At 40.8% G+C, this 144179-nt stretch overlaps 2 protein-coding genes across 4 annotated transcripts; one reads left to right on the top strand and one right to left on the bottom strand.

Moving 5' to 3' along the window:
- Positions 1-7325: 7325 nt before the first annotated feature.
- Positions 7326-46010, bottom strand: SS18 (SS18 subunit of BAF chromatin remodeling complex). 3 transcript variants are annotated; one of them, XM_082753619.1, is made up of 11 exons: positions 45918-46010; positions 45262-45338; positions 44007-44091; positions 31890-32043; positions 26323-26544; positions 17628-17795; positions 16824-16928; positions 14587-14679; positions 13742-13864; positions 11113-11246; positions 7326-9002 (listed from the first exon to the last, which is right to left on the bottom strand). In XM_082753619.1, the coding sequence occupies exons 1-11, from the start codon at positions 45984-45986 to the stop codon at positions 8976-8978; spliced, it is 1257 nt and encodes a 418-aa protein (XP_082609745.1). In that variant the 5' UTR covers positions 45987-46010; the 3' UTR covers positions 7326-8975. The 3 variants fall into 3 exon arrangements, with proteins under 3 accessions (XP_082609745.1, XP_082609746.1, XP_082609747.1); XM_082753620.1 differs by lacking the exon at positions 14587-14679; XM_082753621.1 differs by lacking the exons at positions 14587-14679; positions 16824-16928.
- Positions 46011-72526: 26516 nt separating this feature from the next.
- On the top strand, positions 72527-142600 carry TAF4B (TATA-box binding protein associated factor 4b). Its single transcript, XM_082755451.1, has 15 exons — positions 72527-72933; positions 87404-87552; positions 88303-88410; positions 92513-92680; positions 92783-92905; positions 95002-95091; positions 97732-98304; positions 103011-103146; positions 103688-103793; positions 108758-108927; positions 111587-111717; positions 117306-117431; positions 118464-118520; positions 130004-130123; positions 140834-142600. Exons 1-15 carry the CDS (start codon positions 72690-72692, stop codon positions 140999-141001), a joined length of 2469 nt encoding a protein of 822 aa, XP_082611577.1. The 5' UTR covers positions 72527-72689; the 3' UTR covers positions 141002-142600.
- Positions 142601-144179: the final 1579 nt, after the last annotated feature.

Raw genomic sequence — 144179 nt, 5'->3', positions numbered from 1 at the left:
AGCAGCTACTGATGTTCCAAATGAGTTTCACCTACAGGTTTCCCGGGCTCTAAAAGCATCCATTTCAGGGGGATGCTGCAGCTGGCAGGTTCTCTACAAGACCCTGTATTTACTCCCTTCCCATCAGATCCTTTGCTGAAAGTTCGTGGCTCCCTGGGCGGTAGTGGGGATTAAAAGTAAAGGCGTAATCTATGTTAGAGCTGATATATGTTTGGTACCGTAATGAGCCAATATACTATTATGGATCTTGCGGTCGGCTCACTACGTTTGATAAATACGATCGATGCAAGTTATTCCCCACTGACATCCACCCACCATCTTCTCTCCACATTCACCCCTTGCCAGTGGTCCTTTGGGAATAATTATCCCGACCCAGAGCCTACCTCTAATGTGCCCACTGCCTTTCCTCCTGCCATGAATTGGTCTGGTGCAGGCACTAAGATAACACGTCTGGACTGTATCATTATTATCGCTGTTATTTTACTAGTTCTTCGATCCTAAAATGGGGTTAGCAGCCTCATCACGTGCCATAACTATAGCAAAGATACATGTACCAAATGAATTGTTCCTCATCAGGTATTTGCATAAATGAATGTACCTAAGTCTGGGAGTAATGTCCTAAGCTTGACAACTCCTCAGCAACATTTCCTAAAGCTTTTGTTTTCTTGTGAAGTAATAGACCACTTCTTCCTTTTCTTCTACCAATACCTCTGGATACTTGTATTTCTTTTTGTTGCTTGCCTTGGTTTTATTTCAATGTTTTAGCATCCTTTTAAGCTTAATCCTAATAATTAGACCTTTCAGGGCACTTCCTCTTTTGTTTGGAGGCACTGATGAACACTTGAACCTCCATACAGTGATGATTTGTACCTCTACCTGTAGTAGAATTGCTTTAGGGACTTGCAAACTCTACTGAACTCTTTTCTGTAGACTTTTTTTCCCCATGCTGTGTTTCCTTTTCGTCTTCTGAGACCACAGAATTTGTCTTTGCGGAAGTTTAGTGTTTGTTAGGCTTCCTGAGGAAAAGTGGACTTCCATCAATTTCAACCTAATTGACAAATTTCACCAAATGCTGAGAGGGTCATTTTGAGACATTACTTTTCCACGCAGGTCACAAAACAACCCTACTATGAGAGATTTGATAAATACTTCAATTCATCAACAGCTGAATAGATTTATTATTTTTTTTTAGTTGAAAAAAAAGTGAGAGCTCAACACTTGTTCAGCATCAGAGAATCCAACCATAAATTTAATTGACACTACCATGCAAAAAGTGAGAAATATTGGCTCTGCTGTTCAAAAAATTACTTGCTTCTCTCTTTCCTTTTCTAAGGGCGGACTCTTATCACCTCATGATCTCTTAACTCAAGAGATGCGTTGATTCCTCTTCTGTGTTCATTCTCACAAGTGAAGACCTTCTCCATTTGGCTGCTTTCCCCATACCTCCCGTATCAAAACTCTCCTAAGAACCCACCTGTACGTTGCTGCATTCACTTCCCAAGAGATGCTTGCATAGATACAATTCCTCATTACCATCAACACCTGCATTTCAGATTATTCAGCTCGGTTAGTCGCAGAATGCCCCAGTGCACCTCAAGCAGATCTAGTCTGAAGTCTAGAGCAGGCTCTCGCCACAATGACAGCATTTGCTCTCTTCTCATTTATTACTGCCACAGATTCACAATTGGTCTATTTTCTGCATGCCTGATACACTGGCGAATTCACTGATATGCTTGTCCTTCCTGAAGAAGTTCTGCATATATTAATACTCAAGCCTTGTAAATATAAACATCTTTTTGTAGAAACAGTTGTGATTTTGATGATACTCAGAGCATCTTTCTGTATATCCCTCTATTTATTGCATTTACACACAGACATGTGGAATTTTACACAGAGCCTTCCCAGACCAGGAGAGAAGGTGGTCTCAAAACACGTATCAAAGGAGTAACTACAGATGATCTTATCAATGGGGGAAGCTCCACAAAGAACTGCTATCATTGCAGGCATTTTCCAGCAACTCCACCAGCAATTGTACCTTTACATCCATGCCAAATTTCAAGGTGAGTCTCACCTGCTGTTCTTCTGGAAGACGAGCATGGCCAAAAGTTGAGCTATCATGCCTTACAAAAGGAAACTGGAAAGATGACCAACGTGGTTCCATGATGAGAGCACGCAACAGCAACAAAAGAGAGATCTTCTTGTTTTTCACCTAAATATACTATTTGTAGGCACAGCTAATAACATAGGGTAGTCTACATTTACTGTTGTATGACCCACATGCTGCAAAGATGCAAATACACTCCAGCCAGCATGACATATACAACAGCATCCAGCAACAACTGTCAGTGGAAAAAGAAGCAGCCCAACAAAAGGTGCTTCAGCCCACCAGCTCACTTCAAAGACTGCTACAAAGTGGTAGTGCAGACGTACTGCCAAGTGTTTGTTCAATAGTGACCAGCTGCCAATGTCATTAAAGTAATTATAATGGGGGAGATTATCAATAAAACTTAGTTGCCAGGTCACTATCATCATGCTTGGCCCATAGACCTCAGGTCTACCACGTCTTAAACTAATGCAGCTGAACTCATTCACCTCCATGTTCCTTACTCACTCCTCAGAGTGGGTCTCACATACGATCCTAGCTTTCTGCCCTCCTGCCCAGAGAGCAGGAAAACACAAAATAATGGAAAATAGAAGGGCAAGGAATACAAGCAGAACCAAGTTTCTGCGGTAATAAAATATCAGTGCTGCCTTTATAGCAACAGCATAGCAACAATCATAACAAGCACCAGTGAACACCAGGCTCCATTAGAGATGTTAGCCTGCACGCAAGGTATTTGTAGTGGTTACGGATTTCCTGGTACCCACCAGGCATCCTTTCATCTGCAGTCCTAAAAATCAACCACTTGCCATCAGCAAAAACTTTGGGGGATACAACAGAAACCCACAGAGTTACCTCAGTTTTGCTGTGTTCTTCTCTTCACTGCCTATATGAATAGCAAAACAAATGATACATATGAAACCAGCATCAGGACAGCGAAAACCTTGCCATATTCATGTGTGCCCGCATTGGGCTTAAAAAAATAAAAACTCTGGCATTTATTAGCAGAGCTTTTTTCCCCAAATGTTTTAAGTAATATATTTCATGGCAGAAGAGCCTTGGGAGCAACCATATAGATGTAGTGAGGTAGGTGCTCATATAAAAAAGCTAGCTCTGAAATGATCTCTACCATTGCTAGGGAAACAAAGATAAAAAAAAGGATACACAGATCATTAACCTTTGAGACTGACACCATGTCAGCTTGACAAGAAACTACCTTAACAAGTAAGGCCATTAACAAGTATTTAGACAAACTCTAAGAAGGATGGCACTTGTTTATACCGTAGCCCTGCAGAGAACAAGTCTGAAGGATCTGGGATGAGCAGCGCTGTTACTGGAGACGGAAAATTCTTCACTTGACCTGAAGTTTGCTGAAAAACACTTCAGGAGACAGAACTGATGTAACAATTTCATGGAAGCAAAACGTGTATTTCTACCAAACCTGCCCTAGCAAATGGCATTTTTCTACAAATGCATCTGTAATGGACCTGCGTCAAGATGCCAGCACACTTCTGGCAACACCAACTGCAGCAGGTGATTAGAATTTATGCTGTGTAAAATTAACTTTCAGACGCAATGAAAATTATGAACCAAAATGCAAAAGCATTTATATGGCAATTCACCTACCCCATTTGTTTAAAAAGTGTCAAGTGAGTATAATGCTGTGTTCTGAAGGACTCAGACTAACAGTACTGGTGTTCTAGCAGCTTTCTTTCCATCCCCAAGCTCTTTCCCATCTGAAACCTGATGTGAGAACATGCAAAGCCACCTACATACTGAACTACCTACCATTTCTTAATACCAAGTGAAGAATGGTAAATGAAAACATCTCCTGTAAAGCAATCAAGATAGAAAAACAGGCATGGAAACACATACATACATTCTGATAAATTAGTCAAGAACTTGAAAAACTATCACAGAAGGATTATGAGAATTGACTGAAAGCATCCAGCAAGTTTGAAACAGAAGTACCTCATTGATCATGTAAGTTTCGTGATATATCCCACCATGCTGTGGTTTAACCTGGCCAGCAGCTAAGCACCACACAGCCTTTTACTCACTCTCTATCTCATTGTAAATGGAGAACAGAATAAGGTAAAGTGTGAGAACACAACAGTTAATATAAGGAAAGCTTAAAAAAATTAAAGAGAAACAAACAAACAAAACACAAGTGATGCACAATGCAATTGCTCACCAGCAGCTAACTGATGCCCAGCTAGTCTCCGAGCAGCAGCCGCCCCCCGACCACCTCCCCCCACTTTATTGTTCACACAGCACCATATGCTGTGGGATATCCCTTGGCCAGTCGGGGTCAGCTCCACTCCCAGCTCCGTGCACACCCCCAGCCTCCTCCTGGCAGGGCGGTGTGAGGAGCTGTGAAGTCCTTGACTTAGTGTAAGCGCCACTCTGCAGCGACTAAAACATCGCTGTGTTACCAGCATTATTCTCATCCTCAATCCAAGCAGACCCTTACTGGCTACTAGGAAGAAAATTAACTATATCCCAGCAGTTACACCTTGTAACTGGGAAAAAAATAGTTTTCTGAACAGAGCAGTGCACCTCCGGTTCAGTTCGGTTTAGTTCTGCAACCTAAAGCAACAGCCTGGTGCTAATGATGCCCATTACCTGCTTTGGCAGAGTAAGATTCTGAAAATTCAGAAAAAAAAAAAATAAAAAAAATCTCAGTATACACCTAATACTGACTGTCAAGAAGGAACCATCAGAAATTTCTTCTAAACTCTATCACGCTGCTCACTGCATAAAGCTGCGAAGCACGACACTTCGTATTATTTCAAAAGAAACCATTTAATCTGATCTAATGCAACTGTACATATTTGTATATATAATTTCCTTTTTATAAATCCTACATCCCAACCCTAAGAATACACTGGATTGAGTTTGCAGTTGTGCACGTTGTAAAAAACATTTCTTATTACAGATTTAAAGGCGTTACCTTCCATTTTCATCGTACTGTCTGCACCCTTCCAAAATCTACTGTTTATTACATAAATTGTTTTACACGTACTGATTTTTGAAATAAAGAAACCCCATACCCACTGAACAGAAGTTTACTGAACTAGCCACAGAACTTCTCCTGACATTTAATTAACTCTGTATGATTAAGCTGGAATTATCCTACCCAGTACCTACTACGTTGTTACTATGTTGTATTTGTACACATAACCATTTAGTAAGTTCTGCTGTGGTCAGCTGCATTTCCTCAAAGTTTTAGGTGCTGAATAATCTAAGTAGCACCATTTCCACTTCACTGTAATACCTGAACATGTATTCTTTTCTCCATTTCATTTAGTAAGTGTTAATCAGTGGTCCCAACAGATCTCTGGCATAATTTGTTACCAATCTTCATCATTTTTTATATTTAACATTTATTCCTACTCTCCTCCCCTCCCACTTCATCTGATTTCCAGTGTTCCAGAGTCCACCCTACTGGATATTCCATCTTTTTGGTAGCTTCTCAGAGATTTTCAAGAACTGTGAATGTAAAAAGCGTAATTCCACTGGATTTTATTACAAATCTCTTAAAGTAATCCTAATCAATTAAGATAGTTTTATTGTTTTTATTTATCATCTAGTATACTATTTCTTTAATATAAAGTACTATATGACTAATGTTTAAATCTATACTTCTTTTTTTTTTTTTTTTTTTAAACTTACTACTTTATTCAGTTTTCTTTTTACTTTAGAAGGTGCATCTGGGTTCATTTCATAGGATTTAAGTTATTTTATAATACAGCAACTTCACCTCATATTTTATGTTACAGGAACTGTTGCCTGCATAGAAGTATCAGCTACTTACTTTTTAAATTTCTTCAGGGCTTCTGTCTGAATTCCACCTGGACTTGCTGATGTAACAATTTCTCTTCATTTTTATAAATTTAAGTATTGCCACCTTTTTGGAATCTGAGATACTTTTTATTTTTAAAAACGACATGAAAATATGTTCCAGCATTCTCTATGGTAAGAGCTGCACAAGTACAATGATATTTTTGCATTGAAGTCTCTTGCCCTTCTTTACCAGTATTTTCTTAAAAACTCAATTACTTTAAACATTTAAAACTGATTTTAGGAAAATAAAAGAGGGTCTATTTGCAGAAAGATATACTTGTTCTGCTTTATAAAACAGCATGCTTGCTTACAGATGTTAGAACACGGTGAAGTCAATTTAATTCCAAACAGCTCACCATTTTTTGCCTATTCTGACTCCTTAACAGAGCAGAAAAGATGACAAAACTGTCTGGAAAGTAAGAGCAAAATATGATGGCAGAAGTCACAGCACTTCAATAATTAAAAATCATTTAATTCGTTAACTACTCTTCTTTACTCTTTGGAAATTTGTACCATTTCTGTTCACGTACTTCATATGCTTTGTCAGTCTCCCATGCAGCTCTTATTTTTTACACTCTGTAAAATGTAACACCTTTTATATAACACCTTTTTCACAAGTTTGCTATTGGTTGGTTTTTAGTTAATAAATAATAATTACTAAAATGAACCTTGTATCTTGCTGTTTCATCATCATGCTCCTGTCGTGCGTGCCAGCTTCTTTTTGCTTAGGGAAAATTGGTTCTTTTTTAATATATAATTTTGGTAGGAATACTCACTTTTGAGTGGAGCCGTTTCCTCTTGAGTTGCTCTGCTGGCATAGTATCAGAGGAATAAGGTAATTTTTGTCACCACCAATTAAAAAGTTTTACGAAACAGGACCGTTATAAAACAATTAAACCTTGAAAATGCAGTAGTCTCTAGGAGGGAAACCCTGGAGGAAATTCTGCTTATTAAAATTGCAATTTTAGTTTCCATTAAAAAGGAGAATAAGACAACAGAAGATGGGCTGGCAAGACAAATTATTTCTTAATGTCAGTTGAGCTTATTTCAGATGAGATAACGTATCTACACCAGGTTGGGTTCAACACATTGTTGCCTCCTCAACTCATTTATCTAATTCAGTCATCTTGATTATAGCCTCATGGACCTTCATTTTCAGAGGAAGAATTTCGTAACAAACAACCTACACAACATGATGATTACTGAACAGTTAATTCTAATTAACTTGGCTATGGCAAGAGAATTTTGATAAAGTCCTCGAATGCAAATACAGTTTGGCTATCCTGGCCAAACTTCTCTAAAATAAAAACCCACAGCAGAGTCTCCAGATGAGACATCAGAGTGATAGGGATCTAATTTAAAGAAACAAATGAGAAAATTAAAATCACAAATAATTTATTCTTCCGTTAGAATTGATGGAGTACAGTTTTAAATAGCAATGAAGTACACAGTGGTGGAAAATTGGCACAGAACCTACAAGCATTTCATTCATAATAACGTTCCTCATGCCGTATCTGTTCAAATCTTGATGTGTATTTTCTATCAAACCACTTTAAGAAAAAATTGTTTTCCCTTTAAAAGTGAGTAAACTGAAAATCTTGTCTTCCATATATATTGTCACACATAATATGGACACCATTTTTTTTCCCCTACCATGATCACCAACTGAAAAAATAAGATTTTACTCCTGGGCTAGTCTTCAATTTTGTCCTTTATAAACATTGCCAGGAATTCTTGAATACACATCCCTGCACAAAAGAATATTCATTTATCTGATACACTGTTGCAGGACAGTCTCAAACCCATTTTTTTTTTGTGTACTATGCTACTGATCAAGGTGCTGCCTCTATCTCACATGCAACACTATAAGCATTAATGCAGTTCAAAACAAAATTTGGCATTTACCTCACCAACAGGTTTTATATTTGATGTTGTAAAACGTCCCTTGGTCTCATGTTAACCAATAAGAAAAATGGATACACACACAAAATGCCCCCTTTCTAAAGATATTAACTCCCACTCAGGAAAGTTTAGATAGGTTTTACAAAGTCTTCTAGGCTATTTTGATACATACAAATTATTCAACTAAAGGTTAAAATACACTTATACAATACAGTCCTGTCCTCCATATTCTTTTTCAAGTTCTTTGCATATTCAAGCCAAGTAAAATTAACACTTCTCATTCTTTGTTATTGCAATTATTAAGAGGGATTACAGCTTGCTTATGTGAAGCTGTGACAAAACACTTGAGAAATACAACCCAAATGTTTATCTTGTTACCCAAAAAATGTCGCAGAAAATTGTCAAACTATGTTAGAAACCATTTTTACAAAAATGCTTCACTCAGAAAAATCGAAAAGCTTAAAAAATTAATCTTTGCACAAGACTATACCGTTCTTAATGACGTTCCCATTTAGTTAACTGGGATTCTTATTCTTTGTACATGAACCTATCAATGATGTGTGATGCTCTTCATCTTTTTTCACTGTTATCTTTATTGTACACCATTTCGAGACTTACACGACCAAGCACTTATGCCCCTACCCATTTTTAACTGTGGATTTCTTATCCTGCCCAGCGAGTAGTGTACTGTCTTGCATATTCACCACATGAAAAACATAATATACAAAATATTGCTGCTGTAAAAAGTGTGCATTTCCCCTTTTCCCCTACAAAAGAAATCTGTGGAAAAAATATTAAATTCCCATAACCTTCATAAACATACAAAGCTGTTCGCACCTTTCAGTCTGTAACAGTCTATTTGATATACAGTTCTCAACTCACTGCAAATTGTTATGTCACATATTTTCTGTCCAATATTGCCATCTAGAGTAGAGACGTGAAATCAGTTTCTGAGAAGCTACAGTCTTTAACAATTAACCCATAAAGACTGTATACCGTAAAACAGCCACAAGATTTTTCCAAAAACTAGATGGAATGGGAGGTTCTCATCTCAGGAAGGTGTCCACAGTGCTGAGAAGACAATATGGCTGCTAATAGATATTGCCTACCGGAATGTGAATACTTTTCACTGTTGGTAATTTCCATACTGACCCTAAAAAGAAAATTCAAAACATAATTAGACCACAAGGTATCTTATACTGTATTAAAAGCTGAAATCGGATCATCTTCTAAAGAAACTATGATGTTAAGAGGTGGACACAAATGACAGCAAATGGTAAACTGAGTTGACTAAGTATAGAGCTTCAGCTCAGTAAAAATCATTCGTTTTAATGCAAGATTAAATGGATTTAAAGCAAGGAATCTAATTTGATCAGAATGGTTTGCCTTTAAACTTAATACACTGCTATAAAATTTGCAGAACACCACCGAAACTGAAAGACAGTAATTATTTCCCCCCTAAACTTCAAAAACTTATCTTAAAAAGACAAGGTCACCTAAATTCAAGCAATTTAGAAGGCTAACCTGCTTCCAGAGATACCTAAAAAATTCATCTGTCAAGCATCACGGAATAGACCGATATGTAGCTCAAACACCAAGGTACACAAAGAATTAGTAAGCTTATCCTACTAGAATCAATTATTCCATAAATCCATTTCACAGAACTATTACCATCATTGATAACATCACATACTGCAGAGGAGAGCAGAGGTGAAAGCATCAGTGCTACAAGCTTATCATGATCCTTCACCACAGGGTTCAAGGTTTGTAGCAACAAGGAGAGTGCTACGAAGCCAACATTCTCCAAAGCGCAGCCTCAGCACTATTCCACGTTAAGTACCATCACAATATGGCAATACTTTAAATTTCATTTTTATGTTACAGTGTCAGTTTTTTCCAGTGTATTATGCCAATCGGGAAGAAAAAATTCAGACCAGATGAGAACTTAAGCAGTGCAATTCCTCTGGGAATGGCTAGCACAAAAGTGTGGAGAGGTCTTTTATAATTCTGTTTCCCTGTAGAACTTAGATTGCACAAACTGAAGGACTAGAGCATACCTACAGAGGGTTATCAACTTCTATTGCAAAGAAAGCTGGAAAAAACTCAAACTGAAATTGATTCCTTAACTCTACATGTGCCACCACCTCAGCACTTTCGTTTAGCTCATTCTTTATATGAGGAAGCTATTAGGTCAGTGCATGAGCATCTTATTTTCATTTCAATAATTATAAATGTATCTCTGAATTACCACGCTAAAAGAGTTTTGTCTGTTTCTTCCTCCTTGCCTCTTCTAATTTCTGTAGAGAGGGAGCCAACTGCTCTCCTTTAGAAATGCAGGTAATTGCTGCTACTCCAACTTCTAAAGGAGAGTTCTTAAATTCAACTGATCTTCTACTGACATTATCAGGAATTTATTATTATTTTTTAAACACTAAAATCTCAACTGTATCTTAAAATGAAGATAAATAAAATGTAATTTATGGCAGGGAAAATAATACTGTATGTTTCAGTGACATTCCTGAACTATTTATACTGCAAGGATTTGATTTTTTAGGGTTCAGTACATCCTACAGGAATAACATCTATTTTATACTTTAGGACTACAGATTGTGTTTCTTGTTTTTCTTCCCCCCAGGAGTCCTCCAGTACAACTCCAGCCTAGTGTTTTGGTGGGGTATTTTTATTTGTTTTAAACTTATCTTAGAAGCAATGGAAAAGAAAGTTGATTTTCTGGTCACTTCATTCCCATGTTTAGTGTCCCTCTAATACTGCTCAGAGGAAGCCTGTTCAAAAAAGGCTTGCCATCTCCTCACACAGCTCTACAGCACGAAGTTGTACACCTGAGGTGCTTCTGCAACTGGAAACAAGGATTACTGGATTCCTGTTTGTGGAAAAATCAATTAAATCATTTTTACTGCAACGCAGTTATGATCCAGCATGAGATTTAGCAACCTCAATGTTCATATTTGTCATTCCGTATTAGTCTATGAAATGGATCAACTTAATTTTTACAGTCCACGAGTATTATCTGGAGGGTCTCACTTTGCCAAATCGCATTAAACTTTGCAAACTCAGGGAAGAATGATTAAACACACCTCTAGACAAACGCTTCTGGATATCTCACCTGGAAACAACACCCAAGAGAACTACACATACACACCAGAGATCATGTCCTCACATTTGTCAGTTTAAGTGTCACAAGAAACTAAAGTTACCGAAGGAATGTGTAAGAATCATAACTTTGTGACTGAATGAGGGAGTACCTGGTCATATCCATAAGGCCTCTGCTGTGGTGGCTGTGGTGGCCCAGGCTGTGTGGGTCTGTATCCCCCATACTGCTGGCCTTGTCCTTGTGGGTAATTGGGATACTGAGGTCCAGGACCACTCTGGGAAGGGCCTGGAGAATGTTAACATGGAAATGAAAAGAAGAAAAAGATTGCTTAAGTAGTTAGGAAACAAACAGGAAAAGCATTGGATTTTTACAACCGAGCAGGACTAAGTGTCATAACCATGCAACTAGGTCTTCCATCTAAGAACACGTTAGGGATCAGCAGTCGTCCTCTCACCCTTAAAAAAGCACCTTACCTGACATGGCCTGTGCTCCAACCATTGATTTTTTTATTTTTTATTTTTAATTCCCAGTGCACATAGTCCCACACATGAGGTCACAGAACAGAGAAGAACAAGGCAAGAAGGATAAACTATAAACACGGGCACTCTCCATTTAGGGGGCACACTCTCCTCCTGCGGTGTGCTACTCCAGTTCAGGACTTCCTAATGCCAGGAGCAGCCATATGATCAACTGCATTTAGTATTTGGACTCTGAAGAGATCAGTAGTGCTGCACTGCCAAAAAGTCAGTTCTCACACCACAGCAGGCAATCATAAATGGGATGTCAGGCAAGCGAGTTACATGCATAAAATGTGAGCTGTGACAACCGGTAAATGCTATTGTAGGATGAAAAAAGGGCACCGTCTACTCCCTACTCTTCTAGTCATCTTAACTTTCCAGGAATAGGATAGAAAAGAACTTTGGTTCCAGCCTTTTTTGGCTGTAAGAAGCTGCAGCTCTTTTGTCAGGACAAACTGTCACTGTTCACAGGGACTCAGCCTGCCTACCACGGGGAAGCTGCACGTTGCTACCATCAAGCAAAGCAGACGTATTCCAAATAAAATTAACCTCATCCCTTCCTGCCTTGGGAGATAGGAAGTACAGAGTACTTCAGTGCCACTAGCTCTTTCAACACCACGCCTTAAAAACTGGCACAGATAGTACTGAAGAGCTGAGACTCCACGCATGTGCCTTCTTTAAAATCAAAACCACATCACCTGGTAACTTTTAGTAATTCTGGATCCATGAAATGGTCAGAAAGATGACCTAGCAAAGAAAAGCTCCACAGCCTATTACCATTCTCCTCAGGTCTCAAGTCTCCTTGAACTATGCAGTTTCAGCTTTGAACAGTGGGACGAAAATCTTAAAGATTTATAATAATGACTGAGATGCTGATTTATTTTTGCAAATTAGAAAGCAATTAAATATTAAATCGAGCAAGGGTACTATATCCTAAAAAGTGCTGTGTTCATCTGACAAATGAAACTTAGCTTTATTTATTCATGGTAATTCTTTATGGTTGAATTCTAAATATTCAGTGATAGATTTTATAAAATAAAAATGGAAACTATTAATTTGGGACTTTGATATCTATTTTTGCTTTAAAAAATTGAAAAGTTTGTGTTAAAAATGCTCTAAGTAACTCCAATGGATATCTTTATCCCTTTCCTCTACTATTTCTTAACCTAAGTCTTCAGAATAAAATTTTTCTTTTCTGACGACATTCAGAATAGTAAGCTAGATAGATCTCCAGTCTGTTATTATGTTAAGCTTAGAAGAATTTAAGTATACAAACATTTTAGAACTATTAATTTATGTATAACATACCAAAGGAGGAATTTTTAAAATCTCAGTGTATGCCCTTAAAACTCAACTCAACGTAACTGGATTTAATGCAAACCCTGGAAATGCCATGGGATTTTATCTCCATGGCAAAGTAGTCAGCGATGGAATTCCATGTTTACCCACAATGCTGGAAGTCTTAGCATATAAACCTACCACAAACCTAGAAGTCAGAATATATGGAACTAGATTTCAGAGATTCCTTCTCATATTCTGTACCTTTTACGATAAATAGGTACAGCTTTACAATATGCAATCAAGCAAAAACTTAAGATCAGTATTTTCAGTATGATTTTCTCACTTACAGCTTTTAAAAATAATGCACAAAAATTCCATACTACTATTCTAAGTTTCCTGTTTGGGAGATTCTCCTTGAATCCAAAGGATACATAGTCTCACTTGTGGCAGAGGGTTTCTCGTTCCTGACATACATTGCAAGGTTTGCACTGTCCGTGCAAACATTTCTAAGACCAATTCTTAGAAAGCATCATAGCTAATGCCATTCTTGTACTCATCAGTAGAGAAATGAATGTTAGTAGAATGATTCATTTATGTTTGATGAAATTTTTAAATAGTTTTTTAAAATCTTGTTTTAAATGCCAAATCCAGAGGCGAAGGGGTATACGTGGCTCTGTGCCATCTTTGTGCCCTCTGGATTCTATGTTCACCTACAGAGGACACAAAAGAGTGAACCCTAAGTTACAGACACTTGTGAAAACATTATCTGGCCACTGTTCAGCTTTATGTGTAACTACATAATTCAAGCTTGCCAAGAGACCTACTTCCCAACAGATACTATCTTCTACACTTTGTTTTGGTCCAATGAAATAGGATTCTTGCACAAGCTTGGCCTTTCAACCCAGTAAAACAAGGAGAGAATAACATATGAGGATCAATTAGTCTTTCCTGCGATTACTGTCTGCATCCTCAGGCTCTTACCATAACCCTGCTGCTGTCCAGGATAGCCTTGTTGGCCTGGATATTGCTGCTGTTGTGGCGGATAACCCTGCTGTTGGGGTGGTCCTTGATATGCATCTTGCTGCTGACCATATTGTGAGTTTCCTGTAAGATGATTGCAAGAAAGAAGAGAACAACTGAAGATACTTACTTTCATTAAATATTTTTCCTTCTAAGATGCACAGCCAACAACACAAGAACAAAATGAAAATGCAATATTGATTTCAAAAACTGAACGAAACAAAGAAAACTCAAACCAAACAGAAGGAATTCGGCCAAACAAACTGCAGTTAAAGCCAATTTTGCAAAGTTGAACTGCAGCATTTTCAGCATCTCTGCCAAACGAGCATTACATTTACTGGAACACCACAGTCATAAGATCATGACTATGCTAAATAAAATAAAAAAAAAAAAAGACAAAATTAAGGACAGCTACAAGAGCACAGACTAGCTACACAAGATCAGCAAGCTGTTTCCTAACAGCACTATAATTATACAAAATATATACACACACAAAAAGATATACAACTGAACCAACAAATTTATGTTTAAATAAAAATTTCCATTGAGATTAAAAAAATCTCTAAAGTGTTTTAGTCATTTTACTGTTGTTAGAAATGGCAAATTGTGGTTATATATTTTAGGTGTTTGCAAGAAATTATTCTGAATGCTCCAAGTTCCCTGCAATTTTCAAGACAGCCAGCAACTAGTATTCTACAAGAGCTTTGCATGGGTATAAGTTGTGTTGTGCAGGAGTTTTTGGTCCCGTTGCGGGTGGGGGAGGAAAGGGAATGTATGTGCGTATGTGTGTGAAGGTATATAGATACCTCCTTCGTAGTAATGTTGTGAGGAATCCTCATAAGGCCTATCGTAGCCTTGTTCAGGATACGACGGTTGCTGATAACCGTAATCATTATGACCTACATCAATTCGACAAGAGACAGGAAGAAACGTTAATGGCCTCTGAGTGAAAACCCTAAGAATATTTCATTTCTCAGAAAAAGGAAAAAAAGTTTTCAACTGGATATACATGGAAAATATTTTTCAATTGTATTAGCCAAAGATTTATTAATATGATTTCCTTTCATACTGAATTAACATGTGACAGGAAAAAAAAAAAGGCTTAAAGCACTAGTTTTAGCAACATCACAGCAAGGGATGGTCTTAACCTTCTGATAATCCTTGTTGGGGGAAAAAAAAAGTACTTTATCTTTCACTCAAAAAAAATGAAAGCATTTAGGCCTTTCACATGTAAATAACCTGAATTAAATTAGAATGAACAAAGAAAGCAATTATCATACTTTGTCTAACACCTGTTCTGCTGATCTCCAATTCAAAAGCATATGCTAAAAGCGGTGTGAAATATAACAAATAAAGCTCGATGAAGTTATGAACCACAGTCTACATTAAACTTTGAAGTGACAGAAAAATAACATTCTCAAGGTCAACTTTTCCCTACAAACAGGATTCCTACAAAGCTTAGAAGTAAACTTTTCCTCTTACATTCCAATCCTGAGTAGAAATCATTACAAGTGAGCCTTCCTTTTCAGATGCTACAGGCATCTCTGATTACGAAACCAATACATTCAGTAAGCACCCTACCTCTTTGTTGCTTTAAGAACAAATGTGTCTTACAGATGACAGAAAATATATTGCATTGCTACCCTGGTCAAAAAAACAAGCCAAAATTGTGTTTATAGCTGGAATAAAATTATATCAAGAACGTAGTCTAGGAGAAAACAGTTTTGAAACTAATGAGTAATCAGTTCTGGAACTCTACAATACTTCATTGACTGAATTTAATATAAATACATAACCATTAACACAAGCCTTAAAACATATGCTCTTTATATTCTATTGAAGAGGAATAATGAGGTAGTGATTAGAAATGAATCTTTAGAAGGAATAGGTTTTTGGATTCATAGGTGCTGCCACAGAGCTGTCAATGGTAATGTCCAATTGCCCTTACTACGGTAAACTCATCACAACCATTTCACGTTCTTGTGTAACACAAGTTCCAAAACAGAAGGTGAATAATTACAAGCTATGCAACTTGTAAAATAACTGCACATTTAGCTCCAAAAATAACGCCTGTAAACTTCTATAGATATAGCTTGATGCATCTTAAAGTCAATTTAATAGAACTTAAAATTCAGACAGCTAACTTGTGTCCTTCTATTTGCAATGAGTAGTTACTTTGGCAATTACTTAACTTTGCTTTGTATGTGTGTTTTTTTTTCCCCCCTTAAACATCAACGTCTACCACATTCCTTGAACTTCGTAAGATACCATTAAGTTGCACACGGTTCTCACAGTAGTCATGAGTCAACACCTTTGTTCTCCCAGCCTCTGCTCAGCCTAAAAACAGGTTATTCACAACTTTTCTAACTTATAACACAATCCAATAGCTTTCAGAACTCTAAATGCCATGAGGTAGGAGAGATTTATGCAATTCAAAGTTATGGTCTTGTCTTGAAAGCACTGGGGGGAGTTCGAAAGAGGATTCACAATTACAAGATCCTCAGGGCAGGGACCATTTTATTCCTTTGTAAAAATTACGCTAAAGGCCCATACCAATAGCCGCAATAATACATTTGTGCAGCATTAGAACTAAGCGCTAAGTTAAAAAATAGAACATTTACAGAAAAAACTTCTTTTAAGCAAGTTTTTCCATTTCAATAGACTCCTTAATAAAAGGATATCACCCCCTTTCTTATTTATAATAGAGTTATGGTAGCTGCTTTAATTAATCTCCATTATACTAGATATGCTAAAAGCATGGAGGGTTCCTTAGATACACCAATTACAGAATTTTCATTTTGAAATACTGTTGTTACAGTTTCAAATAAAATTACTACAAATTAATTTTACAACTTCCTCAGAGTATTTAGCTAGTCACAGTACCTTAAAACTGCAGTAACAATTCTGAATTTGGAAGCTTTTGTCAATGTGAGATACGATACTCAATTACTACTGCTGTCCCATTCCCTAACTTTGGGCATTTGTCTACATTAATATTGGGCAGGTATAGAAAACGGGAAAGTTAACATTTATGAGAGATTACCATCAGGGTAATATTGCTGGTTCATGCCTTCTGGAGGACCTTGTCCACCATGACTGTATTGGTCCCCATAATAGTCTTCCTGGCCTGAGTACTGCTGTGGTGGGCCTGAAAAACCACAACCAGTCAATACGTAAATAACTTGTTTTCTCTATTATAAAGCCTGCTATTTTCTGATTTTACTATGAGAAATATTTCTCAGATGTACTCCCCACCCATATATTGCTGCATCTCAGACAACATGTAATCTGATTGACTTTTTTCTTAAAAAATACATCTATATACACACACAGTCGTTTGGCTGCAGTAGATTAAGCACATAGGTATCAAACTTCAGTTCTGAGCTCATTTTAGGAACATGCATTTAACATCACCAAGGTGTTAAAAATAAATTTACTCCTTTTCTAAAAGGACTGGAAAAAAAGAACAAAAAAGCAATATTGCACAACACTGTTCCTTTTTTGTAATTGAGCAAATTCAGAACTACACAGGTACTTAGTTCCTTTTCTATACCTCTCACTTTAATATTGAAACAGAATTCTGCATCAGCATACAAGATGCATGTTTTTAGATGCTTTTTATCAGAAAGAATTCAAAAGAAAAACTCATCTTCATGTTTCATGGTGATACCAGTAACCCGTTGCTTCAAGAACCACCCTTATGAAGATAACAAAGAGTATGCAAACAGTCTGTAACTTGGACACCCAATGATTTGACTGAAATCTGGTGTAAGCAAGAACATGATTCAAAATAATTATTTTAATGGTTATTTAAAATCCATGTAAGAACACTGAAGTGAAGTCCTACCTTGCTGTGGTGGTCTGTACGGAGGAATCTGTCTCTGACCCATCATGTGATTTCCTTGGTTAACTTGGCCCATCATTCCCATGGGTGGCTGCTGTCCCTGGTAATGCTGGCCACCTGCTTGTGGCATGTTGTATTGCTGGGAAGGAGGCTGCTGGTGCATCATTGGACCTATGAAACAAAAACAGCACATGTTTTCTGTAAGACATGATTCGTGACTAGATCTTTAAAAAAAAAAATCTATCAAGGAAAGCTCAACCTTAAACAAACAGATCAAAAAACTCTGTGCTTCTAACGCTCTCAGAAGGATTGCTTGTTTCTGGACAGACATGCATGCAACGAACGTAGGCAAGCAACTCAGTAAGCAAGTTACAAAATAGAACTAAGCATAAGCAAAACTGCTTTCAACTGAACTGAAACTTTTTTTTTTTTAAATCATCTTCAAAGAAAGCATAGATGAATACCTGGTGGTGAAAACTCAACAAGTTATAGAAACGTTATTTAACATTACGAATTCCTTAGGGCATAGTTTTAATACACATGTAGTTGTTATAGTCCATGAACAAACCACCTAGCTGTTATCACAAAGCAAACAGTTTTATCTAGCCTGTAAAGACGAACCGCTTGTACCGAGTCAGACAATCACACAATATGCATTATGAAGACAGACCCACAAGGCCTAGAAAAGGCCTAGGTTAGAGAAATCTTCCATACTAAGCTGCAGAAAGTTTCTACGAGCCACAGGAAGAGACCAGCAGAGATGAAGCACTGCCCACGTCTTATCAACCAAGAAAATCTGGTTAAGACTTAGAGAAACGCAAACCAGTAATGAAAGCAGACTGTTAAAGAGCGTCTTGCTGACACCACATAGCAATGAAAATGATGATTAAGCCATTTTATTATGTGATTGCAGGTTATGTTGACATAACTTTTAAGAAGTATAGCCTCCTCACTTCCTCTGAAGCACCACTTCACAAGAGTTATTTCAGTATTAAAAACATGGGAAGGTGTAACAATGAGCTATACTTTTTAAACAACATTTTTATAATGTGCTAATTCAAACAAATTAATGCACATTACGCATTTTATATCGGTGAAACCCTAAGCTCTTTTTAAAATACATCACAAAGCAACAAATTAAGTAATCACACTAAAAACCAGAACAAATCAAAATATTAAACTAGTTCAGCCACTCTTTGTCCCTCCATATCAAGACAAAAAGGAAGATAGCACAGAGTAAACCTAGGTAAGTTCTGCCATTGCATTTTTTATTTTTATTTTTTAATAACTAGGTGCTGGAGCACAAGCAGAAGGTCCTATATCGAAACCGCAGCACTAGCAAATTGGCTAGGTGTAGTCAGTAGCAATGGATTCACGTAAGGAATGGAACACAGGCACTTAGGCCCTCTCTGTGTGGGGTTACAAGAGAAAGTTAAGCCAAATTAATTAATGGTATGAATTCAAAGTGCGTTAGTTAAATCCCATTAAACCCCTGTGTGGAATCTCTCAGTGAGAAGTGAAGTGGCCTTAGCTACGTTAAGCTTAATTTTCCTCTGAAGATAAATATTGGCCGCTCTTAAGATGATCTAGTTCTGCTTCTATTCTTCAGCATGACAGTTTCCGCATGCCAATATTAAAGTTAAAAAAGCAGTTTAAATTGAGACGCTGTAATTATTTTTCACTTAAAATATAGTTCTTTTTTTCCATCTTCTGAACAAGTAGGTAATTTAGATCATTCCATTTCACTGATTTCCTGTTTAGAGGTACTGAGAAAGATTAGGCAGCCTTGAAAAAAAAAAAAAATAAGAACTTGTTGCCGTAATATTCCTAGATCTCAAGAAAGCTTGTTAATTAACAATATTAATATTAGTCACAATACAATGTGATAAAATGTGTTGGGTCCCCACGGTGCAATGTAGAGGTTTTCTGTTTGCTTTTTAAATTAGAACTTCATTAACGCTTTGTAGAGCCACAATGAGAATTCACTTCCCTGTATCAGACTGTGCATTGTGTTAATAACTGCGCGCCTGGCCTCCTTCCAGTTTGGTTCAACAGCTCTCTCCTACTATGAAGATGCCTCGCAGAGGAGCGTGGTCCTCCATCAGCTCACACAACAGAACCCCTTTATGTAGTACTTTTGAGGGGTGATTGAACTTTGATTTTTTGAACAATAAAACTACCTATACTCAGAATTTAATGCTTATATGACAAAACTGTAACCAAGAAAACCCCTCTGCAAAGCTTAGGTCAAAAACTTAAGATCATTAGTTCGTAATCTAAGAGTTTCTAGGAAACAGTGTGGCCAGCAGGGCTAGGGAGGTGATCGCCCCCCTGTACTCAGCTCTGGTGAGGCCGCACCTCGAGTACTGTGTTCAGTTTTGGGCCCCTCACTACAAGAAGGACATCGAGGTGCTTGAGCGGGTGCAGAGAAGGGCGACGAAGCTGGTGAGGGGCCTGGAGAACAAGTCCTACGAGGAGCGGCTGAGGGAGCTGGGCTTGTTCAGCCTGGAGAAGAGGAGGCTCAGGGGCGACCTTATCGCTCTCTACAGGTACCTTAAAGGAGGCTGTGGCGAGGTGGGGGTTGGTCTATTCTACTATGTGCCTGGTGACAGGATGAGGGGGAACGGGATAAAGTTGTGCCAGGGGAAGTTTAGTTTGGTTATTAGGAAAAACTTCTTTACTGAGAGTGTTGTGAGGCATTGGAAGCGGTTGAGTCACCATCCCTGAAGGTCTTTAAAAGGCGTTTAGATGTTGAACTTAGTGATATGGTTTAGTGGAGGACTGGTTAGTGTTAGGTCAGAGGTTGGATTAGGTGATCTGGGAGGTCTCTTCCAACCTAGATAATTGTGATTCTGTGATTTATAGTGCATTTTTACATTCCACTTAAAATATAGCTCTTGAAATTCCAGCCAGGTCAAATCAAACTATAGTCAGTGGAAGTCATTTTACGATTTCTTGCAGAATTGGAGATACCACAGAGAAGTTCAAAAAAACACGTACAGTGACCGAACGGTCACTGATCTCAAAAACTCCTTTCACAGACAATTGTTCTTCAGCAAACTTTAGTACTTTTATTGGAGAGGGAACAAGATATCTGATTTGCATAGCATCCAAACTGAGTTTAAGAAAATATTGTGTAGGGCTGTCACAGTGAATATGCAGGTACAGAGGCAGACTGCTGTACTTCCAAGGAACAACTCTAACTTTGGTAACGCAAACCCAAGATATGCCCTACAAATGATTCTTTACGTTAAGGAAGCTGCCTTCACATGTCAGTATATGGGAATCATTCTTGGGATAATCGTCTGAAAAAGATGGCAAGAATTCATACAGTATGGCCTGTGAAGAGTGCAGGTGTTTTTCATAGACACTAAAGAGGCATATGAAACATGCACAATGTAAACCCAAATCATGCTTGCAAAGTAAGTGTATAAACAAAGTCAGACAACAAGTGAAAAATGTACTTTTCAATGTTAAGTTTAAGTCTGCATTATCAAGAAAGCACAATATTCTCCTCAACTGCTCAATTCAAGAAGTCTTCTATACCAAGTAAATACAAAAACCCTGTCCTTGCTCCAGCCAAGTGTCTCGTAAGGAGAACAAGTGTATAGGGAAGAAAAGGTGTGAGGATTTAAGTAACAATAGGTTGGGTAATCGATCTTATAATTCCAGCTAATCTTGTGGCAAGAAATTACATGGGGAACCTGTCAATAGTCATACACAAAGCAGAAGGGGAGAATAAATTTAAACTTTACAATAGCCTCCAATAAAACTGACAAATCTGTGAAGTGCACTAAGGATGAACAAGCTGTAGGAAAGCTTAGGTGTTCAAAATGCTTCCTTAGCCTTGTCCTCCAGTATCTGTTTCAGCAGAAGAGACAGGAATAACAGACATGGTTGAAGCTTCTGGAGGGGGAGAAGAGCAATGAGGAACCATATTCATGAACAGCTCTGCTATTCTGACTGAAAAGCTAAAGGAAAGGCTGGCTATAACCAAAAAGCAAACTGTTGTTTCTTCAGTCTTAAATGTGTAGGTCTTACTGCTAAAAAAAGTCTATTTTTACGGTGTTTCACAATGCGCACAGATAACAATAAAGCAATCAGGTATTCACATCTAGAGTATCAGCAAAATGCACCCTGCTAAGTGCTAAATCTCACCTTTGTGTCCCCTGTTGTATAAAAATAATGAAGTGTAAGCCTAGAAATACAGCAGCCCTCAACAAAACCTTTATTGTCAGTGTTTTCCTTTAGGGTTACAAAAATATACAATAAATACTTATTTTCAATCAGACACTGATGATAATACTTTCAAGAGCTAGCTTTAGAAACTCTACAAAAGGGTAAATCTAAGTTCCAGTTTTCTCAAGATTCTTGAGAGAAGTTAGAATTCAGATGCCCTTGTCAAACCACAATCCCAACATTGTTTTAACATCAGAAGAAGTTTACACACTTTTTAGAAAGACTTGCAGGATATGTAATTTTTTTGCTACTCCTACAAATTAGGCTGCAAATTAAAGATCATTGAAACACTGCTTACCCCACAAAGTTTTTCTCAAACTGAACCATTACCTAAGGTGCCACTTAAGGGAAAAATAAATACATGATAAAAAAAGATTAAAAGCATATCATAAAAAAGAAGAAATCCGTTAGTTACCATTATTGCCTTTTATGCCTCTTCAGGAAGACAACAGAACCATGACACCTCTTTACACCTGTTTTTCCAAGACATTGGAACTGCAGTGTCTTCTCCAGCTAGACATCCTACAAAGCCAGCAACAGCACACTTCCACTTCAGAGTGTGAAAGCAATTTTATTTTTCCTGAAGAGATTAGATGTCAAAAAAATGAGATTGCTCTGCTTTGTCCACGGCACCACTGCTGCTGTAAGCAGTTGAGATATTGAAACTAAGACTTCGCTTACATGGGAATAAACAGACGGAAAGACACTCACCAGAGATCCTCACCCTCAGAAAACATTTCATCCTGATCTCTCATACCCTGAGTGTGTTTGCATTTCATGTAACTTCGAATGTTCCTTCCCATCTTGCTGCTCCTTTCTCTGTGTGGATAACAAAAGGGATTCCCCACTAGCCTAGTAAGCAACCTTTGTGATCTCTTCCTATTAACTTATAATCAGAAGACCCCTAAAACTTTAGTGGAAGTTTCATAAGCTAATATAAATGAGACTGTCATGAAAAAAATTTCAGACTGCAAAATTTGTCTTCTTCCAGTGACCAAGTCAACAACCCATTTCCATGTAGACTTCAGCTGTTAAAAGGAAACCTGTTCTGCTCCTCCCTCAAAGAAATGTGTAATGCTTATTAAATCATTACTGAGGGAGTTGGGCAACTTGCTTCAAGCACTTCTGGTAAGGGAATGGACTCTAGCAAGAGAATATGAGAAACAAAATTTTAGATGGCAAAGGTATTACTTTCTTGGTTCTTACTCTTAAAGCATTTGAATTATAAATCTATCACTGTAAAAGACCCATTCAGTATAAATAGGAGGAATCTCCATACAAGTTTCAGGTTCCAGAAAATTACGGTTACCCCTCCCATCTGAGAAGTCAAACACTGGCAAGAATTTTTGCCTTCATGCAACTAAACCTTATCATACAAAAGAAGAAATGCACCCATAAAAAAGAGCTTCTACATCCAATCAGCTCCTGCTGCTTCCTATCTTCTTCTGGCTGCTACAGTAGCTTTTTTATTGAGAGACAAATCAATGAGTATGGAGAAGACCAAAAATAAATCCAACAATGGGTTTTGTTGCTATGCATTATATTCCTTAAGTTCTAATTTTCTTCCTACCAATTCCATCTACCTCAAGAACTACATATGCAGTAAGACATGTTGCTAGAGTCTGCACATAAAATGTTACGTTAAAAACACTCAAATCAAACCTTTTTGCATGTTATGGTGTCTTCTGTTACATAATAGCACACTTTTCTACAAGTCCTGGCCTCATCCAGTAACAGTAGATATTATTCACTGAGAAGTTACTCAACATTTTTTTTCCTCCTAACTGTTCAAGGTGAGATGCCATGCCTATTCAAACACAGCTTTCAGGACAGAATTATTAATTTACTCATGGGCTTTCTTACGGCACTCATGACTGAAAAGCCCAAATCTTCACAAAGAATATGCTTTCACAACACTCCCGTGAAATCAGATGGCATTATAACCTCACCATCCGACTCACTCCTTTGCAGATGGGGAACACATGCAGGGAAAGATTAAGGTAAAAACATGTTAACAGCCAACTTGAGATGCTAAGACCTTACCTTTCAGAATATGCAACATTATATTAAGCTGGTGCCGTTATTAACTGACAGAAACAATAGAATCTCTCATTCTCAGTATGGATCACCTCTTCATAAAGCAAAGAAACAAAGCATGCCTAGGCGTTCACAAATGCTTCCTGACAGCAATATTGAAGTTCTGAGAACTGTTTCATTCTGGATGGCAGCACACACTACTGATTAAGAAGTCTTGGCCACCTACTTATATCTATCATGGTCTCAGCAGACTTACCACAGACGTAACTGCCATTCGGAGTCACAAGAGAGGGAAGATAGACCTACATTTCCACTAATTTGCTAACAAATCTCAAAACAAATGCAACAAGCAAGAGTAGAAAGTGGCAGAAAGGTATTACGTAAACATGTCTTGGAATACTTCCACGTCAAAAATCTTCACTATCAATACCTAACAACCATGCACATCTTTAGAAGGACATTGCCTACCCCAACAGTTGAAAATTGACTAGTTTCTGACAACATTTTCATTGAAACAGCAAAAGCAAACAGCACCTTAATGGCATAATGGACCAGTTTCAAAGCCTTGCTCTGAAGCAATGGAGCTGGATTAGATGATCTTTGAAGGTCCCTCCCAACCCAAATCATCCTATGATTTACAAATTAAGTCCTCTATTTACTAGTATTTCTGTGCCACACTAAAATATCTTTAAAATGCAATTTTTAACCCCGCTATCTGAAACTAATCTGATTCTCCACTTCTGTGAAGCTTCCATGAAGTATTCAACCTTGAAGCAGACATTTGAGATGGAAAGAATCTGAACCTTAATGGGAAAGCTTACTGTGTCCTTACGTGCAGGCAATGGTGCTAGCTCTTGCTCTAACAGGAGATTTTACTCTTGTTCTTGAGCCTATAATTTGGTTAGATACCATTTGATTCTTTATTCCACAAAGCCTATTTTTATTCTTTATTCCCCAAAGCCCACACTATTATTTGTTCAGAACAGAAACCTTTTCAGTATCTTTCTGCCTAATTTCTAATGAACAATTTTCAAGTTTCAAAGAGTACTGAAAATGCAGCATGGGAATATTATGAGGAAGAGTAAAGAACATTGTTTTGAGATGGAATAATCACTGGTCCTAAATTGTAAGCCAGTCGTACGAAGTAAGTTGGTTTTGGTGGAACAACTCAGTTGATGGCTCCCTCACGCATACTGCTACATATTTACCGTTAACTCTCTGCAACCAAGAAGTTTCAACTGAACATGTATGGGGCTTTTCTACTGCATCCTACAATGCCTACAAAATTACTCTATTGTGGATTGCCCAGAATACAGAGATAACTTGTGAGTTCAGAGAGTCAAAAATATGAATATTTGTAATGGTTTCCTCTGCTATGTGCCTATCGTTTGTCTCCTTTACTGTTACATTTCAAGAAAAATGCTATTAATTATGTGGACAACAGAAGACTCATCAAGACAATGCCACTAGATGTTCCCCCCCATGACCAGAAAGATAGCCCTGAAAAAGAAAAAAACATGTTCCACAGCATCAGAAAAAAAAAAAAAGACTAAAACCTTGACTCAAGTAATACCCTTCAGCTAGTAAGCATGCTTAAGTTCACACAGACTGAAGAACAAAACCAAAACTTCACCAAAAGCCTTGCATAAAAATCAACACTCTGTGTTCTAGTGGGTGGTGTCCAGATTCAACATAGAAGCAGATTTAACAGTTAAGCAGAAAATACTGTTTGCTGACTTGTAAAGGACACTTATAAGAATAGACAGTATAGAGGCAATTTAATAATTTGATCTGCTGTGACTCTAAGACAATATTTTAATTCTGTGATGTCCTTGCACTTCAGTAAAGACCAGACTGTAGACAGGATACATCATCTGTTTGTGCTATGTAAATATCCTAGAAACAAAATTAGTTTTGAATTTTACTATATACACACAAGGACATCTACTGAAAACAGTAGGGAGTAGCAGATTTGGTCCTGGAACTGAATTTTATTTCTGAAGATTAACAGACATTCCAAGCTAAACCAGCATGCAGCAAAGAACAAAGATTAATTAGGTACAAAAATCTGAGGGCTACCTGACTAATTTTTCAATTCACTCAAGAGACTGAAGAGTACAGAGATGTATTTTATCAACCCGAGCAATAATTACACTTAGAAGCCTGAAGTCTGAGGAAAATAAACAGCAGTTCAAATTTGCAACTCCTGAAAGCAGATGAAATCCCAGATTCTCACACAACACCTGAACACAGTTCAGTGTCTGTAAATAAATAAAAAGTCACTGGCACATTGGAGAACAGGAACATAGGGTCCTACAAACATAGGACAAGGGTATTTAGAGTAGGAAATCCACAAGAAAAAGACCAACTAATAAAGTTCGAACAAGGCACTTCTGTGGAAGCATACAGGCACCTCATTTACCTTGGTTCGGTTGCATGTTCATGTTTGGTCTGGGACCATAGTTGCCCATCGGCTGCCCCTGGCTCATAGTCATCTGATTCTGCACGGGCACACTCTGCGAGGATGGCACCGAGTGATTATAGCCGCCCATCGACCCATGGCTACTCGAAGGCATGTTCATGGAACTGTTCGTCATGTTGAGTTGGTTAGGTCCAGGTCCTTGCATAGGCATATGGTTAGGTCCTTCGGAAAGAAAAGCGGGGAGAGGAGGGAAGGTTCTACATTAAGCACTATAAAACAAGCAAATATGAACACTGAATCACAAAACTAAATAGAAGTTATTAAATACAATTACCTTAAAAAAGAAGTATTTGCTCACAACGTTCCCACCTTTTTAACTTAAAAACAATATCAAAGTGCAGTTCTACTATACAATATATTTTCTTTTGTAGAGCAGCTGAAGCTACTAAAACAAAGGTGTGAATTATCTTACAGCTCATCTTACAACCATAACAAAACTTGTCTTTTTAGTACTCACACAAGACACCCAAAATTTCACCCTTAACAGCACAAGATCAAGCACAGGACCAGTTAATTTAGTTAGAGCTCAGTAGCTCTATTGAAGCTTAGTTGTTACAACTACTATAACATTTGTTTATTTGAATGAATATACTAGATATTTCTGAAAGGTAACATTTTTTCTAAAGTCAGACAGTGTTAACACTGACATGGTACAAATAAGTGTAGAACAAAAAGGGTTGTAGTCATATTTAACGTTGTTTTAACATAAAAACTATAGTCCATATTCTGCAACTGTACGTACAGATTATTAGGGTGGGAGATGATGACTAAAAGGACTGCCAACAATTTATCAGCTCCCTTCTCATGCCGACAGAGGAAGAGCAACCTGTTCTTATATCCACAAGGCCATCTATATATTTTAATTTAATCCCCCCTCTTTCTGAAACCCAGGTTGTAACTGGACTGTTTTTTTGACTTGGATCTACTCTAAATGGATATTTCAAGAAGTACAAACATTAATTACATCATGCTACAATACCATCTGAGCTGTTTTCTCTTTACTTCATCTGGGAGAAGTGAACAGCTATTAGGAGTAAAATTAGTAAGAGACTAGATATAAATACAAGAAGTGAGAAAAGTAAATGAAAGGCAAGGATTATGCATATGACAAGCATCACACGAAGAGTTTATGAAGACATGTACAACTAGAGTATGTGAGAGAGAAGAGGTCAACTGTAAACAAGGGAAGCATTGACACAGTTCACCAAAAAGACACCATTGTTGCCAAACATGCCACAGGCTTCTCTCATTAACATAGAGAGAAGGAATACAGAGAACTTAAAAGAACATAAAGGAAACTATTCCAGTAGAGCTGCAGGAGGACAGTGATCTGGTTATGCATCTCCACACGCACAGAAAGCATCTGCCTTCACATGTAAACAGCTCCTGTGTTCTGCCCTGGCTAAGGAAATAGCTGGGCTAATCTAGAACAGAATGAAGGCAAAAATAAGGACTTGAGCTAAAAGCTGTACACAAGGTCACAGAGGCAATACCAACTGACCTGTAAACAAAAACACAATAAAAAGGTAACAAAAAGGTAACAAGTTAAGGAATACAGCTACTAAAAGCAAACACCAAGAAAGAAAATACATTTAAGAATGTTTATCCACTTGACCTTTTCAACACACTTCACTGAAATGAATAGATAGGATTATATTGAGGAAAGTGAAAAGGAAAATAAAAGGTATCATACATGCAGGTCACTGTTCCTGCAAAACAAGGTAAGCAGAGATTGCTGAATTGTACAGAGGCAAATCATCCACAAATACAGGAAAAAGAGACAGTGAATAGGACTATGACCATGACAGAGAAGTACAGTTGCCAGCACTGTGCCTTCTTCAATTTAACACAGTCTAACCCTGTAATAGATAGAACAGGGAGACTGTTCAATTAGGAAAAATGAGCTCATCTCTAACGATGTGATCATTAATGTGCTGAAGCAAAGCTAAGGTGAAGAAATCTCCAGACCATGGTGCCAAGCAACTATTAAAGGACTGAGAGAAGACTACTCTCTCAATTTCTTTCCTAAGAAAAGGAAGGAAGACACAGGATTAGTACCAGAAAGTCAGGATCTGGGAGTGGGATATATATATATTTTTTTAAAGAAGTTATCTGTAACAGGTATTAAGAGAGCTCACCAACGATACAGTGGAGTAAGTTTTTCAAAACCAGTAATATGTGAAGCAAAATGAGGAAGATACAAAGCACCACAAGAAAGAAATTGCTGAACTCATAGCTTCCCTAATGGGCTGGTGCTACCCTAGCCATGAAGTGTAAGCCAAAATAGGAGAAAGCACTCATAAGAACAAGCGGGCAGAGGAAATATCAGACTTGTTCTGGGATCTAGAGCAGGAAGTTTGTTAGTGGTTAGCTAGAGACAAGGACAGAGGTAAAGCTAATACCGCAGTATGAAAATAAAAACACTTGCAAATGAAAAATAGCATGAACATATCTGAAAAACAACTTTTTAATACAGTTTGACAACAGGAGGTTCTGCATAAGAACACAATTTTTTATATGAATGAAGAACGGAGTATGAATGACACATGAAGTGCAAAACTGTCATTAAAGTAACTGCTTCAAATGCTGTATGAGATTGTGTTATCCTCTAGTTAGTGGAGTAAGAACCTTACCTAACTATAACAGGAAGTCCTTTTTCCTCTCAACTACTAGTGGTCAGTATAGTAGCCCTGAGACTAAGTTGCAAGTCAGCCTAAGTGCATTTGAGACTACACATGCAAGAAGCAAAGAAGAATCTGGGAGAACTCACTTAAAATACTCAAGAATCTACTGCTTAGGAAGGACACCTACCACTGCCAAGACAAAGATCACAGAATCCTACAGCTAGGCTTACCTTTTGACTTTCTGAAGATTATTAAACAAGCTGAAGAAATCAGGAAGGTAACTTCACACCAGAAAAACACTATTCATCATCTCCATCCAAACCTAGACCACCCTTACACTTGACATCACACAAACTCAGTGAATACACCTCTTCAAACAAGATTTGTTTTTAAATTTTAAGGTAAAACCCATTATTTGTCACAGGTACAGATAACACTGAATTGCACTACAACCTGAACAATGCTTGTCATGGCTGTCTTCCCCAGCAAGAGGATACAGACACTCACCTGTCATTGGGTGCAATTAAGGGCCTCAACAGTAGTTTAGGCTCTCTACTGACCAGAACAAACATGAGAAAAATCACTCTTTGCCCTTCACATAAGGGGAGAGGGCTGTGGCAAAAACTTTCCAGCAACTCATGCGCTGAGTGTTACTGGACAACTCTTCTGATCAGCTGAAGAGGAACTGTCTACTTACAGCCCTTCTGTAGCCCTTTTACATCAGCCCTTCCACCGACGCTCAGGCCTGTGGAAGCCCCTACTTGGATAAGGCCTTCCAGAAATCCTTATCTAGCATTTTTAAGAGAACGCGTTTTACTTCTAGGCTAGTCAACTTGCACTTGTTGACCCTGGATTCTCTTCGCTTACCCACTAGCAACCTAACTCCTTTTGGACAGATCATCTCTTCAGGTATTTCAAGTTTTGTGTCTGGTGTCTGTGACAAAGTATCTGTGCAGTTTTACATTAAGTACCCTATAAAGAGAAAACTATAAAAAGAAAACTACACAGATTGAATAAATTGCAAATATGCATCCATGAAATATGGAAAGGCTCACACAGAAGCAAGCTAACACTTAAGAAAAATTATTCAGCTATCCACTTAACAAGACGATTCTCTTTCCCCTTCTCCAGAGTGTAACTCTGAAATGATTTTAGCATGCCTTCCCGATATAAGAGATGCCCTCATCCTAAGCTGTTTATCTTCACATCCTCAGAGACAACCTTAAACAGAGAAGGGAAGGAACAGACATTCAAAAGAGGTGTATGTTGGAAGAAAGGCTAAATTAAAGCTTTGTTGGAAACCCTATTTAAGTATCTGTCTAGGTGAATACCCAAACAAATCTATTTACCTTTCACGTATCTTCATAAGCACTCTTCTTACTCCATCTAATTACAAAATATGTATGTTTAAGGAGTGACTTTTCTCCCCTGTGGCTCTGCAGTGAAGTCATTATGCTCACATTGTGACTTAGTAATCCTTCTCCTTGGAAAAGATCATTATAATAACAATAATATGATTACACTGGAGGGTCAAAGAGACTGATTTGTGAGAAGCAATGCTATTCTCCATGGGAGCTGATGGATCCTAGATGGATAGAGGACTCCTTAACCAGAGTATCTCTGCCCTACTTAGGGAGCAGTATATATTGCTCTTTCCACTTCCAAATGCAGACCATGACCAACATGTATGATGAAACTAACATCTCTAGATCTTTTACTATACTTACAAAAAACCTATGGACTTTATTCAGCTACTCTTCCTAGAAAAGCTGTCACTATCAAGTCCATTTTATCAAGATTTGAACACAAATTAGAGACTTAAGCAAAAATTGTAGCAATTGCTATAGTTTTGCATAGTTGTTTACTGTGTTTATTATCATGGGGCTTATCCTCGTGACCACTGAGAGGTGAAATTTTCAAAGATCCTTTGACCATAGATTCCTTTCCTGGAAGAATCAGTACCCTGAAGAGCTTTTGTATGACAAGTTCTTCCATACAGAACAACGAAGGAGTCCTGAACAAAAGGAATCCTGTGAATGCAATTTTAAGTTGAAAGCCAATTCACACAAAATAGGCAGTTCGACTTTATGAGTGGAAATCCTGGAAAACAGCCTCTCTATAAAGACGCATGCTTTTCCAGGGCTCCCTTCTTTCTGATCTGACTGCTGGAGGGAGTAGTTACTCCACAGCCAGTACCAGTAGGCACGATGTGGAATTTTACTGTCTTGTTTCACTGCTTTGTTTTTGACTTCAAGCACTTTTCTTTTTATTGCAAAATAGGATGGTATAAAAACCGACAAAATTTATACCTAGAACAATAATCTGGAGGCTATTTCTCTACAAATACCTTACCATTCAACGCATCTTCCATAATAAAGAACACAGAGGATTAGCGGCAACTGGATGACTTTCTGTAAAGTAGTGATCTAATCTTTTTTTTTTTTTTTTAACTTTTTATTTTTAAATATTTACCCACGTCCAAAATTCACGCTTTAAGATGTGTTTTATTATCTAATTATTTAGCCGTGACCATTTCACATCACCTTTTTATGGAAGGATTTGCATTCGCTCAGCCACAGGCCAATACCTTTCCCCAGTAAGCCTCCTAAAGCCAGCTGTACTGCATGGTTTCAAACAGACTAAATTTAGCCAGTTCTGTTCATCAGAGGAATGCTGTGTGTCAGCTACATCAAAGCCCAAGGGCAGCCTGATAAACACTGAATACAGGTCACGTAGCTCTGTAGCTAACAAACTCTAAGAGAGCTCGTACTCGGGGGCATTCAAAGCAGTTTTGTCATCAACAATCTAGTATCCCCTGAGCCCCCATGTCGTTCCCGTTGCTAAGCGACGCTGGTGTTAATGTCTTGGAGGAGAAAAACTTACCAGGCATCTGGCCGTTCATCTGGTTCTGCATGTGTGGTGCAGGAGGGCCCCCACCTACCAGCCCGTCGGAAGACATGTTGTGCGAGCGCGGCGGCGGGGGAGGGCCGCTCTGACTCATCCCTCCCGGACCCATAGGCATATTCTGTGTGGGTGGCTGAAAGGAGACAGTTTAGTCAAACACGGGAAGCAGTTAGGCTGACAAATATATTATACCTACATATGGCACGGCGGCTGCTTGCGTGCCTATATTGTCAGGCGGCGGGCGAGGAGGAGGCACAGGGAAGCCGTTCTGGCTTCCCCCCCCCCCCATGCGCTTAACTCTGTATTAATTTTCGCCAAACATTTAATATTTCTATCAATTTTACATGAGGTATTACAGGCAGACAGCGCTACCGCACCTTCGAGCATTGCTTCAGAATTAAAAAAAAACACAGATCAATGCCTCATTAAAAAATTATACCTGAACAGTTCGAGACTGCCAGAACTGCTCCCTCCCACACGGCAGCTCTCCTTCAAGGCAACGTTTGTTCAATGGAAAAATAACTCCTCCGTCACAGCCCTCTCCTATCACCGCTTTGTGGCCGTGAACAGACCTCGCACCAGGACAAAACAGGTACAACAAGAGATGAAAGCCTCTAAATGCTCGTAGACCAGCAAAAAAAATTTGCACCTGGGTGTGGTAAAATGTTTGAGATCGCTCCTCTCTCCCCTGAAGCACCGAAGGCCTAGTTCATAATTTTGTGCCAAACACCCCCTACAGACTGGAAGCACATTAGTGCTGGCCTCCAAAGGTCCAGAGACAGCTGCCTAGAAAGGATGTTTTTGGCAAATTTCCTAATGAAATTGTGAGGAAAATAACTGAATAACCTTGAGAGTTCAAAGAGGGAGAGCAAGAAAAACAACAAATACAAGGGGGAATTCGCTATTAGGTTCTACGCTCGGCGATGGAAGGAGGCAAAGGAACGGCCAGTAGCCAGCTTCATTTTCCTATTAAAAACCCCTGTGAGAGCACGCTAGCCTCCTCACGAATCCTAGCCAAACGCTTTCAGGGGAATAAAAATCTCTGTGATAGAGAAAGCATGGGTTTCTGGAATTGAGGACCCCATCTAAAAAGCTGTAACTATTCATGCAAAAGCCCTTCCCATGAGAGAGGGATGGGTGTATTTTTCAGAAACTCTTCAGAGAAAGAACAGAGGGGGTGAACTAAGTTCTTGTCTAGCATAGCTCCCCATACCACTACATCTCCTCATTACAAGGCTCTTAATAGCAATGTGTAACACCCATGCAGCAGGAGTGCTAAGCAGGAGGGGCAGGCGCTGAGCTCTGCTCTCTGGGGACAGCGACAGGACCCGAGGGAACGGCATGGAGCTGGGACAGGGCAGGGTCAGGCTGGGGGTTAGGGAAAGGTGCTGCACCCAGAGGGGGGTCGGGCACTGGGACAGGCTCCCAGGGCAGTGGTCACAGCACCAAGCTGCTGGAGTTCAAGAAGTGTTCAGACACTCTCAGACACGTGGTCTGATTTTTAGGTGGTTCTGTGTGGAGCCAGGAGTTGGAGTCAATGGTCCTTGTGGGTCCCTCCCAACTCCAGATATTTGATGGTTTTAAGACATGTGTGCAATAGAGACATGCATTCACTTCTTAGGGAGAGGGGAGGAGGGAGCAGTACTGGTTTATTCTCTCAACATTCTTTCAGATGGCTCAAGCAGGTATTATTTTCCCTGCAATAGTCTTAGAAATACCTCAAGAAATTAGTAAAATACTTTTTCTCAGGAGGAGGAAGGAAGGAGATAAAGAAAAGTGCAAGTAGATGACTCTTATTAAATTCCTTCCACTCCTCCACAACAAAGAGAATGACCTTTCATGAGCAAGCTTCTTCCTCAACCTATAATAGAAGCAGAAGGTGAAGGTGGAAGTGAAAGGCAGCTGTGAACAGTGAGTGAAATGCAGCTGTTTTGCTTCATCTTCCTCCACTAGTGAGCAGCAGAAGGGATGAGTAAGGCCACATGAGCTAAGTTTTCCTTTCCTTCACCTTTTAAAGTCCGCTATCATCCTACCTTTCCATCTACCAATTATCTAAAACCAACGTACAGAGAAACAAATGAGAACACACACATTTTAGATTTTATTTAGGAAGTATTTTTTGGCATACAAGGAAAACCAATACTTGGTGGTTCTGCATGAGGAGCTGGAGCTCAGGGAATAACAACAACCCAGTACTAGGAAACAGATGAAAACCAAAAAAGCATCCCAGCTGAATGCTAGCAAGTCCTGTTAGCACTTGTCAAAACTAAGATGAACTTCTTAGATTCCAACTATAAATCTCAACTAAATCTGATGTTCATACAACATGTTGATACTGAAAAATACTGTGAAGTCCTAAAAAAAATTACCTAATAGTTGGGTTTTATTCTGCAAATGCCACTGCACGGACACATGCATGCCCTTATGCATAGAAAGATGGACTAAAAAACTCCAAAGCTTGTTTGAGACAAAACTATATATTCCAACTCTGAAATCTATTCTAACTTGAAGTCAGCTATTGTTAAATACTAAGACAGATGCTGCAGGGATACGAAAGTGTTCAGAGAACATTCAAGGACAAGGGGGAAAAAAAAAACACCACCACTGAGGATTTTTAAAATCCCAATAGGTGCAAAACCCCGCAAAAGGCTTCAAACCACAGGGAACTGGGAGTAGGAGTAATTAAAGCACCCAAAAAGGTACTACCAGATAATTTAGCAAAAGAAGTTTCTACATACAGAAAGGGACAAAGACCTGTGTGAACCCATTTGAGAGCATTGAAAATAATGTTAAGAAAAAGGTCCAAGCTGCTAATAAATGTAATCTTTCATTAATATAAACTATCCCATAAGAAAACCAGGAGGTAGCAAACCCTGTACCCTTTTAAGTAGCAGGATTGATTCTGGGAATCACAGAGCTCTCAGATTGCGAACCCTGTTCTCCAAGCTGCCAGTCTGCAGCACTTGATATAACAACAGTGAGGCACACAACACAAGGAACAAAACGCCATGGTATTGGTGACTGTGGTACATGTTTGGTTTGGGGAAAGCAATCACAAAAAAAATACTATAAAAGCAGAAGGACTCCAAAGACAGGCAACTAGTGATTAAAGACTGAATGCCTTTTACGCAAAACAAGTCAAAAAGGACAATTTTTTTTTAAACAGAGAGGAAATGAACGTAAAAGGATATGACAGAAATACAATTTAATGTATGATCCACAGAAAAAGTAGATCATCCAATTTATGCTTTAACAACAAAGAAAACCCCAGGAGAACAGTCAATAAATTGAGGAATAACATTAAACATATAAGACACCACATAAATCACATAAACCTGAGGAATTCATCAACACAGGACATGAGAGCAAGGTTTAAATAGGATTTGGAGATAATTACACATACATATATGCAATAGAAACAGAGTTAGATTATATAGAATATTTTTAAGCATGATATAAGCCTTTATGTCAGGGTCATAAACCAATCACTACCCAGTAGTAATTAAAAAGAAGTGTCTGCTGCAGATATAATTATTCCCCAGTGAAATTCTGCCAGAGCATTTTTCTACTGGCTACACCCAGAAGAAAACAAGGAAAAATATTTTAAAATGGCAATTTCCCTATTTCTATCAGTTATTCCACTCTTCTAGAGGTAATAAACTTCTTTTAAATCACCTTTAATTAAAGGAGTATAACCTTGGGTCATTTAGTCTTTTTTGTTCTTTACAGAAGTTGAGGAAATTGATTATCCCAGGTAATATGCACTAGGCACAATGAAGACCTTTTGAAGTCCAAAATGACCACGTAATATTCAAAAGCCAAATATTTTTTTTAAGAAGTTAAAAAATAAAAAAGAAAACCCGCACAGTTTGTGAAAGCAAAGTGACCCAACATGAATCCTAATCTCCATCATTCGGATGAGATTACATCCGCTTGTAGGTGGGTTGACAGAACCAGAGGAAAGGCCACTTCTTATTTTGCTGGCTAAGTGACAGAAAGCAAGTTAAGATCTCTACTAATTTTATTCCAGTTATTTAGTAGAAAATTTGAAATTTTACTACAAGAAAAAATCAAAGAATTACAAGTAAGGTAGTGTCAGACATCGCTTAACTTGTTAAACACTACTTTCTGGCTTACTTCCCCAAACATACCAAATATAATTTATTGCTACAAGCATTTAAAATTTATCAGAGCATGAAAAACAAAGAACTATTCTGCCTAATTCTGGTAAGCTAAACTAGATAAAGAATTAAATTTGCCTGCAATTATAAATTAATAAAAACTGAGACAAGAAAAATAAACATTTTTAACTGACAACTTTCAGCGAAATCGTACAAATCCCAAAAGTTATTTGAAAGCATAAACTTTTAAGAATAAACTATAAAATAGATCAAATGCACAACAGCAAACAATAAAAATCTATTATAGTGGAATGGTACATCTGGAACTTTTATCTATCATTTCTTCCCTGCCCTCTGTCAAATTATCAGATTTCTCTTACCATCAATAGCAGGTTGAAAGATTTGTTTATGGAAAATTTGTTATATCAACTGATGCCGAATACCAATTCAGTAGTCAACATTCCTAACGCAGTAAAAATGTAAAATACAAGAAATAGTGTTCAGCACACTAAAAAAAAGTATCACTAATCAATACATCTAACAAAATACTGAAAGTACACTACCACAAACACAATTTTCTTGAAATTGTCTTAGAATAGCAGTTAAGAACTACATGCAGTGCAAGCATAAAAGCTTTCTAATCTAAGAGAAGCCCTAACTCAGAATTTAATCAGTCATCTTTATTTTCAGTCCTCAAATACCCTGTTCTACAAAGCAAGATATCCCATCCCAAGAGATACCGTGCCCTGTGAATATCACATTGCTAATATCACAGCACCTGTCCCAGTCTCAGAGAACAGTACCTTGTTGACAGACAGTGATGGCACCTGCAGAGCACTTCCTGAGGTGTCGGAGTGGGAAATAAGATCATAAAGGGATACATTTCTGAGATTTGAAATCACCAGGATACACGTAATTGGGCTGTGACTCTTCTTTATCAGGTGCAGGGTACCTTGTACTGAGAACATCTTAAATGAAAAAATGAACCACCACTAAAAATGAAAAAAAAAAATGAATCACCTCTCAGTAATACTTGGAGAGAGGGAATTTATATGTGGAAAATATTTACAATGGCCTCTACTAATTAATGTACCACTGTTAACTACAAATGTAATTTGTGCTACCATTATCAGAAGTATGAGTTGTGACAGCAGCAGTAAGGAATTGTAATTTAACAGCCAGTTCCTCAGTCTTGATTTACATCACTACCTCCAATAACCAGAAAAATTCTTGACTTGATATTTGAACAAAATGTTACAGTATTTTGTGACATAGTAATTAAGCATTTTACTCAAAGAAGAAACTGCAATCTTTAGTTGTTTCAAACTGTACAAATGGCTTCACAAAAATATCTCACTGTACAAATATTCCTTAACATCATTTTAAGGAACAGAAAAATTTAACCCTAAATTACTTAATGCCTCCATAGCAATAGCTCTTCTCTTACTTGAAGTCATCACACAATTCTTAACTCCCAATACAACTAGAAATTATTTAAATCAAGTTAAATGATCTGGTACAAATTCAGATTTTGATGTGAGAGGCTAGGAATAAGTTAACTGTAGGCATTAGCTTGGGGAACCCTCAGCTATAGAAACTAGGCAAATTAAAGATACTTCACAGCTCCATAAAACACAGTTCGTATCTATCTTCAAAAGCAGGAACTTCCTGTTCCACAGCTATTTACACCCTGCCTCTTTGGCTTTTAAGATGCTTTAATATCTGGTCCAATATTTACAAGTTTTGCTTGCATTCAGTAACCCTGGAGAAGAATTCCACCTCTATTCCAGGCAGAAGACCTTCAGCAAACACAATTAAGGCACAAGGATTGGGGAAACAGCAAAATGGTGCAGCCAGAAGGACTGGTGTCCATACAACAACATTGATGCTACCAGAGTGCCTGGTACCACCCTCAGCAAACTGTCTAGGGCTGAAACAGACACATACTGTACAGACACTACTGGAGAGAGGCAAATCACATCTTCAAGTACAGGAGAATTACATTTTGGAGCATAATCCTTAATGAAATTGGCTGTTAGCTTTTAGTGATTTCTGAAACAGCTTCAGAAGTTAGCAGGCAACATAGTTTCTTGCGCACAGTGCACTAGCTCCCCATGTGGACACTTGATTAGCAATATAGGCACAGCAGCTCTCAGAAGTTGGAGTGATTCTCCTATTTCACCTGCAGTAGCACACTGTCTGAACTCACCCCTTACATGGTAACATCTTCAACCCCATGCTCTGGTAAGAATTTCTTTTAGTCGAAGTTCTGGCTTAAGCAGATCCCTGCAGCTGCTCACCATCTCCCTTTCAGTCTTACCAACACAGCCCTGCAGTTAATCTGAACTAACCCAGATGGAGAATATCCACCTTCCCTCGTAATTAACCTGGACTGATTCTCCAGATTGGTTCATCACACAGAAACACTAAAACAGCAAACAGCAGAACCACAGCTGATGAGAGAACAGCACTGGTTATGTCAGCTTAACCAGGGACAGGGAACAGGAAATTTGTCAAACAGCCAGACTTCTTTCCAACATTTAAAAGCCTCTCCAGAGCAAAACAATCAACCTGGAAAAGCAATTTTTATTACAAGATTACAACACACATGGGTAACCCGAGGGTCCACAGTCTGAATTTTTTTTTAAAATGCATCATATTTAATTCCCTTTTGCTAAAGCAGGATGACTCTACTAGCCCCAAAAGGTACAAAGCAACATATGTACTAGTGTTGTTAAAGAGACTCAGCAAAAGACTAGGTAAGTAGCAACTCGCAAACCCTATAGGCAATTTAGTTATTTTGCCCTTAAGTTTTCCAAGAAAAAAAAAAGCAAAACATCACATTAACAGTTCTACAAGATCTCCTTCTATCCTTCTAATAAAGCGAAGTTTCTCAGTTCTGTGGTGACAGATGCCTTCCATGCTCTGCTTAAAGCAAGTAAATAAAGAAAATCTGACTAGTTATTTGTAAAACTAGTTCATTTGGTTAATACGCCATAACCACATTGCCTCCACGTTCATCTTACGTAGAAATCAGTGTTCATCCAGAGGTCAACTCAAATAGCACCCAAAGCCTCAAGCAAAGGAAACAGGTACAGCAGATCCATAGAGCAAAGGATTAATTGATACAGACACGCTATACCTCTGAAAGGACTTACACAGCTCCACAATGATGCATTGATTTTAGGACTGGTTATTAGTCCTAACTAGGAACTAGTCTAACGGAAGTAATTACATCTCATCTCTAATAGAACCGTAAAACCTCAAGAAAAAAATCTTCTTCACCATTTCATTGTGAAGTGTTTAGACTGAGATACTCAAGGTTAATGCTAAATTATTAGAACTGTAGTACTACAAAAGGAACCTAAATGTTCCTTAATTTCTCATTCCTTAGCAACAAAGATGGCCTAAAACTGTCTACTAGAGACATTATTACTGTTGGAGCCTTACCCCTTCTGACTTGGGTGCACAAAACAGCAAATAAAGTAGAATGAAAAAAGAATTTAAAGAAGAAATAATGGAAGAAACTATATTCTTTGCTGAGACTGCAGACACAAATAAGTTACCTTTTATCAAATAAGGATTTACACCAGCTTGAGAATTCCTAGTAACAGTACAGAAATATAAAGCTTAATTTCTTTTCCCTATCCCAGAGCTGCTCCACTTGCCTCATTCAAAGAGCAGCTGGAAAATTGCTCATTTGTTAAAGTTAGTCTAACATGAAACTCCACATTGAAAAGTATCTAATTTTTTTTTTTTTTTTTTAAAGAGCACAATTGCTGACAGTGGAAGAAATCCTCCTTGGAGTATACCTGCCATACCATGATGGGTATGAACGCCAACACCATTCCTCCTTTTCTCAGGAACATTAGCTGGTTTCATGCTCCTGTCATCACCTCCTATGGAGTGTTTGCCTTTCAAAAAGTGTTCTAGAAATTAGTTTTTGAGAACTGTTTATCAAACCTTTAATTAGAGCAATTATTCTTCAAAATTCACATTCCACTTCTGACTAATAGCTCACTTGCCTTATGGCAGGAAACATTCAACATTTTTTATGCCATTCGTTATTAGTTCAATTTACACTTGAACTTGAGTTTGGCATGGACTTGTGTTCTGAAAGGCTAATCCAGAACAATATACCATAGTGCTTTCTGCATCTGTTTCAAAAATAATGTTATCAACACTTACCCTACTCCTCACTACATAAAGAATTAAGCCAGAGGTTCAAAGACCAATGCCAACTGTGATCATTAGGAAAGAAGATACCACTAATAGATTTTCTAGTGTGGTGTCACAGAGACCAGACTTTACCAAGCACTTAGCATGCACTCGGACATGAACTTCATTAATTTAGGATTCCCCATTCTTGGTAAGAATGAGGAATTTGTAAATTTTAAGTTATTGAACATCAGTCACAGTTGGATTTCCTGGGTGCTTTTTTTCAATTAGCATATTTTAAACAATTTTATATTCAGAATGAAGGACTGGAAGTAAAGCATGTTCTTCAGTTCCTAAGACAATTTTTCCTATAAGCTAATCATGTCACAAGTACATTAGAAGCACAGAGGGAACAGTACCCATTTGAAAAGTACTGAAGTACTTTTAAGATGTTGTAATGATTGTTACCTCTTGAATCAGGTTCTTTGGAAGTAACCAATATTTCATTTTATTGACGTTTGTTTTTATAAACATCCATCATCACTGTATAATGTGTTTTGTAACTATAATGACAGCCTGTGACAAGACTGAGACTAGATTGTGAAGAATACAGAAGGGATGACTAGTCCTATAAAAAGGATTCACTTCTGAGAGAAAATTCTCAAGAAAAGTCACTTCAATGTCTTCAATTTAGTAATATTGGAAAGGTTATTAAAAAATTAATGAGATGTTTAATGAAGGCATATTTTTTTTTTTTTGCAACTCAGTGAATTTTCTTACAAGTCACTTCACATACAGAATTTACCTTGCTGGTGGAATAAACTAGCACTTTTTATAAGATAGTGAAGATAGTATGTTACAGAAGTGAATAATCATCATAACCCTTTATCTTCATCATTCTTGAAATACACACTGAAATCAATTGCTCCACATACTGGCAGAAGGCAAGCAGCATTGCATGAGCAAGTCTGAAGAATTAAGTTTTTCTGTGTTTAAAAAGAAAAAACCTTTCCTATCACATAATTCCTGCAAACTTCCATATTTGCCCATTATAAATATGCCAAAAAGAACACATTCAAGTGCAGTACAAGAACTTCCTTCTATTTCTTCCAGAAACGTGACAGCCATGAGTTGTTTTCTTATAAATACTTGGTAAAAAGAAGCAGCATGGGGAAGAGAGAAGGCCTGAGGAGATAAGGCTGTTTTCATTCAATAGTTAGCGATAGTTTTTAATGTCACTAAAGCATTGTCTCAAGAAAGCATAAGAATTAAAAGTTGGGAAGGACAAGATGCCTGCTTTGCAGTTTGAGACACCACGTAGTTAGGAACACACACTGTGTGCATACTGCTTCTGTGCACACCGCTGTTTTTGGGGGGTTGGTCTTGGAAGTCCCAGTAACCACCTTTTAACTGCATCTTTGTTCTCTACACTTCAAGAAAACTGGTATTTTGCTGTTGCCTTCCTTAAAAGCAGACAAATGGAAGTGAAACATGTGTTCAGTTTCTCGATTACACAAACCCTTTTTGGGAAGCTGACCCTATACCATGACAGTAAATAGACTTTCCACTGCTGTCCAAGAAAAGAACCGTCGTAACTCATTCAGAGGCACCAAAAGCTGCATCAACTGCAGACTTAGCCACTGCTCCCATCCTGTTCAGAAGACAGGACAAAATAGCCCTGGTCAACTCAACAAACAGACTGGTCAGCTCAAGGAGATGAACATTTCCTTTGTCTTCTGATGTGAAGAAGGCCTCTTATCATGAGTAAATATAATATTCAACATCTACTGTGCATACAAAGACAACAAGAACTTTGTTGGAGCTTCAAGTCTTTCTAGATCTCTTCAACCACAGCCTGCAATGCTTAGTTTCACCTCTTCCTCACCTCTAAGCCCTTCATCAAAGCATTTCTCTGCACAACACAGTTGGTTCACTACACTGTTACTACCATTGCAGTAGCTTTCCACATAAAGTTTATATATTCTATTAAAAAAACATAGGTTTTTACACACCCAGCATCTTACTCCACATTGCATTGCTGCCTGCCACAACCCTTGAATTTAGTAAGACTGTTCAACAGCTGGCAGAGAAACACATGCCAAGTGACTTCCAAGTCAGTTTAAGCTTCCTCAGGTCTGAAGTGGATAACAAATGAAGTCTGAACAAGTTTTACATTCAAAAAAGCTGTAGCTTGCATGTTCCCAAATTTCCCTGGCTAAAATGCATTGGGAAGATAGCTACCATAAAGAATGATTTTCCAAATGCCTCAGCTAAAAGTCATGCTTAACTGATGAAATTACCACATCTCAGGCAGATCTTCAAAGATTTGACTTGGTAGGTCACTGCCTTTACATTTCAGTAAGGCTGAACACTGAAATCTCATTTTGTATTTTATCGTAGAAGAAAAACTTGGAAGCTGCCTTTCTATCCCCCACACGGTAATCCAAAGAAGGAAAAGCTAATTTTGTCACTACTACAGACTACACTTCAAATGCAATATCAGAAGTGTACTTCAGTCCTGATCTGCAAGAGTCTTTCCCAGCCCTATCTTCATTTTTTTCTTAAAAGAATGTCACCACATTCAACAGTGAGAACAGGGCTGTGCACCAGGGACTACAATAAGGTCAAATTCATTTCCAGTTGTCATCAGAACCAGGATATGAATTAAGCCTCCAAAAAAACATTAGCTGAGTAATGCACAACCCTCTTAAAGGTTTCTTTCCCTTCCCCCACAGCTACAAGCTTGGATTTATAAAAAGAGAAGCCTCTGCAGGCACAACAGGTTGGACGTAATGAAGCACTGGTTTCTATAGTCCTCTAGGTACCAACTTGAAAAGATTCTTTGCTAGTAGCAATGACTGGAGAACACTCCTCCAGAGACCAAAGAAAAAGTAATTCAATTTCAGTTGGTGAGAACTAGTATCTAGGAATGGCTGTTTTATAGACATTCTTTTTAGCTTCATATTACAGAAATGAATCAAGACTATATTAATTCAAGAAAAGTCTTATTACCAAAAAAACAAAGAACTTACTCGTGTTACTCACAATGAACTCCCCAAGCTTTCTGATTAACACACACAAAAAGACAGCAAGCTATTTTCATGTTTGTTGTATCTTTCCTTACCATTCCATATGGAATGGAAAGGAGGGGAAAAGAAGTAAAAATTGGTGGTATGATACGAAATACAAGTTCAGAAATACCAATTCAGAGAAACTATCAATTAAACAAAAGGCAAATCCAACAAATGTTTCATTTGTAAAGCTATGCAGTTTCTCAGAATGAGTCTGCATGACCTTATTTCTTACACATCACTATCTACCACAAAGGTCACTTTCAGATAAAGGAGGGAAGCAAAACATTTAAGACATCCCTAAAATCCTGCAAAGCAGACATTTATCCAACCACCTCGCTCCATGGAGGCGGAAGAATGGATGATATTCCAGCAAAAAAAAAAAAAGTGGAAAATCCCCTCAACTCCCAACCTTTCCCTACAGTAGCAAGGGAAAAAAACAGTACTGTTATGTGAGGTGATGATGAGACGCACAAGGAAAACTCAGGTGAGAAAACGCAGTACACACAGGTTGTCTGGCTTAACTTATTAGCTAGCCTTTGCATGCTGCATCCCAGAATATCAGTCTTCAGCTAAACCGGTCAGATTGTGAGCTTGACCGAAGCAGTGAGAACATCAGACTCTAAACATAGCACAAAGAGACACTGCAGCTTGTATTCACTGTATAGTACCTTAAATACCTTCTTACCCACCCCAGTAGCCCAAATAAAATCTCTTCCCTCAATTTTACACCATTCCATACTTACTGCTGGTAGTAGAGACTGCATGTTCTGGTTGGAGTCAGCTATAGTGGCTAGGTAAACCAAGTTTGTGTGCAGCATCTGCTGGTACCTACCACAGAGAACAACAGGAAAAAAAGACATTAAGTCACAAGACAATGTTACCTCATTTACTTCAACTCCATGCATGTCAAGAAAGCTACTTATGTAAAGTAAAATTAAAGAGACAAGGGTACCATTACCAGGAATCCTACACCTTTGTCCCACGCTTCCCTGTTGCCCCACCTTTCCCAGATCTTCTGTGACATCTGTGCCTGTTCTCTACAGCTCCTATCTTGGTAGTGCAAGTCTAAAACATGGCGATGCTGCTCTCAACTGTTTCACTTCCTGCCTCAAACCAAGTCACCAGGAGACATCTAGAGTAAGCGTGGCTGTTTGGTGTCATTTCTATCAGAAACACTAGGGAAAGGGAGCTGCTTTTGCTACGTTCCCAGATGCAAGGTATCACTTTAATATGAATCACAACCAAGAACAGTGCAAACGTTCCATCAGGACCCTGAACTTTGGAAGTTTGCTGGGGGATTTTTATTTTTTTTGCGACAGAACCACATTCCAGAGTCTCAACATCCAGCCCACAGTCGCAGGAACAGAGTACAAATATGTAGCTACACGCTTGCACACAGCTTAATATAGTAACTGTGCTACACCCTACTCGTATAAACAAAAGCATTCCCATAAAGCCAAAACACTGATGTACGACCCCATCTTCCCCCCAGACTACCAGTTCTCTTCAGAAGGGCCTCAAGAGCCATACTGTGGTACTCCACTGTCATCACATGATGGAATATTTGTCCAAGTAATGGGAAAATAATTCCCTCCTTCCACAGCTGTCTCCCTGATCACTCCCCAGAAAGCCCAGTAGGCAACAGATCTGCAGGGGATACCTTAGCAAGCCAGACTTTTAGAATAGATCTTGTTTGTTCTTAGGCAGGAGTCCCTCCTTCCCAAAGCTTAATTATGATACAGGAGATTATCTCAGTTATACAGCCCCATTTTTATTAGCATCATCATACTACCAACTTGCAGTAATCAATTTGCAACATTTAATTGACAAAAGCAATAGCTATACAGCAAAAAAAAAAAAAAAACACAAAGTGCAGTATCTGCAGCAATACTCTGCTATTCCTCCCAGCAGTTTTCCTTCAATGCGAGCTAAACAAATCAACAACTGTGATCTGGATGAAAATTTATCCTGTCCACAGGATTTGGACCAGTATCTTACTGCGAGCATTCAGATGTCTTTCCTTTGTTCTGATAGTCCATTATGCACTGAATAAGGTGGTTATTCTCATCCAACATCTGAAACGATAAAGAAGCGTGAATTAAGTTTAGGTTTGTTTAGGGGATACTGAAGATAAATTTGGGTCTTGCTCCTATCCTTAGAGGTTTGTTGTTTTTTTTTCCTTTAAGAAAAGTTAGCATTGCAGAAAGCTCTAATTTCACCAGTTAGTTATAGAACACTGTTAGCCTTCCCTCTTAGCTTTAGAAATTGAAGTGATTGAAGTTAGAGACTGAAGTTTAAAGGTTTTAAGCCACTGTTATGGTTATGTTTGTGTAGTTCCCCATTCAGCCACCTGTGCTTGATCTACAAGCAGTTTTTCAGTTTCTTCACTTAACCTCTGCCAAGAAACATACTTAAAAGCGCACACCCCGAGTTTATTCCCCCCCCTTCCACAGGGCACAGCCGTGAACTAAACCCGGTCCCCAGAGGCCCCGAAACGGCCGTTGGCAGGGCCCGATCCCGCCCCCTCAGCCGCGCACCCTCCCCGCGCAGCGGGCCCGAGGCCTCCGCAGCCCCCCGCGGGCTCGCACCCAGCCACCAGCCGCCCAAACCGGCCCCATAACCCCGCCGTGGGCCCCATTCCCCCCCCCGCCCACCTTCTGTATGGCGGCCGGCGTGATCTCGCCCTTGCCCCGCTGCCGGGGGGCCGCGAAGGCCACCGACATGGCGGCGGCGCCGCTGGCAGCACGGCCCCCGCCCGCCCCCGCCCCTTAAGGCGCCCCGACACGGCGGGACGCACCATCGCCAGCCCGCCGGGGGGGGGGAGGAAAGGAGAGGGGGTTTTCTCGCGCTTTGGAGCAGGGAGGAGGGGAGCGAAGGAGCCGAAGTCATTTCAGAGATATTTTATAAAGGAGTGGGAGGCTGGGATGGCGGTGCGCTGTTTGATTGACACCGCTATTTGTCACGCCGCCTGCCCGGACACCCCTTCCCCCCCCTGTGCTAATGGTACGTTCCGTCCCAAGTCTCCCTAGCGCCGGACGGGCGGCGACGTGGTACAGCCAGCGGGGGGGGGAGGGGGGAGGGGGATGGGTGCTCTGCGGGGCTGATGTTACAAGGGCCGCGCTGCTCCCCCCTCCGCCCTTCGCGGCACTTGGTCGCGCCCGGGCAGCCCGCGACGGGGAGAGGGGCGGGGCGGGGGGAGACGAGGGGCGGGGCGGGGAGGGGAGGGGGCGGGGAAGCGCAGAGCCCGCTCGGAGCGGCTGCCAAAACTGACAGGTGGAGAAAATAAAATAAAATAAAATAAAATAAAATAAAATAAAATAAAATAAAATAAAATAAAATAAAATAAAATAAAATAAAATAAAATAAAATAAAAGAAAAGAAAAGAAAAGAAAAGGTAAAATAAAATAAGGAACAAAATAAGTAAAATAGGAAAGGAAAGGAAAGGAAAGGAAAGGAAAGGAAAGGAAAGGAAAGGAAAGGAAAGGAAAGGAAAGGAAAGGAAAGGAAAGGAAAGGAAAGGAAAAAAGAACACATAAAAGAAAAATAAGTAAAAGAAAAGAAAGTAATGTAAAATAAAGCAAGGTAAAAATAAATTAAAATAAGGTAAAATAAAAAAAAAGAAATAAAATAAGTAAAATAAAATAAGTAAAATAAAATAAGGTAAAATAAAATAAGAAATAAAATTAGTAAAATAAATCGAATAAGTAAAATAAAATAAGGTAAAATAAAATATAAAATAAAATAAAATAAAATAAAATAAAATAAAATAAAATGTAAAATAGAAGAAAGTAAGGTAAATTAATGTAAAGTAAGGTAAAATAAAATAAGGTAAAATAAAATAAAATAAGGTAAAATAAGGTAAAATAAGGTAAAATAAAATAAAATAAAATAAAATAAAATAAAATAAAATAAAATAAAATAAAATAAAATAAAATAAAATAAAATAAAATAAAATAAAAGTTTTGGGGGAGCAGCAGCGGGCAGCCCAAGCCCCCGGCTGCTTGGTGTGGGGCTGCTTTCAGCACCAGCCTCTGCAGCTTCCCCCTTACCAAGCGAAGTGGGCGAGGAGAAGCGCTCGCTGCAGAGGGTCAGGTCACCCACTGCAGCCCCGCTTTTCCACTGCTGCTGCTGGGGGGGCTCTGGCCTCACCGCGGATCCTCCTGTGCAGATTTGCCAAGTCTTCAGTTCCTGGCAGGGCTGGGAGTCGCAGAGGGCGGTTGCAAAGCGAGGCAGAAGATGCACAGCCGAAGTTTTGGAAAATGCTTTATTTTCTCCAGGCACGTCCACTTCTCTATGTGCTGAGCAATGGGCCACAAGTGCTGCCTCCTTCCCTGCTTCCTGCTTCTCCGAGGCTGCCTCCTCTCCCCATCCAGATTGCTCTTCCTGGCTCCGCTGTCCTGGCACTGACTGCCGCTGCCCATCGCCCTCATTCCCCTGTTCCCAGACTGCTGTCCCCAAGCTGCTGCACTCCCACTGCATCCCCCTCTCCAAGGCCCCTTTTTTAGGCCTGTTCCCCTCCATGCCCTGATTACATGGCACCCTGGCTCGATGTGCCGGTAATCTGGCTTGCTGTCCTCTCCCGAAAACGTCTCTGGCCCAGTCCTTTCCCTGTAGGTCATTCTAAGGAGGAGGAGTGATGCCAGCACATCCATTAGGCTGTTTGTTTCTAACCATTTCACTCATCCCCGTGGTATCTGGGCCCGTTTTACTTTATTTATACTAACAGGATTTTTTTTTCTCTTGTCTCCACACACACTTTATCATCATCCTCACTATCATGCTTGTAGGAAACCAAATGCAAAGGAGAAAGGGTCGAAGAAACCCATTTTTCTGAAGTTGATAGGCTTCATTGTGATTCATGGTTATTGCTCAATGTTCTTCGAGTAAACTCATAGGATAATGGTTGCAATAGCTCTGTGCTCAAATTTATACTTTTTCTAGATATCACAGATGACGATAAGGAATCCTAAGACTGAAGAAGGCAAGACAGCTGTGACCAGAGTGTAACAAGGAGGTGCTATCTCCTAGCCACTTGCAAATAGAAGAACGAGGACTTAATTCTTCAGCAGAAGAAGCAGAAGAAGAGCACTTGGCTCTTGAGAACTGCTGAGGTGTCTAAAAGTGTCCTAAAGCTGCAGGCACCTTCAGTAACCAGAAGGCAAACACTCTCACGAAGTAGTCTGGACACTCAGGATTCAGCAGAGTGTTTCCCCACGAGTATAACTTAGCTTCCTCTCACATTCTGGTTACCCAACCACTGTTTGCAGGATATTTTGCATGGGGGGTATCTTGGTGATCCCAGTATTGGAGACAATATTGGTTAGATGTCAGCCACATAAATACTGCTTTTAAGACCTGAACGTTGCTTTACGTTCCCCCACATTTTCTGGTTGGCGATGAGCAGAGGAAAAAATAGGCTTCTGGGGTTCCACAGGTGAGGAACCTTAAAATGAAAGGAGTAATTGCCTGTCAAATTTCACAAAGGTGGTCCAAATTGAATGTGAGAAACTTTTTCATTCCTTCCTATTTCTATGCAAAATATGGGAGAATGGTATTTGGAATTCAACTATATCTGATTTTAGGGAAAGACAGACACGTAATTTCATTCATTTGTAATAACTAAACCCATCTCTTTTGCCTGGCTTTGCCTGGCAATTAAATGAAATCCCTTTATTTCCCTTTTCTTTGTGATGACTTTTCATTCATATGTTTAAAATGTTGGACTTACACATTCATAAATAGCAACAGTTCTAAAGAAATATTGGAAAAAGACTCCACAGCTCCATTTTAAAATCAACATGTAAATAATGGCACAGATGCGTACAAGCAGGGAAATAGATAGCTACAATGGAAATGTGCCACATGTCTCAGAACACATAACCACAACAGGGTGTCTCTTTTATGACTTTCTTAATGCACAGCAATATGCCTAGATATCAAAGGACATATGGTGTATTTTCTCTTTAATTGCACATTTCTTTGCTCTTGTGAGTCACTCGCAACCTTAACATTATTTAATTGTAATTTAGATGCATAAATCTAGGTCATCACCAAGAGTTGCAAACACAAATATGTTTCATCCTGATCTTTCTTTCACCTCTGTTCTGACTTTATCAGCATAGTGTCTTTTTTGTTAATGTGCATTTGAGTATGTTGTATCTTCTGGAGAGAGATGAACATGCATAGAGAAGGATGGGCCCTTTTCTGAGAGATTGTTTCCCAAGCTTCCAAGTCACATTTTTTTAACAACAAGTAGTAGGTAAAGATAAAGTCCCTGAGACTAGGGTCTAGAAAGCTTTAACAATTGATTCCTTGATATAACTAGCTGAAAGGAAGTGCATAAAAGTAGAGTGGTTTTAGTCTTCTTGGGATTGTGTCAATATTCCTTATTGCAGAGGGCTATATTTCAGCTAGTTCCTGAGAAACCTGTGATATTTGGAATGACCCCATCTTCTGACAATCTGAAGAAAAAATTGTAAGCCCTCATTGGTCTCTGCTTGTGTTTTCTGTCATTACCTGAGTTTCCATAAATTCTCTGGAAGAGATGGTAACAAGAAGGAATTGGCAACCATTCCCTTCCACAAGCAGACAAACACAGAATGCTGATTCATCTTTATTTTCAAACTTAGATTTAAATTTCAAATGTCAGAATTGGTATTTACCAAGCTATATACAGGAAAGACAATAACATATAATGTTATGGTAGTCTTCTCTGTTTACAACTGCTTGACTGAAAGGTCTCATTTGAGAATGTTTTCTGAGAATGACCCTAAGAGTTAGATGTTTCTTGAATAAAGCCCTTAACATGCTGGTGACAGCACCTAATTTTCTGTATGCATTTCCAATTGACTAAATAAATAAATAAAATAAATAAAATCACTTTCCTTACTCTAGTAAGTATGATAGCTCAGGATCTTCTGCTACTAGGATGCAAGGGCAAATTGCAGGCTCTTTTTTTCCAACATGGACCATTTCCTCTTGCAATTTAAAAAGAAGGGCATTTCTGCATGTGTTTGGAAACATCAGCAATACAACCAAGTGACAGTTACAGCAAATCCCAAGGAAGTCGCTTCTTTTGGTAGACGAAGAAGGAAGATAGCAAAAGGAAGAACTGCTATTTTTGGTTTAGTCTGTCTTTACCAACTGATCTTGATGATCAGTTACTGATCTCGTAACTTCAGTGGGATTTCCTACATGCCCTGTCTTCATGGATGTTTGGGCTGTTCCAAAAATCTGTTGGCAACGTGCTCTAGTTTGGACCAGATCATCTCCAGATGTCCCTTCCAACCTCTACCATTCTGTGATTGTGTGATTTTGTGAAAATGGAGCTAGCATCTGCCTGCTAGCAAGCAGCCTCAAAAAATGATTCAGAGTCTATTTAATAAACAGTAATTTGTTATCAAATTACGTGACAATATCAAACTGGTATTAGGATAAATTATGCTTGTTGCTTGAATTTGTCTTGAATTTATTCTGTCAGCTTCTTGTCTGGTTCTTTCAATTTTGCCATGCATATGTTGCACTGGCTATAGTATAGAATATTAATAAGAAGTAGCACCTAAAAAGCAAGCCTATATGTTCTGATATAAAGTGAAGTATTCAAACAGCATTGCACGCTGCAAGGAAATTGGTGGCTCTGCCATATTCCAGAGGGGCAATAACAAAACCAGAAAAAGTCAACATGATGCTAAATTTTTATTCTTGTATCTGTCATTTTAGTGTGAAAATACAAATATTTAGAATAAAGGCACTCACACCGTGTTCAGCAGTTTGCACTAATGGGAGTAAGTGCAGCAGCTGCAGTGAGAAAATCTTTCTGTGTCCTGATTTTATTCTTCAAAGGGGAATCTGAAGCTAGAAGGAATGTATGCAATAAATAAAGAATAGCAGAAAATCTAATCTAAGCCTCCGTGGGGCTGAAAATTCTTCGAGAATTCTTGGAGGTTAATATTTTATTGTAGGACACAGAAGCAAAGTACTGTAGCTTACTGATTTTTATTTTATTTATTTTTTTTTTTTTGAATGTCAAAAGCAAAGCAGAACAGATAAACCTGAGAAAGCACTGCCAAGCAGTGCTGAAGAAAAGGTATGGATGATCTTGAATATAACGTAATATTCTTGTCTGTTAAAGGCAATGTTAGGAGTTGCAATGGAGAGGTGTAGTATTCTGGAGATGCTTCTGGGGGCTCCCACTTCTGCATCATCGCTGGCCTTTTGAAGACTCATGGCCATATGAAGGACAGAGGAAGGACAGCCGGGCAGCTGCAGGACAGTACTTCTACCTCGTCATCAGAATTCTAATCAACACCTTGCTGAGGGAATACAGAAAGATAATTATATCAAGTGCAGTTTGCTTTCAGACGGCCTGATCCCATGACCTGAAGAAGGCCTCCCTCATTCCTCTGGCAGTGCTATTTCCAGTGCTGCCCGGGATGCTGTTGTCCTTTGCCACGAGGGCACACTGCTGACTCATGCTCAGCTTGTCCACCAAGAGCCCCCACATCCTTTTCTGCCAAGCTGCTTTCCAGGCAGCCTGCCCCCAGCGTGTACTGGTGTATGTGGTTATTCTTACCCAGGTGCAGGACTTTGCACTGCCCTTTGCTGAACTTCAGGAGGTTCATATCTGCCATTTCTTCAGCTGGACTCCATGCCACAGATCAAAACCCTATGAGCATGGCAGTTCTGCTAACCTTCAGTACACCTTAATGTACTCTTACATAGCCTGTATTGCAGCAGTTTGTCTATGAGGATGCTATGGGAGATACTGTTTGAAGTCTTATTAAGGGTGAGATTAAAAAAACGCGCGACGGTCCCCTTATCCACCAAACCAAAAGGCTATCGAGTTGGCCAAGTGCTATGAAGGGTAACCTTCATAAATCCATGCAGACTACTCCCCACCACCTTCTTGTTCTTAATATTCTTAGAAAAGGTTTCCAGGATGACTTGCTCCATCACGTTCCTGGGGAACGAGGTGAGTCTGAATGGCCTGTAGTTCCCTGGGTCCTCCCTCTTGCTCTTCATGAAGATAGGAGTGACACTTCCTTTCTGCTAGTCCTCAGGAACCTCTCTTGAACTTTCAGAGATAATCAAGTGGGCTTACAACAACATCAAACAACTACCTCAGCATTTGTGAGTGCTTCAGATCCCATGGACCTGTGTAAGTCCACTTAGTTTAAGTATTCCCTGACCTGATCCTTCTCCACCATGTTGTTCTTGCTGCAGAGTTTCCCATGTGTCTTGAGGAGTGGAGATTTTTGGAAGCTGGTCTTACTCTAAGGATCAAGGGACAAAAGGTATCCAGTACCTCAGCTTTTATAGTGTCCTTTGTCACCAGGTCCCTGCCACAGTCAGCAGTGGGCCCACATTTTCTACAGCCTTCCTTTTGCTGCTGATAGACTCATGGAAGCTTTTCTTGTGCTTCACATCCCTCAGCAGATTCAATGCTAGGCTGGCTTTGGCTTTCCTAACCCCATCCCTGCAGTGTCTCTGTGTTCCTCCAGGACTCCTCCTCTGTCCTTGCTTCCACCCTTTTTATCTTTGGGTTTTGTCAGGAGCTCCTTGTTCATTCAAGGAGGCTCCTTGTTTAGGTCTCCTTGCTCAACTTCCCACATGTAGGGCTTGACCATTATTGAGTTTGGAGAAGATGATCTTTGAAAACTGACCATCTCTCATGGATCCCTCTTCTCTCCAGGGCCATATCCCATGGGGCTCTGCCGAATTCTGCTCTCCTGAAATCTCCTGGACCTTCCCATCCCTGACAAATCCTTCCATGTTTGTAAGTGTGAGGTCCATCTGAGCACCTCTCCTTGTTGGCTCATTGCTCATCTTTCTTAGGAATTTGTCATCTATGCACTCTCCAAGGCATTGCTCATGCCTTGTTGTGGTGCTCCACTAGTGGATACCAAGACAGATAAAGTCCTCCATGAGGATCAGAGCTTGCAAACATGAGGCTTCTTCCATCCATCTGAAGAAGGCCTCATCTACTTCTTCTTCATGATCAGAAGGAACAACTTCACCAATGTTGTTCTGCACCTCTTGTTTTCACTGAGGTGCTGTATAAGAGAAATTGCACTAGTGGTCATTGTCAGTGACAAGACTCTCTCTGTAATCTACTTTTTGGACAAATCGAACTGAGTTGATGCCTCATCCATCCCAAGGCAGAGCCCCACACACCATTTCTGCTGTTGTCACACATAAATGGCATTTGTTTTTGTTCTCTTCTGTCTGCTGATTCTTTATGTACTCTATGTATTGCTTTTTAAATCACAGAAGAATAACATTGCCATTTAACACTGTGTTCCTTAACTTTCTATACGTAGGATATCTCAAAGTCACTGTATATTTTATCAGAAGGTCTTTGAAAATTATTCTCTTGATAAATAAAAAATAATAAATTATGAAATGAAATATAAATCAGGGAATACAGTTATATCTGTTCAAAAATAGATTACAGAGAGAGTCTTGTCACTGTTAATAACCAGTGGTGCCATTTCTCTTATACAGCACCTTAGTGACAACAAAACACAGCAAAGAAACAATATACTCAGATTCCTGTAAATAAGATCTGTGAGTATTACTGTGCTTGAAACCAATTTGGGAAAATATACGCTAACTGAAATCTTGTTGTACTGAATGTACATTTATTGTTTTCCACTTTCAATGTCTGTGGGATTTTTGCTTATTGCTTGCTTTTTTCTACCTTCCAAATGTTTTCAAGGATAAAATAATTACGACGGGAGATCCAGTTGCAGGGTGAGACTCTTTAACACTTCTCACACACACTATGTATGCATTTCACTCTTAGCTTGGAGTGAGAGATACAGCATATTCCAATTTTACAATGTTTAAGAAGAAATCTAGATAAACTTATGTTGAAGACACATATCACATCATTGTTTGTACCATCGTCTTCAGCCTTATGGAAGGGTCCCCATTTCTCTTTGACCCCATTTCTGCATTTGGTATGTGTGCAGTAATTTAGCCACCAGGACTTCATAAGGCACCTGACTCACTGAAGGCCAAAACTCCTTTCCTGTGAAATTTTATTCGTTTATACCTTTCTGTCCTGAGCAGTCCCAACATCAGTGAAAACAGAGGTGGTATGTATTTTCAAGAGCCAAAAAAATCACTAGGAAAAATGACTAAGATATTTTGAAATGTTTCTTTTACTCCAAATTTCTAACGTAGACTGTGGAGGTACAGGGAATGGTCACTTGAAATGGTAGTGTCTCTAACCTGTGTTACACAGATATATGTATAAAATATGCATCTATACAGGTGTGTTTCTTTTCAAGCAGAAGCAAAAGAAAGGAGAAGGAAGATACTTTGTGTTGTGTGTGCAGTCTGTGAGAGGAGGGTCCCAGAGTACAGGAGGCCTGCTGCAAACAGAAGATTGCATTCATGGGGTGAAGTCTGGACCATGGGGACCATGGGGCTACTGGAACACTGCCCTTTCCCCTTAAGCCACTGAGGAAAGCAGATGTGCAACCAGTCCTGGCATGTGTAATCATAGAATCGTTTAGGTTGGAAAAGGCCCATAAGATCATCAAGTCAACCATCACCTAACACTACCAAGTCCACCCTTAAACCATGTCCCTAAGCACCACATCCACGGGTCTCTTAAATACCTCCAGGGATGGTTACTCCACTGCTTCCCTTGGCAACCCATTCCAGTGCCTCTCTTCACTCTTTACTCTTTCCATGAAGAAAATCTTCCTGACTTCTAATCTAAACCTCCCCTGGAGCAACTTGGAGCCATTTCCTCGCATCCTAATGATGACAAACTGTTCAGGTATTCCCCTGGCATGTGAGGTGTCCTCCTGCCTGCCCAGGAGAACTTCCCTGCGTGCTCACAGGAGCAGGCACACCAAAAGGTGGTGGAAAGGTTGAGCTCTACAAGAAGCAGGGAGCACACACAAACAGACTTTAATTCCAATGTCAATAGCTGGTGCTTGCATCAAGGTGGAAAATTGCAAAATAATTATTATAGGCCTTGGTTTTGCCTTGTCTTAAATAAAGGCAATAAGGGATGCATGCTAGAAAGAGGTAAATGCCCTTTGAACTACTGTACAGACAGGAATTAACTGTAATTTTCTCTAAGCAACATACAAAAATGGAAAAAAATATAGTAACTGTGTTGATTTCTAATATTTACTGTGCTTTAAGTATGTAACAGTCCTTTTTACCACTCCCCATCTTTTCCTTTTATTTTGCATGAAATTTGAAAGCATGACTGTAGTCTAAAAAGATACTCTAGAAAAGTATCGTGGTGTTATTCCATAATTGCTGTATATTCTTTTGCAAGTGAAATAGCAATTTATCTTACTATTGAATCTGTTGGAAAATCAAGTTGAGTTTGCTCTGATTATCAGTAAGAAAAATTGTAGATTAAAAGACTAATTAGAAGCCTTGCTGAGGGGAAAGAGGGCAATAATAACACCTGTGCCTCTCTTGTATTGATTCTATAGCATTAAAAATGAGCCTTTTGTTCAATAACATATTTTAAACATTATTATTAAAGACTACTAGTCTTCTGATAATGATAAAATATGATTTTGCATAACTTTCTAAATACATTCACAGTTTGGCTATTACTATGCACATATTTTTGCAGGAATGAGGTACTGCAGCTCACATAAGTTCATTATGCAGTTTTCTAAACACCCCATTCTTTCCTACTCCTTCCAAGTGGGTCTTCATTCTGCCACGTGTGATGCATAGCTTTACGTTGGTGATTTAGCCACGGGGAACAATTCAGTTTGGAACAAGTCTGGTTTGTAGGATTCAGGGATTATATATTTATGGAAAATTTTAAATGCAGATTTTATTTTTGGTTGACACTTGTCTTTCCCAGAGTTTCTTGTAGTGTTTGGTCAATATCAAATTGAAAAATTTACTAGACGCTTACACAGACAATAAATTATAACCCATGAATATGGGTTAATGAATAATTACCACGAATGAATAATTGCCATGAAAGGGTAATTTTGCTCTCTGAGAATAGGAAACAAAAGATGGAAATTCATCAGAAATTATGACCAGGAGAGACAAGAGGAAGAGACAGTGTTTGCATCTAGTGAAGAGAAGCAGATGAGTGTTTACTGGCATTTATTGGTTAGAGAGCAAAGTAATGCATTGCAGAGCTAGAACAGAGAAGAAATATTGTAATGGATTGAAAACGTAACAAGAAATTACCTGTGGAAACTTTTGCTGGCCTATTTAAAATGGCAGTTGTATGAGCTCTAAAACATGGAATTGATGGGTAGATTTTAAGTACCTGTTGGTTTGGACTTTTTTAAGAGCAAACATGTTATAGTATGAAACTACAATCTGCATTTTTCCCAAATGTGCAAAGATACCAGCTTATATCTTTCAAAGTAATGTACAGTTTTCTGCATTTATTTGCATAGTGTTTTACATTGTGTGTTTTCTATATAAAATAGAAATGGTGAGAAGTTTAACATTGCGATGTAGCCAAGCTTTGGTCTTAGTCAAGTGATACAGGTAATATTTATCACGAGGAAGCCACGTGAAAAATGGATGAGTTTTGTACATAAGGTACTCAACGAGATTTTCTTTCTTGAGTGCTGGACCAGAAGATAAATTTCTGCAAGGAAAGGGCTACTCCTTTGTTCCTGTAAGTCCTGTTTTTCATCAATTCCTAAGTGTTGGTAGGAGAGAATCTTTTAGGAAGACTTTGAGAAAGCGAAGGAAGGGATGCTTATATTCTATCTCAGTCAAGCCTGAGACTTTCAGCTTAAAATCCTTGTTTAAATTATCACTGTTCACTCACATCATTCATTTATTTTCTTCTACCCATTTCTGGATCTGACAAAGCACAGAACAAAATTTTCTTTCTTTTTCAGCATGGATTGATTTATGTGTTCTAAGAAAAAGGCTTTATGAGGGGAAATACTGAAGTTCATACCAACCACTAAAGAAACAAGGTTCTTATCAGCTCTTATGGTGTTGAGTCTAGCATCCTCTCCATTAGCTTTTCTTAGAAGTTTTCCAAGCAGTGGTTTTCATGTTTCTTTCCTTCTACCAGTATAATATGGAAGGAGCTTCTCATAAACATCCACATTACATCACTGCCACCCTTAAAACCTTTCCCCACTGAAATACCCATGAAACCGGTGACAGCATATGAGTCGCAGTCTGGCATTATCGTATAGCCAAGTAAACCTCACAGCTAGCTGTTTCCAAAGGCCATGTTTTTCCCTTCAGCCCCCTCCACGCTCACTTGTGGCTGCACGTTCCCACTTTGCCTCCTGTGCCATCACTGTTACTCATCTGATCTTGCAGTGAGATGGGTAAGTAAGCTAAATGAGCAGAAAAACAATTGCTTTTCTATACAAGTAGATTTCTGCCCGTTGAATTTCACAAATTGGGAGCAGATGAGTTTCAGTGTCAAAGCAAACGAAGGCAATTACTGGGGCACAAAAGTGGAGCAGAATCACCCTTCTTTGTCAGAAGTTAGCTTTTAGATCAGCTTAGCCATGACTGCAACTATAAATAGCTAGTATACCGAGAATGCTGCTTATCACATTGATCTGCTATCTCCCTGGGCCCATGTGCCTGTAACCACCTTATTTCCTTTGTCTGCTACTTTAGTTGTAAGCATTTTGTTCAGGGGTTGCCTCTCCGTAGTGTATATGTAAACCACAAATTTTGAAACTGTGAAATTTTTGCTGTGATGTTTACCACACCGTATCATCTTTCCTTCCTAACAGTTGTCAGACATTATTAGTTACTGGTTGGGGAGGATGACATGGCCTTCACAGAGCTGTTTGTCCATGTCATTGTAAAAAGGCTTAGTATTATCACACCTCCTCTGCATAATATAAATAAAGTTAATACTGGAAATAAGAAGAATTTCTTCATTCTCATCTAGCAGTTTGGAATTTGAGGGCTGTATACAATTGTGCTGGGTACGTAGAGAAAAATCTGTCACCAACCTTCAGGAGGAAAGAACTGTAAACTTTATACACTTGATGGTCATGTCTGTTTGGCCTGTGCAGGTATTGTTCCTAGTGTTATGGCTCCATGATATGTTCTGTGGGTATGGGGTATGAAAAAGGGCTTTAAGGGCTGCATTTATGAAATACATTGTGGACACAGACACAGTGATTTAGGAGCTTGGTATTAGGAAATGAAAGCTTGGGTTCCTACATAACTGATTTGAATATAGCAGAAGGATTCTTATGGGGCCAGTGGGAAGTATTTTGATCTTTAACACTTGTTGATATCTTGTTATTTTTTTAAAACATCTTACACTGGGCTGTTTGCATGTCATCAGCTGGGATAAGCCCCTTGGAGAGCATAAGCTGCTCTGGACTGGTTGCAACCCCAGTAAGCAGACTGGAGGGGTGGAGAAAGGCAAATCCAGAGAATAAATTAAGCAGAACAAATCAGGATGATATTGGAAATATTCCTGGAGAGTTGGAAGAGAACTCTGGGCTTCAACCTGTGCTGTCGTCCTCCTCCTCTGCCCTCCGACCTACCTCTTGACAGGGCCTTCTCATTTATGAGACCCCTGTACCATAAATGAACTAACCCTTGTGAACATCTGTCTCCTCAAACAATGTCTGTCTTCAGATGAGGATTGAATGAAGGAGGGATAGCATGGAAACTCAACAGATTCATTAGCACATCTGCCTGGAGTGTACACCGCATCTTGGTGTGACCTCTAAACTGACTGGTCATGGCTCTCTGCCACTACAAGATGAAGGTTGTCCTCTTCCATTGTCATGTTTGGGGTGGCTTTGCTGCCTGGCTGAGGCATAAGCCAGGCTAGAAGTCTGGCTGCTGGACAGATAAGCCAGGCAGAAATGTTTCGTGCCGTGTCTCACCCAGACCAGGTGAGAGCTAACACAGTCAGAGTGGATAACTGACTAAAAAATTGGGAAATCAGAAACCTATTCAACTGGCCTTACTGTCAGGAAAGTTATAATCTGAAACTGTGTCTTGGATTTTCTACAGTACTTTGTAGTGAAGAACAAGGATGCATCTTGGCAACCTTATCTCCTTCTCTTCTTGGTCCTGTCACCTCAATTTCCTGGTGCTGTGAGGTGCAGGGAGTGGTACAATGCCACAGCCACAACGTGTGGTATGGTAGGGAGCTGGCTATTTGTAACATGGCTTTGGAGGCTCTAAATACGTACTTAATGCTCTACGTTAACTTTCAGTAAACTTAAAAATCTTTTATGGCCTGAAATTTATTTAAAATTGCAGGTTTTCAGTTAGAATAGGAAAGTTACTTCCATGCACTGCTTTAAATTTGTGTTTCTGACTTCACCTACGTTGCTGTTTCAGCAGTTTCTGACTTAAATAAATCCTTGCAATAGTTTGCTCCTTCGTGAATATTAATTTGTTGTTAGCTAACAAAAGAGTCATTGCAATTTCTTTAGCATTATGCTTATGCAGACATGACTGCTGATGCCAGAGTAGTGATTAACAGAACCATTAATGGGCTCTTGAGGGTCCAGAAATAGTCAAATACATCCTACACAGCATTGCAACTGTAGCAGGTAAGCAGTCTGACATTTTTAGACTTTTGTGTAAAAGCCTCAGATGATCCTTTGCATCGAAAACAAACCAGTTGCTTCTATTTTTACCTGTAAAAAGAGGAAGTCAGGTTAAGTTTTCTTTGCATGACTTCTTTAAAAATGTGAATATCCCTTGAGAAGAACAACTGTTTTTCACAATAAAATATATATATTTTTATTATTAGCTCTTTTAAGGAGCATCAGCAAACATATCTGTTCCTTGTATACAGATCTGATGAATAACTTTCTTGTGTAATTTGGAAATAATAATGCAGAGAGACACCAAACAATATTACTATATAAAAGAGTTGAGCTAAACTTGTAAACTTAAAAAGAAAACAATGATAAAATCTCTTTCAAAAGAGAGCAGTGTGAACAGCAAAGCTGAAAGGAAAACTAGTAGATATGGATTCTTAATTTCAAATGCTGAAGACCTGTTAGTGAGTGGATTGATCACAACCATCAGAGATATTCCTTTGAATCTGTTCACGACTGTGCCTGAGGTCACGTTAAAGGATAATGTGACTAAGCCTTAATTTCTGAGGTCTGTGTGATTTTAACAGGGAATGAATGCACAGTGCACTACGAAACTAGTTTTTCACTAGTTATTTCTGTGTGCCTTGAGTGTAAGGGCAAAACTGGAATGCTGACCATAAACCAACCTCTGAAGACCCAAAATAATTTATTGGTCTATCAGAAATGAGTAGCTCTGTGGTGAGTACCTGTACCCAGCTTTTTCAGTTTTGTGGTTTTCCTGTGTAAAAATCTTACTTTTCTGGAATGCCACTACTGGTTGGCCTCTTCACAATACTGGACACAAAACAATGGCTGTAGACTTTTTAGTGCATCTGCTTTGATTGTGGGTTTTGATATCAGTGGGAGTCCTGGGCTGTACTGGGTAGATTTGTTGGGTAGCTAACAGTTTTGGAAGGTTAGTGTTAACTTAATGTATGTATATATAGTAAGTACATACTGCATGTATGGACCATATGAACAATCACTTCTACACAACAAAAGTATTTGCATAGTCAGTGCATTTCTCAAAAATTGGATGTTGAATTCTGAACCAAACACCAGCAGGATTAGAAAGAAAGTTCAAGTGGGGCGAGCTATGGAAGCATACTAGGTTTGGGAAATACATTTATAATAAGCTACAACAAAGATACATGAATAGATATAAAAGCTTTACCAAGCTTTTCTTGATACTTGCCTCAAGAAATGGTAGCCCGTTCATACACCAAAAAATAAGTGGATTCAATCTGAAATTTGTCTTGTGTTTCTTTATGGTTCTTTTGTTTACTTGTTGTTTTTTATAGAAACTTTTCTTTATAGATATTGAAAACTCACATTAACTGTATTTGAAGGGACACCAACAGCAACTAAGAGGACATTACAAGAAGTTTTGTGGTAGTGGATTTTGAGTCACATCTTGCTCTTGATCATGGGCTTCATAATTGACTCACAATGGCCTGGAACACATATGCTGTGGGTTCCCTTGTGTGTAGTGCTTGATTAAACTAAAAGATTTCCTTATTGGTGTTGCAGCTGTGCCACTGGAAGCAGCAGTGAGAGAACTCATCTGTACGATTACACTGAGGTTTCCAGTCCAACTGCAGAGAAATTGTTGAATATGTTGGTTGATCATAGAAGCTATGACCAAGAGTATCTATTTTATTTATTATTATTATTAAAGGGAGACACATTGAGACAGGGCTGGGGAAGTACCCTGGCTGAAGAAGTGGTTTCACCCATTTCAGTCTGTACTTTGTACTTGGCTATTTACCACCTTAACTTAATGGAGTAAATTCATTGCTGGCTTTGTGCCTAGTGGTTTCTGAAGGCTCTTCCAGTGCATGAGCTCATGGGGTACATCTCTTTTAGTGAACAAGACTGCCAAAGGCCAAGTTGTGTCCCCAACACCATAGTCGTACCTTGTTTCTGAAATGGACAACCTGTATCCTGGCTGAGCATTCCCAACACATGCTGTTCCTGAATGCTGCTGGGGAATTGTCTGGGAGAGCACTGGTTAAGCTGAAACAAAGGGTCATCAAATGACTCGGTTTGGAAGGGATCTTAAAGATCACCTGGTTCCAACCCCCCTGCCATATGCAGGGATGCCACCCACTAGATCAGGTTGCCCTGGGCCCCATGCAGCCTGGCCTTGAACACCTCCAGGGATGGGGCATCCACAGCTTCTCTGGGCAGCCTGTGCCAGGGCTTTACTACCCTTACAGTGAAGAATTTCCACCTAATGTCTAATCTAAATCTATCCTCTTTTAGTTTAAGGCTGTAGTGGGTTTACAAGGCAAGGTTTTGGTAGCAGGGGGGCATAGGGGTGGCTTCTGCGAGAAGAATCTAGAAGCTGTCCCATGTTAGATAAGGGCTCTGCTGCTGGCCAGAGCTGCGCCAATAAGTGATGTTATTTGTGCCTCTGGGAGAGCAGATTAAAGAAAGGGGAAAAAAAAATGCTGCTACAGAGCAGCTGGGAGAGAGAGAGGAGTGAGAAGCAGCCCTGCAGCCCCCAAGACGAGCGCAGCAGGAGGGCAGGAGGTGCTCCAGGCACACAGCAGCAGTTCCCCTGCAGCCTGTGGAGAGGCCCCTGGTGGAGCAGGCTGTCCCCCTGCAGCCCATGGGTCCCACATGGAGCAGCCTGTGGCCCGTGGAGGAGCTCCCTGTGCAGCAGGTGGATGTGGCCTGGAGGAGGCTGCGGCCCATGGAGAGCCCCCGCAGGAGCAGGCCCTGGGCTGGAGCTGCAGCCCGTGGAGGACCCGTTTTGGAGCAGTTTGCTCATGACAGACAAAGCCCGTGGTACAGAGCTGTGTGGGAGCAGTTCTTGAAGAGCTGCTGCCTGTGGGCAGCCCCCGCAGGCTCAGCTGGGGAAGGATGGCATCCTGTGGGAGGGACCCCACGGGGAGCAGGGGCAGAGAGTGACCATGAAGGAACGGTGGAGATGAAGCATCAGGGACTGACCACAGCCCTCATTGCCCGTTCCCCTGCACTGCTCAGGGGGAGGAGGTGGAAGAGGGTGGATGTGGAGGAGGTGTTTTTGGTTTCTTTCATTTGTTTCTCACTTATCTAGCTTGTTAGCAATAGGCAGTAAACTTTACTATCTCCCTACTCTGCGTCTGTTTTGCCCGACACGATAATTGTTGAGCAATCTCCCTGTCCTTATCTCAACCCTTGAGTCTTTTGTATTGTATTTTCTCCCCCTTCCTCTTTGAGGAGAGGGAGTGAGAGTGGCTGAGGTGGAGCTTGGCTGTCCACCCAAGTAAAACCACCACCATTCCCCTTTGTCCAATCCTTATCTACCCAAGTAAGAGTCCTTCTACATCTTTTTTTTGTAAGACCCCTTTAAATATTGAAAGACTGCCACAGACCCTTGTAGCAATAGAGATAATCCAGTCCCAGTGTCTGGGCCCATGCACTGACAACTCTTTTCTGGCATAGGTACAGCTGAGGTGGCTGCACCTTAGCTGCTGCAGCTGATTGATCTCTCCAGCGCAGACAGGAGCAGTGTCCACCTTTACCATTCAGAATGGCTTGGTTTAATTTTCTGTAGGAGGAAGATACAGGGACCTTCTACACGTAGTAGGAGAAGAGGGAGAAAGACAGTAAGCCAACACATTTTAATACCTTCCGTGTTTTGGTTACTTGTAAATCAGAACAATTTTTTTCAGAGTGGATTAGAACCGTAAATGCCTTAGTAAAGGGAAAATCAGAGATCTTGTTTGCTTTGAGGCAAAGGATTGAAAGGCATAACGTTTCTTTTTATAGTCTTATGCTAGTTGTACATATGTTTCTGTGTATTTTATGAATTTATTGCCACCAATGGAATAAAAAAAAAAAAACAAAAGAGAAAGTTGAAATGTGAATATCACTTCTGTATTGGCCTGTCTTTGTTTCCAAGTGGATAGTCGTAATGCTGTAATTTTTTCTCATTATTGTGTTGATACTGTAAATGCTAGTTTTACCAATTTGATATTTTTTGTCCTTTCCTAACACATCTTAATGCCTTTGATGGCTTTAACATAGCTGCTGGTATTGGCAAGTAAATAAACATTTTGTGTTGCCATTGTTTAACATAAAAGGTATCTCCCTCCTCCCAATATTTTTAATATGTCAGGTATTAGCTATTCCTGCCGTTACCATTATCTCCTTGGATGTTACAGTCAAAAGGTAAGGAGAAGTCCTAATTCCTTGTTTCCTCCTTTCTTTCTTCTGGCATTTTTTTTTAATTATTATTTTTCCAAAGGTGGGTGTAGAGTATCCAAGTTAACATAGTGATGCAAGTGGCAGTGTTTTTCCTTTGCAGTCTTCTATTGTTCTTTACTGTGATATGCCCATCACACTTTCTTTTGGTTCCCTCTCCTGCCAGGACCTGCCTGTAGTTGCTTCTTATTCCCTATTTTTTTTGCCTCAAGGGTGTAGTTAATTGGATTACAGCTCATGTTCTCTGCTTGATTCCCAAGAGCCAGAAAGGAGGAAAGTTCTAGTCACCATCTGCTTTTCCCTTGTCCTGTGGATTTCTTTCATCTTTAATGAACTCGGACCAAAACACAGACCACAGTACTCATGAGCTACCATAATACTTCAAAGGAGCTTTTGAGCTAGCTGGGCAAGAATTCTGGGGCCTACAGATAGGCATTAGATAGATCAAGCAACGAGCCCCTGAAAAGCTGAGGATTTACAGAATCTGACAACTGTTTTACTAATGACTGTGTTGTAAACATGAAAAAAGATCCCTTCTGAATGTACTTGTTTCACTGTAAACAGTGCCAAGCCCAATTTTGTCCTTTTCTTTATCATTTGAGAAAGTGTTGATGGATCCTTGACCACAGGATTGGCAGTGGTGCGTTAGCACTTGGGCCAACAGGGATATGGTTAGTTGGCAATGCCATGCGTCAGGGTTGTTGTAATCAGCTCCTCAGTAAACCCAGATGAAACTTTTGCCCACCTTTTCCATTAAAAGAACAAGTGCTAGGGTTTTACTATTCTTATTATGGTTTTTATTAAACTTTAGAGTGCGAAAGATAACCCTTGAATTGCTACAAATATTTTTTCCCTAGATATTTCCCAAGAAAAGACTATAGCTTCAGCACTAGAAGCCAATCTTGCACACAAAACACATGAGACTATGATAGTAATTTAGATGTCCACACTATTCACCAGGAGACTATGATAGTAATTCAGAAGTCAGTAAGTTTTGAATTCCATTTGAGGGAAACCCTGTTATTATTTTTTTTCCCCTCCTATCAGATGTAAAGAAATAGGTACCAGACTTTGGCTGTTGTCAGAACAGAAATTCTTTTTGCACACACACAAAAAAAGGTGTTTGTAAAATGCTGAATATGGATCTACATTGGTTAGTGACGTATTCTACATTGTGCTTACTCAGAATGCTTCTCTCTTAGACAGACTGAGTTTCTTCAACTGTTGCTCAGAGAACAGTGTTGAAGGGTTTTGAAATGTATGCCCTTCCACTAGCTCTGTATCAGAAGTTGTTTCAGCAAACACAGAGATGCTAGTGTAGTAAATGTAAAGACAAAGTTGTGTGGCATGAAAAGATGGAGAACTGCTGTTCCAATAGAGTATCTGGGAACATAAACATACAATCAAATCTTGAAACATTATCAGACTCCAAGTAGAAGTTGCAAGGGGAAATCTTGCCTGGCAGAGAGGCAATTTCTGATCTGCACATTGCATAGTGATATTTGGGGAATCCCAGGGTGAAATGTATACAGGCCTTTATAAGATTGATTCCAGCAGGTAAATTAGTTAACGTTGTGGTGAGATGTATGACTTCCTTTCTGTACTCAATAGGCCAATGCGATGCTAAAATTGTGTAATAGTTTTTTTTTTGGAAAAGAAAGCTCAAAAGGACACCATCATCCTTGCTAGAAGTAAATGATCCAGGACAAAGCGTGTGATAAATGCTTCAAGAAAAGCTTGGGTTTCTTTCCTTTGTGAAAATGTAAGATGCTTGGTAAAGATACTTGTTTTAATGATTCTGTTGTACACTGCACTCTGAAATCTGGTTGAAAAAAAAACATTGAGCTTCCTATAATAAGGAGAAACGAGTCACCACAGGTATGTGGTAATGACTTTGTAGGAAATAAGTATAAAACTTTATACAAAATCTCACAAATTATTCCAGGTGACACCTGTTCATTCAGCCTGATGTATGAAATCTCCCCTAACATCTGGTGGTACAATGTTAGGTAACTTTTGTAGTGTCTCTGTAGATTGATAGTGCTGGGAGCTATAGTGATTGCTGCTAATTTATAATAGTGTAAGGCACTGCTGGGAACATTTCATCCAAAAAGCCATGTAGGAAGGTGTATGGCAACATGCTATTTGCATTGGTTATAAGACATTATCATTATTTTTGAAAATGATGAAAGTGCTAGGAATGTTTTATCCTGTAGCGATCCTTATCACCGTATTTCTGACATGCTGTGGTCCCTTCATAGCTTAATAGCTTCCATTTCCCTCACAAGTAGAAAATGCAGGCTTTAAAGTATATACAAAAATTCACATTAAAAGTGTGATCAGAATGCAGTAGGGCTTTTTTGTTCTGTTTTATTTGCCTTTTTCAAACAGCTGTGTTCTCAAAACTGTGTTACAAAAAGAGGATACATAAAATACTGAACTGAGCTACCCAGGACTTTATTAAGCTACCAAACAACGCAGTCTCAAAGGAAAATATTAATGTTGTAGCTTGCAATTATTTATCCTGTATCTTAAAGAAGTCCAGCTCTAGAGATGGGTCTCGATAAACAAAATATTTTGACTATTTAAGAGAAAGGCACATTAGCCACCCATGTGTCCTGGTAGCAAGGAAAGCTAGAGTTATCCTGGGCTTCATCAGGCAAAGTGCTGCCAGCAGAACTGGCGAGGCCATGCCTGGAGTGCTAGGTCCAGTCTGGGGCTCCCCAGTACAACACAGACCTGGAGCTCCTGGAGACCGTCCGACAAAGGCCAACAAGATGATGAAGGGACTGGAGCATCTCTCCTCTGAGGAGAGGCTGAGAGAGCTGGGACTGTCCAGCCTGGAGAAGAGAGGCTCGGGAGGATCTTATCAGTGTGTATACAGACCTGAAGGGAGGGAGCAGAGAGGTCAGAGCTGGGCTCTTTTCAGTGGTGCCAAGGCCAGGGCAAGAGGTGATGGGCACAAACAGGAACACCGGAGGGTCCCTCTGAACATCAGGCAGCACTTGTGTGTTGTGCAGGTGACTGAGCACTGGCACAGGCTGCCCAGAGAGGCTGTAGGGTCTCCTCCTTGGAGATCTTCAAATGCTGCCTACAGTGTCCTGAGCACCCTGCTCTGGGCAGCCCTGCTGGAGCAAGGGGTTGGAGCACTTGGCCTCCAGAGGTCCCTTCCCACCTCAGCCACTCTGTGATTCTGCCAGTGAAAATAAAATAAAATATTAAAAAGCACAATCTTTGAAACTGTGTTCATTGTTAAAAAAAAAAAAAAAAAAGAAAAAGGGAGAAGGAGCAGTAAGTAGACACACTTTCCCAAGTATGCAAAAAAAGTTAATTCATTTGCTCTGCATTAATGCTTTTGATATTAGTGGTTTGTTTTTTGTTTTTGTTTTTTCTTAGTTTTTCTAAGTTTAAAATGAGCTAATAATCCCTCTCTGTCCCTCCAAATATGAGAAGTATGTGTGGGGGGGAAGGTGAAGAAGAGAGAAGAAAAAAATCTGTATTTTTATTATTCACCAAAACAATAAAGAAGGTAAATCTAGGTGTTCTTTTTATTTCTGACCAAGTAAACCAACTTGTGTGAAACATCCATGGAACTAAAAGGAGGAAGAAAGATCACAGTTCAGATTCAGAAATTGGGTATTTCCATACTTTTGTGTATTGTATGTATTAAGGGTGAATCAAATTACAAATTGCCAGCAGAAGCCCAGCTAAAAAAACACGTTCAGCTAAAAAACATGCACATACTTAATCCGAGACAATATTCAAGCATGAGAAGGTGGAAATTAAATGAGTGCAGCACTCCAGCAATGGTTTCCTACAACATGAGACTTCTGAGGATCCAGGAAAGAAAGGAGACAAACTTGTCTTTTGAAGGAGAATTCATGATGTACCCTGATAAAACTTCTTTTTTTTTTTTTTTTTTTTTTTCCATAGAAAAATAACTTTGTACTGTAGACTTATTTTCCCAGCAAAGGTGGAATATTCATTAGAATGTTATTTCTTGAGGTTTCTGTTTTCATTTAGAAATAAAAATGTCTAAAAGCTGGGATGGCTGCCTTTGTGCTTATAAAATGCTGATTGACACAATTAAATAGAGCACATGTTTTTAAGTTTTGGAAAGTGACCAGTGGAGTACAGTTCCACCTGACATCTAAACTTGTTTCATACCAGGGCACAGGAAGACGCCCTATCTACTGCAACAGAATTCCAGTGTCTGCTCAAGGATGTAGGTGATTGACAATGCCAGTTTTGATTTGTCTGCATCTGATAGATAGCACATGTGTCAGAGCTTTTGCTCAGCCTTATTTTGGCTAGGGTGATCCTCAGCTGCTGGTTTGCTTCGTAACACAGACTATGCTTGCTGCACAGCGATAAAGGGTGGAAAGGTCCCATTCAGTCCCTCTGGTGACCCTACTGCTCTTTGCAGGTAGTCTCTTCATCAACCATCATCCAATTCTCATGTCAGAATCAAGCAAATGGGCAATATTGGCAGCAAGGGAACAATTGGACTAGGTGATCTTGGAGGTCTTCTCTGGCATTAATGATTTATGATTCTATGAAATCTGATTCTGATGGTTGATTTTTCTTTGAAATGTTTCACAAATATTTAGCAGCACAGTTTTTGCTAAGGAACATAACTGAATAAATAGATTATAGCATCACATATGGAAATCAGTGATACTGTGTTTTTTTTTGTCTCATTTCAAGTTTTTAGTATAACAGATGCTGAAACGCAAATTTCAGAAATAGCGAGGTGAAAAAGAATCTGAAAAGAAACAGAAGAAAAATACCCAAGTCACAGAACAGTTGTGATGGCTGTTACAATGTTTTTGAAATTCTCATAGGCAGTAATTGTCTACAGGGCCTATAGCTGCTGAACAGATTTGTTTCTTCCTAAACTGAACTCTGTAGTTTTCCTGAAACTTGATGGAGCTACAGTTGTGCTAAACCTAAGATGCTTGTTCACTGTATGCTGTGCAAAGAGGCATTCATTCACCTGTTCTTTTTTGCGTGCACATGTTATTTGTCACAAAAATTTATTAACGTGTTTTCCAGGAGCTGATGGAAACTGCTTTCTCTTAGTGAATTTTACCGGAAAGCAAGTGGTGTCCTGCCTGACTCCTTAATACAGTTATACAATTCTTACAATGCTAAGCCTTAGCAAAAGAACAGTAACATTGATCTCGGCATTCCATTAAGTATATATTTCTGCCTATAACTAAGACTTTAATTCTGTGAATCTTTCTTTCAGAGGCATTTTAATTGTACCTATTCCTTGCTTCTGCATATTTTCAGTTACACATTTCTATTGCTTGTGCTCATCCCTCCCTTCTCTCCTTTTGTTTAGCTTTCTGATCCATTTTCCTCATTTAAAATCTAGTTTCTGAGATGCATATGCTTGCCTGACCTTCACGTTGCATCAGATCACTTCTGTAGCTTCATAATGTAGCTTTGGGTTTCCCAAACCAGCAGGTGCACATCCAGGTAGGCTTTCTTCTGCTTAATGTGGCTTACCTAATGGCTAAGCTCCGTGTTCAGGAACCTCGCTCGTTATTAGTAGCTCAGGATAGTCAAGCAAGCTTTATAGCCTAGAACAAAATAAAAGTATAAGCCCAAGCCTTTTGTTCTACCTTATTGTTCTACTTGTGAATGTTTTGTAAGGTTTAAAGCTGCAGTGTACTGTACCTCATACAACAAAGAGTTTGACTTATGTGTTTGTGTGTAAGTGTATGGAAGTGCAATATTTGCTTTGGCATCTGTCAGCCTGAATGTCCAAAGAGAAAAAGTCTCCTCCATAAAAGATCATCAGTCAAGGAAAAACAAGGCAGATTGTGACACTGACTATAAATAAATAAAAAAAAAAAAAAAAAAAAAAAAAGAAGTCTACTCAAATTGCAAACTTAATGTAGAGGTGTAGTTCCTGAGGATATTAAGTAGCCAGTCATAATTTTACTCGGCCATTTTCATTAGCAAATAAATTCACATTTTCAAATGCATTCTCATTGTTTAATGTTTTTGGTTATATCTTCTATTTCTTCATTTCCAACCTACTCATTCTCGTTCTTTTCCTTTTTTCTTTTTTCTTTTTATTTGGTGTGAAATTTTCTCTTCCCTGATGTTTTTTACTCTTATCTACAGTATCTCACTTCTTTCAGCATCTTTTCCAGAAGAGCTCATGTTCTTTGTTGCTATTTAACACATTTCATGGTAAACCTAGTTATGACCCTTCCATTTGTCCCATTAAAATTGTCTATTTTAACTAATGAGATTAAATCTTCACACGTTTCTTCCCTTTGTGTCACAGTTACATGCATAAGTTAGTTCTATAGTGCTGCCAAGTCTCTGTCATTTAAGAAAAGCTTAAGGCAAATATTACAAGTTTCTCATTCCAGCTAATTTGCTGGTTGTATTTCACTGATGATTTATCAATCAGAGAGAAAATAAAACTTTTGTAAAGAGGATTACTGACAGATTAAAAACCCTGAAGCACGTTAGATGGATTATAGTGTTGTAGGAAACTAAAACAAAGTGTTGGATGTGAAACTGACTTCAGATCTACGGACTTTATAAAGGTCTGTTTCTGAAAGAGTTAAGGACTGCTGTCTGGACAGGAATTGTGGAATATGAGTTCCTTTATTATAGCACATTTTCACAGTGTGGAGAAAGAACTCTTCCTTTTATTTCCTGTGCAGTTTCATAGAACAACAGGTACGCCTGCTTTGTTTGGAGAGGACGTTTATGGCACTTAACTTAGCCCAGTAATTTTTAAAACTATTTTAAAGATGTGTATATTTCTAAATCTTCTGGGATTTGTTCAGTGTTTCTTTTGTTTTTTCCTCTTTATTATCAATGTGCTATACCATCTCCTGTGTTGTCTTTCATATCACTCCCATTGCTGCTTTGCAGGAGGTTTTCTCACACTGTGCTGTATTTTCCCCTTTCTCTTTTCACACTGTGGTTCCTTCCAGCTTTAGTGCATACCCTTTTACTTCAGTTCCTTCTTCTTCTCTTTCAGGTATGCTTTCCCTTCTGAGGACTCTCATAGTGGTCTCAAAGAAAATTCTTCAGAAATTGAATGGCCTCAAGAAGAGGAAACTTGGTCTTAAGTAATGAGCCAACTCCATTCTGCTCTCAAGTCCCACAAGAGCAGAGCTTATTCTGAGGACAGCGTGCCTGCCTGTGCATCCAACTCCTTCTGTCATCAGTCACTGTCATTCTTTTTTTGCTGGAAGAGGTTTCCCTTTCTGTTCTCTGAGCATCCTTGGGCACATGGGAGGTAACTAATACCCTGGTTGTTACCTTGGGCGTGTAACATTGGCTCATGCATGTAATTGCAATTTAATTAGCTCAGACTTGGCAGATCTGAAAGGGGTGCAGAGACTGCCTCCTCCCTGCCATACCCCATGGCATCCTCTTCCAGAGTCTTTCTACTCCACTCGTGCACTTTGAAACTAGGTATTGCTGCTGCCTCTCTGGGATTTTGGCCCAAGTTTGTTCTGGAAGGGCAGAATGCCTGAGGCAAGGGAAAGGCCATGGTGATGAGGGTGAGGGGATGCTGTGTGAGCGAGCGAACAGTAAGTTTGGATCCTAAGTAGTTCTGCTAGGTTCCTGGATTTAGGAATATGTGTCTCTGGTGCCATTTCTCTTAGCTGGTATGTTGAAATGAAGGTGGGATAGCAGGACTTTCTGCAGCCTGTTCCAGCTACCGGTGTTACAACAGTGGTGAAAGTGTGGCAGATCGTGCTGGACGTGCGTATAAACATCGAGGCACTTCCTCAGGTAGCCCCTGCGACGTGTCCTCGAGCCTGTTGCTGTCCGTACCAGCAAAGTTTGGGAGGGTCTGGCTACCTGCGCTGTGGCCACGTGCTGGTGGTCCTCAAGCGATTCCTGCTCTGTTGCCATTCCAGCTGCTGCTGACAGCATTTTAAAGCTGTAACACTGAAACCGAGCAAGGTTGTGGTGGCAATGGGCAAGAGAAGGAGCATTTCTCCTCCTGCTGCAGCGTGACAAGGCGATGAGCAGCAGCGCTCGGAGCTATCTGCCAGGGCACGGAGCAGCGCTGCACTGTACTGGGTTCACACTGTATTGGGTTCACACCCACTCCATCCCCAAATGTGCGTTTCTTGTGCACATTTCCAGCCGGTTGCGACGGGCGAGCAACCTCAGGGGCTCTGAAACGAAACTTTTCGGCTGGCTTCAGCGGGGCTTGCTCAGCAGCACCGTGCTGCACACCAGGCCTCGACTCCTGCTCTCCCCGTTAACCCAGACGGGCAGCGAGCCCCCACCCCACAACCACCTCGTAGCAGGTGCTCGGGGCGAGCCCCCGACCCCTCCAGCACCCCAAGGTCACTCCGACACCCAGCCACAGCGCTCCGCGGGGCGGCGGGGAAGGCGCCGCCGCAGTAGGGCGAGCTGGGCGGCCCCAACCCGCCCTCCGCCCGCCTCCTTTCCTTTCCTTTCCCTTCCCTTCCCCTCCTTCTCGCCGCCGGCAGGGGAGGCCGGGCCCACGTGTGCGCCACCGCCAGCAGCGGTGAGCGGCGGGGTGACCGAGCCGGCCATGTGTGCCCGCCGCCGGGGCAGCGCCTGAGCGATGCTGCGGGGCGCCGCCGGGCTGCACGCCGCGCGGCCGCCCCCGCTCTCCCGTCCCCCAGCGCCGCCTCCTCCTCCTCCATGAGCGCCCCGGCGGCCGCCCCAGCCGGGCTGCTGCCCGCCGGCCACCCGGAGCAGGCGGCGAGCACCGCGGCTGCCTCCTCTTCTTCCTCCTCCTCCTCCTCCTCGTCCAAGGCGCCCTCCGCCCCGCCGCCCGCCGCGGTGCTGCGGGTGGCCGCCGGGGGGGCTCCGCGGCCGGCGGTGGCTCCCAAGGGGCCGCCCGCCGCCACCATCCAGCTGCCCGCCAGCCTGCAGCTGCCCCCAGGTGAGTCGCTCAGGGGGCTGCGTGGGGCGCGCTGCTGTTGGCTTGGGGGGGGGGGTTTTGGGGCGGGAGCCTTGCCCTCCGGCTGAGTTATGGGGTAGTTTGGGACTTGAGGGCAGAGGCTTGCATGGAGGGATGAATAATGTGAAGCATGGACCTGTGTCAGCAGCTGTGGAAGTGACCTGCCCTCAGCATGCAAGTCTCCTGCTACTTCTACTCCAAGCAGGCTGTTTCGGAGGAGTTGCTCTTATCAGGCAGTTCTGGAGGGGCTGTTTTTGCTGCTACAGCCAGCCAGGCCACCACGGACCATCGCCGAGGCGAAGCATTGCTCCGCATGAGGTCTGTGATGAAGCCTGAAACGCTTCCCTTTCCATAAAGCATCAGTGGGAAACACAAACACAGAGTTCAGAGAAGCACCACATTTGTGGGCATGCTTCCTAGAGCAGCAAAGGAAAGGTTAGGGTAGGAAGCATGCAGTGGTGATAAAGATGGCTTAGTGCTTCGGATGCTAACGGAGCTTAGCCAGGTGGTCCTTCCTGTGCTTTGTCCCAAGAGGATCGTGCTGTTGGTTCTGATCTTCCTCCTCCTCACTGCCAGACTCCTTTATTTTAAGCATTTAAATACAGTGACCGGTTCCACTAACCTTATTCTTACTACATTGACATCCCAGGCTATGTTACTGTTCAGTGCTGCTGTTGCCGTAAGTACCTTCTGCCAGGACAGTTCCTTTGTTGGAGCATCTCTTGCAATTACTTTCAGGTGGGATGTTGCCTAGATGGATGACTTAACATTAATTCCTCTGCTGCTGCTGCATGTGTGCATTTCCTCTTTTTCGTTTCTTTTTCATTTTTCTTTTCACGCGTCTGTATCAAAGACATATGCCTCTCCAGGAACTTTAAGAAGTTAATAAGGAAAAATAAGTCTTCATTAAGTAAGTTTTCCATCAGATTTCCCAGCACTCACACACGCATTATGCTATAACATCTGAGGATTCAGCAGTCAAGGATGAGTCTTAACTCCTTGCCAGCTTTCCTCAGAAACGAACCACAATGGAAATATTGTTATTTAATAGTACGGGCCCCTGTATCTTCGGGTTTTCTACATGGTATTTTGACCCTCGGAACGTACTGGTTTAACTGGCAGATGTTCAGTTAAACGTCTTTCCGTGCAGGTGAAGGAAGGCACGTGCGAGGCGCTGGTATTTGGGAAGTACAGCTCTGCAGTACTTCTCGTCGTTGTTTTCCTGTGAGCTCGGTTTCGTGATGTGAGGGCACCCTGCGTGTAACCTGACTTGTGTTTGTGACGGTAGGCAGATGCAGCAGGAGGAGCATTACCTTTCTGTTGCATCAGCTTGTTTTCCTTGCTCTTGGGACAAGAAATGAAGAAAGCAGACTTTGTGTTGAAGTTGAGAGGTGCCAGTGCAGTGCAGCACTGCGAACTGTAAGTAACTGCAGGGAGTTTAATACTGCAGAAGGAGCACAGTTGTCATCAGATTTCACATGGATCAGGGAAATTTCTCAAAATAATCATCCTACAGACAACTTAGAAATGCATTCTTGCTTGATAAACTGTTAATGTTCCACCTCTGTCTTTATTACTTGTTAAATATGGAATCCATATAAACATCATCCAGATACTTAACTGCAAGATGTATAGCATGAGAGCTGCAAGTGCTGATCTGCTTAGAAAAGACAGTGGAATAAAACCACTGAATCCTGATAAGTTTGTTTCAAAGAAATGATAAAATCTAGCCGCGCAGACTAAAATTGGCAGGGGATAATTCAGCTGGCTTTAAAACCATGGCATTCAACCTGTGGTACCCGTGGAAGCTGTAATGAGAAATGCATGCAGACAGTAGGCTCGCTCTGAGCTTCAGGCAGGGATGTTTGCATTGGCTTGTTTTGAGAAAGTGTGGACGGGAGTGCTCTTAGCAGGCATTTTGCAGTACTTGGGAACTTAGTGCAGCCTGGAGCAGGTGTTGCACCTGTGCTTGCAGAGGGCTGCAGTCTGGGGAAAAGTGAGGCACCCAGGATAGCTGTGTTCAACCACGTTGTTCAGGGGCAGCGAGGGCTCTTGAAAGTCATGGATTTAGGCTGTTTTTTTCTTTTTCAGCTTCTACTTTTCTCTCCCTCGCCCACAGCAGAGCCAGGAGGTGGGGGAGTTACTGGCTGATGAGTAGATACGGCTCTTCACTTCTCTGAGCACAGATTATCCTCCTGCCAAAGTTTACCAAGCTTCCCAAGGAAGATCACTGAGCTTCACATGTTCTCTAGTGCATACAGCACCCGGACTTGCTCATGAGTAACAAGGGTTTTCCAGCATGTTCTTCTGAGAAATGCAGGTTTGGGGCTGAGTAGCCAGCTGTAGGACTAGTGCTGTGTACTCAGGGCCTTCCTCCTTTGCCCTTAAGGGCATCTTGTGTACCAGCAGTGATGAGGTGGGAGACCATGCAGGTCTGTGCTGTGTTTTCAGCTGGGAGCTGTCTTTTAGGTGCCTCCAACAGGACAGGTTCTGCCCTGAAGCTCTGGTTTTGGCGTTTTGGCCTTAAATAATCTCAGACTGGATGGTGGGGCTTTTCAACAGGGCTTCATAATACCCTCGGTTAACTGAAGCTTACTGTTGTGGGGGGGAAATGGTTGGGCTGTGCTGCTAACAGGAGGAAATAGCTAAAGGCTCGGGAAGGGGAAGGAGTGGCGAGGTTTCTCTTAACACTTATGGCATTTCTGGTTCTCTGTCATAGCCGAGTAGGACAAATTATGTTAATGAAGTAATTTTAAATGTTTTCAAGGGCCGTGAGGTATGTTCATAGCTCACCTTAGTGTGTTTGGGCCTGACGCCACTTGGGACAGGTGGAAGGTCGAGAAGGAGCATAAAAACAATGAGGGAGTGTTGTTCCATGGTTTCCTTCTTAACTGTTCTTGAACGTCTGTCCCTTCTGTGTCTGCCCATGTGGGTTTTAAGTTATTCCCTGGCCTCAAATGCTGTGGGCAGTGTAACAGCATCGATGACAGGCAGGTGTTGAAAGGACAGTTAGACATAGCATCACAGAAGGGTTGGGGTTGGAAGGGACCTTAAAGCACATCTACTTTCATGCCCCTGCCCTGGGCAGGGACACCTCCCACCAGACCAGGTTGCCCAAAGCCCCATTCAGCCTGGCCTTGAACACCTCCAGGGATGGGGCATCCACAGCTTCTCTGGACAGCCTGTGCCAGGGCCTCACCACCCTCTGAGTGAAGAATTTCATCCTGATGCCTAATCTAAATTGCCCCTCTTTTAGTTTAAAGGCATTCCCCCTTGTCCTGACAAAAAGTCCCTCCCCAGCTTTCCTGTAGGCACCCTTTAGGTAGTGGAAGGACACTATGAGGTCTCCCCGGAGCCCTCCCTTCTCCAGGCTGAACAACCCCAACTCCCTCAGCCTGTCCTTATATCCAGCTCTCTGATCATCCTCGTGGCCCTCCTCTGGACCTGCTCTTGTGATGGGACAACAAAATGCAGAACTCAGCTGGATGCTGAGCGTCCTCTGTTGTTACCTTAGAAGAGCGCTGGTTCACCTGGCTCAGGTCTGTATTGTTAAACTATTGCTGAAGATGTCCACTGGCAGGGTCCATGCTGTGCCTTGCTCTAGGCTGGCAGGCTGGTGCAAGGCTCAGCTGCTGTATAATTGCTCCCTTCCATCCTCCTCAGAGGCAAAACAACAGCAGGTACAGGTCCGTGGCTCCTGTTTGCAGCTCAGTTGTCTTCACTTGTGTATTTTGGCCTGTCTCTGCCGAGTTCTCTTCTGCCTACAGCTTATCTGGGCTGATAGGGAGTAACTGGGAAGCACGGTTCTGCTTTCTGGCAGAAGACAGGCAGCCAGCAAGCAGGCACCTGTGGGTGGGAAGGAGGGAGGGAGGAAGGTTATGCAGTGTCCCAGCTCTGCTGCTGTCTGGCACAGGGCTCGATCTCTTCGGGTTTCTCTTAATTGTGTAGCTCTAAGGTCATCTGCGGAGGTGAGGGCGAGCAAAACTGCACACTGCCGCCTCCTGAAGCTGGCTGAGGGGCTCTCAAGTACAGCATCTCCTGTCTCCCTCCTCCTGTCCTATTTGTTGTCTCTTGGTTGTAAAACTGCAGGAGGAATTTGATGTTTTCATATTTGCATCGGGTCGTTCACTTTGGAATAGAAGGAAGTGCTGATTTTAAAAATAAGTTCTTATTTTCTACTTTGATTGTGTAGGAGGAGGATATCCAAAGCGTTCTTGTTTCAACGTGTCAAGAAACTAGAGGCTTTCCTTCAAAGTCTTCTGTTTCTCAATGTAGATAATTTCCTGAAGTCTAAGCGTAATGCTTACACTGTAGGATGACCGGTAGCTGCTAAATGATCATGGTTTTAACCTTTTTTTATCCAAGTAGTATCCTCTGTTTAGTAGTTCTATCAGGATGGATTGTTTGCCAACTCCTCTCTTCACAAGAGGCAACGCCAGTCACCTTTTTTCTGAGGAGGGGTCAGCAAAGCTGTGGCAGATCTGTGGAACTAAAACACACTTAAAAGACAGTGAGTAAATGTCTTCGGCTGCAACCAGTAGAAACTTCAGCTGGTCTGTAGGGTTTGGTTTTACTTCTGTGACTGAATGTGTCTGGTGAAACAATGCCTTCATATCGTTAAAGGCACTGCCTTATGGGAATTATGATTTAAATCTTGGCAGTAGATATAAAGCTGATTTCTGTATTTATGGTTTTCACATAAAAGCAGATGCATTGTGAATACTGGAGCACTGAAATATGATGCACAGTAAAATTAATGTTATCTGCTATTCAGATTTTACAATCAACTAATGATTGGTGAATGTTAAACTTTTTTTTTAATCATTAGAAGAGAGAACTCGAGCCTGACTTCTGTTGCTTTTGCTGAATTTAAAGGATGCTTATAGCAGTAAAAATAGCATCATCCTTGCACAAGAGACAGCTGAAAAAATACTAAATATATTTCAAAATTATTTTTCCAAAGTTGCTGAGAAAGTAGGTAAGCTCCTGAGTTGTTATATCAAGCAGTTTGCAATACCAGCCTTTTTTAAGTTCTCTTAGAGCACCAAGTATTTGCCCTGTCATGTGATGGAAATCTGTGCTATGTTTATTGGGTAGGACTGTACCATGGAGTTGTTTGTGCAAGTCTGGCTGTAAATTGCAAAGCTTCTGGCATGTATCAAAAATGAGTAATATGTCCTGCCCTATGCCCTTGAAGTATTTGTGTGTTTCTGACATCTTATTTTTTTTTTTTGCATGAAGCTACTTCTCTGAAAATTCTGGTGATCTTACAAGAAAACTCTGTTTAATCTGCAAAGCAGAAAAGATCTCAGTAGATGTAGGTAAGCTGCTTGTTATCCAGATTGAGATGATTCAGGTCTGTGTTGCTATCTCTTGTCACCTTTCGAATGAAGTCCACTAGCAGGTCTTGTCTCAGGGAAATACTGTGATCAGAACTGAAGTAGGGAAAATCCGATGGCAGATGGAAAACCCTTGTTACTCATGAGCAGGTCTAATTTCTGTTAAGACTGCAGAACTCGTGGAGCCCAGTGATCTTCCTGGGGTAAGTTGCTGAACTTAGAGCAGTTGGATGTTATGATGGCTCTTGTTTTTCATTGCCCATGTCTGCAGGCATCTTCTAGTGCACGCCCCCAGTTGGGTGGAGGCAGAGAAGATGGTTTTGTTGGTACTGGCTGCTCCTAGGTGATGCCTGGAAAATTTAGGTTCCTTGTGTGGATGTTCAGGGTTAAGAAGTGGGTGACACAGGGTGTCCTGGTTGGCAGAGCTCTTGAAGGCTTTCATTTGCAGCTTGCCAAGTGGCAGGTGCCTTTTAGCTACAGCGGAGCCCTCTAGAAGTCAGGTCCTGCTGTTTGGTGTATCAGGAGGGAGTCCTCTCAGGGCAGCTGATGGTGGGTGTATTCAAAACACCTGTATAGGGCTTGTATCCTAATCACAAATACCACACAGTTCTGGTGACAGTTCCAACAGTATCCATGTAGACAGGAGCTAATACTTCTGTGAAAGATTTGCTGTCTTCTGCACGGATTTTTGTTAGTCCTATCCCATTTAGGAGAAGGGGATAACCAGTGTTAAAAAAAAAATCCTGTGTTGATCTCCATGCTTGCCTTTCTGAAATACGTGGAAATCCATGCAACGAAGGGGTAAATGCGTGCATTTAGAGGAAATCAAGTGCAATTCAACCTGCTGTTGGTCCCCATGTGAACATCAAGGGAACAAGTGTCTCATTGCAAGCTTAGTCTGGATTAATTGAGTTAATTCTCCTCTTATTTAATGGAGACAGATTTAAAGGGGGGGGGGGGGGGGCGGTGATACTGCCTTTTATTAGAACTCTGTCAAGGCACCGGTTCAGATTTTAGCATCTCTTGATCTAAAATTAAAATTCATAATTAAACACACCATAATTTTCAGATTTCCCTGTAACAGCTTATTGCCTCCTGGTGTTCTAGAAGTGCTAAGTGCAGGGTATTGGCATACCTTGTGCCTGTTATAGAGCTGTGCGTTGCCATGTGTCAGACTTTGAACTCCCTATTTAAGGAATTTGACTCCAGCGAATACTAGGAGGTCGCAGCAAGCTAGAGGAGGGTGTGGTGTATGGATTCAGTGGCTTGTTGCAGTAGGAGTTCCCTTGAAGGTAAGGAAATGTCACTTTAGCTCCTTTGAGAGACTGTATCGTTGCCATCAGCTGAGTTCTCTGCAAATACACAGAGCTGCTTCATGAAGTAACTTGGGTCCATGAGAACTCGAAGTCAGTTTATCTTATCTGTAGACAGTCCTGGAACTGCCTGATTACTTAGGCAGGAAAGCAACCAAGCCTCAAGTAGAAGAGTTGCAAGCCACAAGGATGAGATGGGGAAATGCTGATGGGAAACAATCCCAGAGGATGAAAGCTGTGGCTCAAGGACAAAAGCTGGATGTTCTCACGGTATCAAATAAGACTGCTTCGTGGAACGCAGAGTTGGCCTGGAATCCCGTATGCCTACCCATAATAAAAACAGAAACTCTTGGGATTTGAGTGTAATAAATACACTTTGAATTTGAACAGAAACAGTAGTGCCATCTTGGAACTATGCCCAGAAAACATCTATGATCTCAGTTATTTACAGCCCCTCCAAGAATCACTGCAATGTCCAGATTTTCTTCAGATGTTTGGTATGGACATCTGTTGTTTGCTATAAATAAAAGGTACTCTACCTTGCATCTGGGACAGTCATATTTTTGCATAGGAGTTCTACTGTAGCTCAGTAATATGTACTTTCAAATAATGAAGCTCAACTGTGTGTGAGCCTAGGAGAACTCTTGATGGGAGCATGGGCCTTTATTCCTTGAAAAGGCATCAATGCTACTGGGGGACCCCACGGCTAGTCCATGGAACGGATATCCCCAAAAATGCACTGGTGAGCAGCTAGGCTCCAGCACTTTGGATAAGACTTACGAAACTTGTGAAACTTGGCTTCAAGTATTTGCATTTTCAGTCTAGTTCCTGGAGTAGGGGAGGGAGAGGGGGCTTTGTACTCTTCAGAAAGATGCACAGTATCTGTTATGCCAAATTACTTGAAATAATATAATAGGTTATCTGACTCTGCTCTGTCCTGCACACAATAGATTTCTTCATCCCTTTGTTGGCTCTGTATGCTTGAGAAGGCTGTGCCTGTGCAGGGTATCTCAGGAGCTGGTGCCCAGTGTCAGTCCAGAAGCTTACTGGAGAAAGGTTGGTGTTTCATGAGGTTTGGGCTGTGCAGCCCTCACGCCATTAGTGTGACAGAGCTGTGGGTGCATGGTGCTTCAAAAACCTGCTCACAATAACACAGGTAATCCTGGAAACTGTGCCTCTAGTAAAACAGTACTGTTATCACCTGGGCAGCGATATGTGCGAGTAAGGCTGGCTTTGAAATGCTTTGAGATGCAACCAGACATCCACAGCTGGTGCAGCATTAAAAGCTGTAGGCCAGAGTCTGCACGATTTGTGTGATTGGCAAAGATGCAGTCAGCTTCTCTAAAGTACTTGTGGGATGTGGCATTTCTCTGCACCCTTGCATGTTGTTGAGCCTCTCTCTATTCTGTTGTTGCATGAGAGCAAGGGGGAATTATGACCTTTGAATGCTTTTCCTGACCTGGAAATTCACGTACTTCCATACCTATGGGCAAAACAAGGTGTCTTGAATTAGAACTAAAAGTTGGATGCCTCACGGTGGTACCACAGCATCCCCATGCTAGTCACAGTTTCTGAGCCACTGGTACAAAGACCTATTAGTATACAAAGGAACAAGGAAAGAATGCAAAGAGTGACTTCTGAGATATGTAATTATGCAGTTAGTGAAATGACATACGAAGAGAATCAACTGCTTGGAGGCCTGGGTCTGTGGTGAGTGGTTGTGGTTGCTACCAGACCGGTGTGATTATTGTTTGACCATGGCTGAATTCCTTTTGCCTCTACAAACATTGACTTCCAGAGGTTGGTGATGGTCTGTCATGTGCAATAAAGTGCTTTGTGAATGGAGTGCACTGCAAGCTGAGCAACTCAGTGTGGCCCATGTGTAGACAAGCCCTCTGTCCTGCTTGTCTAGGAAATCTAAGAGCAATCACATGTTTTCCCTCAAGATGTCCCTGAGCAGGAAATATTCATGGCCTCCCCGGAAGATCAGTTGTTTAAACACAACTGTGTTCGATTTAGGAATAGAAGATGGCACTCGTCACTGGGAGCTTGTGGCTGGGTCACCTCAGGTGGCAGCCAAACCACTGTCGTAGCATCATTCTTAAGGTAGCGAGAGGCTGCACTTGTCACTGGTGTTGCCCCCAGATTGGGCTTTCATCCTTTTTTCTTCTTCAGTACAGGAATCTGCAGTCAACATTGAGGACAACTCAAGTAGCAGGTGAGCAAGTAAGCAGTTAGCTTGCATGCAGCACAGTCCATACTTCACCTGAAAACAGGACTCCAATGTATCAGTGGTTATATGAGTTGTGCAAAAGTGGGCCACACCGGTATCTAACTCACCTGCCGGGTCTTTTGCAGTATTTCATTAACACTTCCTGCCTGCCTAGCAGTCTTTTACAGCCAGTCCACAACACAATGCACCTTGGTATGGTCACCATTTAAATAGTTAGTCTCTAATAAGGTCTATTTTAGATCGGTCTTAGTCCTCTAATGTGTTTTTTTGTAACTTTTAAATGATCGAAGCAGGATTGAAGAAGAAAAAATGCCTTTTTTTTTTTTTTTTTTAAGGATGCATTTAGAGGGAGAAACTGTTTTCAGAGTGGCTGCATGGATTATCAATATTTGGCTCTTTATTTTGTGGATTTTGATTCATCCTAAACAGGCAGGCTAAGAAACTTAAAACTAATTTTCCTTTCAAGCTGACGTTCAGCTCCTGCTAAAAACATCCCCTTGAAAACTTGTTTGTACCTTGTAATTGCCTTTAAAGCTGTCCCTTTGTTTTGAGAAGCTCAGTGAAAATAGGAGACTTGTTTAGGAACAGAGAGCGCTTACGTGTTTGAAAACAGCAGTAATGTTTTTGTTGTTAAACTATTCACTCATCGATTTGGGATCTGCAAGTCTCATTTAAACCCGGGGTTTTTTATAATTCCTGTTTTTTACCTATATTCTGCATTTCAATGCACTCCTGAAGGGAACTTTGCTAACATTGGGAACAAATCTGATGCATGCACCCCTCCTTTCAATATAAACAACTCGCCCTTGTTTGAAAGCAGCTGTGGTAACTCTTAAACGAGGTGGGTCGGATTTTGTTGGTTCTTGCCTGTATGTTTTTTGAGGGGGCAGGCGTGAAAGGTATGATTTCCTAAGTAGGAGACTGGTTTTTGCTTTCTTGTGTTGTGCTGCAGTGTGCCGTGGCAAAGCAGTGCTAAAGAGCTGTTGTGTTAAGCGGTTGTGTTGGAAATTGTGTGAGCAAAGTGGTGATTTAACGTGACAATTTGAGCTTCCCACGTAAGGAGGGACCGGTGCCTCCACAGGAGCACCCCTGCTAGCTAGTTCACCTCAGGTGAAACCTGAGAAATGAAATGACAGAAACTCCTTGTGGATGTCCTCCTTCTGAAATGGCTTCAGGCTTATTTTGTGGTTTTCCAGGGCACGTGCTGCTGGTGTGCCTATGTGTAAAGGCTGCTGTGGGTGGTGGCTGTCTGTGCCCTGTCGGAGTGACCCCGGGTGCTCTTTCTGAAGGAGCAGCTCCTCTTCAGGAGAAGGCAGCTCGCTGGGGATGAAGGGCAAGGCTCCCAGTGAGACCCTAAGTTGTGAAGCTGTAGCCTGGCTCCTTCAGGTTAGCTCTGAGGGAAGCTGAGGTAAGGTGTCCATCGTCAGCTCCTTCCTGCAGGACTATGGCTGAAGGTGGGTGTGCAGGGAGCACAAGGTTTACATGAAGTGGCTGATCTTATTTCAGACGGGTTAAATGGCAGTCAGGAAAAATAAGTAGCTTCCCAAAAGGTGTTTCTGGCAGGGGCAGGCAGCATTCCTAGTGACAGAAGTCAGTGAATTGTAAAAACGGCCTCTAATCTGAGAGAGGCACCAGAGGCTTCCAAGGAAGCCCATGAATAACTCATCCCTGCCAGTAACCTGGTCACTTACATTTTCTGCCTGGGATCTGAAAATAGGAACAACAGCCTTGCAACCCTGAAGGGATTGTGCCTTGGGCTGGCTACTAAAGTGTAGGAATGTGTTAGCTCTTTTCACTGAAGCAACTTGTGTAAAACTATCAAGCTGCATCTCCTGTAAGCATTGCTGTCTTGGCAGTGCTGCCTGAAAGAGGCACCTTTGGTGTTAGGAAGATGCCTAGCACTGTTCAGTAAATATGTTCAATATTTTGGGCAGAGATCACAGGTATCTCTTCAGATTTTAAAAGTGCTGGGTGGTGGTAGCCTGAAACCTGAGTTTCACCTCTTCAGGGTTTTTTTTCCCCTCTATTTCTGTGGAGTTACATTGTAGTGACTGACTGCAAGAGTTGATCTGCGTAGTTTGGCAAGAAATTGCTTTCTAGTGAATGTGAAAAGAGCTCCTGATAAGCAATATTTTTCTTGTCGGTTCCAATAGTATTATCTTGGTAGCTGCGCAAGTCTGTAGTGAGTTTCCCTGGAGAACCTCAGGGATACCATTGCCTGCTTTTCTTTTATTTCACACTCATGCAGCTATATGCAGTGCATGAAGATCTGAGCGCTGTGCAATTTTGCCCTGGCAGAAGTTATCTCCTATGTCTCTTCTTGGAGCCTTCATTATTGACTTCGTCACTGGGCCATTGCATTTCTTTCGAGGCAGAAAGGAAGTATCAAAAGTTTGTGTTTTTTTGTTTTCAGCTATGAAAAGGTGTAGCTTACCACAACCAGAAGTGGAAAATGCCCTTCTCAGCAGCTTTCAAGTCGTTTCAGACGATCCATGCGTTTGCTGTCACTTCACAACATCAGGTTGTAACTGCCTGAACTCTTGTGTTTGAGGCTTTGAGGTGATATCTTGTGGCTTTTCACTGTATAGATTTGTAGTAGTTTGTCTTCAAGTTTGTCTTCATCTTTATTTGTGCTGGTATCAGTCTTTTCTAGTGCTGCTCCTGCAAGAGCAGTTGTAGCAGATTACCATCATGTTGGGTTTGTTGGTTTCACAGTTCTGCTTTCACTAGCTGTCACAAAAAGCTATTAACATATGAATAGGCTACCACCTTATAAAAATTGCCAAAAGGTACAATTATAGCAAAATATAAGTTTGCTCCAGGTGGAAAGGTTTGTATTACACTGGGGTGTTCTGTGTGACTGCACTGGAGTGGCCTTGGGTAACTTCTGTGTGTGCTATCACCTGGTGCACTAACTTAAAAGACTTAAGGACTTCTTGAACTGTTTTGATGAAGCATGAGTGTCCTTGTATAAGCTAATCCATTGCTGTCGTGGTCAAATGTAAAGCGGCTACTGGGACCTGTCCCCTGGTGGAGAGGGTTGGTTTTTGTGTGCTTTTTTTGTTGTTCAAAATACTGAACAACAATGCCCTGTGTAGTATTTGCACGAGCTCTCCAGCTGTGTTGTATCTGAGTTAATTTCCCACCAAGGGGAGCCTGCTGGAAGCCCTCCCTGTTCGAGTGACTGGAGGAAGGGATGCTCTTCAGGCATGGTCTTTGTTTCTGGCAGAGCTTAACTGAAATTTCATGACAGTAGTATGAAAACCACCCTTATAATTAATTAGGTTGGCTGGTAATGAACCTGTGTCTTGTATGCAGTATGATTCAGTGAAGTACAATTTGTGCTTCTCTCAGTTACGCTTAAAAAACAAACCAACATCAAATACAATGGCTAGTGACAAAAATACCCAAATACTTGAAAACAAATGTAATGCATTCCAATTACCTAAAGGAATTAAATGATAAACTTATAAGACTAGAGGTAGCAATGATGTTTTTCAGCAAGCTGAGAAAGGTAAACCTAACACCTCCAGCAGCATTGCTTCTACAATCCTGACTGTAGACCTAGAGCAAAGAGAGAGGCTTTTGCTATCTAAATGTGTGGCGGCATCAGCATGTGATGTGAACAAGGAAAAAGGCATTTTTTTTGACTGATGGGAAATTGCATGCTATGAATTGCTGTCTAAATAAGACATCACGAGAAGAAAACTGAAAATCTTCTGTGATTCCAAGCATTCACTGATTAATTTAAAAGATCCATCTGTACCTAAATGTAACTACAGTCAAGATTTCAGTGAAGAAGGGGAAAGCTGAGTTGCTGGATGGAGTATCAGTTTTTTTCAAGATACACAACCTCACCAAGTAAAGGCTGGTTGAGAATGGGGGGAATCATCTAGATGCAGCCCTGGCAGCCTTAGTTTGTGCTGTGTAAATGGCAGGATGCTGGTCTTACAGGATTTTAGATGAAGTTTTTTGTTGCCTTATGCTTTTAGATGTGAAGGATGAAAAGCTTCCTCTAAGCACCTGGCTATAGTTTCACATTTATCAACTTTTTTTTTTTTAGGAGCCGGCGGCTCTAACTGCTCTATTAATTTCAACTCGGTTAAAATTGGCTTAGGTTGGGTTGTGTGGCGTATTTTGAGGGCTTCCAGATGAACCAGCCAGTGAAGACCATTCCATGATGCAGAGTTGTTACACACGGGCAAATGCCACGAGCGTGGCAGAAGAACTGGGGTTTTTCAAACCTTGGCTAACCTGCAAGACAGATCTGTGTGGTCCTCAAAATAAATACATAAAATACATATATTTTAAAATGAAGTACTCTTATTTACCTATCTAGCATTCTTCTGTACATTTCCTCCTTTCCTGCATGAGGCCCTCATTAACCAGCTGCGCGCAAGGGGCAGTGGTGGGCATGGTAGCGGTGGACTTGGCGGCTGTTGAAGGTAAAGGAGGTGAGGCCGAAGGGAAGGTGCTCTGTATCTGTAGCTCCTGTGGAAGATCTGCAGGGGACCAGGCCAGGAACCCAGCTGGCTTTTTGTAGTTGTGACCCTGCTGAAATGTCTGGATTTCCACAGTCCAGCCCGTGGGGGGACGGGGAGGAAGGAGGTGGCACTGGTAGCTGAGTGGCTCCCAAATGCAGAGCAGCTGGGACTCTGTTGTGGCGTCTGATTCCCCTCAGAGTGCTTGTAAGTTGAAAGCTTGAGTAAAAATACCTCATTGTTTGTTAACTGTTCAATTGTTGGTCATTATAGCTGGTGGATTAGGAGGAGGGCTGTAGGAGCAATCATGCTGGGCTGACATTGCTGTATGTTTAAAAGGAAAAATGAAACCTGAGAAAACAAGGCAGGATAGTTACTTTTTCATGGGGATCTTCCTATTTGGCTGTAAGCAACTTTGCTTATATCCATGAATTCAAATGATTGTGGACAGATCCTTGACAGAGGGACAGCTGGAAATGTCTGAAATGACTTTTGGTGGGGACCACTGCCCTCTGAGGGGCAGCATGGTCTTGGTGTAGGCTGGTATTACTCAGGCTGCAGTTCCCGTTGCAGGTTTCCTCTAAACTGCATCTTCACCTGCAAGCTTGTGCCTGAATGCTCGGGAAGGGAAAATGTTCATAGAGGCACTGAAGTCCATGCAATAGAGGTGATATGCCTTTTTGTAGGCTGAAGGACTGTGTGAAGAGGCTACAGTTAAAGTAATTCCAGTGTGTGTGTGTCCTGGTGGGGGAAATGTCTTTTTTTTTTTTTTTTTCATGTTCCAAACATCTTTTGACTCAAATAATGAATTGCTTTGCAATTTGTATCTTGTACACACATAACGTTTTGATATGGCTGTCTAGTCAAGTTTGTCACTTGACTTCAGGAGTTGCTTTCTATGATAAAATGCAGTGTAAAACTGATGTAGGCTTTCTAGTTCTTATATTTCTTGGCAATTGTTCCTTGGAGTAAGAAGCTAAATATTACATTAGCTTATCAGTGCGGTCTAGCTATTTCTTCCACAGATGTATAGCAAAGCCATAATATCGCTGAATTTCTAACAGTCTGGATGTTTTTCTCCAACAGGAACTGTTCTTATCAGAAGCAGTAATGGTCAACTAATGCTGGTATCTCAACAAGCAATAGCACGAGCACAGACTCAGCCACAAAATAACACAAGCGTACAACCGTCTGTACCTAGCAGCACACCTACAGTCAGAATATGTGCTGTACAGGTAAAGTGTCTCCTAATTAAACATTTCATGTAGCTATATATTACATGGTCATAACTGGGTTTGCAAATACGCTATTATGGGTTAACTAAGCATTTGAATGTTTCCTGAGTATCATGGTTGGTGGGTTTTGCACATAATAATTGTGCTTTGCTTTTTAGGTTTTTCGAATTGCTAGTCATTGCATATGGTATAGTTCAACTTAAGGATTTCCTCTATTATGAGAAAGAAGATGTTTGTTTAAAAAAAACAAACAAAACAAAACAAAAAAACCCACCCACACTACCTATATGGGTACAGCTAGTATAACTGCAACCTTCCGATCTTCTTATGGGATACTTCTCTGAAGCAAAGTGAAGCTGAGAACCTTTCCCAGGTCCCCAGGATTTTCCTTCTCCTTCCCTAAGCTCTGCTGGCTTCTTGCTTCCATCTTCTGTTATGTAGTCAGCACACAAAGTAAAAGGTTCAGAAAAGTAACCATCTGCATAATACTCCCCAAAAGCTTATCCTTTAACCATTTTATTCTGATTAGGCATTGTGGCTAAATGTCCCTGAGTATGTTCTTACATAAACTATTAGGCAAATAGCTTTGTTGAAAAGTGTTTTCACAATACGGGTTATATGAAAGATATTTGTCTCATTACTGTAAGAACAGGTGTCTTGGTTTATATCGAACAAGAGCAGGTAGTAACTTCAGTGCCTGTGTTTTCTGTGTGTGCATAATTGTTATTTATGTATTTATTCTTTTTTAAGAACTCTGGCACCCAGTTACTAAAGAAAGGAGTAGTTACTCCTGTGAAAACATTATCTCAAACAACAAATGCTGTGGTTTCTACTGTTCAGCCAACTGCTGTAATACAGGTAGGTAGCAAGCTTCATTGCACAAAGGAATAAGTAATGGAGAAAACTGGAAAAAGGATGGATATGTTCTTGTTATTTCTAACTCTGTGGTTTTCACTAACCTTGTAACTTCTGCTCTTAATTTAATGATGCTTCTGCCAGCGCATATCAGGTCTTCCCTTATTGCTGGAGAAAACACTTGCAGAATGTCAGTGAACAATGGGTAAAATAAATAGTTTAAAGAACCATTTTCAGTGCATTTGTGCCTTGTGATTGAGCTCCTTCAAGCTCTAGATGAGGCTTTTTCTGGGGGATGGAGGCTTTCTAATGCTTTCTTGTTTAGGTTCCCTAATTTCTTAGGGGGAACAAGTATACTTAAGATGTTGCTGAGGGGAAGATGAGCTAGCTGCACCAGTCACACTGTTTTTCAAGTTTGCACTTTTGATACTTTTTTTTTGTTTTTCTTACTAAAGGCTGAAGGAAGATCATAGCTGAAAACATCAGTTCTCTACATGAATTTGGGAGACAGATTCCAAAGATATGACTGTAGATAGTGATTGGAAATGCCGCATTATTTTTATTTTTCCAACTTATTTCTTTTTACCAGAGGAAAATGCTGTAGGACTCTTCTGGAGAGGCCCTTTCTACTTGTACAGCATGAGAGTTCTGGGTCCATTTCTTTCTCTGTTCTTGGGCACCAGATTTCTGGGTATGCACTGTGTGATGAAAATGCTTCTTTCTGCAGCTCAAGTATACTGTTATCCCTGGAGAATTTTTTTCTTGTACTCACTTTTTTTAAAATTTTTTTTTTGTAGAAGAGCTTAAAGGGGGACTGGTTGAAGGGGGACTGGAGTGGTTGACCAAGCATTCAGAAAATGAGCAAAAAAAAAAAAAAAAACAACAACAAACTCATGTTGGATGCATGTTCTTGACCTTGAGTGTATTTGAAAGATGGGAAGATGGGGAGATAAGTTTGCTGACAGCAGTAACTAACAGTCTGACTTACAGATTTGTCCTCCTGCTGTTTTTCTGTATTAGTAACTGAAAATTACTTGCAGCTCTGTCTGTGATCTTTTCTCTCTTCCTTCTCACTACAAATGGATAATGTTGGGCTTAAAGGGGGAAACCCAGAAATCTCTTAATACCTTTTCTGTTTTACTTAGAATGGAAACAACACATTCTTCTTGTCTAACAAGAACAGTAGCATGTATTCCTGACCTATTTTTATTTTGGATTACTAGCTTGCAAACCATGTGTTCATGGTCTCCACATAGAAAGCAGTCTTTAGGATATAAAAATAATAGTCATCTATTGTACTACCTGGAAAAAAGAGAGTTTTCTTGCATCTGATGGATGAAGCTGCCTGCATCCTCACAGTCTAATGTGAATCAATGTTGAGGATCATCATGCTATTAACCTCTGTTTTTAACTTTCATTTTTGACTTGGTTCTTCTGTACTTTCTTAGTTCAGTTTTGCTATAATCAGTTCAACTTGTGATTTTTCTGAGATACTTCAAGAGGCAGGGTATTTTTTGGCAATTTTTTTAAATTATTTTTTTTGGCTGTAAAAACCTAAACACTTCTAATGAGTGTGGGGCTGGATTTGAGTAGCCAGAAGGATGACTCTAGGAAAAATGCACGCTGCTGTTTTGTTCATAACAGCTTCCTCTGAGCCTGCCTGTCTGTAGACTATTGCAAACCCCTCTGTACAAGTCTCTTTTACAATAAAGAGTAAATAGGTTCGTATGGATCCATACTGCTATCACAGGGCCGCTTCAGTCCTCATCCTGGGGCAGGTGAGATGAAAGAGGTCTGACAAGGGAGCCCATGTGGCAGGTTGCAGGAACTGCCTAGGGAAGGAAAGGAAGAACCCTTGGGCCTGGCTTCCTTGGCAGCTGTCTCATTCATCAGTCCTAAAAGAACTTGATGGTGTTAGGCTTGAGGGTTGTTGAGATAACAGAAGAGGAGTGTTGGTGTAGAGATACAATGTCATGACAAAAAGTGGGAGACAGTGGAGAGGAAAAAGAACTTGGCTTGATTGTGTCTCTTATCCTGTGCTGAATGTAACTTGGTACACTACTGCATGCAAAACTCTCTCCTTTTACTGACTGCAGGGTTATTCTTCTCATCCACAAAAGCATATGTTAGTCATCATTCCTGAGTGTTTGAGCTCAGAGGTTGGACAAAATACCTGTACTTCTTTTTAAAAAAAATCTTTTTACCTTCTTCCCAGATGGGATAACAGAGTTGCAAAGTATCTAATTAGCATCATGCTGGGGCACTTTCATTTAGATGCAGAGCACTTCTCTTGAAATGACTTCAAAATATGCAGGATTAATGCCATTTTTTTGTGTGTGGTGACTGTTTCTCTGTTGCTCAAAGTGAGAATGAGAATTGTCAGCAGCGAGAAAGGTTGAGGGCAGATGACAGAAGTTAATTCCCATATATTCATCTTTCTGGGAAAAGGGTCCAGCAGACTTCCCGTTGTTCCCTCCCTCAGCTGATAAAATACTGTTCTGGTCTTGATGTGTAAACACACTGGAATTTGCAAGAGAGCAGCTCCAGCAAACCTCATGTTTTCGTTTTTTAAAAGCCCAAGGCATTGCAGCTTGACAGTTCTGTGCTCTGTCCCCTTCCGCCTTCCTCCCTCCCATCTGTTTGTGGGATTCTCGTGCCCAGTTTGCCTCCCTGTGGTCTTCGAGCTGTTGAGCCTCATCCTTGGAAGAGGCAGTGGTGGTGGCAAAGATCCTGCAGAGAGCTATTAAAGTGTTACCAACAGTGGGAGCCGAAGCTGGAAAGCTTTCTGGTAGCTGCCTGCTTCTTTCATGTCAAGCTGGCAGCAGCCTGGGGAGGTGTAGCGGGGGAGAAGGATCCACCCAGGAAAAAGAGCCTGACAGAAGTGCCAGTGTTTTGCTCTAGCTCTAAAGGTTGGCTCGCTAATTTTCCCTGTTCTGATGGGTTTAAAGACACTTTGATATTCTACATGAACTCTATCCAGTTCTGATTTGTTATTGTTTTATCTGTGACAGGGTAAGCTGGGCTGTTGCATTACCACCTTATGAGTAATGGGTGGAGGGAAAAAACTACGTACTTTCAGGCTTCAAATCTGAACTGGAATTTTTACTTGTTTCTGTTGGGTCAATCCATGGCTTTTTAGTTAACACATTAAAAAAAAAAAAAAGCATATTTTTAATTTTCTTTAGAGACAAAATCTATTACTTGTACCATTATATCAGAAGAACAGTTCGTTTTTTTTTTTTTTTTAATGTATCTGAAATACTAATGCTCACGTTTAGTAGGTTTTCTTTGGCAGCTATTATTTTTCATCCTGCTTTGCAAAGGGTAATTGTAGTTCATTTTTTTTCTGTAAACCTTCACGACTCTTGTGCTGCTGGAGTGTCTGAATCTGTTGATAGATAAAGAGGTTTGAAAAAGACCTGAAAGTCCCATAAACGAGTTTTGAAAGGTTATGTGTCTGGGCTGATTTGAGAGAGATCCAAATCGGTGTCCACAAGGAAAAAGCAGGAACAACTTGGGTATTTCTGCTTGACTGGCTGCTTTCACTAGCACGTTCATCCTTCTAAAGTGGACAGAAGACATCTTTAACCTGGTGCATGCATGATAGGAAAATGTAAGGGGTATTGCAACTGAGAGAGGAGCTGCGGGGGGAAAAAAGTGAGATAAATAATCACTTGAAGTCATATTTTATCTTCAGAGTAGTATAACTTGGCTTAGAATTAAATTGATTAGTCTTAAACTGTAGAAGCTTGACAAAGTGAAGGCTTAGTTAGGCCTAGGTTTCTTCAAGACAGCTTTACCTTTCTCTTTTCACTTGAAGTTGTAGGCAGTGACTTCGGACTGTGTGAGCCTCTGTCCTTCCCCATCACCCACTGACTCAAAAACAGAATGATGGCTGTGCTGGTTTTGTCACTTACTGCATTAAATAGAGCTTCTCAAAGGAAATGAATCAGAAGTTGTAAAAACAATCGGAAGACTTGCTCATTTATGTTTTAAATAGTAATCTCGAGTGTGGAGGAAAGATGCTACTTAGTATGCTAGCAGAATACAGTATGTGTTTGTCATATTAATCTTTGGTTTAAAAAGTGTTAATTTTTCTATTCAGCCAGCAGCTGCAACAGCTAGTGTTACTACAGTTACTGCTGTAAAGCCTTCGAGTACTGGAACACCTGTAAAACTTCCAGTTACAGGACCACCTGCACAATCCATCTCCCAGAAGGCAGTCTCTGTGAAAGCAGAGGGCACAACAGTAGCACAGACCAGCGCTTCTGCAGTAAGGAAAAAAAATTTAATTAAAAATTAACATTCTCTATATTCATCAGAGGTTGGAGAGCCAATGCAACACCTAACAGTCTTCTCTTTATTTCCGCGCTAGGAAATGTTAGAGAATGTGAAGAAATGCAAGAATTTCCTTGCTACACTGATAAAATTGGCATCTAGTGGACCTCAAGCCCCTGAGATGGGGCAGAATGTGAAGAATCTGGTGCAAAATCTTTTGGTGAGACTTTTTTTTTTTTTAAAGCAGTGCCTGTCATTTGTATATTGTTTTTGACATTGCCTTGTAAACCTGTTCCTTTTCTTTCTGCTTTTTTCTTTTTAGCAGCTAAAGAGCTGGATTTATGGCAGAATACATCTGAGCCTCTTAAGTCTTACGTTATAACACTCATTTTAGCTGGATCCCATACTGTATTTTCTCCCTCACATTCCCATTTCATTTCATGCACACAGGTATCTGATGACAGGAGGCATTGATATGTTTTACATAGCTTTTGGGTCTGAGCTGCTTTTTCACGCTAGTGTAGTTTTGGGTCCTCAGTGGCAAGGGTTTTACTCTGGAGGTTGTAGTACAGTACTGAGTCCATTTCACTTCTTCACTCCCAAGTTGCACGTTGGTGGTGAAGCTCCAGTGAAGCAAGCGTGAAATTATCTGTCGTTAGACAACAGGATGGAGAAAATAATGTGGTGGCTTGCCAATGTCTCTTTCCTTGCCTTGTGGTGTACCTCAGCACAGCTGGGTTTTCTTGGTAATAGTTTCTTCTGCCACTCCTGGTCTTGGCATTTGACCACTGCTGCAGTTTTGTTCCACTTCAGCAGAAGGCTGTGTGCAGCTAGAGGGGGACAGCTTTGTGTTACTAAAGGAATATTTTGGTCTGGAAAAGCAAGGTGTGAAAGAAGGATCCTTTCAGGGAACAGATTGTTTTAAGATGCGGGCTTGCAAAAATACTTGATTCCCCTTCTTCTATTGCCTGTGTGTCCCTGCTGGACTATACACCATGCTTCCGTGGGAACATATGAGAATTAATCCTTCTTGTGCTTACAGTGCTTTTTTTAAAAGAACAGTAATTACCAGCCATTAATAAATTGTTTAACTGTGCATTTCTTTGCTTTTTTTACAGTATTTTTAAAATGCTGTTCTTCTGCCATTCAGTGTGTGTGTATGATGTAAATGCAAAATAAATTAATGTTTCATATGCATGAGGGAAACAAGTAAACACCAGCTGTGAAGCAAAGTGGTCCTTAAGGCTGCATTTCATGGAGTGGGTGTCAAGCACCTTATTTGCACTGAGATGTGGTGTACCAAATCATTGCCTTTGTGTCAGGGGGAACCTGTATCTGCAGCTCCCACTGAAAAGGAGAGCTGCCCAAAGTTCTCTTCTAAGAAATATCTGGTCCTTAAACCCCCTTCTCTCACCACGGAGCTCCTTGGAACAGCTGTCCTCAGGGGGGATAAGGTTGAAAGGCATAATTTTTCTGCTGATGGAGAGACTGGCACTAGGGTCCCTGTTCTTCATGTGTTTCTGTACCTCCCCGAAGAAGATAACCGCACGGTCTCACCTGGGAGGGTGAGAAGTGGCAGCAGTGTCTGGGGCTACCCACTCCTCAGCCCCACTGCTGTGGCACTGATGCAAGGGGGTCCCAGAAGGCTGCTGTGGCTTCCTAACCCTCTCGGGCCCCTGAAACAGGTGTTTGTGAAGGTTTTTGTTGAGCCCCACCAAGGAGACTGTGCTCTGTGAGCCAGAGGAGTGTTGCCCTGATGGCATGCAAAAGTGATGTTCTGATGTTTGGCTTCTCCCGCTTTAGAAAGAAGGCGTTAAGTATGCTGCTTTATTATGCTTTAGTGAGCATTAGACTGGAATTGTTTAACAAAAACAGCACTGAGTTGTCTTTTGTCTCCGATCTATTGAAATTTTGATCCTTATGCAGATAAACTACCTTTACGGCATAAAGTACTCTTGATGGATTTAAAATATTTCTGCATAAAAGAGATATTCAAAAGGATCAGTGTTACTTATAAATTTGTTTCTATCAGTTCACTTCAGTGAATGGGTGTTTGAACAGATATCCTTAAGTGTATTAACTGCCTGTAGTTGAACAAAGGAATTTAATTTTAAAATAGCGTATCTAAATTATAACATCATTCTATCCTAAAATGTGTTCTTTAAATATACAGGAGGAAAAAAGCATTTGAGAATACTGAAATTGAATAACACCGTGATAATGTAAACTTCCATGAATTGTTAATACACATATTGGGGGGAGGAAGGGAGATAGGTTCAGTTATAAATTACTGTTGTAATTATATTTCCCTCTTAGGAAGCAAAAATTGAACCAGAAGAATTTACAAAGAAGCTGTACATAGAGCTCAAGTCTTCTCCACAGCCGTATTTAGTTCCTTTTCTTAAGGTAAGTGTCTGATTGTGGATATATGGTATTTAATGGGGGGAAGGAGGACCAGAAAAGAGAGTTTTCAAGTAGTTGTTTGCTCAGATCAGTTGAGGAAATGGTGCTTAGCCTGACCCTGTCTGACTGCTGCTCTTGGAAGGATGGAGAGACTTTTGTGAGGGATTTCAGAGGAGTTAACTTCAGTTGTATTCTCATGTTGGAGCATAATTACTCTCCAGTAACTACTGGAGACAAGTCTTTTGGAAGCTGGTACATCTACCGTAGAGCAGCTACGCGAAGATGACCTTTTACTTCCTTAGCAAAACTGTAGCTGGTTTGAATTCTAATACAGAAGAGTGACAATAGAGGCTGTGCCCAGCTTATGCAGTACTTGACCTTAAAGAATTTGCATAATGCTCATATTCACTCATCTGCTGGCTTCTGTTTAAAGGGAGGCAGGGTTAAAAACCACCCCTTTCCCCAGAAAATGTCCCACGGGACTCCTGCCACTTAAGAAGAGTAACCCGGGATAACTCCACGCTGTTCAAGCAAGTAATCATGAAAATAAGAAAGTGCTGTCTTTAATTTTTTCTTGAAAGCATGTTGTAGAATAGAATTTATTGGCAGTCAAAATAAAAATGAACATCTTTGTCATATAGCGACCGCCAAATCCCAGTGCAAACTTGGAAAACTTGGCTGTATTTGCTTAACTGCAATGCACACAGCGTTGTTAGACCTGATAGATCTGTACTTTCCTCTGACATTCATTAAAGGCACAGCAGAGAATCAAGGAAGAATGGTTACGTGGTAAAGCTGTGATAGAGGTTTTCCGGGCGTTTGCCCTCTTTCTTTGTATTTGACAGTCCACGTAACAATACATCTGATAATGCTGCTATTGCTTTAGATAGCTGGTGCTAATCCCTTCAAGTATGGGATGAATATTTCTGTTACAGTGACAGCCTTTAAATGCTTTGCTAGTAAGTTTGTCAGGAGACTAGGGTCTTCTCTGCAGGGCTTGAGATGTCAGTATTTGTTACATTTTCGAAAATGTAATTCCTGGTGTTTTTTAAAAGCCCCTGGGAAAAAAAAAAAAGTAAAAAATAATAAAATAAAACCAATCTGCACTATTACAGCCTATTGCAGTTCAGAGTTTTCATGTTACTTCCTAGAGCAGTCCGTGCAACAACCGCAGCATGGGGAGCTCTGTTACTTGTGGACGGTTTCATCCTGGCTGCAGGGTGACCAGGCTGTGCACGCAGGGTCAGCACAATGGGCAGAGCTTGTCTTCGAGCTCTGCTAGCTGCCAGGACAAGTTTGGCTTCAGAAGTTGTGAAAGTGCTCTACCTGGGTTCCTAAGTTGTCCCCCAACACGGAGAATTGGTAGGTTTGGTGCAAAGACCCTGAAGCAGCAATACATTTCTAGCTAGTAAAGTGGAGTTTTAGGGAGGATTCTCGGTGGAGTTGGCTCTTATCTCTTGCGCTTCAGGTTTTTGACAGAGCTGTTGCATGTTTTTGGTTTTGCCTGTTCCAATAACTTGGAAAAAAACACATTCTAAAAAAACAACAGAAAAATTGGAAAAAAAAACCACACTGTAAAGCCAACTTTATTTTCAAATCTGCTGGATGCTTTTGGTGAATAAACTGCATCAAGAGCATGAGGAAAGCTAAGCAGCCTTTTGAAAGAAAGGGAAGGTAACATTAAAGATAGAAGTGCCATGGCAAGTCCAGATGTACAAACGATTTGTTCACTCGATATATTAGCAAGTGAGATAACGTGTTCCTTTTCATATGAAGCCCAGAGCAACAGCACTATGCTGGAGGCTCTTACAGACTTCAAAAACTGTCAGGGGAAAAAAGTTTTGTGAGAATATACTGGTAGCTGCAGAAATGATTTCCCCTGGTTCTGAGCCATAACAGATTGCAAATAGTCAAGGAGAAAATCTGTAGAGGGCTTGAAGATTATTCTGTCCATTAACCTTCTCAAACATAGCTGTACTAAAAATGAGATGTTGCCAGATACTTTTACTAATGTTCTTCTGTTGCAGGGAACTTCTCCGGCTTAAGCTGTGCTGCTGCAGCGATTCAGACATTAGTAAAGTGGTATCCCCCCCTAGTGTAGGTACAGCTGTATTGGTGTACAAGTGCATGCATCTTCAGAGCTTGTTTCTGATTTTATTGGATAATTTGTAGTTCTCTGTTGGAGGAGCTCAATGGAATAAACACAGCTGTTATGAGAGAGCAGTTTTGTCGGCAAAACAAAAAAAAAAATTGAGATAGTAGCATAGTTAAGCTGGTCTTGCTCTGGTGCATAAGTTCCACGTTGAAACAATCTAAATGAAAGAACAAATTTTGGGGTAAATTTCCCTACAGATGGGGTTTGCTCCAGGGAGGGAAGACACAGTGACCGTCGATCTTTGCTCAACCTGTGTTGGTGATTCGTAACTTAAACCTTCATCAGTTTAAGAGCACTTGTATTTGTGCTACCTGAATTGTCGCAGAACTTCTTGTCTGGAATGACCAGCTTATTGCCTCATGGAAAAAAAAAAAAGAATTAAAAGCTGAGGAAGAAGGTTCAGTTGCTAATGTAAGATCTGGTATTGTGGGAGACTGTTCTGGTGCTACAGCCACTTTTTCTTCTTGTTTTTTCTTCTTGTCTTCTAGAAAAGCATGCTTGCCTTACGGCAGCTGATGCCAAATGCCCAAAGCTTTATCCAGCAGTGTATGCAGCAGCCAGCCCCAACCCAAGAAGCTGTTTCAACTTGTACCTCTGCACCAACTCCGGCAGCGGTGGCAGCCTCAGCTGTAGCAACAAATTCTCTTCCAGTTATAAAACCAGTCCCTGCCTCTGCAACTGTCGCAGCCTCTCCAGTCACAAAACCAGTCCTTCCCAGTGCCCCGGTGACAGCCTCTCTGCAGACTGTGAAGCCTGTTCCTGCCTCTGCAGTGGTGACAGCCTCTCTCCGTCCTGCAGCGTCAGTCCTCACCACGACGACAGTGACATCGGGGCTGACTGCTATCCAAACTGTGAAGCCGGTCTTCACCTCTGCTGTAGCAACGTCCTCTCTGCAGCCTGTAAAGCCAGTGCTCGTCTCCGCGGTGGCGTCCTCAGCAGCAACCCCTCTCCAGCCTTTGAAACCAGTCATCGGCACCCCCATCAGTATTAAAATCTCCCAGCCAAACTCCATCGTCGCGCAGTCGGCAGGCGCTCAGCAGGTGGTAAAAGTGAAACAGTTGGTAAGATGAATTTCTCTCCTTCTCTGGAACTGGGCTTCTTTTGCTTTGACTCTTAACATTTTGTCAGGGTGATACCAATTTGCATCTTAGGTGTGTTTTTGTCGTATGAAGCTCCCTGTCATGAGTTAACCAGTTACATTAAGCTAGGTCTCTTGCAAGATGAGCTGACCACCATTCAACCAGCCTGAACACCCAGATAGAGACAGAAGGGAACGTGTGTGGACTCCTGGTGCATGTGCAGCTGGGCTCAGTTGGTATGTGAAGGAAAAGGCAGGAAATGCCTGTGTCAGAAACAAATTGATGATGGGATGCTTACGTTAATTACTGTTAGATGCCCTGTGAGGGCTGTGCCTCAGCTGGCCCCCAGGGGTTCCAGTTTCCTTACCTTCATAGATCCTGCACTGGATGCTTTGCAGGAATAGGTAGTGTGATGATCTGTATTGATACGCTAACTGGAATGTATTAACAAGCTTGAGGAGAGCTCAGACCTCCAGATTTACTAAGACCTGTTAATTATGAAGTCATCAAAAAGTCAATTTTTTCTATCAGGCCTCATTAGCTAACAGATTTCAGAAGGAATAAATGCTGTATTAAAACAATACGCTCAGAAGCAACGCGTTAACGTTCTTCTCTTGGCACAGGTTAATTTCTCACTGATGCTAGTGTTAAATGCCAGCAAGCTGTGGATCACCAGCATACCCAGCAGAGCACCACTGTAAAATAAGTTAGGTTTGGTTTATGGGTGTTTGAGGTACTGAGCAGTGTGCTGTGTCTACTGCATGTAGTGCTCTCAGGACTATCAGGAGAGCTATCTCCTTTGGCAGATGATTCTTCTTGAATAGGACTTCCTTGTAAAGATTTGTTCCTTCCAACAAAGGGAAAATGTGAGACTTCCTCTGAAGCTAGACTTACTTTCCACAGCTATTGTATTGTGTGTATTTCCATTAGTAGTTTATTTGTATACTTGATTTAACAGTATTCAGACCAACCAGTGTTCCACATTTTTCCTTTTTTTTTTTTTTTTTTTCAAAGCACATAAGGTGGATGTAGTACAAGAATGTCTTCTAAGTGAAGAGCTTATTCTGCCAGCTTTTCACCTTTTCAGACTTTTTTAAAACAAAGAAAGCACCGAACTATATGGGGAGATTTCTTTTTATGAGTGGGTTTGTTGTTGTATTTTGGTTTGTTTTTTTAAACAACTGCTGTTGCGTATGTACTAAAACTTTGGTAGTAGTTGCTACAGCCAAATTGGAAAAAGAGTTGCTACCCTTGTTGCCTTCAAGGACTGTATCTGAATTTCTAGCCAGAAGAAAATGAGGGCTGCTTAGGTTGTACAAGAGCTGGAGAGAGGTTTGTTGGCTCCACAGCAAGCCTTGTAATCCAGGGGAAAGACTGACCATCTGTACAAATAGATGAGGAAGCTTAACTCTATGCTGTGGAGTCAAGATGCTTCTTGAATAGCATTTTGGTGAGCTCAAGAAGTGACTTCTGCCTCCTCCAGTACGGCAGCGTGGCAGCCCAATGCTTTTCTTTACTGTGTGTTACAAACATTGACCTGCATACAAAGCATGTTTTATCCTCATTTGGGTGGATCCCAGGCGTAGTGATTATAATTCTTGCTCTTCAGAGCTGCTGTTTAATTTTGGTCTTGGATGTAGTCACGGGACGGAGCTGACCACTGGCAGCTCAGCCATATCAGGAGCTCGGTGTTTGTTCAGGCAGCCTGTTAGCAAGTTGGTAGGAGAGGCTGCATCTTCTAGGGCTTCCCCCATGACTTTCCTTTTAAAAGCACAGAGGGCCTGTCCGCTCCCACACGGAAACAAAGCAGGACCTCACCTCCCTAAATAGGAGGGTGCTGCTGCCAGCTGAAAGGAAGCACACGCCAGCTGTGCAAATCTGTCCATACAGTGCTGCTAGCAATTTTTTTTCCCTTTCCAGCCCTCGGGGTTGTCTGATGCCACACGCTCCCTCTGCATGCCCGTTCCTAATTTGTCTCTTGTGCTTGAGGAGTGGAAAGGAAGCATCTTCTGTGCTTTCATGTGCTAGCTCCATCCGTGATGCTTAAGAATGCAACACTGCAGCGGTCTTGGATGAAAAATGTGATGGGAGAGATGCTGCATGTGACCCATTTCTTTTCGTGACACGGTTATTGGGATTCTGGGTCTGTGTGGTGGGCACTGAGGGGTCTGTTTTGGGTTGTGAGCATTGCTCATGGCTTCCCTGGCAGCTGCACGTTCTGCAGGGTGCCCCCCCCCCCCCGTGATTTTATTAACACAGACTCCTTTAAGGGCATTGACTTCCAAAGAAGTTTCACCTTAGAAATAAAGCATGTCTTGCCATAGTAAAGCATAATAAAATTAAAAATTATATTACTAGCCCCTGTCTCTGATGGTGATAATGCTGCTACGAAACTAGAGCTTTGCTAAGCATGAAGACCATGAGGAAAAAGCCTGCGTTTTGTCCTGGGTGCATGCTTTTGCTCCCAGGGCTTCCTTCATAAAGCGGTATCGCTTCTGGTGCACGCTGATACTTTAACACCTCGCAGCTGATCTCCGAGCTTTGCTTTATGAAGGTACAACACATTCGTGCTATTCAACGCCTCCACCAGGCAGCTGCCTTTCATGCTGTCAGCTGGACGTTGCACTGCGCTCTTTTTGCTCAAGTGTTGCTGCTTTTTATGCTGATGTCTTTATGAACTTACTCAAGGGGGTTGAAGCAACAGTCCCTCTTCTTTCTTCTTCAGGTTAGCAGCAAGAAGTAATAGAAACTAGTGCTCATAGATACTGTTTTTGTAATACTTTTTGGGGGCATTAGGTCCCTGTTGAAATTGCTAGCACCATGCCCTTTGCCAGTACCAGGGATGTCCAGCTTTTGTAAGTCTAGCAGCTAGAATGGCAAAGAGAAAATCAGCTTTACTGCCAGCCCTTCCTTTCTGCTCCTGGTTGATCTAGTGTCCTCCGTGACTTGACGTATTTCCCAGCCTCCACCTAGGCTATTGACTTTACATTGCCTATCTCTTGTTCTTTTGTCTGCCACTCAGTGCTCTCCAATGCTTACGTTTCCTCCTGTGCTGTTTCAGTTTTTTGTATGCTGAAGATGAAGCCTCATTCTCACTGGCAGTAGGGAGGATCTCTAGGTGCATGCCAGCATGGATGCTGGCAGATCCTGTGAGTAGTTTGTCCAAGCTGCTTGGTGGTTCAGTACTTACCCGAACGTACAAACTGTGCTCCCCACGTTGTTCATGGACTTCCAGCCTGTGGAAGCTGGATCTTTCAGAAAGATCAAGTTGTGTCTTTGGTTAAAACCCCAGTAGAAGCAAATGTTAGTGCCTGTACTCGTTTGTGATGAAGTGCTGTATGTGTGAGACCTGACCCTGTCCCCTATCAGTGCCTGTATTCCTGTGGTTCTTCCATCTGCCTGCAAACTCGGAGAGATGGATCTTGTGTGTGCTTGTTTTTCTTCCCTTCAAGAGTTGTCTGTTCTTTGTCTGGTTTTCGAACACCACCTTCAGCTCGGCTGTTCTGCATTACCACCGCGATGCCAAGCCATCATGCTGTGAGCAGTAATAACTGGGGTGCGTATTCTGACTTCCTGAAGTTAGACTAAAAGACTTTAGAGAAGAAGTTTCCTCAACCATTTAAACTCATTGTATTGGCTTTTTTTGCCCCTAACCAGCTGGGATTCAATCTGGAGATGTTGATAAATTTTGTGCGTTTGGTAAAAAGTCTTTTGACTCCTTGTAATCAAGAATTTTGCAAAGGATGTATCAGAAGCTGCAGTCCACATTCTGCTTTTCCAAGGAGGCTTAGAGCATGAAGCTTTTGGGAATACTGCATTTTTATTCCTTCCATGCATTTTAATGGCTGCTCCTGAAGAGGAAGAATCAGTACTTATAGGCTGTGCCTATAGGTCTGTTGTGATGACACCCTGCTGGCTGGTGTTGTTTCTCTCAACAACCTCTTTAAACAAAACTATCGACCCTCTTCCTTTTCACCCTTCAGCAGTGTACCACTTTTTGTGTAGAGGCTCTACGCAGTGTAGGTGCTGCTGGTTAGCACTTGGTGTGCCCTCCGACTGACTGGTATGCTCAGTGTACTGTTGTTTAGCACTTTGAAGCTCAGCATCTCAATTTACGATTGACCTTGCAGCTCCACGAATGCATTAGGAACTTCGTAGGGTGGATTCCTCATGACAGGAAAAGAATTTATTGCAAGACTTTTAGCTGTGTCTTTTTTTTATTATTATTTTATTTTTCTTTAAACTAGATGTATGTGATACCTACCCTTTTGAACTCGTTGGCAGGCAGACACAATATTCAATTGGCAGTCTGTTAAACGAGGCCTAGAGAGGAAAGTCTCTTAGTGTAACAGATCGTGTGGTATTCAGTGAAAATTTTCTGGTATAGCTATAAATAGAGAGTAGGGGTGAAATGTCTCTTAAAGCTTGCTGAATGAGCTGGAGCTTTAAGCTCACCACCAGTTGCTAAGATTTTGTTTCTCGTCACTAAAGTCAAAAGCAGTGATGGTTGATTTTTTTTTTTTTTTTTTTTTTTTTTTTTTTTTTTGAGCATGCTGTTTGTTATAAACTGAAAGCTAGACATGCATGCCTGCCCTGCAGCACTTCTGGCTGAATGAACATGTTGATACTATTTACTTCTCTGTATATTTAGCTCTTCTCACTCTTGATATTGGATATTCCACTTGCAGGTAGTCCAACAACCGTCAGGAGCCATTGTAAAGCAAGTATCCACACTCCCACAGCCCTCAACGCTGACTCTCCAGACATCTGCTGAGAAGAGGATGCCGCTGAATACGCTTGTTCAAACCAACAAATTTCCTGCAGGTATGGTGGTACCTTTCTTATGGAGGTGCAGAAATAAGTACAGGCTCTTGGTAGATTGTAGGAACGTGGCTGTCTGTCGAGAGAAACATTTCTGTGTTAATTTTACTTAGATTGTGATTTACTGGTGTACAGATGAGTAGCTCAGCGCCATGTCTGCCTCCATTGCCTGTTAAGAACATGTCGCTCCTTAGTATTGTTTCTTTTTAAAATACTGTGGTATTTTAATGTACTATTGCTCCTTGCAATAAACTTTCTTTGAACTGTCGTGCTTTTGAGCATCACTTCATCAGACTTTACTTTTTCCTTCAAAAGCCAGTTCTCAATAAAGCCTTCTGCTGATCAGCACAGAGGGTGTTGGAGAGTGTAGGAGTTTGGGCTATACAGAACATGTAGAACGTAGTACTCTAGAGTGTCTGGTTTTCAAATGGACCTAATTAGTTGTTACTGAGTCTGCAGTAGCCTTTGTTAGACGTATGAACTGATTAAACAGTTGCCTGAGCATTTTGCGTTCCATTATGGCGTGCTCTTTGTTTTGTTCTAGGTTCCATCCTGAAACAAGTTACCCTGCCAGGAAATAAAATTCTGTCGCTTCAAGCATCTCCTGTTCAGAAAACTAAAATAAAGGAGAATGGAACAACATCCTTCAGGTAAAAATGAACAATATAGTTTACTGTTGGAAGGAACAAAAGAAACAGACAGCACATGTAGAGGTGGGAACAGAGCCCAGATGAAAGCAGCTTTCTCTAGAGACTTACAATTGATGTATAATATGAATTGGCAAGGGGGACCTAAAAACTATGACCTCATAGCAGATCTTAATTACTCTTATTATAGGAAAACTGTCCTGATGAGTTAGGGTTTTCATCATGTGATTTTACACAAATGTAATTCCACAAACAGTGTGCATCGGTATGTATCAGTTCCTCACTTGTGGAGGAGGCATATTGATCTTGATCCTGTGAATACTATTAACTAATATAAAGTTACCTTGTATTAAAAGCTTTCCACAGGATTGAATCAGATACAACTTCTGCTTTTAACAGACAGCCAGATAGCATTGAGCTGTAATTTGGGCTGGCTAGTAACCTGTTTAAAGCTGTGTGCTGTATTACAATATCTTTATTAGTTCTTTGTACAAGCTCATTTCTGTATGTAGAGGTGAAAGTCTTTGACTACATCTCTAATTATGGCTTCTGGCATATTCTCTAGACCTTCAGATTAGAAGAACACTGAAAGCTTTTAGTTCTGATAACTGATTCACTTTCCAAAAGGAGAAACGATTTTTGTAGCTCTAAAATCTAATGTTAGGACAGAAGTGCAAACTGTTGTGAGTATGCGTTACTGGTCTTAAGACCTTAAGGCAGACTTGAAGTTAGTCTTGCAGGGATAAAAGCAGTTATTATACCTGTTTCTTGTTGACCAATTGACTTGTCTCTTGAAAGCTGCAGCTTGGTGTGCACAGACACAGACACCTGTTGTTATTTATAGTAACATACAGTTCATACAAAATACTTAAAGCATTGGTAGTCAGAAATTGAAAGAAAAAGATGTTAAAGCAATTGCTCTGTTTAGCTCCCTCAAGCTCTTATGAAATAAACTTCAGAATATAAGTTGGGATGTAATTTTGTGTAGTGATGTTTGGGGAAAAAAACAACACATCCCTCAAAAACAAAACAAAACAAAAACAACAAAAAAAAAAACACAAACCAAGCTTTACTTTACAAATATCATCATTAAAAAAAATAAAAAATAACAAAAACCTCGCTAGAAACAAGATTTTTCTGTGCTCTTCCGATCAGAATGTATCAACTGTCTTGGATTAAAAAGTTTGAATTAAGCTTATTTCTTCAATTTACCAAGTTTGTAGGGAGTTATTTAGGAAAAACTCTGCTTCTCCAGTATGAACCAAAATAGATTTCTCTTCCTACTTTTGGACTAGGAATTTTGAAGTCTCTCAAGTCCATGATAATTCAGATGTGAAATCTCTAGCTTACCTAACGTTTTTCTATAAGTCTCTAGTCTCTGAAGAACTTCTCTTTGTATACATCCCTGATGCTTCCACAGCCCAGTGTGACCAAAGAGGTCTAGCTCCACGTAGTGTTGTTCTGGCCTGGGCAATAGACATTCCCCAGTAAACTGTGAAGTGTTTTGCTTTCTTCTATCCCAACTTTTAATATTCTCATCACAGCTATTCTTTGTGACCCATGATCCATCAACTAGCTGATCATGTATGAGGCAGAGAACACCATGGCTCCCTTTCAGGTTTTGTGATGGGATTTGTTATGGGCAGAGAGCATGTCTTCATACCTGATGTGATTTTGTGTCCGTGTACAACTGTGGCCTCTCACTGCAGTGTAATGTCAATCCTGAATCCCTTTGCCATTGTGTGCCTAATTTAGGTTAGGATTTGAGAGTATAATACTTGCCAAACTCTACTTAATAAGCTGCAATTTGATCTTGTTTTTGCTCTTTAATGTTTTGTGTTGTTGTTGCTAGAGAAAGGGATGGAGGGGGGGAAAGATGATTTTCTTGTTCCAGTGAAAAGGAATCCTCCCAAAAATGGGAAGGTAACATAAGTTTGTGCATTGCTGGCACTTGGTTGTCCTATGGCATGCATTGTAAAGGGCGGTCTGCTGTAAAAGCATCGAGAGTTTTTATAAATGGCTTTACATACCTAAAAGTAAAGTGTATGCCAGAGCACCCTGGAAAAAATAAGACACATATTTGCATCTTAGAACACTTACGTATAATACTTAATACTTTTATTTTCAAAAGTGCATTTAGTCTGGGAGGTGCCAGAAATCACAACTACTGGGCAAGCCAGGAGTGAGGCAGCGGTGGAGAACATCTGGGCAGCTGTGCCTCCTGCCCTGTGGTGCTTGGGAGCAGAGCTCTGGTGGCTCTTGCTCTGCTGGAATTGTTCTGTCCCGTGTCATTGTTTGTGACAATGCACAGAGTTTTGGGTTAAGGATACCTATGTAGTTTTATCATTTCTACAATTAAAACGTATTAAATAGATGGGTTGAGAAGAAAACATGTGCATTGTTCCAACACCAGAGGGTGCCACAGACTCGCTTTTCAGCCACTACAACCAAATTCGTAGATGCGAGGTGCGTCTGCATTGCTTGAGCTGCTTTTTCCAGTTGAATATTCAATTTGCATGTCAAATCTGACTCTGTACAGGGTAGCATAGAGAACTGTGTGCTGTTTTCCCCTTTGTACTGACAACTTCAATTGCTGGAGGCTTGTAACAGCTAGGAGAGTGTTTCTTGTTGGTTTCTGGGTGTGATAGGAATGTGCAAAAAGTATTAATGGATGTAGTGCAGAAGAGGGACTTCGTGGAGAGTTTGAAAATGAAAGCCCGTCAGTATCCAGCCAAAATACAGGGAATATTTTTAATCTATCACTTTAATAGAATGATTTTAATAACTTACTCTAAATATGTAATGTGATACTTACAATGATTGAGGTTTGTTCAAATAGCATGGACAAAATAATAGTAAAGAGTGCAAACTTCACAGGTCCTTTGAAAGTTATGTTAATCTGTAGTAAGCACTACCATTAAGAACATTTAGGGGTAGGTTCTTTGGGTTAAATAAAATAAGTGCAGCAGTGTTTACCGTTGTGCAAATTAATCTGTCATAAAGGCTAGTGACTTGGTGACTTAATGCAATCTTATGTCCAGCAGTGAAGAAGTTGGAATTGGTCTTCAAAACCAGTACAGGCAAAAACGTGCTTACCTGTAAGTTCTTATGTGTGCACTCACAAGAGAGACTGTGGTTGGAAAGATAAAAGAAAATAGTCACTCGATAAAGGATAAATGTAGAGAACTGAAGCTGATAGAGTACGACTGTACTCTTGGAATAGTTGAATTGCTAGTTTTGAAGGGTTAAATGGTGGGAAAATCTTCTGACAGTGGTGACTTTAAGTTGTAAGGGTGATCATACAGCTGTTCTGACAATGCTGGGACTTAGTGCTTTCCTTAAAGTGATAAATCTGGGGCACAAGCACAGTCAGGAAGCTATGTCTAGTTAGACGTAATGAACGAAGCCAGTTTGAGAATCCGTTGGGTCTCCTTTTCCCCTAAACAAATTATATAGAAGCTGCCTGCTATGAGAGTACACAAATGAAAGGCAGGAGGGGTAGGGAACACCTGGCTTCCTTTCCTAGCCAGACTCCTGTTCAGAATGTTATGGGAGAAGTCTTTACACCAAGGAAACCTACTGAAGTCTGAAGGAGAAAATCCATTTATAGCTTAAAGGAAAAACACACACACACACACAAAGACACAGTGCTTTCTTGTGCCTTTTGAGCATCTCTCAAGCCCAAGCCATCTTCTGATAACTTTAGCTTCTTAATGCCAGTCAGGAAACAGCCTCCAAGAGATCCCATTTAACCTGAGAATGGGAAGTTTCTGACCTGCCCCTTGTTCAAGAGTTACTTAGGCCATACAGTGACTTCTGTAGTTGAACCTTGCCAGAGAGCACATTTCCAAATACTTTTTTTTTTTATTCCAGATCAAAATACTTTCAGATTGAGTGCTTCCACTTGTCTGTACTAATACTGCAGACCTCTATTATGGATCGGTCCTAAACCCTTGAGGCCAACATTAGGACCTTTGTCACTTCATGAAGCAAAAAGGCTTTCTCTTGGTGATCTAAGCTTTTCTGAAAATAACTGTTTCATTGTAAAATTCCTCCAAAAACTTCCCATACAAGATTTATTAAGTATTCTAACAAAATTTGCTTAACACGAGCTTTGCAATGGTGGTAGCTGGCTGTTACTGCTAGTACAAGCTATGCCAGACTTGGATTTTTATTTTGAGCATGTAGTCCAAAGCTGCTGCAACAGAATCCAGGTAACGAAGGAATGTTGAGAATTAGACCTCTGCTGCTGTTCTGCAGAAGCACAGCATCTTCCCTGCTCTGTGCAGAAGTATTGTACAACACAACCAATTCAAAGAGCAAGGTCTGGGTTGGTTGTAGTGTACAGACAAGAAGTGTTTGTTGTATTTTTAAGGGAACTCACCGACAGAATAGTTAACCACGTTTCTGTTAATATGCTTCTGTGATAAGCTTCAGTTGATAGGATAGGCATTGTTAGAAAATGGAGTTGTTCATAGTTTCATGAGGCGATATTCAACTTTGTTCTACACTTGGTGCTGCCCAGTGAATTGGATTTCTAGAACAGCTCTCAGTTTACTTGTGACATTAACTTTGTGACTCCAGCAGTAACTTTGACTTTGCTTTCTGAATACTATTGCTGATAAATTCCACTGCTAGAAGATCAGTGGTGGAGGGGAAGCTTGTGGGGCTTTTTAACCCAGGTTTACCTCAGCTTGTTGTTTCCAAGATTGTTCAAAATTTGACTTTCTTCTACATAACTTTCGTACCTAGCAACTGAGGCATTGATCAAGCTAATGTTTGAGCTACTTGAGAGAATTGTGAAAGCTTTATAGGAGTCTTCTTTCCCTGTCCACTCCCATACCAAAAATGTATTGTGTAGAGAGCCTCCAAAATATGTGAACATGGCTGTTTGTTGATAGAAGAGGTTTTGTCTTTGTATGCATTCTGAATGAAACATAAAACATTCTTGTTTTTCTCTTTGGTAGAGATGAAGATGACATAAATGATGTGACTTCTATGGCTGGGGTCAACCTGAGTGAGGAGAGCGAGTGCATTCTGGCAACAAATTCTGAACTGATTGGTACAGTGATCCGCTCTTGTGCAGATGAACCTTTTCTCTCTTCAGAAGCACTTCAGAAGAAGATCTTGAACATTGGTGAGAACAAAGCACGTGTAACTAACGTGTGTGTGGAGATAATGTTGTATTCTTGCATCCTTTATCAGCCAACCTCTGATCTTTGAAGAAGGAGCTGGAACTCCAAGATCCGCTATCTCCATTCAAATTTCTACCAAACTATACGGAGTTTTTACTTCCCCTCTAATCAAGAAATACACTTTTTTTTTTTTTTTTTTTTTTTTTTTACATGGAAGTAGTCTGAAGCCCAATAGAGGAAAAAGAAGCTGGTGCCACTTCTACATGTAAGAATTCGATGAAGTGAGCAACTTGACTACTTTTACATTTACTGGAATACACAAAAAAATAAGAGATGTTAATTTCAAACACTAAAGTGTGCTTTTCTGTTCCCGCAGCTCCTGATTGGATATATTAAATTCGCTTTTTTAACAGCTTTTGCATTCCGCAGCCTTTTTGGGTATATGTACTCTCTTGCCCAATGTTGCACATCCTGCACATGTGGCTAGAAAGAAATTTCATACTGCCAATATGCACAGGGCAGACTTCTGTTAATGACTCCCTCTGCGGAAGAATCTTTCATTGATTTTATACAAAAGAGATGTTAAAGGTATCTGTCTGTATCAGTGAATACTACTGTGGGATGAGTGTTGAATGCCTGAGCCTAAAATGTAATAGGAAGGTGTTGTTTTTTTTTTTTTTTTTGTATAGGTTGCTTCAGCCATTAGTTTCTGAGCAAAACTGTAACCCTTGCTTGGCAAGGTGTGTTATGTCTGAGCAGGGAGTGTGCACTGGTGCAGCATCACGTTGCCATCTCCTGCAAGCTGGATGGATGTTGCTCAATCCTTTGCTCATGTTCACTGCTTGGTACAGTGTCACACTGCAACAGTGGGCTCACAGCTGAGCATTCAAGAAAGTTCATGTGTGCAGCCCTAATTCTGTTGCAGTGGTCTAATCACACAATCACAAAGCCCTCCTGTTTCTACCTGCAGCTTGTTCCTAGTCCAAGGAAAGCAGCTAGCTTGTGAGGAGTATGTAACCTGCTCCCTCTGTACACCCCACGCTAGTTAGCCTGGTTGATGTGCCATCTGGGCTGCACAGGGCATGGTTCAGTGGGGTCGGTGCCCCCTCACCAGTTGAAAGGGGAAAAAGACATCTTGGACCTGAAGCTTTTTTCAAAGTTTGATGGATGGTTAACCAGTCATCTATGGGAGGCAGGTATAAGGAAATAATGGATCTCTTAAAAAGTGGAAGGAGAAAGTACTTCTAGAATAACTGTTTTGTGGTGTTTGGACAGTTTATTTAAAGATAGGAAATACAGGCAGAGCTCTTTGAAGGCTTGCATGGTAGCTGTTCCACATTTATGACATGAACTATTATTATTGAAAGAATGTTTTGATAGCAAGGAAACGAATGCTGTCTGGGAGTGCACCAATTTAGAAAACAAATGCTTCTGGTCTTGAATGGAGAGCCCTCTTCTGTTCAGGAATTGCATGTGGAAGGGTGGTCTTGAGGTTTGGGGAGGCTTAATTTTGCTTTTAAGTTGATGTTTCAGGTATCCTGATTGTCTAGTGGTGAATTACAGAGGAAGCGTTGAAAGGTGCTTGAGCAAAATGCGCTTTGCATTCAGCTAAAGTGCAGCCTAATATTTACCAGCCGAGATCAAACAGTGAGAACGTTTTGATTTTATCTGGAAAAACATTGTAGATTTTCCCTGTCTGGTGAGATTGCTGTGCCAACTAAAAATGTGTAATAAAGGCAAATGAAATAGGTGATTAGTTTTTTACAGTGTGCTGTTTATCCATTCTGAACACTTCACTGGGCAATAAATATCAAAATGGATTTTGAATGCACGCTATGTACTGCATCATAAAGTCTTACAGCCACTGTAAATGCAGTGAGGGGCAAGGAAAAGAGCTTTTGATGGGTGCTACTTATAAAGTGGGTGAAACAGCCTCCTGCCTTGCCCATAAGGGAGAAGTCAGCACTGTCCAGGTGTCCTGGTGGAGCCACGTTGAGTGACCGACCACGTCAAGCACAGGAGCACTTCTCCATCAGCAGTCTGCAGGAAGGTTGCAGAGTGGCAGCCAGGGAATGGGTTGGAGGCGATGGCATGATGACCCCGATGAGATCAGATCCCTTATTTTCCAAGTTGCCAGCTTGGGTCAGTCTGCCATGTGCCGCTTGGTCGAGGTAGGCGAGAGGAGGGCTGAGTCTTGCACGCCCAGAGAGCGCTGCGAAAAATATCCCTATTCATTGAATAAATGTCATGAGTTGTTAACAAGCACGGTGTCAAGCAGGGCAAAATGTAATTCTCTATTTTTTTTAATTACTGAAATTAACAGAATATGGCACTAATTTCTACAGCTACCACTTCTCCCCATCCCCGAACATGAAGCTTGATTTGTGTTCTTATTAACTTTGTCCTATAAATGACCTTGCAAGGAGAGTGATTCTAGAGGCTAAGTGAAACAATGTCTATATTTTCTGAAGCTCCAGGCTAAGTTTTATTAATGTAATGTCTAAGATCTTTGAAGTTGTGACTTTACCAGGAAAATCATAATCTCCAAACCTTTATTCATAATGGGTATGACTTCCAGGGGGAACAGAATACCTGCTGTGCTAATTATTTCAATTATCAGCTACTACTAAAACACGTAATGGATTTTCTCTGCTTCCACAGGTAAAAGGCATGACATTATGGAACTTAACTCTGATGTTGTGAACTTGATCTCCCATGCTACACAGGAGAGATTACGAGGGCTCCTAGAAAAACTAACTGTAATTGCTCAGCACAGAGTATCAACCCACAAGGTAAAAGGAAATCATTAAGCAAGTTTTGCACCAAAGTTTTCCTGCTTTACAGCCTTGAAGCTAAACCTCTTCCAAGCATAGGTACATCACACGCAATATGTGCATTTCCAGTATCTACCAAAGGCTGATTTTTGTTTTAACTGTTTATAGCCTCTAACTATGCCTTACGCTTTCTATTCGACTTGTTGGATAAGCGCTCTTAAAAACCCAACATAAGAGTAAATGCATTTTTCTTGTTCCGTAGAGATGGTGGTTGTCATATAAAATCTCCCTTACATGGTAACGTTAAATTGGTAACCTCCAGTGTAAGTTGGTAAACACCAACAAAGCTGTTGGTGGTGGTTGGGTTGTTCCAGGGGCTTGTATTTGTTTTATGCATGTCCTGTGGGTGGAACTGCAGTATTGTCTCCATTAAAGGCCTTGAGAAACTGAATCGAGCAGTTTATTTTTATAGTGCTTCATGTGAATGGTGAAGGCAGAGACCCTTTTGATCGTAGTCTCCAGATTTTTAGTCCCACCAATGCTGCTTACCTCCCTCCCTGTGGTATTAGCTCCACTCAGTATAAGCTAGATCAGGTGCTAGTGAGCCAGGTTTCCTTAAGATGTTTGTATGGTACAAATGGGAAACACTAACTTAACAGTGGCCAATGAAGTGCATCAAAGCCTTTTTTTTGTCTACCTAAATTAATATGAATCTTTTTTTCATTAACAAACTGTATTAGGAAATGAAAAGTTATAAATCAGTCAACTTTGAATTTTTGTGAAGTTTAATAGGAACTTTGCTCTTGTTATATTAAAGTATAAACAACTGATGGGGTGGGAGTTATTTTTGAACAGAATGCTTTTTATAGGCTTCTAAACAGAGGAGAAGCAATATTAAAGGGCAGGAACTATTTAGAAACTTTGAAGTATTTATAGTGATGTCTAGAGCAGCTGGAGTATGCTGTTCTTTGCCAGAAGAGTTCAAAAAAATGCAGAAATGTACAATTTCTATGAGAAGTCTTTAGAAATCTGCGTGTTCTGCGTTGTCTGTGAAGTGGGATATCTGTTGAAGTTTGTGAACAGAAATGAGGTAGAAGCTGAAGTCTTAAGGGACTGGTAGGACTTAATGTCTTGCAAACACCAGAGGTGGCAAGGGGGTGTTTTGGGACAGTGGGCTTGATATGGCTACAGCTAACTTTCCTCATTGAACTAAAATGATGGGAAATCTGATAGGTTTTGGTCTGATTGAGTTGCCAGAAGCCAAGATAAGATAGTAAGGCTGCAATACACTTATTTGCTTTTCCTTTCCTCAAAAAGAGAGAGAGGAAAAGGCTGTACTGGACATACTAATCTTAGAGACACAGGTACCCTCATTTGGCAGGAAGATGTATTACACTGCAGCGGAGTGCTCTAGAAGATGACATGGGTGAACACTCCCACATGAATAATATTGCAAAGCATGCCAACAGGTTTTTGGAAACCTGCCTTCAAGAACAGAACACTTCAGGTTTTTAGCCCCCTGCTACGTATCTGTGTGTTCCTGTATTCCATCTCCCACAGTGTTTGCTGCTGCTCTTTTGCCACGTGGCAGGTACCATTGTGTGATGTGGACTCATGTTTTGGAGAATTATCCAGAGACCTTCCAAGAGGATTGGTTAGTTGCCCTGAAAGGCTTTTCATGGGGCTGCCTTCATTACAAAAAGATAGCAGTATGGCAAGTGTTGTGCAGCTGAGGTAACTATTGTAAAGGTAGGAGTTGGTGTAAGCAGCCAGTAATTCATAGGCTATTGCTCAGAAAACTTTTCCCAGTTGGTTCAGCTGTTGCCTAGAAGCTTCCATCTGGTGGCTGGCCCTTCAGAGAGAGTGGACAGGGTAAAAGCTTTATGTCATAGCTTGCTGCTACGTACACTTTTTCACTTTTGCCCTTTTTCACTATAAATAAATACATATGTGCACACATGTATGTGTGTAATTAGAAGTTACTATATTAATTAGGGTAGAATTGTTACAATGGCCTTTCTATCCCAAGCAGTGAACAGCCTTGCAAATTGCTGTGAGCTGCTGCCTGTGCTGCAGCTCCTAGTTGCAGTGCCTGTGTAGAGGCCAGGTAAGACCATGAAGATGATCCACTAGCTGGTTCAGCTGCTCCTCTCCTATAATCTGGAGACTTGGGACATCATGTGATAGTAAAGACCTGAATTAGCCATGACAATTACACAGTACAGTGATTAAAAACATGCTTATTGTGGTTGAATTCAGCAGAGCATGAGATGACTGTTATATGCTCCTGTACTTGGGGGCTTCAGCTCCTGTCTTTGAGCATCCTGTGCTGCGTTGTCAACAGGGCTCAAAGACCATGTTTTCCTAGTGTGCAGTAGCAGTAAAACAAGGCAACCCTGCACTGTACTGTCAGTACTGGCAATATGACGTGGCAGCTCCATTGGCATAAGGAATAAACTGTAGTATAGCTTAGGGGCAAATGCTCCTAGATGTGAAAGCCAACAGCCTTCCCTTTCTTCTCGTCCTCCCCTTGTCCTCCTGCCTGCTCTCTTCCCAAAGCCATCAAACTGTAGAGTGCAGAAGTAACTCATCGGAGATAAAGAGACTTCTGTTCCGAACTTGGTTCAGGAACTGCTTGTAGAAAGCCAAGGCTGTGTAGGTTCCCATGTAATAGCTTCACCTCTGTACCATCTGGTGTCCACGCTCTGTCCTCAGCAAGGCTTTTCAGCACAACTGAAGTTGTTGAGCTCCTGTAGGAGAACTGTTCTGTATGGGATTCTTCCAATTTCTTTCCAGGTGGACTGAAGTAGAGTGTGATTCTCACACCTGTTATTTTTTCTGTGCCCCATGGCATACAGTATATTCTTGGTGCTAAACTGCCCATGCCTTAGATTTTCAGATTCATTGTCAAGTACATGACAATCTAGGAAGGAACCTGCAAATCATGGACACGGCATAGAGCTTCTTTTTGAAAATGTTGCCAGGTCTTCTCACTGAAGACATACCTGGGAACATTTTGCCTCAATGCTGCGTGTTTCAAATACGTGCAAAGCTAAGGTACAAATTCTGGGACAAGTTGGCAGCACTTTAAAGCACATCTGTGGAGAAGTCTCAAATATATTCATTTCTCTTGAAGAAAAAGGTGTGGAGGAATTAATTTTGTAAGTCTGTACAGATGCACTGATGTGCTGTTGTATGAAAGGAGTAACTTGTTGCAGGACAGCAGGAAAACTTTCACTTATGGTCAACTCCAGATTAAATTTAGCTCTGTTAAAGTAAAAGCAACTTCTAAAGTGTCAGATATGCAAGCTCAGCTTTGGCACGTACAAATCTAACCATGCTTAGTGTTAGGGTTACCTGCATTACCTATCACTAACTGCATAACTCTGGTTTTCGTGGCGGTTGTGCTGTTGTATCTGGGGACCATCTGGCCTTACATGAAGAAATTTAAGCTGTTACATGAACAAAAACTGAATGCAGCTTGCTTCCTCGTAATCATAATGGTAATGGGTTATGCACAGGCACACAACACAGTACTTTCTGTCTGAGCAATTACGGTGCTAAAAGATCAGTGAGAGCAAGTTAGCTGGGTAGGTAGGACAAAACATAACTGCAGATGTTCTTAGGAGACTTGAAATCAGGTATCTTAAACACCTGTATTTCCTGAGTGGAAATAGTGTAAAGAATGCTCGTATCTTTTGTCCCATACAGGCTGGGGACAAGAAGCCTTGGAGTGCTTCTGTTTGGGCAACTTGCTTTGCTAATTAGCATAGGGTCTTTGATTTGATGTTAAAAACTTAATTACCTAACTCTGAGTTTCAGTATTCTAGAGAAGCACTTTTAAACTTTGAAAAATAATCTTCTGGTAATACAGCTTTCTTCTTTGTCCCATTAAAAGTGTTGCAGCATGGTGGTGCATTATAAACTACTCCTCCAAAACAAATTGTACTGGTGTGCTGAGGCTGACTCACGAAGTAATGTATGTTTTGTGGGGAGCAGTAAAAAGTCAAGAGCAGTAACAAAAGAGGGGGCAAAAGGCTTGTCAGACTTCTGCAGAACCACAGACTCTTCTTGGGAAGGACAAAGTCTCCTTAGTTGCAACACATGGTGTGGTCTGAGCCACAATTGGTGATACGTGACAATGTGGTGGCTCACTGAAAAGACCAAACTTCATACAAGAAGAGGGATTGATTTCATGCTTTGGCTGCGTTGTGAGAATTCAGCTTGGGAAACAGCAGTACCCCACAACAGGACTTTTACTTTCCTTCCAGCTTCTAAAAAATATATGACTGGTGTGGGAACAAGAGTTCGAGTATGCTGTGTTTGAAAACTAAATGTTTGGAATGGAATTCATTGATAGTTCATATATGTAAAATATATTCTTGCCTAAAATGTGATTGTAAAATGTGTTGTGCTTGTTCCAGAATAATTGCATGTCAGGGCTGTTGCATTGAAGTGTGAGACTGGGATAATGTAGAAGGAAAAAGGGTTGCTGAAAATGTGCAGTGTGTTTGGCTGGTAAAAGCCTAAAGGTAAATTTCTTAGGAAGAGAGAAGTTGACGAAGTAACAGAGGCAGAAGAGTGATGTGCATTTGAAAGAGTGGTTCAGCTAGGTGGCACAGATGTGCTTCTTCTGGAACGGACTCCTTGTCTTGTCTGGTGCTGTTTGACTAATTTATGGCTTCAGTGGCCTGTCTGGAAGAGCAGAAGCACTAAAAGCTAGGTTTTCACTGCCAGCTGACACCACTTGAGAACTTTCCTTTTGCCATTGTAGTTCCTATCTAGGCAAACTAAGGTTACACTTCACTCAGACTTTCCAGAGAGGGCGATGATGATCAGAAAATCAAACTACTGATGGCTGCTTTTTTCAATCTAAACTAAAATGACTGCAGGCTTGCTTCAGTGCATGCATGTTCAGCTAGTGCTGGAACCAGTTGCTAGTATTCTCTGGCCCAGCTTTGGACAGTGTTGGACCAGATGACTTCCACAGGTTACCTTCCAAAATAAACCACTCTGACTTGAGAACGTACACTGATGCAGAATAGTGTATTCCTGAAGCTACAGTAAACCATATGTAATTAATCACCTCACTTTACTTACCCCAAGATTCATCACCACTAGTTCTGTTCCCCACCAGGTGAGGCTTATTTCAAATTCAGGATTAAATGTCAGAAACTTGTAATTTTTAATCTTTTTTTCTCCTTAAAGGAGAAAGGATATGATGGTCTGCTTTCTTTTTCTCCTCCTAATAACCCATCAAGAACACAATCTTGTATATATGTTTACTGCGTATGAAAATGCTATTTATAATAGCCTTTTAGTAAAGACTAAAATTCTAATATTGTTGTTATAATCAATCGACAGTAGAACTAGATCTTGATAACGGCACTTGTTCCATAACCTCTTACTAGTCATGGATCCAAAGAAGCATGGATTTGTGGGGAGGACATATGTGAATGGCTACTTGCCACCTGAAATCTTCCTAGAACAGCCTAAATTTTTCGGCTTTGAAAAAAGAATATTCTTCTTTTCAGGCTGTTTCCATTTGTTATCTCTAGTAGTGTATAAAAGAAATCTGATTGTCCATAACAACATTCTCTTTCCAGGGGAGCGATAAGTATATCGTATCTAGTGATACCAGAGCACAGCTGAGATTTCTCGAAAAGCTTGATCACCTAGAAAAACAGAGAAAGGATGAAGAAGAACGTGAGATGTTACTACGAGCAGCCAAGGTAAGAACATCATTCCTTGCTTTCCAAGGAAGTAGTGTTGTCCTTCAGACTGGTGAACATCCGTAGGCTTCTCCAGTTTCTGCTTTAGATACAATAACCAGTAACCTTATAACTGGAGAAATTTAATGGTTAGGACAGCTTGGGCTGTGCAGAAAAGGATTTTAGCTTTTTACCTTCTAGAGATCACAGGACTTCTTTTAGATAAGTGGTAGGGGAAGATCTCGATCTTCTTTTAAGATTATTCCTACTGGACAAAATGAAGTAAGTACTTACATAGCCATAAACTTAATTTCTGGTTCAGTTTTTGGTTCCAAGACTGTTGTGCCTTTCTCCATAGCTGTGCTTGGCATTGTTAGAAAATACAGATTCTCTATACTTGTCCAGGCTGGTGTCTGGTGAGATCCACTGCTCTGCCAGGTGTATTTCTTTGCTGTAGTCAGATCAGAGTGCTTACCTTCAAGCCTGGTACCCCTGCATCTGAGAATCCCTGCTCCAAGACAGTGACAGTACAGAATAAGTATCCTTCCTCATTACCTCCCCTGAAGAACAGAGGAGTAAATAACAGATCTGTAGCTGTTGCAACATCAGATGGGAATTGATCCTTTCCCGTTGTTGTTTCTGTTTCGAGCTGGATTATGGAGCCTCTTGGGTGGACGTGTAATCTAGACTCGAAAGAATCGAGTTGTACTTGCACAAGTAGGACTCCTTTTCTTTCCTGCACTTCCTGTCCTTTGTAAGTGTCTGCTGCTGACATGAACAGCATCATGCCTAGACTGGACCTGACTGACAGCGTTAGCATCATTTTCAGCTTAATCTTGCTTCGGGCGAGAGCAGAGGCAGCCGGCCCAGATGAGGGAGGGGGGAGTTCTGTGTGTGGAGGGGGAGGGGAGCCAGTCTGGATGGAGGCATTCACCCCTGGAGCGAAATCTTTCAATCACAAGAGAAAATTGTCATTTATTAAATATTTAACGGATGCAGCGGTGTTTGGATGCTGGTAATTTCTGTTCAATCTTTTTCCTCTTCCTTTGGTAGAGCCGTTCCAATAAAGAAGATCCAGAGCATCTGCGTTTGAAGCAGAAAGCAAAAGAGGTAGGACTTTCAAGTTACCATGCTTGCCTTTGTGTGTTGAGAGAAGGTTGGCAGCCCTGTCCTGGCAATTAGGTCAGGGTTTATTTTGCTGTTGCATACCATTTGCCGAGGCCTTGGGGAAGGACAGGAACTGCTACAGGCAAGGGCAGTGCTTCAAATGAGGTCAATGAGTTATGAGCTCTCTTTTTTAACATTTTATTTTCATAGTTTCAGTCCTGTCTAGAAATGGCTCTTTGTAAACTTACAGCAGTACACTTGGTAGGAATATAATGTGGGATTAGAAAAAAAAAAAAAAAAAAAAAAAGAAACTTTGAGATTTAGCATCTGGGACTGTACAATAGGCTACATTTTTCCAGGGTAATTGTTCGTTTTGTAAATCTGATACTGCTTATAATTCTTTGGCTGGGAGGCGGTACTGGGATTTAGTTTTAAATGGAAAATGCCTCTGGCTTTTAATTTTCTGGGCCCAGCAGTTTTCTGTTCTGGAATGGAGCCCTTGTTTCACACAGTTCATGTTTAGCTGCAGGGGTTTTAGTTTATAGCTTAGACTGGTTAAGCTTTTACTCCCAGAGGCCTCTGCATAGCAACTGTAGAAATCAACAAATAAGTTCATTTATGTCTGCAGCCTTCTCTCAGTAGCTGACTTTTTACATTTCCCAATATCCATTTCCTGACTTTTCTAGCCTGAGAGAAAAAAGCTCCACTAATTGGAGCTTATTTTAATTGAGCCTTAATATTGGATCTCACTGGAGTTGCCCCCAGAGCTACTGGGAACAGAATGAAATGAAAGTACCTAAGGTTGAAGATGTGTGTGCGTGTGTATGTGTGTGTGAAATTTTTCACTTGACCTACAGATTCTTTTCCCTGCTGAATAAATCATCAAGCCTGTTCACATTTCTGATTAAGGATCTGACAGCAGACGATAATAAAGACAATTGAGGTGTGAGACGTGTGATACAGAGCTGAAGAAATTGGTTTCTATAGTTACTTGACTGATTTCATGCAATTTTTAAGGATCTTTGTGCTAAATGAGAGTGATTTTCTGAGCAACCTTTTTCCTTAACTGTGCCTCTTGAACTATGAAATTTGTTGCTGCTTAACATTGCTGCACTTGGCTCCTAGGTGCCAGCAGCAGCAGCAGGTTATTTATGAATGCTTTAAAGGCCCTTATTGTTTGGATTAATGTAGGAGCTGAGGCAAAACAAATGGAAATCCAGTAAAATAGTATTAAAATCAATGCTCTGGATTTATACCAAAGTAGAAGAAATTTGTAAAAGAAGAGGAGAGAAGGAACTTGCTTTTTACTATCTGTCTTTTACTTCTTTTTCCTCCTTACAACTCCTCCTTCATGCTTCCAATCTGTGAGTACAGAAGTTGCCTTAAAGCCCTTTCCAGTTTGCCTCTAGTGCCACCAGGATCAACAATCAGTGGGTAAACGCTGATTTGTTTTGTCTTGTAGGTGGCTTTACCTCTGCATCATCTGACTGTTTCTGGAGGTGTTTTTCTTTTTAATAAAACACTGCAGTTCTGCATTTAAACCATTCATTTTTGCAGCTGCTTTGCCGTTTTCCTCTGAACAATAATGTATAGGGTCTTGAAAAATGTTCTGTGATGTGGATATTCAGAATAGAAGAAAGCTAGGTGTGCGTTTTGGTTTGGTTTTGGACTGATTTGTGCTGCTAATGAGATCTCTTTAAAAGTGGCTTACAGGTAAACAAAAAAGGAGCCAACAGCGTGGAGAAGGCTGCTTGAGCTTAGTGCTCAGTGTTATTTTAAGTTCTCTACTTTGCATCCTTTCATATACCTTATCTTGTGCCAGGTTAACACAGCTTTCCTCACATCTGTCCTGCGTTGTCTGTGCTGTGCTGCTCACAGTGATCATCTCCAACTGCTTCATCAAAAGAGAAGGAGGCAGATTTTCCTCTTTGGACAATGCAGATCTTTGTGTTGGTATTGCCTTTTCCTCTTCTTTCCTGACCACGAGGCAGCCAGAATCTCACCGCGTTTCATGTGCAGGACACCCACCTTCTGTGCCATGAGTGCTTTCTTCTGTCTGCTTCAAGGCTGAGTTGCAGTGAGCCCCAATGCAGCTGGTCAGTCTTGACACTTCATCAGTGGTTTGTAGGTAAATGATCAGCTCACATCTGCGTAAAAAAGTGCAAGCATGAGTAGAACTGGAATAAGATCAAAATAAAAATCAACAAATATCCTGAGGCTGAAACAGGTAATTCAGAAGTGCAGGGTATACTGGGGTGAATGCCTGAAAAGGCTCACTTGAGATGGGAATTTCGATACCTCTGTCAGCTGGAAATGGATCTTTTCCAGGCCATTCTGGTCCAGTATTCACTGGAACGCCTAACCTGATTGTCCCCTTATAGTTCTTAAAAAATATGGGTCTTTCTTCCTCAGAGCTGTCTTCTCTATGTTAATGGTAACCTACTAGGAGGAGGGAGAGGGCGTGGGGTAATGCCACTGGACATCCCAAGCATGTTCTAAAGGGATGTTTCCCAGAATGCAAGGTGTACACGATGACCATGAATACTTTTAAATCCAGGATGTGCTGTCATCCAGTAGCTGTAGGCAACTTCTTGAAATTGCTGGAAGTGCATCCAGAGACGTGGCAGTGGATTCTTTTATCCAACAGGCTGTACATAATTGCTGTGACCTTTTTTGTCCCTTTTCACATAACCTATTACCTCATACTTCCCCAGTGATAAGTCAGTTTTCCCTGTATTTTTAGTCTCTGTAGCTTGCCACGAATTGAGTCTGTACTTACTTCCCCCTTTCTCCTGTTTCAGCAAATTTTAATACCTACAGAAAGTGCACATTCCTTCTGAGACAGCTGCTGGGCTTGCCCGAAGCTGCTCCTTTATCCACTCAAGAATTTTGTCCTTGCTCACCTCACAGGCCAGCTCTTTGTGTAGCAGCATTCCCAAAGCCTGGGTAAATTGCCCCTGCTTTTCATTCAGCCTTATCTGCCACTTCAGGCTGAGAGGATACAGTCCTTGCTCTGTTGTCCCTGATGCTTGTCCTTTTAAAATTTATTTTCTTAGGTGATTTCTGCTATGTCCTGCTCTGCTTTCACCTATACCTCTAGTTATAAACAAAATGTTAAGCTGATACAATAATTCTTGCAGCTATATTTGTAGCTTATCAGCAGACTTCTTTCTTCCCTGAAAGGAGCTTACTTAAATTGAATAGGTGTGGGATGCTATCAAATGAGCAAGCATGCGATGTGAGCAGTGCATCAAAGAGGACCTGTAAAAAAGGCAGTATGCAAGTGTGCTGTAAATTTAAAGAAACTCTGATCTTTTGTACCTTTCAGATTATACCTGCGGGATTGAGCAGGCAAACGGGTATTGTACTAATAGTATCTTTATTTATTTCCCTAACAGCTGCCTTCACCTCTGCTCTTACCTTGATGCATCTTGCAGCCTTTATCAATGAAAAAGTCGAGCAGCCACATCTTGAAGAAGGGGAAGGAGCATATGCAGTACCTGATGATAGGCAGCAAACCTGCCTGCTCCCTTCCTGCTCTGGCTTGCACAGATCTTATGACTGCACAGGTCTTCTTAGTCACTTGTTTGTACAGACTGGACACACTTGTGCATTTTATTGTTATGATTTTTGACATGGATGTCACAAGATGGCAGCAGATGAGATCTTAGGAAGACTTATCAACTGATTGGGATGAAAACTCTAGTTTTCTGTTACAACAAAACTTCTCAGTAAACACTGAAGTCTATTACATGTGTCCATCCTAGCTTTCCCTTTTCTCCCACATGCATTCTTGGGTAACAAGCAGCTGTAACCCGATTCTCCCTACCATCCCCAGCCCTCAGTTTTAAAGCTGTTGAATTATTTCCTTTCCTGCCCCCAATTCTTCTGTTTCTGTATTTAGTCTTCTGAACCTAATGGTTCAAGTTCTGTAAGACCACTCTTGTGGCAGGGAAAAAAGGAAACTCCCTCGTGAAACATAACCTGCCAAAAAAGTAAATAAGTTCTCATCACAATCAATGGACTTGTTATGACGCTTCAGTGACATTCTGAGAGCTTCTACTTAATTAACTGATTTATATCACTTTTGTTTTTCTGGAGTGTTTCTTACCTGTGTCTGCATGATTTGAGAAAAAGATAATTATTGAACAGGTATACATTTCGTTACTCTGCACAGTAGTCCTACAAGTAAGAAAGGGTCTAAGAATCCATGTAATGAATCTTCCAGAATATTAAGAATGGAAATCATGTAAAAAGTTAGATTATTAAATGAACTGAAAAGTGAACCAAATCCCCATTTATGTGGCCTTCATCCTGGTATTATGAAGAAGGATAAGATAAGAACAGTTGGGGTACCATAAAGATAATATTTTAAATTCAACTGGCTGGGAAGTGATAGCAACTATCTTTATCTTTGAAAAACAAAAGCCCCCCATCACCCTACTAAGCATGTTCTTTGGTGTTCAAATAGTCTTCTGGCAGTTTCTCCGAGAGACTGTAATGAATGTGTAGCCATCTGAAAGTCTATGGCCTTGGATTAGAAACGCTAACAGAAGAAGTGTTAACACTAAATGTGTTAGCACTGAACGTGACCAAAAAATGCGATAATGGAGAGCTGAGAACCAGAGTTCTGTACCGAGAAATGTTGGGTGAAGAGTGTGTGGTGAGATGGAGGATCCTGCACATGGAAGATGTCTTAGGCACTTTCTGGTTTTGAGACCTTGAGGATGGGAGAACACACAGTGCTACATCAGCTGAAAATCATTCAAAATATTGTGGGTTTGCCGGAGCTGTAATGGTTTTAAAGTGATGTCTTTTAAGGGCTGGACACAGTCCTGTTGTGATAATGCAAGTCTGCTGACAGCGATGGAGCAGTTTTATCAAAAGTGATAGCATCTGAAATGATAAAAACTACTGGATATATTGCTTTGATGTGGTGCTGTAGCCTATTTCTTGGCTTCACAACAAAAGTAGCCTAGGCTGTGTCAAAAAAACATGCATAAAGAGATCTTTGTGCTGGATATTAGACACCCAGGAACTTCTCTGGGCCTCCAAGTAAGGCAAGCTAATGGGACTGTACAGGCTAAACCACACTCTAGTTGATCTAGAGTGCACGAAAATGCACCTGTAATTGTTAAAAAGCTGGAAAAAGGAAACCATGCACTCTAAACCTAGGAAATCCTTACAAGAATGGGCAAAATTAGGAGTCATGAAGTTGCTGCACCCTGGATTTTTTCTCAAGTTTTGTGGCTACCTCACTATTTATATGCTAGAAAATGTCAAGTATCGGTTGAAGGAGAAATAAAACAAAAGCACTTTTCCCACTGAAACATCTGTGGGGAATATCAATGTGAAATAAACCCACAGTACGGTGTACAACTCTGTGAGTTAGGCTGCGTTTCAGCTCGGCACATGCTATTCTGCCTTTCTGGTTTTAAATCTAAATTACAACAGAGGGAAAAGTCACTGGAAACTAATCGTATGGCTAATTAAAACAGTTTGAAAGGAAGCAATTGCGAGAAGAGAAATTGCATTACAGGCAAGAGGAGAGGATGGTAAGTGTTTAAATATGCAGCCTTCAAATGTCAGTTTTCCTCGGAGAATGCCCCCCATATGAGAACTCCGATTCAGCGGCGCTCAACCTGTAGGGCAGAAAATTTCCTGTGGAAAAGGTAGAGGCTGGAGGCAGTGGTGCTGGTTGAGCTTTATGAGAACCAGTGTGAGAGGCTCGGAACCGCAAACAGATTGTTAAGGTTTATTTTTCATTTTCATCACAAGTTCCTATAAAATGCTTAAAGGGAATGCAAAAAAAAAAAAAAATTAAAAAAAAATTGAGTGCTTTCTTCAGAAGACAACGAAGGGGAGAAGCAACTGAGAACAGTTTCAGAACATTAGATGGAGGATGCATTAAAACACGGTGAAACTTAATTGAAAAAGGTGGTTGGAAAATGAATGGATAAAAAGGAGAGAGAGAACTCAGGGCGCTAAGTGGCCCCACTTTTAAGGAACTAAATGTTAAGTTACCTTTTAAAATATATACTGAAGTGCTGTAGTAAATACATTGAGGTTCCCTTTTCGTGGATGCAAGCTGGTAAAAAGGAAATGTTGACATGTGACAGGTGCTTTGATTTATCTGTAATATTTCAATATTCATAAATTTATTATTTCTTTACTGTGGAAGCTGGAAGAATTGGGGGCTTCTACCTCTTTTGTATGCCTACAGTTCTTGCTTTATTCCCCCTGCAAGTCTTATACAAATTCTTGTTCATCTACTTTAGTGCTTTTATTACTCCTGATGTACTTATTGCTGGATAGCACACATAACCCTTAGGCATACATTAACTTGTCTGCAGCCTTCCCTGCTTTCCTTTCCTGCCAGTTCTTCTGTTACTTTAAATATTTTATTTAATCTGTCCCATACTCTGTCAGCCTACAATATCACATGTGGAGACATCCCAGTCCCTGCTCTCTTTTCTTGATATTAAACCCAGAATCATGTACGTATGCTTTTCAGTCTCTTCCTTTGTATAATTTATACCCAAATCCACAACTGCGGTGTTTAGCACTGTATCTGTCTTACAAGCATTTCTCGTGAGCTCATTTCCATCCGCATGGCTCTATTGACTTGCTATTGCATCGCTAAGACTATTTTGTTTTCCTAAACAAAGCTTCCTAGCACTTAAACGTGAGAAGTGGATGAAAGAAATATTTCTCCAGGTTTTTCCTAGTACCTTTGTGTATTGGAATTCCTGCAGATGTGGGCAGCAGGATGAATTTCTTCAGGTGCGTCTCATCTGCCAGCATTATGCTGGACAAGTGCCATCTATTTGGCTTTTCTTTAACCTCAGACATGTTATTGATCCACAAATGCTGACTAATAATGATGCTTAACATCTTGTCTCTAGCTTTACAAAAACCTTTCCTGGTAAAACTGTTCTTGAAGACCTAGAGAGTAAAGGTTTCATGTATTTTGCCTTCTGTGAAGTCTTACACCAGTCCTGTTCCACTTTGTGGCTAAGCACAAGGGCTTTTGTTACCCCTTTGGCCCACTTGATATTACAGTCACCTGCTGCTATACACTTCATGGACTGGTTAGTGTGAATGAGTTGACTTCATTTGTTGTGTTTAAGGCATTCTTCCTTGCAGAGTTCAGGGAAAAGCTTGCTAAATTTTCATGACTTCGATAGGAAGCTCTGATTACTTGAACAATTGCTTATCATGTACTTCCTAACTGAGAAAGCTCAAAAGCAACACGCAGTATCGCTTTAAAAAGTCTCCACGTCTCATAGCTGAAGTTCTTCTTGTTTCCTTATGCGACTTGAAATTTAATTTTTAATATTAAAATGCCACCAAAAGCGCCATTGATGTAATAGTAAAAATAGATTATGCATATCTTCTGAAACGTGGAACGCGAGGCATCGTAAGCGAGATACAGTTTCTGCGAGCAGAAAAGGAAATGTTTTTCTCGGTAGAGGACTGCGTGAAGAACAGAGAGGTCAATTTTAAAACCTTTCATTTTGTGTGATTACAGCCATGCTGCAAATGCCATTTCACTATAAGGGAGGACTTTCAAACATACCTTACTTCTTGATTTATGCTGCAGGTCAGATTAACTAAAATGGTTATTGTGTCACCCTAGAGATTCCTGCTTGCTGCAAGACCAGACTTTAAACCCTATTTTTATTATTAAAAAGGCCAGCAGCAACAAAGACTATTTTACAAGTTCTGAGACGTTTTCCATAGCAATTTGATCTTTATACACAGGTTTTTAGAACTCTTTGTACTGTGGTTCTTTGTGTATGTAAAAATCAGAAAGGGGGAGCGAGAGCAGGAGCATTCATTTGCCTCTTGCCTGTAGCCTGTCTGCTCTTAGTGCTGTTCCCAAGGAATGAATTTGGGGCAGAACATGCAATCGACTTCGGTGTCATGGTGAAACAACAGCATCTGTCGGGAGATGAAGGGGGAAACCCTCTAGTTTGCGGGTCAATGTATGACAGGTTTGCCTTGCTCCTCTCGAATTGCTGTTAAACACTTCTATCTTGAAGGGGAAAAAAAAAAATCTGTTTTCAAGGTACATACCTGAGTGTGATAGTTTCTATTTATACCCTTTTTTATAGTCAGATACTGATATTAAAAAAAGCAGCCCCTGGAAGGGAAACAATGCTAGATACAACTTCTCTGCTTCATATTTCAATGCAGCTTATATACTACTTTTAATGTCTTTCACTTGTTGCAATGATCTTTCTGCCCTAACTTGTGTGCTACAGAAATACCTGTTAAAAACCGATTTGACTCGATGTAGTTGCCTCTTACTCTTTCCTAATCTTGTTTAGGAAAATCCAACAGTAGCAAGCCAGCCAGTATCCCCCAGGTGTCCCTTGATGTTATCATCTTCTTATCCTCTTTGCTTTAACTGCTCACAAGATGTTTGGACACTTCATACCATGCTTTTTAATGGAACAAAACTTGTTGAAAAAATGATTTTGCTGGCTTCAGCAGTGTAATTTGGATGACTGCCCACGTGTCTTAATGGGGATCTGTTGAGTCCATTATAGAGATTGAGCGTTTAAATTCATTTGTCTTAATTATATTCTCAGAAAATCCCCGAGATGTCTAGAATGGAACAAGAGTGATTTTTATTTTTTTCTTTTCCTCTGAAGCCTTGGTCAGATTCTGACTGACTTGAAAAAAAATGACAATTTACGAGGTGGAAAACTTACTGGGAAGAGATGGTATAGCTCTGATGTGTTTTCAGCATCGTTTTGGGAATTGTGTGGTCAAAGATGCATCAGTTCTGCTTCTAGAAAATGCATCCTTTTCATACCTCCCAGCAAGTGTCATCCTGCCCTTCGTGGGGCTGACTTTTCTTCCAGCACTGCCCTCCAGCAGCATCACTTGCCCCCTCAGGGAGCCCAAATCGACTGCGTGCTTTCTCAGCTGGAATCGTGCAAGGCAGGGGAGTGCTCGTGCCTGTGTATTACCCAGTCTTCAACCAATTCCCTCAGACACGTGGTCTAATTTTGGGGTGGTCCTGTGTGGAGCCAGGAATTGGACTCTGGTCCTTGTGGGTCCCTTTTGACCTGGGTGATCCTATGATTCTGTGCTGTGCTTTCTAATGCCTCTCCCAGGGATGGAAGCACAGGCTTGGGCTAATAAAAGGCTTTTACTTTGTTTTGTTCAAGTTCAGTCATCTTAAAGTCCTTCAGGTGCAGTGATTCCTGGAAGTAAAGTGAATCATCTTTTCCCCTTGGTTTTCTTTTCCACTGGAGCCTTTTCTTGAAGCTTGGAATTTAATCGGCCCCCAGAGTCGATTTTTAATCGTATTTCTCCCATATCCCCCCATAGTCATATTTGCATTGTGTTCCTGAATATAATTATGCTGTAAAAAATAAGTATGCTGTAATATAATAAATAAGCTGTATGTTTATTGCACATAAAAATATGCAATACATTTTAAACTAACAATTTATATATTTATATATAGCAAGAGTAGTGTGTACGGTAGGTGAATGATGGTGCCTAGTGTTGCAGGATCGCTGCTACGTTTCTCTAAGCAAAAGCCTACATAGTGTGATCAAAGCTGACTTGTAAGTAGTGTTTTTGTAACTGAATGATTTGTCTGATCCTCAGAAAAGAAAAACTCCTCATAACATATGTATATCAAAGTCTTGCGTTCCACAGTTTCTGTTGAAAAATCCCAAGCATATATATTAATGGAGTCCTAAATGGAATGATGTCCATTTAGGGTTCTTGCGCTGAAATACCTTTTTTTTTTTTTTAAAGTAGCCTAGCTAATGCTATTCTCAATGTGAAACTGATAGTGTGGTTGAAGAAAGAATGAGTCTACCTATCGGAAGTAAAATGGTTGCTCAAATAAAATTAGCCAACTTACAAAAAAAAAAAACAAACCACCACCAACAAACCACAGCGATAACTTCCTCCCCAACAAACAGCAGTACTTCTTTATTGTGGATTCTTATTTTAGTAGTAACAGCAAGGAGAGAAGATGTGCCATGTGTATATAGGTGCCACAAGCTCAGGTCTTCTTACGAGCTGAATTTTTCTTCAATTAGGATCTCTGACAGCAGAAAATCAAGCAAAGACATAGTGCATTGCAGGCTTAGTAAGTGAAGTATCTGTACTGACTGCACGAGGAATTCCAATTAATGTTTTTAATGACTGGGGGTGAGGAAGGGAGGAGAATTGGATAACTCACTACCATGATGTGGCCGTATGCTCTTTTCTAAAAACACGTGCATGCACGCAGAGAGCTCCGCTCCAAATACATTTTGTAAGCTCTGAGAGTGGGGAGAGCATTGGCCAAGGAGCTGGTGCAGTTGCGTGTCAGATCATCCAAGGACTAATGTCAAACCCAGAGGTTTGTGCTGAAGGACAAACCCAGCCTGACAAAACAGAAATGCTTCCTTTTGCACAGAGGGAGCGCTCCCCTCCACCTGTGCTCCCAGATGAAGGATCTGAATGCAGTGTAGCCATGTTAGCAAGAGGGCAGCCCAGGCCAGTAACTCTCTTAGCAGGCTTGCCTGGGGTTGAGCTCCAGAGCAGCTGGCAGTTGAGTAGAGTGATGTAGTATGTACCTCAAAATGCAGATATAAACCTTTATTTTTTGCTCTTGACTAAGGATTTCTCTTTCCTCCTCTGATCTATAGGCTTTTTCCTATCCCCAAATGTTTAAAAGAACAGGAAGCCTTGTTGTGCTACTTGAAGTTCATTAAAATATCATTGAGATTTGCTGGCTAATTTATCAGGCTTTAAATAAAAAATAATCCCACCCAAAGTCTACCTAACCCAAGCAGAGGTTCTCTGCCTCTCAAAGAGGATATCTTTGTGTTGAGGGTTTTTAGAGCTGAGTGAAAATAAGTGTATGCAATGCATCTCTAACTTACTTCAGATGCATTTGAATATTCAAATACATTCTGGGGCAGGTGTGGGGACAACATTGGTGAACTGACAGCGACCTGTTCAGTTAGATATGTTTCAAAACAGTAATACTGATTTTCAGGGTTCATATAAAACAGTTTGGAGAAGCTGAGCATGTCTTGCTTTTGTACAGTTGTGAGTTGACATTGTGAATTAAGAATATGACTGCTTTGCAGAGCTTGGTGATTTCAACTTGTAATACTAATGCAGCTACATAAACTAGTTCCGATGAAATATTTTCTATTAATCAGAAATGGCTTTGGAGTTAAAGAACCAGCAATGAGGCTCCAGTTGAGTGTGTTGATACGACGATGCAATCTCCATAAAAAGTGTTATTATGCAGTGTTTCCTGTAGGTCTGTTAACGTTTCAAGGCTCTAAGAGCAACTTCTTACTGAAATTTGTCAAGAGTGTCCAGAAAGACAGGAAAAAATGCTGTCAAATGAGTTGTTGCAGTAAGCGTTACTGAATTGTCTGAAGCTGTGATAAAGAGAACAAACCCTTTAGGATACTCTGCATTGCAATTAATGTGTTTTCTTTTTAAACTAGATGCAACAGTTGGAGTTAGCACAAATGCAACAAAGAGAAGCCAACCTCACAGCTTTGGCAGCCATTGGACCGAGGAAGAAGAGGCCATTGGATTCATCAAACGCTGGATCTGGGCTGGAGGTACTGAGATTTCTTGTGATGACTTGCGTGGTGGTGGTGTATCTTCATATAAAATTATTTTCATCCCTCCCTGTAGGAAAAAATGAAAATACTTTTGACAAAATGACCGGTTACCTGCTGTAAGCAAAGTGGTCCAGGGGCTAGATGCTTGGAAAGCTTATTTCTGGTAAAGTTAATGGGTATGTTTGTGTGTTATATGAAGAACTGTGGGTGAGAGCACTGTGTGTAAAGGATTAAATGAAATGGTAGCTCAAAACTTCTGTCTGCAATGGAAGGGTAACACTGCTGTGGTGGTCTTCCACAGCAGCTGGTTGTAATGGACCAGCAGTTGAACTCATGATGCAAGTTTTGGATGGCTTTTTGAAACAGCTCTTTCACATTTGTCTGTATGCCTTTTTCTACATGCAGTGTGTAGGGACTTATCAAATGTGCTGCAAGTTTGCCTTGGCTGGGTCACCAAAAAAGCACCAGAAATGAATATGTACTGCTAGACCATTCAGTTCCTGCAGTGTGTCAGTTCTCCTTTTCTGGCTCATCCAGCACTTCAAAAATGCCTTGAAGGTGCTTTTAACAGATTTTGGTCTGAACCTCTTAGTGTTGTGCTGGAGATTAGCTGTTTCCAGGACCTGGATAGCTTACGAGGCTGCAGAAGTTCCTTACAAGGAGTCTGACAGCCTGCTTCTGTTGGAGATCATCATCTTGGCTGGAGATGGGAGAAATGCCTCGCCACAAGTGTTGTTGCCAGTTTTGCCATTCTTTCTCAGGAAGCCTCAACGCCATGTGAACAAATGGGTGCTTGGAGTGTGACCCAGGCACAACGAGCAGAAAAGCCTTGGGAAGTAACTTGTGTGGTGGAAATGGTGGTGAAGTTTTCCTGTCTAATAAAACTTAAGGCTTCCTTCCCCCTCCCTGTGTCCTAGGAAGCCTATAAATGAAAGTACTCTAGCATTTTTGCATGGTGGAGTCCATAAAGACCTTTAATAAAGCTCAGCTAATGCCTGTAATGTAACAGGGACAGTAATGGCACCTGGCCTTTAGGCTTCCCCTCAGCCTGGGCTGTGTCAAGACTCCTCTCTGAGGAGAGAAGGTCAACTTGTTTCTTTGATTTTTGTTCTGACATGGACACAGACACAAACAACTCCTTGAATGCTCACTGTTTACAGCAAGTGAAGTGAAGAAATCAGTATCTAAACAAGCTACAGAAAACAACATGCCAGGCTTTTTGGTAGCTGCTCTTCACTTTGATGTTTTTAATGCACTGTCACATGAAGCTGAAAGTGCAGTTATTTTTTTTTTTTGTAATACCCTTGGAAAATTAAAAAAAAAAATAATTCATCATGAGAACAGTTTTCCTTGTCCTTTTCTTCCCATAAGCATCTATCGAGTAACTATTCCTGTTCTTCGTAGTGGTTTTCTGTAATTATGCCGGGTTTGTTTCTGAATATTTAACAAGGCAGCCTGTTTAGGTGCTTTTCAGTTATTTCTCATCATCTGCAATGTGTCTATTTTGGCACAAGTCTGTAAAGCTTTAATAAAGTGAAACATAACAGTGTTGACACGGTAAGGTGGTGATCCATTATTTACGTTGCCATTTTAAAAGAGCATGTTTTTAGACCACATCTGTAAAACTGACCATAAACCTTGATAGCACTTCATTGTCACAAATTTACCTGCTGTGTTTTAAGATGCTTCTCCCATAGGTTGCCGTACTAGGCTGAATTGTAAGGGCAGTAGGTGAAAGTAATTCTGCTAGTGAAACTACTTTTTCTCACATGCAGTTTTGCATTCCAGTGCCTAGTGCTTAGGCTTCATGCTACCAGAAAGCAATTCTCTGCTTCTCTGTGGACCTTTCTTTTTTTTCTTTTTTTTTTTTTTTTATTTTGTGAAATTATGCAGGATAACAAACTTGTGAAGGCTGTTTAGACTTAAGCATTTAAGTGTCCCAATATATCTGAACAAGATTTATAAAAGGCTTAAGACTTCTCATGTAGGATAAAAAATGGTTTAGACAAACACTATATTTCAAGAAGCAGAACATTTGTAATACGTTCATGATAACATGGCAAAACATTCTGAGCAGTAAACAACATTCCATTCTTCAGAGATGAAAGGAGGTCTTTGAAACTGAAAGCAAGTACGATATGGCCTTAGGCTGATGCACATTTGGGCATCTTTAAAATCATCTTTTTGGGCAACCTGTCTGAGAATAATTTAAGCAGGCAGGATGTACTTTCTCATTTCAAATTGCAAATACAGACAGCTTTACTCACAAGTAATCTTAAATGTCAGAACTTCCTGACTGTGCAATGTCAAAGAGTAAATCTGTGCATAATACTCCTGTGACCATTTTTTAAAGCCTAATATCTTGGCAGACAGGTGTGATGGAAGGAATTATTCCTGAATGTGAAGGATCCTTTGATAGTATTGAATGAAATCACTGATGTTAACCATATTAGTTTTTTTTTTTTTTTTTTTTTTAATATAAGACTTCTTCAGCTTGCCTTAGCCTAATGTTCTTTGTACAGTGTTTGTATTTCTTAAGTCTGTGTTAGAATGAAGTTGTGTGTTCAGCTTTTTATAATTGCTTACCATAATAATTAAAGGAAATGAATGGTTTCAAGCCATTATTGATGTAAACTGGAATCCCTGAGGTATTTGGGGAGACGGGGAAGAAATAACCAGTTACACTATGTATTGAAAAAGCGAGATGCTGAAAGCAAATTTATATCATATATGCTTTTGCCCAGTACCAAAAGGTAATTGGTACTGGAAGACTGCAGCTCAACAGACTGGGTCAGAATGGATCTGATGCTTTCTCTTGCAGTAACAGTAAGTGTGAAGGGTGGAAAACCAGCATTTTGATAGCATACTCTTTCTTTTCTCCACAAACAATTGTCTGTTTGGAATGGTTCTCCCCACCTCGGCTATCTGCTCACTCCACGCTCAACCACTTGGATTCGCACCTCTTCTGGAAAGTCTTTTTCCTCATGTATTTGAATATCTAATTCCTACACAGTCACCCCACTTTCTTCTCTTAAATTATGGTTTCTTTACTTAGCCCCTTAAGATGACCTGTTAAAAATTATTTTAATCTGGGAACTAAAATGTGGTATAGCACAAACATGTGCTTTACAACTGAGACCCTGCTTACCAGCTGCCACATCGTTTTGTAGAGTGGCAGATGACAAATGAAGAAAGAGGCTCTTGCCCAGGAGACTTTGTTTGTCAACTATTTTGGACCTAAAGCATTAAAAAAAAAAAAAAGACTAAAAAAGGGTAAAATGTATTCTGCCCTTGTTATTGCCTATGTATTGCTACACTTGAAACAGCAGTAGAGGGAACTCCATGAAGATAATGGAATAGAAAAAATAAGGCTTGCTCTAAGCCTAGAAAGCGAACAAACAAAACAAAACAAAAAACACTATAATGGGAATTCCTGTGCCTTTCTTGCTTGAGACACTAGTTGGGGTAGTTCTGCATATTGTCTTTATTTTGCCTGTTGACTTTATTGCAACTTAACATTTGAATGGCATTGTTCAGAGAGAATAATTTAAGAAAAACCCTGCTAAGAAAATCCATCTATTGTGAAAATGTGCTAATTGGTGCTACTTGTATTCCAGAGGTGGTAATATCTTCATCCCTCTCATTCTGGTCCCTCTGGACACTTTTGGATACAAATGAGTCAGTCTTTTAGATCTGATTAATTTGTGTTTTTGGGTATGTGTATTTGTTACCCACTTTGTTATCTCTCCCATTTTGGGTGCATGTGGGGAATACTAATGAATGAAAGGGTGGGGAGACTTCAAACATAACTCATCTTGAAGAAAAGGGAGAATGCTTCTTGTAAAAAAACAATCAGAAAAAGTAAATTTGAAGCCACAGATTTGTTTTTCTGATTCTGTGTTCTGTTTCATCATTCTTTATTGGTTGGTACAATGCCCCTTAACACTTCCCAATATTGAGAAATATTTGAGGGTTATTTTTGATTTAAGTTTCTCTGCTTTTCTGATGACAAAGCCATTTTCAGAATGTCTTTGTCTAGTTCTCACTATAACTGGAGTCTTAAAAGTTTGAAAACTCATGCAAATGAGCTTTTTTTTTTTTTTTTTTTTTTTTTTCCCTGTGAGGAAACAGGCTGCAGCTCTGAGTGTAAACTTTCTTCCTCAACTGAAGGTATTCTGTTTCCCAGCTTGTCATCCGCCTTGAACAGAGAGCAGTGTTTTTGTGTGTTACCACTCAGTAGGGAGGAAAAAGCTCTACCTACATTTTTGAAAGTTGAGTGAGGAGGCCGAATGTTACTCTTGTGGTAAGCACCTAAAGGCTGTGGTAGGACCATTCTTTCACTTTCTAAGGGAAAACTTACTTGGATGCCTCCCAGTCAGTCTGACTTTTTGGGGAAGTGCTTTTTCTCACCTGTTTCCTGGCTCAACGATAACACCCTAAACAATTGGAAGAGATGCAGTCTGCCGTGCCCCAAAGTGCCCTTGATGTTGTATCCTTCATTTACATTCTCCCAGGTTGCTCATGTTGACGGAATCACAGGTAAACCTTCTGTCTCTTCTTACTTCTTGCATGAGCCAATGGCAAAGGAAGTGTTCTTCCTCCAGATCCTGTGGGTGCTCTTCAGTCTGCAGCCTGGATTAGCTACTCTCTCAATAAGTGTAGGTCTTGCCATACGGTAGGCTGTCATCGGTATGATTTACAAATAATCTTTTAGCCTTCCCCTGGGGAGTCCCGGAGGTCTCTCTGGGGTAAATGTGGCTGGTGCCGAGTTGCTTGGTGGAAGGGATGGGAAGCAGAGGTGCACCAGGCAGCTGTATCCGCATGCTGTCGCTCTGTCTGGCTGTAGTGGCAGCCTTGGGGAGGCAGGTCTTGCAGGTATTTCTCAAAATGCTGCCCTCAGCTGATCCGCAGGCCCTGTGGTCCTCCACGCTGCTCAGGTAAATGGTGCAGCTAGTATCCTGGGGTCAGCGCCTAGCTGCTCAAATGCTTTCTGAGCATTCAAATCCCAGTCAACAAGCATAAAATAAGGCGATGCTTGCAGGGTGATGCACATCTTCCAATACAGCGGGCCACAAATAAGCTTGTGTTTTCCTAGTGGAAAGTTTGGCAAGAAGAAATGGAAGAAATACCTTGTTTTCTGTGCTAGTCATTGCTCTAGTTTTAATATCCGTTGTGTGTGGAGAAAGCAAGCTGGTCACCTTCTCTTTTAGGGCTAGCTCTGTGCCACATCTCATCATTCTTAATAGAACTCAAATTTATCCTGCTTGTTTTATGGATGGGGATGCCAGTGTGTGGATCAAGCACATTCTGTGTATGGTGCAGGTTTAAGCTTCTGGAAATGATCTTAAGGCTGACCCAGGAAGAACTAAGCTGTCGAGCAACGAGTCCTTTTTTGCAAACTGAAAGCAAACCCTGCACCTTACAGATGATTGAGCAAGAGAAGCATTTTGTTCTCCCACTGCGTGACAATCAAATCACTGGGGTTTTTTTGGTGTTTGAGGGAGGGATGCATGATAGTCAAGGGAAGGGACATAAGTGGCTTTGCACTTCTGGAAGTGGTAGCTTTAGGAGTTACTGTCACCCTTCTGACCTTAAGCTCCTCTAATGAGGATACATTAGCATAATTCATCTGCTTTGTTATTGGTGTAAAGGAAGTGACTCAGAATGAATTAATTGAACTTAAACTTGGCTCCACTTAAAAAGTGGATGAGGATGGTCTTGCTGCCCTGTGTATATCCATGGGGTACAGAGAGGCTTCTGACTGGTGCTTGGCACTGGTACTTGATAGTCTACTAAGGTATTTTCTTAAAAGGTACAGAAAATGAATTTGAAATCAATTACTTTAAATTGGACCTGGGCTACTTGAATGTAAGTAGGTCTTCAGAGCCAGACTACAAAATCTGTTTCTACACTTGAGGGATTTTCTTCTCTCTATCTCTCTTACGTGTCTGCCTCCCTCTCCCTACTATCCCTTTCCCAGCTCATTTTGAGACTTCAGTCTGAAGTGATACAGGAGAGTTTTTTTCTTTTTTTTTCTACTTCATGTATGCAGACTCTTGATTTCACTTCCTAGTTCTTATTCAAGCTGTTGGACAACCGAAGAGTCTACAAGGATCGTCGTACCTTTGGGGAAGAGGGGAGCTGAAAGCATGCTCTAATTATAACATATGGCTTCAGCATCTTATGTGCTGCAAGACCTAAGCACACACACCCCTGTCAGCTAGAGAGTTTCAATTTCAGCTCCGAATTTCCTGGCTGCTGTCAGTCTAGGCCATACACTTGACGTGAATTCTTTCCCCTCTTAAACAGGCACAGATATTCTCGACTGCCAGTCATAAGCTTCAGAAGTACAGTTCATCGGCCTGTGTCGTGCTCTCTCTGTGCTAGATATGAACTTAATTCTTCTTATGTGTGAAAGATATCTGCAATTTAAATGACTAATTGCGTTGTAGCTCTAGGCTGAACATATTGGTAACGCGCAAACGTTGATGACATGTGAAGGGTCAAGAGATTTATAATTTAGTTGACAATACGTTGCTTAAAATGATGTGGCAAAGAGCCAGAAAATTTCAGCTTAATAATTGTCTATTAACTAACATGACATATTTGTATAGTAGTCATTACCTCCAGGTACAGATTAAGCATCTGATGTAGCCATGCGCGGTGATGTGCGTACATGAATCTCGGGCACAACGGTGAACAAACTGACGACGCACTCGCAGGAATTTGTTTCAGTATGTAAAGTGTGCTGCTGCCTATGTTTGAAGGGACTTGCAGGAATGTTGCACTGAAATCTGAGGAAAAACATGCAGTCGAACGGCATCCTCTGTTGTATGGATCTGACAGCTCAGGGAGGCTTCTTTGTAGGCTACAGATAACATCATAAATATACATGTTTGTTTTCAGCTGCGTGAGAAGCAGCCTGGAAATAGAGATCTAAGCCTTTTTGACATCAGCTTGATCTATCCTAATGGCCTATAAGATTTTAAAAAAAGATGCAACAGCTTTTTAAAAAACAACTCATGTTTTTATAAACACTGTTTAATGCAGTATTTTAGCATTACAAATGTGGGAGTATTTCTCGCAGACTGAGCTGAGGCTTGGTAGAATAGGTGGCATCGGTGCACTTGGCTTGTCACTGGAGTATTCTTTCACTTTGTTTTCTCTGGCCTCAGTTATGCACTTGTTTGGGATCTTAGCTTGGAGACTTAAAAGTATTTATGCCTCACCAGAAATTAAAAGGAGAGCTCTTGACTTTACTTTTAACGTCTGACTGAAGTTTGCTTCCTTAAAGTGCCCCTCTCTAATTCTGCTCTAAAGGTCTGAAATTCTGCATGCAGTTTGTGTGCAGCCACGAAACTTGAGAAGGAAACGTGTGCTCTGCCAGGAACAGGCCACTGGGCCTGGCCCAGGTGGGTGGGAAGGCAGGTTTCTACTGACCTCCGTGAACGTTGTTTCAGGTCCTATCCAGTAGCTCCGAGCAACTTTGATATTCCTGCCAGTACTCAAGATGCAGGCTTCTGGATCGTGTGCTCCAGATACCTTGGAGTCTAGGAATTCAGGCTACGATGGTAGCTCAGGTAGAAGACAACTCTTGTCCTGCAAGTCTCACTGCCTTTCATGACAGCTGTGGCTCTGAATCAAGTTCATGCTTGTCTTTCCAGAGAGATTCAGTATTTAATTCTTCATCCAGCCACTGGAGAGAGCTCTAAAGATCTTAAAGGCACGTTTTGGGAGCAACCTCCTGACGCTAGCTGCAAAACACATATGGGACGACTGCAGGAGCTCCTTGGTGCTTTCTTTTGCCAGAATTGGTGACAGTCACTCATCTCTGCTAGGAATATACAGAAGGCTGTGAGGATCACGGAAGTGTATTTCTCTGACAGAGTTGCTGATCTGACTGGACTCTGAGGATAAGCAAAACACAGGACTGCAGATATTTTTTTTTTTCTTAGGAAGAAGTTTGCTGCCCGACTGGAGGAATGTAATAGAGAGATCTGGGAGCAAGGCATGGGCTGGTGTTCTAGCGCAGGTCCTAAGGTCTGAAAAGCAGCATGGGGCAGCTTCTGGGCAAGGACTACGTGAAATGGAAAGGGGAGGGCTGCTAATGCTCCAGATAAGTCCTCTCTTTTAAGGACTGATAGCACCCCAGGGCTGTTGACCTGCTGCCCAGACAGAACTTGCTGAAGAGGAGGCTTCTGATCATGCAGCTGCAGAGGGCCCTCCCCTGAAGCCTCCCTTGTGTCAGCTGAAGAGCTCAGAGCTGGGCACTTCTTAAAGTCCTGGACACTGAAGCATGTGTGATGGTTCATTTTGGTGTGCAGATGGCACCATAGCTTCAAATGTTTTTCCATTAGGTTCTTTAAATGATTTGTTATAGAGACAGGTATATCACCCTCTGCCGTTTTTTCCGGTGTTCAGAACAAAACCATGAAAGGCCAGAACTTTGATGCAGTTGGTTAGTGCTCATCCCTGTGTAAGCTGTGTTCAGAGACATGTGCAGGAGGCTTTGTGCAACCTACCATAATGTGTTGGGTGAATTTCCTGACCAGGCAAAGCCCAGTTGCAGTCCCAGTCTGGACTGGAGTCGGCTATGCTGACGGACTTCTTTGATTTTTAAACCATCCCGCACCTCGAGAGAAGGGCCTTTTCTTTCGGCTTGGATGTGGTGGTCATTGCTTTGGATGTGCTCAGTAACTAGTTGAAGAGCCCTTGAAATGCTGTACTCGGCTCTGATCAGCCCGTTTGCTGCATGAAATATAAAAATACGAGCTGCAAATACAAGCTGCATCCAGCAAACAGAAGTCCAACATAAGCTTTGGCTTTGGAGGTGATTTTACAGCACAACGTGGCTCCGTGGCTCTGCCCTGGTATGATGGGTAAGAATTTAAGAATAAATAAATCCATAACTCTGTCTCAAACATGGGTGGCTCGGAGCTTCTGCTCTGCTGTAACATCTTGCAGCTCTGATAGCTTCCCGGGCAGGCTCGGGGATCTGTGATGTCTGCCTCCTTTTTGTAAGGGAGATAAGTGGATCGAGGTGGCTTTGTTTTGCATATTTTTAAAGGTAAGGCTTCTGGTCTAATGACTATTTAGAGAGAAAATACTTTCACCTCCAGAAAGTTCTTTGAATTATAAAGGACATTGCTGTTGGGTTACTGAAAACCCTTGGGGTTTGTTTCATTTATAACATTGCCTGAGGCCTTCTGCTGCATCCTGTTGGATTGACCTCCTTTTCAACCCGTGCTGGCAGCTGCATTGCAGAGCTATCTTTTCCCTGGATCCTTCGGGGTTGTCATATGACAAACTTGAACTGTGACCCTTTTGTGTCTTACCAGGACAGCAGTGCCCTCTCTGTGCTGCGTGGCCAGCAGTCTTCCCCACACGCGCATTTGTTCCAAGCCATTTAACAAACTGAAAGCTTCAAATGATGGCATTTCATAGTGTTTAATAGTATTGACTGTAAAGCAAATGAAATGGTGCTGAATACCCTGCATGCTGCTAGTAAGAAATACAGCTTCCATTTCTGTGATATGCCCTGGGTTTTCTGTGGTTAGTATGTGTTCTCTGGTGAATCTTTATTTTTTTAATAAATTTCAATGCTTTCCCCCTAACAACAGTAGCGTTCACTACTATAGATAGACCACCACTGGTATTTGTTTTTAATATATATATTTTTAACCAGATTTCTCTAAGCAAAGTGGGCAAAGTCATTTTGCTGAAGTCTTGCAGAGAGTGTTAGGGTAAGAATTGATATAGTTAACACAGCATCCAAGCAGCACCATCTCCAAGCGGTGTTGATGCTGGCAGGCATCGCCTTGCTGAAGTTACAGAGACTGAGCACTTGTATTTGTACAAATTGCGTTCATTACCAAGAACCCTCCAGTAGTGATAAGAGACTGGCTGTGTAGCATAGATTGGCTCCAAGATAAGTAGCCAGTCTATTGTGCAGCTCATGGTAATCTTCCTCGTCCCCACCCCTAATAATAAATCTCGGGGCATTTTGGTATGCATGGGGGTTGCTCATTCCAATAGCCTGAATGTACAACTACTAAACATCATCTCCACACCGACTGTGCTTTCATAACCGAGTGAGGCAGCTGACTGAGATGGATAGGCTTAGATACAGCACTCTGCACACCCGGACACTTTGACTGCGTGCATTTGTTGCTTCCTTAAAGGACGTTTCACAGGTGATGGCTGGGATAAGAGTGTCTCCTGGCCATGTTTCAAGGCTAGTGCCTGTTCTCAGCTGTGGTTTTCTTCAAGAAGAGGTGCAAACATCTGGAGACTGGGTGCTTGCAGTTGGGAGCAAAAGCCTTGCACAACCTGGGGCTCTGCGCAGGAGCTGTGGTGGTACGACTTTCACAGTGAGCTTGTCCTTTCTCAGTGCAGGTCTTCGTGGTATGGCTTCGGTGAAACAGCAGTTATTTATCTTACAGTAGTATAGTTTAAAAAAAAAAAAAAAGTGAAGGATTTTTTTCTAACAAGTCATTTCATTGCTTTGACTAAAGTAAACCATTAACTGGCAGGTATTTGCTTTGTCTTTTGAAGTATCTAATGTACAAGGACATCTGGATGGCTGGTTTCTGACATGTAAAGCTGAACATCAACAGGTTACTTTTATGCAAGCAAGCAGTACAACCCAACCAGTTTGATTTAAAAACTTGTGTTGACATGATTTTTTTTCTCTCTTCCCACTTTTAGGGTTTGAATGGCAATGGAGTCGCTCCTGGATCGTCAAATTTTAGCCTTACAAAGCAGCTGCTTCGTCCAAGAATAACCCGTGTCTGTCTCAGGGACTTGATATTCTGCATGGAGCAAGAGAGGGAGATGAAGCACTCTCTTACCTTGTACCGTGCTCTTCTGAAGTGATTTGAATTTTACATTTCAACTTGCTGTCTACTGCCAAAGAAAACACTGAAGCATTGTTGCACTGTCTTGAAATTCCAATTTCTGGAAAATGATCCGTTGTAAGGATAACTCTTGTTTACAGATAAACATTTTTATTAAATACCTAACTTAGCACCTGTAGGGTTTTTAATAATACTTGGTTTAACCCAGTCTGTAAACCAGTGAAAACACTGAGCTGCACACACAAGCACCTGACTACCTGCTTGCATTTAACTGTCTCGCAGGCTCTGAGGGCTTGATATGTGTACCTCGTTTATGTGTGTCACTTGCTTCAGTATTCCAGAGTCTGCAACATCTGTTCTGTCTGTAGTGCCTTCTTCTAATCCAACCTTATCTAGGGAAACAAGTAACATTTTAAAGGCACTGCATAGCATGACAACTGTATTTATTCATGAACCAGCAGTCAGTCAACATGCTAATGTATTGCCTGTCTGACTCAGCATCTCCCTCAGTTTTCTGGGTTTAGAATTACTACTGAGTGCTACTTTGTGGAGAACAGAGTAGCAAGTGAAAGGAACAAGGGACACTTTCTCTTCCCTACATCACCTCAACTGCCCTCCCCTTTTCGCTGACGAAGTGACTGAGGGAAGGTGAACAAATTGGTCGTTCTTGTGGTTAAAGTACATCAAATGGTGTAGGCAGGGCATGCTTGGATGTTTGGGAAAATGTGCAGTTACTAAACTTGAATACAGGGAGTGAAAGAGCCTAAAAAGGAAGAGAAAACACATTAACTGATCCCTTATGTTTTTCTTTATGTAGATATCAAAAAATAGCAATGAGCCTAAGTATAGATTTAGAAAGAAATGAACCAAAACAACCTGTGCTGACTGAAAAAAAAATATAAAAATGAAAGCTTGAGATCTAGTAAATGTTCTGAAACTTTACAGCTGGAGAGTCTTAAGGAGAAGAGTAATATTTGGAAAGCACAGGATTCACTGCTTTATTGAGAGTATTGATTTAGTTGTCATCTTAATGTTTATAGTACCTTAATATGGTATAACAGGGAAACTTTTCAAGTAGAAAGTAGTTAGTTCAGCCAGTTGCCTGGTTTCTGTTCAATGAAGAGGAGGACTCCAAATTATTAAGACTGCTAGAATAGATTCAAAAATCTCCTCTGCTGGTAAAGACTGCCTTGTGGTAGAAGGGAAAGCCTCCTGGTCACCTTTCTCCCCAGCCTCCAAATATTTTGCCTCCCATGGCACAGTGCTGCATAGCATGGCTGTTTCCCAGGAGCAGTGGGAAAGGCACTGACTGTATTGAATGGCTTCCTGCTGAAACTTTTTTTCTTTTAAGGAACAAGCTTCCTATGGTTATTTGGCATGCAACTTTAAAACTTTAAAGTGATAGATAACTCAAACGCCCTCTGCCATCAGAACCACTGCAGGTAGTTACCAAATTCAGTAAGTTTTGAGTCAGTTACGTTTTTTGTGTTGAAACAGTAGTGAATAATAAATCTAGCAAATGAATGCTGTAAATTATTTATATATGTATATATGGCATATATATATATATAAAAGAAAAGCAGTACTTTGACTAAGCTATAGTTTGCAAGATATTGATAGCGTCAGGCAAAATTGTTTTGTATAATTAAATGCTTAGCTTTACTTTTTATGTAAAGTGCAGCATTTTCCATATTTGTGTACTGTATCTTATTGATCAGATGTTTAAAATTATTTTAAATACTGCATTAAAGCAATTATTTTATTAAAAATAAGCAATAGTTCCCTTTGTCTGTTTCCTAGCCTGAGATACTCAGCGTCTGAGGCTGTCATCGCTGTGACTAATGGCGTGGTTCGGAGAGCAAGCCCCAGCTATCTGCCCATCACAGTGATTGGCACGGTTGCCCAACTTGGAGTGTTAACGATAAACATCTGTCTTCCAAGGTTTTTAGCAGAACTAGGTGACGGAGAAAGAATTGCTCGAAGGTGGGGGGCGGAGAGGGGGACAGGGAGTAAAAGCAACCCCTCATTTGTCTGATTTCCCCCTGTCAGTTGGTGCAGAGGCTGTTTTTTTTTTTTTTCCACAGCTGAGCAGAGGTAAACACTTTGCACGTGTCTGGGAAGCAGCAACACGGGAAGCTTCTCAGACCTCAACAATGTGCAGTGGAAGCATTGTCCTAAATTGTTCTTGAAGCAACTCGCAGCTAATTAAGCGCAGGTTGGAAAACAAAGATGAGCATCTGCATATGGGCTCTGCCTCTTCTTCAAACCAACGAGACACTTGAAATGAGAGATACCAGAGAAAAGAATTGATTAATAGATACGTGTAATAAAGCATGACAGGTAATTCAACTGCTTTTAGGGCTTGCCTGCCTGCAGTGCAGGTCACATGTTTTCATTACTGCTGTCACAGCAAGTTTGCTCTGTTTGGTAGTTCGTTTCTCCCTTCCCACCTCCAAAGAAACCTCAAAATTTCAGGCTGTGAGGAAAAGCAGGCATTTTCAAAAAGTTTTTCAGCTGGTCCGTAGGCCTAATTTCAGACAGGAGCAGACAAAGCCTTTTGCAGGTTCAAAATTACTTGTCTCCTTCCCAAGCATTCAGCCTGTGCTTTATTCAAGGTCAGCTTTGCATCTGAGAAGAGCCAAGTGTCTTCTGAAGTGGCACTTAGGAGACGCTTGAGCTTTGGCCAGCCACACCAGAAGTGAAAGGAGGAGTGACCATGCATTTATGGGTTTGTTCCCCCTCTTTTTGCAAATACTAAAAAGCTCAGTGCCATCGTGCTCCCATGCTTCTTACTTGTTGGGAAGCTTGTGTTCAAGCTCCGGCACTTAGCAGCAGAGCCATCTATGCCACGGATGCTGCAAGGGGTCTAAAGCTTACTGCAGGCACTTCTTGCTGTCCAGATGGTCTGTTAGTCTAGTGCCTATTTCTGATGCACCGAGCTGTCCAGGGAACTATCTGTGGCATTCAAGTATTTTGCCTTCAGAGAAAACAGCGTGTCTGGTTGTGTGGAGGGGAAAGCTGTTGTTGCTGGCTCTTGACTGATACCGTTTCAGCAACACAGCATTGCACTGGATTTTGTGTGTTACGTGGGAACAAAAGGGACCTTGTACTTTCTCCTCTTGCTGTTGCTTTTTCCCTTTCCTGCCATTTTTGAGTCTTAACGCCGAATCCACTTGCCAGCCCTTTGCACTGTCTTT

This window comes from Aythya marila (assembly GCF_965140915.1).
Source record: "Aythya marila genome assembly, chromosome: 2".
Lineage (NCBI taxonomy): Eukaryota > Metazoa > Chordata > Aves > Anseriformes > Anatidae > Aythya > Aythya marila.
Note: the sequence above shows the minus strand (reverse complement) of the source record. Positions and strands in the feature narration are given on the sequence as shown.

What these genes read in the sequence shown, in the direction of transcription:
- SS18 (XM_082753619.1), bottom strand. Translation starts at nt 45,986, where the DNA reads ATGTCGGTGGCCTTCGCGGCCCCCCGGCAGCGGGGCAAGGGCGAGATC. An exon ending in GATGAACGGCCAGATGCCTG is followed by an intron (nt 26,545 to 31,889) that starts GTAAGTTTTTCT and finishes TTCTTTCCGAAG; the next exon opens with GACCTAACCATATGCCTATG. An exon ending in CCAGCAATATTACCCTGATG is followed by an intron (nt 14,680 to 16,823) that starts GTAATCTCTCAT and finishes GAATTGATGTAG; the next exon opens with GTCATAATGATTACGGTTAT.
- TAF4B (XM_082755451.1), top strand. Translation starts at nt 72,690, where the DNA reads ATGAGCGCCCCGGCGGCCGCCCCAGCCGGGCTGCTGCCCGCCGGCCAC. An exon ending in AGCCAACTGCTGTAATACAG is followed by an intron (nt 88,411 to 92,512) that starts GTAGGTAGCAAG and finishes TTTTCTATTCAG; the next exon opens with CCAGCAGCTGCAACAGCTAG. An exon ending in ACAGAGTATCAACCCACAAG is followed by an intron (nt 111,718 to 117,305) that starts GTAAAAGGAAAT and finishes TTCTCTTTCCAG; the next exon opens with GGGAGCGATAAGTATATCGT.